We start from the raw sequence: 144,179 nt of genomic DNA, 5'->3' as shown, positions 1-144,179 counted from the left end.
ATTGAAGGACTCGGGATCACCCAGAAGGCCCACGAAGCTAAGATCCGGGAGGTACAGAAAAGAGTCAGTCAGAACGAGGACGAGCTCGTGGGCCTGACGGTGAGAGTGGAGCAGAACGAGGCGCGACACAAGAGGTGGGCGGGAAGACTCGAAGACCTGGAGAACAGGTCGAGGAGAAAGAATCTGCGAATCCTGGGTCTCCCTGAGGGAGTGGAGGGGGCTGATGCCGGGGCATACGCGAGCACGATGCTCGAGGCGATGATGGGCACGAAGGCCCCTTTGAGGCCGCTGGAGTTGGACGGGGCACATCGGGTGCTGGCGAAGAAGCCCCAGGCAAATGAGCCGCCAAGGGCGATGGTGGTTCGGTTCCACCGGTTCACGGACAGAGAGTGGGTCCTGAGATGGGCCAAGAAGGAGCGGAGCAGTAAGTGGGACAATGCAGAGATCCGAATATATCCGGACTGGAGCACGGAGGTTGCAAAGTGGAGAGCGGGTTTCAACCGGGCCAAAGCGGCGTTGTACCGGAAAGAAGTGAAATTCGGAATGCTGCAGCCAGCGCGACTGTGGGTCACATACAAGGGCCAACACTATTACTTCGAAACGCCTGAAGAGGAGTGGACCTTTGTACAAGCCGAAAAGTTGGACTAAAACTGAGGGTTTGTGAGGGTGGGGGTGATGTTTTGGGGTTTGATGTGTGATGGTTGTTGTACATAGGGGGTTAATCACACGCAGGAAATGTTACATGGGCTGGGGGAGAGAGACAAGGCCGCGACAGGAGCTGCGCCACAGGGGGTGGAGCGGGCTTTGGAAAGGCGGGAAGGGGAACAAAGGAATGCATATGGATTGGGAGACTCCCATGCGGGGAGGTCAATGGGACGGCGGGGGAAGCCGGGGTCAGCAGGCATCAGCTGACTTACGGGAGTGACATGGGGGGAGCAAAAAAGCTAGACAGGGGTCTAGCGGGGGGGGGGGGGGGAGGGGAGGGGGGGAGGGGGGGGAAAGGGTTGCTGCTGTATTGGCCGAAAGGGAATGGGACACAGAAGAGGTGGTCGGGACGGGGGTCCTCCCTCTGGGGGACTGGAGGGTGAGGGAGGCGTGGACACGGGACTGGCCCAGAAAAGGAGATGGCTAGTCGGCGGGGCGTGGGGGGAGGGGGGGGGGGTGAGAGCCCCTCCAATCCGGCTGATAACATGGAATGTGAGGGGCCTGAATGGGCCGGTGAAGAGGGCTCGAGTGTTCGCGCACTTAAAGGGACTGAAGGCGGACGTGGCCATGCTCCAAGAGACACACCTGAAGGTGGCGGACCAGGTCAGGCTAAGAAAGGGATGGGTAGGACAGGTATTCCACTCGGGACTGGACGCGAAGAATAGAGGGGTGGCAATATTGGTGGGAAAGCGGGTGTCATTCGAGGCCAAGACTATTGTAGCGGACAATGGAGGGCGATATGTAATGGTGAGCGGTAGGCTGCAAGGGATGTGGGTGGTGTTGGTAAACGTATACGCCCCGAACTGGGATGATGCAGGATTCATGAAGCGCATGTTGGGGCGCATTCCGGACCTGGAGATAGGAGGCCTGATAATGAGAGGGGACTTCAATACAGTGTTGGATCCAGCACTGGACCGCTCCAGATCAAGGACTGGAAAGAGGCCGGCGGCGGCCAAGGCACTTAGGGGGTTTATGGATCAGATGGGGGGAGTGGACCCATGACGGTTTGCAAGGCTGCAGGCCAGGGAATTTTCTTTCTTCTCCCATGTACACAAAGCCTACTCCCGGATAGATTTCTTTGTTCTGGGTAGGGCGCTCATCCCGAGGGTGGAGGGGACGGAGTATTCGGCTATAGCCGTTTCGGACCATGCCCCGCACTGGGTGGAACTGGAGCTGGGAGAGGAGAGGGACCAACGCCCGTTGTGGCGGCTGGATGTGGGACTGCTGGCGGATGAGGTGGTGTGTGGGAAGGTGAGGGGGTGTATCGAAAGGTACTTGGAGGCCAACGACAATGGGGAGGTGCGGGTGGGAGTGGTATGGGAGGCGTTGAAGGCGGTGGTCAGGGGAGAGCTAGTTTCCATTAGGGCTCATAGGGAGAAGACAGAGGGTATGGAAAGGGAGAGGTTAGTGGGGGAGATTTTGAGAGTGGACAGGAGATACGCAGAGGCCCCGGAGGAAAGATTACTTGGGGAAAGACGACGGCTCCAGACGGAGTTTGACCTGTTGACCACAGGGAAGGTGGAGGCACAGTGGAGGAAAGGGCAGGGGGCGACCTACGAGTATGGGGAAAAGGCTAGTCAGATGCTGGCACACCAGCTCCGTAAGAGGATGGCAGCGAGGGAAATAGGGGGAGTCAAAGATGGAAGGGGAGCCACGGTTCGGAGTGCGACGAAAATAAACGAGGTATTCAAGGCCTTTTATGAAGAGCTGTACAGATCCCAGCCCCCAGCGGGGGAAGAGGGGATGAGACGATTCCTAGATCAGCTGAGATTCCCGAGGGTGGAGGAGCAAGAGGTGGCTGGTTTGGGGGCACCAATTGGGTTGGAGGAGCTTAGCAAGAGTTTGGGGAGCATGCAGGCGGGGAAGGCCCCGGGCCCGGATGGATTCCCGGTGGAGTTCTACAGGAAGTATGCAGACCTGTTGGCCCGCTACTGGTGAGGACCTTTAATGAGGCAAGAGAGGAGGGGACCCTGTCCCCGACAATGTCGGAAGCGACAATTTCTTTGATCCTAAAGAGGGACAAGGACCCACTGCAATGTGGATCGTACAGGCCGATCTCGCTCCTCAATGTGGATGCAAAGTTGCTGGCAAAAGTGCTGGCCACGAGGATCGAGGACTGTGTCCCGGGGGTAATCCACGAGGACCAGACGGGATTTGTAAAGGGCAGGCAACTAAACACCAATGTGCGGTGGCTCTTAAACGTGATAATGATGCCATTGGAGGAGGGAGAGGCGGAGATAGTGGCAGCTATGGACGCGGAGAAGGCCTTTGACCGAGTAGAGTGGGAGTACCTCTGGGAGGTGCTGCAGAGGTTTGGGTTCGGGGTAGGGTTTATCAATTGAGTTAAGCTCCTTTACAGAGCCCCGATGGCGAGTGTAGTGACGAACCGGCGGAGGTCGGAGTACTTTCGACTGTACCGAGGGACGAGGCAGGGGTGCCCCCTGTCCCCTCTGTTGTTCGCATTGGCGATCGAACCATTGGCCATGTCATTGAGGGAGTCTAATAAATGGAGGGGGTGGTCCGAGGGGAAGAAGAGCATCGGGTGTCACTATATGCGGATGACCTGTTGCTGTACGTGGCGGATCCAATGGAGGGGATGGTGGAGGTCATGCAGACTCTAAGGGAGTTTGGGGAGTTTTCGGGCTATAAGCTCATTGTAGGGAAGAGTGATCTCTTTGTATTACAGGCGGGGGACCAAGAAAGAGGGATAGGGGACCTACCGCTGAGGAGGGCGGAGGGGAGCTTTCGGTATCTGGGGATCCAGATAGCCAGGAGTTGGGGGACCCTACATAAACTGAATCTGACGAGGTTGGTGGAGCATATGGAGGAGGATTTCAAAAAATGGGACATGTTACCGCTCTCGCTGGCGGGTAGAGTGCAGTCGGTCAAAATGGTGGTCCTTCCGAGGTTTCTGTTTGTGTTTCAGTGCCTTCCCATCGTGATCACTAAGGCCTTTTTCAAGAGAGTAGGCAGGAGTATTATGGGGTTTGTGTGGGCGAATAAGACCCCGAGAGTAAGGAGAGGGTTCCTGGAATGCAGTAGGGACCGAGGAGGGTTGGCGCTGCCAAACCTGGGGAGCTACTACCGGGCAGCAAATGTGGCGATGATCCACAAGTGGGTTATGCAGGGAGAGGGGGCGGCATGGAAGAGGATGGAGACGGCGTCCTGTAAAGGAACGAGCCTGGGGGCGTTGGTGACGGCACCGCCGCCGCTCTCGCCGACAAAGTATACCATGAGCCCGGTGGTGGCGACAATGCTAAGGATCTGGGGCCAGTGGAGACGGCACTGGGGTGCACTGGGAGCATCGGTGTGGTCCCCGATCAGGGGTAACCACCGGTTTGTCCCGGGGAAGATGGACGGGGGGGGTTCCAGAGCTGGCATCGGGCGGGGATTGGAAGAATGGGGGACCTGTTCATCGACAGTACGTTTGTGAGACTAGGGGCACTGGAGGAGAAGTTCGAGTTACCCCTGGGAAATGCCTTTAGATGTATGCAGGTGAGGGCTTTTGTGAGGCGACAGGTGAGGGAATTCCCGTTGCTCCCGGCACAAGAAGTTCAAGATAGGGTGATCTCGGGTGTATGGGTCGGGGAGGGCAAGGTGTCAGAAATACACCAGGAGTTGAAGGAAGAGGGGGAAGTGCTGGTAGAAGAGTTGAAGGGTAAATGGGAGGAGAATCTGGGGGAGGAGATTGAGGAAGGTCTGTGGGCTGATGCCCTAGGTAGGGTTAATTCCTCCTCCTCATGTGCCAGGCTCAGCCTGATACAATTTAAGGTGGTCCACAGAGCGCACTTGACGGGGGCGAGGTTGATTAGGTTCTTTGGGGTAGAGGACAGAAGTGGAAGGTGCTCAGGGAGCCCGGCGAACCATATGCATATGTTTTGGTCATGCCCGGCACTGGAGGGGTTCTGGAGAGGAGTGGCGGGAGCAATATCTCAGGTGGTGAAAGTCCGGGTCAAGCCAAGCTGGGGGCTAGCTATATTTGGAGTAGTGGACGAACCGGGAGTGCAGGAGGCGAAAGAGGCCGGCATTCTGGCCTTTGCGTCCCTAGTAGCCCGGCGAAGGATCTTGCTAATGTGGAAGGAGGCGAAGCCCCCCAGCCTGGAGGCCTGGATAAATGATATGGCTGGGTTCATAAAGTTGGAGAGGATTAAGTTCGCCTTGAGAGAGTCTGCGCAGTGGTTCTACAGGCGGTGGCAACCGTTCCTAGACTATCTCGCGGAGCGTTAGAGGAAGGTCAGTCAGCAGCAGCAGCAACCTTGGGGGGGGGGGGAGGTGGTGGAGGGGACGTCCTGGGAGGGGGGAGAGGGGGGGGAAAGGGGGGACTGCCTGGGAGGGTGGATGAGCAAGAGATAACATGAAGGGCTGGGGAAACTGGCACGTACGGGTGAGGGCCAGTGTACAAAGCTGTGTAAATATATCATTTTGCCATGTATATATCTTGCTCTGCGCGATTTCTCATTTTTTTTTGTTACGAGGGGGGGGGGGGGGTGGGGTGCTTATTGTTTCTAAGGGAGAAAAATTGTGTTAAAAAACTTTAATAAATATATATTTTTTAAAAATCTTGTACAAATCTTGATAGTACTGCAGCTCTCAGTTCAGTACCGAACGCCGACAGCTGAGTTTTTAGCTAATTGTATTGGATATTGCCAATGATTAGGAGCAGTGGGCAATGCTGGGTGCATAGCTATTGCGTACAGAGCAGCTTCCCCTGGGACACTCAGTCGGAGTGGAGTAGAGGTGGGTGAAGCACGCACCTCTTTTGCGGCAGAAGTGTTGACGCAAATGCAGATTCCATGGACGTTCACGACAGAAAAACCGGTCACCTGGACCCATTCTGCTTCTGTTACGGGGCTCGTAGTGGCGTCACGTGGAACACAATCGATTCCAATGAAAAATGGTGCAGGATTCGCCGGTTTCGCAATTGACACCCAAAGGCTAACACCTGCAGCCGCATGTAAATAATTCTCCGCCCACAAACACCAACCCAGCCAACAAGATGGCAGCGAGGAGAGCAGTCCCGAAGTTTTTGGTGGATGACCCTGTACCCCAGCCTGGGAAGGAGGCGGCCAGCCACCACCGTTCGCTGTGCCTGGGTGCAGGTGGCAGAGGCCGTGAGCACCATGGGCAACACCATCGGCTGGGCCAGCAGTGCTGGACAAAACTGCACAATATCCTCAGGGTGGCCAGTAGGCAGCAGTGTACCCCATCCCACACACCCGTAGCCCTACCCCCCCTCTCTGACGGCAGCTGAATCCCCACCCTGGAGCACATGTGGCTACCCATACTGGCTGCCATGGCTGGGTGCTCTGGTCACAGAGGGCATCACCTCTGGCCCCCTCAGCTGCATGTGTCAGATTGTCTAACACTGTAGATTTATGTGTCCCTTTCCCCTGCTTCCACCCCCCCCCCCCAGGAGAAGGCCACGCACAACCAGGCACGGGAGAAGACAGGAGGGGGACAGTCAAACCTGCACCCTCTCACTGTGGCAGAGCTGAGGGCCCTGGGTATGGTTGGCAGTCCAGAGGGAAGGGAGGTGACCCAGGTGGAGCGTGACCACGGGCGAGGAAGTGAGATCCTGCTGAGTTGCGGTTCGCTGTGACACGTGTCAAACCACTCCATCACCACCCCCACACCAGCCTCATGCTCACCCCCACACCGTCCTCGCATCCACACGTTCTTGACCCCCTCACCACCGTCATGCCAACATAACCCTCATCCTCATCCACACCATCACCCACATCACACCTGCCACCACCTCCTCCACCCCCTCGCCCACCCCCACCATCCCCAGCCCACTATCTAGTCATGCGCCTTGGCTTCCGTTGCAGGACCTGCTGGAAATGGGGAGGGGTCATCTGGCATCCCCCACTCCCAGCCAGTGCCACAGCTGCAGATCCTTCATGAGCTGAGCAGTGACGAGTATTGCAGCTCGGACACCAGCCCTCCACCCAAGACTCAGGACATCCAGGTGTTTGGGTCAGTGGATGACACAAATCTCCCACCACAGCTGTCTCCAACAACCTCCACCTTTCCAGAGACACCCACCTCCCTTGGCCACTTTAGGGAAGAGGCTCCTGGAACACTCTCTAATGCGCACCACACAGCCGCTCCGGTACAGCAGATGAGGGAGGAACACCCGAGGGGTGGACGGTAGGAGGCAGGCTGACCCGAGGAACTACCTGCCATCCAGATGGGTCTCGGGCTTCTGGAATAGACAGTTCCATCGATTGTGGAGATGCTGTCCCAGAGCCAGTGACTACATGAGGGCGTGTCGGCAAGCATCCAGCACCTGCATACGTAGTTGGAGGAGTTCAACCACGTGCAGGAGCAGGATGTGGTCCGACCATGTGTGCCACCCAGGCCAACACTGCACGGGTGGCATCTGCGGTGGAAGCACAGGGGGTGACGTTTTCAACTATGGATAAACATGTCCAAGGCCTGGGCATTCTGTGCAGGTGCTGGCCGAGGCCCAGGACATGGTTGCCGCCTCACAGGTTACCATTTCCCAGAGGCACCTGGAACTCACAGCGGTGCTTCTGAGCTTTGCCCAGTCACAGGAGGACATGACTGGGAAAATCGGCGGCATTCCTCAAGCTCTGGCCAACGTGGTGTAGACAGAATGGTTTGTGGCCCAGTCCCAGTGGGAGAGAGTGCAGACATTGGCTGATGTTGCACAAATCACCAAGGTGGTGGCACAGTTGCTGTGTGGTGGGGCACAATCACAGTTGGTGATAGTCCACTTCCTGCGCTCCATGACCATGAGCATTCAGTCCTTGGCTGAGAGCAGAGCGGGCCTCCAGGACAGGGAGTGCCAGGTGGCGAGGGAGCCTCAGGGGATAGCTCCGCTTACACCTCAATCCCATGGAATAGACAGGAGGCATCGGGCACCCCGGGCGAGGAGGAGATGATGGGGCCTGTGCCGATAACTCCCACTGGGAAGGTGTCGGAACACTGCAGCACCTCGGACTCTCCCACGGACCTGATGGGTAGCGGGCAGAACAAGTGGCACCAAGCCAGCTGGGACACCCAAATAGCAGCCGCGCCATCCAGGCCCAGTCACCCCAGAGGACGCCTACCAACAGGGTTCTTAAATCACAGGACGGGAATCACAGCAGGCCGCCTGCACTCCTGCCTTTGGCGCTGGTCAATGGAGAATCCTATGATCTGTTAAGTTTATAGATCCTGGGTGGTACTCTCCATTGGCTGATGCCAAAATCACGAAACGTGATGAGGCGGAGAATAGGGCCCAACGCTAAAATCGTGGCGGGTGCTGATTTGACACAAATCGCAATTCTTCATCACCTCGTCAGCAGGGCAAATGTGGTCCATAACGCATGTACATTAAACACCATTTGCATGTTATTAGCAGGCCTGACCTGGTATTCTCCAGGGCCTCCATGGTTCTCTGCCTCCGATGGGCCGAGTTCCCGATGGCCAGGTTCACTTGTGCTCTTCAAAATCTTTGAAACCGGCGTCATGGCTGCTGAGGGAAAGAGAGGGGGGTACAGAAAGTGTCCAAAATCACCACAACTTGCTAAGAATTGTGCCACATGCCAGGGCCGGAGGTAGTAATGGGGGTGACCCGGAGTTGGGCTGTAGGGTCGCTGACAGCTCACTGTGAACTTAGGGCCATGGGTCATATGGGTATCCCCCAGGCCACCCCCTTTGGTGCCATGTGGCACCAGAATACCCATCAGCTGTATGAGCGCGCTCCAGCACAACCAGTGCCAACTTATTGGCTGTGATGAGTGTGTGTGGGGTTTTTAATGTATGTGCGGCTGAAGCTTGTCAGCCTCCCGAGGGTCAATTATGGACACAGCAGATTCTGCACTGGTTTCCATTGGAATGGCTTGCGGCCCACATGGTGCCGCTACTAGCCCCTCCACAGTTGCTGAATTGATCCAGGTTGGGCACCAGTTTTGCTGTCGTGAAAGTCCACAAATTCTGCATTGGCGTCAAAACGTCGTCGCAGAAAGGAATCATTCCGCCCCCTGCATTGTGTATCGCTTCGAGTATTGATGAGAGAATGTGTGAGCTAATTTGTTGAATGAAAGGGTGAATGAATGGGTGACTGAATTTGGTGAATGAATGGGTGTGTGACTGCATGCGTGAATTAGGTCAAGGAATAGGTGAGTAAAAGGACGAGAGAAATGATGAGTTACTGTGTAATTGGGTGAGGTAACAGGTAGATGAGTGTGCAGGTGGGTGAATTGGGCAGGTGGGTATTTGTGCGAGAGGGTTGGTGTGTTGGTGAATCAGGTGTGAGTGGGTAGGTGGGTGAATTGGGCAGGTGGGTATTTGTGCGAGAAGGTTGATGTGTTGGTGAATCAGGTGTGAGTGGGTAGGTGGGTGAGGGGCATTTGGGCGAGTGGCTAAGTTGGATTTGTGGGCGGGTGCCTGATGTAGGTGAGGTGACAGGTGCCTGAGGTGGTTCACTGGGTAAGTGCGTGGGTTTGTGGCTGAGATTCATGAGCAGCTTAGGGGGGTGAGTGTGAAGGCGATTGCATGTGGATTGGTAAGGCAAGTTGATATACGGCACTGTTTATGATAGGGTGGTAGGTCTGGACATCGTTTGGGAATGAAGATCCTGGAGAAGTCGTGACCAGTCGGGTGTGATAGTCCACTCAGGGCTATATTCATGTGACTCGGGTAATCGATGCATCTGATCAGATCAGGAGTGCCTATTCCAGGCGCGGAGTACCCGGGTTCGAATCCCAGCCCCGGGTCATTGTCCGTGTGGAGTTTACACATTTTCCGCGTGTCTATGTGGGTTTCACCCCCACAACCGATAGATGCGCACGGCAGGTGGATTGGCCACACTAAATTGACCGTTAATTGGAAAAAAACCAAAGTTGGTACTCCAAATTTATTTTTAAAAAAGGAACGCCTGTTCCCCAGGGAATCTTCCGGTCCGGTCAGGGTACAGAATTGGGTCCGATGGTAGTACTGCCCAATTCGGCAATTGATCAGTGTTCTGTGTATAGTTTGCTTAGGAAGCTGGTAATCGGCTGGTCGGAAGGATAGCACTTCTGAGGAATTACTGATAATCGGGTCTGATTAGGTTTTAATGCTTTGAAGATGTGTCAGTTGGATGTTTGGGTTGTAGGTAGTTCTGGGCGGAAAGTCCAAGAACCTTCGAGGAATTGAGTAAGCGGGAACAGGTGTTTGTGTAAGATTTGTTGAGCAGTTATTCAAGTGTAAGACTAAGTTTGAAGCTGGTTGTAATTTCCCGGGTTACTATCCTGGCAAGTACCATGAATATAGCAAAAGTCTCCAACTCTAGTGCAGGGTATGGAAACGGAGCGGCATGATTGCACCGTGGTTAGCAATGTTTCCACACAGCACCAGGGGCCCGGTTTCGATTCTCGGGTTGGGTGACTGGAGTTTGAACGTTCTCCCCGTGTCTGCGTAGGTTTCCTCCAGGTGCTACAGTTTCCTCCACAGTCCAAAGATGTGCAGGTTAGGTGGATTGGCCATGATCAATGCACACAATGACTGGGATGAGGCGGGGGATTGGGTCTAGCAGAATGCTGTTCCGGAATGTCAGTGCAGACTCGATGGGCTGCCTAATCTCGTCTCTGATGATCTGTAGGTGGCCGTAGTTTGGCGACTGTTTCCGCCTTATGTGTTCAGGAATCAGTCCAGAAGTCCTGAATGATCAAGTTGTGTGAGTGGGTGGGTGGGTGGGGGAGGGGAATGAAAAACATAGTTTTCCCCGGATAGCAATGAGTTTTGTGCAAATGGGTAATTGAGATTATTTGTTTTCCATCGCATGAATGGCTAATGCACTTCTTGGGGATATTTCATACATAACTTACAGGATTCCAATACACTAACACTGGGATGGTGATCGTATAGAATAGGTGGAAAAAAACGTTCTGAAGGTGGTGAAAATACACACCCAGTCTTTGAATTTGAGAATATGGGAACAGAATATAAAAGCAGCAAATTATGCTGTAACGATTTTGACAAATACAAGTTCGGCCTCAACTCAAATATTCTATTCAAGTCTGGGCACCGACACCTAGGAGCATCCCTAGCCTTGGAGATGAAGTAGAATGAAAAATGAAATAAAAATCGCTTATTGTCACAAGTAGGCTTCAAATGAAATTACTGTGAAAAACCCCTAGTCGCCACATTCTGGCGCCTGTTCGGGGAGGCTGCTACGGGAATTGAACCGTGCTGCTGGCCTACCTCGGTCTGCTTTAAAAGCTCGCTCTTCAGCCCTGTGCTAAACCAGCCCCTATAATAATTGCTTTATGGTCACAAGTAGGCTTCAATTAAGTTACTGTGAAAAGCCTCTAGTCACCACATTCCAGCGCCTGTTCGGGGAGGCTGATACAGGAATTGAACCCGGGCTGCTGGCATTGTTCGGCATTACGAGCCAGCTGTGCTAAGCCAGCCCCGGCAAAATGAGCCGGGACAGCTGACGTCGTTCCTCTGTATTAAATGGTTTAATGGTCTGTAATCCTGCGTTTCATGTTCATCCCATATTGTGACCGAGAAGTCTTCTTTTTCACATGTCCCACAATTATCCATTGTATATTTACGCCAACCATTCCATATTGCTCGTTCATTGGTCTCCATTTGTATGGCAAATATTTAATTATTCGAGGTCAAAATGTATCTCTGGTCGCAGTACTAGGTTACATTCCCTCAGTAATTTCAGCTTTCACCTTTCTAAGCATGGAGTGAAATGTATCTCTTGTTTCAATGTGACCACTGATTTTTATAAAATGCCTATTGTGTTCCTGCTGCTATAGAATGTCCTTGCATATTGATCCAATCGACTGGTTTCAAGGATGCATTGAATGATGTAGTTGACGTTCCAATGAAATATCTCTCATATTCGTTTTTATATATTGCAGTTAACTTCGTTGCAATGGTGATCCTGTCCCGTCGAAAGTGCGGCCTCTCTAAATGCGTGACTCGATACCTTGTGGCTATGGCAGCAACGGACCTTTTGGTTGTAGTCACTGATGTCATAATAAGATGCACCATTGGTATTTATTTCCCTGGTTCTTTCCTGAGCATCACCACAATTTGCCGTATTAATGCAGTTTTGCTCTTTGCTGTGACAGAAGCTTCAGTCTGGTTCACTGTGGCCTTCACCTTCGATCGATTTGTGGCAATCTGTTGTCAAAAGCTCAAAACCAAATATTGCACTGACAAAGTGGCGGCTGTTGTTCTTGGCGTGTTGAGTGCGCTGAGCCTCTTACAAAGCATCCCGTGGTACTTTGTATTTATCCCTGAGTATATAATCGCGGGTGTACCTCGAGGTTGTGCTATGAAACAGGCCTTTTATACTGATCCGACGTGGGGAACATTCGAAGTTATTCACCTTGTTTTAACCCCCTGTGTACCGTTCATCTTGATTTTGATGCTCAACGCTCTCACGGCGAGGCACATTTTGGTGGCAAGTCGTGTCCGCACGTCACTGAAGAGCCATAAAAGTGCAACGCCAAATAAGGATCCTGAAATAGGAAATGGAAAGAAATCCATTGTTTTACTCTTCAGTGTATCGGGCACATTCATACTTTTATGGAGCACAGAAGTCGGATATTTTATATCACTACATGTATCAGACAGTCAATATTTTGTGACCAGTGACCTCGAAGCAATCGGAGTAATGCTGCAGTTGCTTAGCACTTGTACCAACGCATGTATTTATGGTGTGACTCAGAGAAAATTTAGAGAAGAGCTGAGGAATGGGATAAAGTATCCATTGCAGCTAATTGCAAAATTATTAAAAGCATAGGTTCAGATATTGATTTCGCCATGCTGTTACTGGCGCTCAAAATCGGAAATGCAATATGTTGACTTTCAAGACAGAAACGGATGAAACACATACTAACGTTTCTAGTGCAAATCAACAATTAAATATCAAAAAATCCTGCGAGGTTCGTTTGACTTTACCTGCCATGTTCTAATTTAATCTGGTCTAAAATATATTCAGAGACTCGCATGAACAATTGACTTTTCCCTGTCTCACACACACAGTTCCCGTGGTAATGAATGACGGTTAACAACGTGCTCAGTACTTTACCGTTTTTAAAAATGAACACAGGCGAGGACATCATTCCTAACTTCGCGTCAAAAAAATTATTCAAAACAATAAAATTTTTAAAAACCTGATGTACACTGAATGATACCATTAGCACACATCTCTGAATCATAAAAATACACACTTACACATTGCATATTTCTATCAGCTCAATTTAAAAAACAAAAATTAAATTCAGATTGTTTTGAGCATGATTTACCAACGTTTGAACCTGATTTATCGCACACGTTTCATTAATATTGCGACTTTTTAACTTAACCATCAACATTTTTCTTGAAATCATTTATTGCGCTGAATGGTTAGGACATTAACCTTTCCCCCCCAACATTTCTGAACATTTTGCAGACACGGTGGCACAGTGGCCGGCACGGTAGCACGGTGGTTAGCACTGTTGCCTCACACCTCCTGGGACCGGGTTCAATTCCGACCTCGGGTGTTTATTTGTGGGAGTTTGCACTTTCCCCCTGCGTCTACGTGGGTTTCCTCCGGTTGTCTCCCACCGTCCAAAGATGTGAAAGTTAGGTGCATTGACCACGATGAATTCCCCCTGAGTGTCCAAAGGTTACGTGGGGTTACTGGGTTATGCGGGTAGGGTGGAGGTGTGGGCTTAAGTCGGGATATTCTTTCACGGGTTGGTGCAGACTCGGTGGGCCGAATGGCCTCCTTATGCACTGCAAATTCTATGAAAAGCAATTTACCTCTAAATAACACCCTTCTTTTGTCGTTCAATAAGTTGCTTGCACCTTATCAGCAAATGACACTCTGTCCTGTCTTCTCTCGCTCTTCCTTTGAGTCCTTCTTTGAGCATCTCACCTTTATATTTTCACTGCTTTCTTTCATCACCTTATCCGCTGATTGCCTTCTCGTCCTTGATAGATTTTCATAGAATTTACAGTGCAGAAGGAGGCCATTCGGCCCATCGAGTTTGCACCGGCTCTTGGAAAGAGCACCCTACTTAAGATCCACACCATAACCCAGTAACCCCACCCAACACTAAGGGCAATTTTGGACACTAAGGGCTATCAGGGAAGCAAAGGCCAGAACATCAGCCTCTTTGTCCCCCTGGACGCCCAGGTCTTCCGAAATGCCGAAAATTGCCACCTCTGGACTCATCACCACCCTTGTTTTCAGCACCTGGGACATGACCCCAGCAAATGCCTCCCAGTACCCCCTAAACTTAGGGCACGCCCAAAACATGTGAACGTGGTTCACTGGTCCTCCTGCGCATCTTGCGCACTTGTCCTCTACCCCAAAGAATTTGCTAATCCGAACCACTGTCATATGGGCCCGGTGAATGACCTTAAACTGAATCTGGCTGAGCCTGGCACATGTTGCGGTTGTGTTTACCCTACTTAGAGCTTCCGCACATACCCCGTCCTCCATCTCCCCACCGAACTCCTTCTCCCATTTGAGTTTCAGTTCGTCCATCTGGGACTCTTCCCCCTTCATGAGCACCTTGAAAATATCCGAGATTCTACCCTCTCCTCCTTCTCCTCTAGAGACTATTCTGTCCTGGATCCCTATTGGATGGAGTCATGGGAAGGATGGGACCTGTCTGTGTACAAAGACCCGCACCTGTAAGTGCCTAAAGTCATTTCCCCTTTCCAGCCCAGCTTTCTCCTCCAACTCCCTCAAACTCGCAAAGTTCCCCTCCAGGAACATACTGCCCACCCTCCTCACTCCCGCCAGCCGCCATGTTCGAAACCCTCCATCCATGTACCCGGGGGCGAATCGATGGTTATCGCAAATTGGAGCCCAGACTGATGGACCCACCTCCTCTGCATGCTTTCTCCACTGGCCCCAAATCCGCAGGGCCACCCCCACTACTAGGTTGGTGGAGTAACTGGCCGGCACAAGTGGTAGGGGCGCCGTGACCAGGGCTGCCAAACTGGTGGCCCTGCATGAAGCCGCCTCCACCCGCTCCCCGATAGACCCCGTACACACCATCCACTTCCTTATCATGGCTATGTAGAGGGTGCCATCTCCGCTACTCCACTACTGGGCCGATATCTGGGGTTTGAATATCTGTGTGTGTCTCTCTCCAGCTGGCACTGAAACTTCAGAGGCCAGGGGATGTCGCACTGGGACACTTCCACTGAAGAGAGCACTGATTCAAGCCTGCCGTTTATTCCTAACCGACAGCCTGAGACTTATATCACACAGATCTCCAGACCCCTACCAATACCCAGGTGATTCTCTCTCTTGCCGGTGGTGCAACACCCACCCGGTTCCTACTCCACTAGAGTAGCTTTCCCAAGAGAGAGAATAGGACACTGCTGTTTATTTCCTAACCAGCAGTCTGTCCTGAGTGAATCGCTCAAGATGACCCTCGATTCTTGAACCCGGAATTAAGGTGAGGAGTATTTTAACAATGACTTGGTCAGAGATCGCTGGTGAAAGATTGAAGAATTTAAACGACTCCAATTATCATCAAATCAAGGTTTATTGCAAAACCCAGGTCAAAATCATCAACAGAAGAAACACAATAAAATCTTATGCTCTAATACAAACTAAGTCTATTCAAAAGTAATATAGCGGACACAACGAAAATTCTTATGATTACACAGTTTTTAGCAGTATCACAAGGCACAAAACAAGTTCCCTTCCCCAAAGCCTCAACCACTATTAAAGTCAAGGGAGTTTCGCAAGCTGCTGCAGGGTACTTACGGTCACAGGCTGCAGAGGTCAAGTCAGGGGTGCAGAGGTCGAGCCAAGAACGAAGAGACCCCCAATCGAAAACACAGCCCCTTTTATATTGTTTTACCTGGCTTTGTCCTGTGATCGGCCAGCCCCTTTTGCATTGAAAAAGGTAAGATTTAAAGTTCCCGCTGATCCCGCCCCCTTTGAGCCGGTCAGACCTGTCGAGATGGGAGTACCTCCCCTAGGTCCGCCTCCAGTCTGTTTTTTGAGATAACGAGGTTGAGCTCCCTTGAAGATTTTCAAAGACTTCCATCTGCTCCGGAGATAGCTGCTATGTTGATGGGGTGTTGATTGGATTCTGCTCTGGTGGAGGCCAGGTCATTTACATTTGCATGGGGCTATGACCATCCCATTGTCCTGCTTGCAGGCAGGCCCCCTGTGTATTCCCGTGCCCCTTGGTCTGTGTTTTGATCTTATCTCGTTGTCTGGCTCCTTCTTCCTTGTAGCTCCTAGGGGGGGGTTTGTAAATACTTATGTCCCTACTCAGCTCAGCGGACCAGGCCTGCTGGGAAAACTGGTTACGTTCTCTTGGCTGAAAAGTCAGTTTACAGTCTCTGAGTTTTATTCTTGGGCAGTTCCAAAAAAGGCCGAATTGCCCGAAAACCTTACAGATGCCCCTTCGATACGTCCCTACCTGCTTGGACCGTATCGACACAGGTGAAGGGCAATTATTTCCTTTTGTGTGGACCGTAGGCCCCCCCCTCAACAACATGCGAAACTACAAGTCCCAAGACAGTTCCCTTAATCTAGGCTACCCCTGATTTCAATGAAAGGGAAAGACAAGACCATACTTAATTCAAACACACAGTAACATATACACATTTCACCGGAACCCCAAACGTAAGGGTCCCTGTACATATATCACAATCAAGTACACATTTCACCGGAACCCCAAACGTAAGGGTCCCTGTACATATATCACAATCAAGTACACATTTCACCGGAACCCCAAACGTAAGGGTCCCTGTACATATATCACAATCAAGTAACTGAAACCCGCGAATCCATACAACTATTTACAATTGCATCTGTTTATTTCACCAAGGATCCTCCTTTCTTGGCTGCACTTCGCTTCTTCCCGTTGAGGGCTCTTCATTTATCCTCCATCGTCGATACCTGCAGCTGAGAGGTTTAGTCCAACTGAGGCGACAGCATAATGTACCCCCTGTACAACATTTCCTTTGTGGGGGCAAACACTAAACCATTCTCAGGCCCCCCCCTGGTGGTGATCGGACAGTTGTGAGGGTCGATCGGTTGGGCTGTGGGCAGGGGTCGCTTTACCTGAACCAGCAGTTCGGTAGCTTCTACAGTCATCCCTTCCCTGGGCGTTACACATCCCTCCCCACTGCGGTCAATTTATCCCGTTCCCTGGGTTCTGCCACCACCTTACAAAAGTGATTAATGCCCCTTGTGGACATGCCTTGGTAGATCCCCATGAACACAAATAAATGCCCTGGTCAGAAGCCCACCACTTATCCCAGCAAACGGTGATCCTACCCGGTGACCCCGTGATGGTCCGTTAGGTGTTGGTGTCCAGGCGTTCCCAGTCCGAGGACCGATCCCTCATGTCCAGCCTCAGCTTCCTGGGCCACCACCATCTCCCCAAAGGAACGTCCCCCTCACAGGTTAAACACACACCCGCCTGCCCTCAGTCACCCTAACCCGGTCAGTCGAAGGACTCTTCTGTCTCGCCTCTGCGGAGTTCTCCCGGTCCCACCATCGCCAAGATCATCAAACTCCACATCGTCGGGTGCCCCATCTGTAAAAAACAAAACACATCCTTGCCTCTACAGCCCTACCTACCTTAAAGTGCATGGGTTCTATCCAGCGGCAGCAGCAGCTCCCGCTTTGAAGTTGCCGCAGCCTGTCTGTGATTCTGTGTCCACAGCCCGGCTCCCCAGGGTCCTAGTGCCTGCTGCTATCCGGCGGCAGCAGCAGCTCCCGCTTTGAAGTTGCCGCAGCCTGTCTGTGATTCTGTGTTTACAGCCCGGCTGCACCAGGGTCCTAGTGCCTGGTGCTTCATCATTTTACCATTGCACCAGGCGCTTCTGTGTTCCCACGATCCTAAATACTTCACACACAACTACACACTAATTAGAACTAACAGGGGGGGAAATGCTATATACAATGCCACCCGTCTCCGGGTGGCCAAATTAAAACTGTGCCCCACTAAACTGGGGCAGTTCACCTGTTTGGTCCAACGGCTCGGGCCAGACCGTCCCCTCCCGGGGGTTCGGGCTGCCCCTTGCCTCTCCTTCCCCAACAGGGTTCGGGGATCCCTCAGCGTTCCCTTCTACTCGGGCCCCCTTACTGCGGGACCGGGTTCTAGGGAGGTGTGATGGGGACCATCTTAGAGGGGGCTTGGAGACCCGATTGCTCCTTCGTCCCCTGACTGGTTCCCAAGCCCAAGGTGATACTTCCACTTCCTCCGCCTCCTTAGCCTCTATACTAAGGCAGGCCACCTGACCCACAGGTAAGGGCTTGGGAATTGTCACTGTCCCTGGGCTGGGTGCTTGCAGCACTGTCGGTCTCTTTGGGACTGCCCCTTTGGGACAGCACCTTGTCACCGGTTGTGTGACCGTGCAGTCAGGGACCTCCCCCACCGTCGTTAATTCTACGGGGGGTTTCTCCACTACCACCCCCAGTCTTCCCCCCACCTTGCTCTTTCTTGCCCTTATGGGGTGGAATAATTTAAATTGACTGATGTGGCGTTCGCATGGGTCCCACCTTAAGGGATTTAAACTGCAAATAGCCGCTGAGGCAGCCTCCAGAATGGGACCCTGCACCTGGACCGGACCAGGGTCTGGGGCTAGAACTACCCCTGCGCTCCCTTTTTCCTGAGGCTGCTCCCTGGGTAGTCATACGGGTTCTTGTGGTGTGGGTGCGGGCAGGCCCTGGCCCGTTGCCATTGCCACCTGTCCCGACCCAGCTGCTAGGCTCTGCAAAAAGGCTAAAAGTTTCTTTACCTCGAAGGTTTCCGGGGCAGCTGCTCCTGCCGCCGGGGTCTGACTCTCTACTGCGGGAGCCCTCTCCTCCTTGCTAGGGTTTTTACATTCCCTCTTGAAATGCCCGGCCTTCCCACACCCGTAGCATAAGTATTCCTCATGCTTCCACTCTCTCTTAGGGGCTGCTGGCGCGATTTCATGCACCCTACCCTTAAGGGGCTTGTCCTCACCCCTCTCCCCATTACGATATGCGAGGGTAAGTTTCCTAAGGACCTCTTCCTCATTAAGGGCCGGGGTCTGCGGGTCGAACCAGTGTTCGGCTTTTGCCCTAATGTTAGGGAGACAGTTGGCAACTAGGGTCTTCAGCCAGTGGGCGGTTCTTTCCCCTAAATTCCGTCTATCCGCGGGAACCCCGCATGCCTCCATATAGACAGTCCACAGTCTGTCTGCGAACATGGTGGGAGATTCTCCTGGTTGCTGCTTGGTTTCCCCCACCCTCATGAAAGGGCTCCCCAGATTTAAGCCCATCGCCTCCAGAACAGCAGTCTGTGCTGCCGCCCATGTGTCAGGTCTTCCCCCATTCCCAGAGGTCACTGTCCTGCATAGCTGTGCATCTAGGGTCATCAGGAGCATCTTTATTTGCTCCCCTTCGTCGCAGTCATTGATGCTGGCTGCCTGTTCCACCTCCATAAAATGAAGCGACGGATCCCCTTTTGGAGTTAGTCTGGGAACGTGGGCCACCATCCCCCTGAGCTCGGATGCCCCATGAGGAACGATAATGTCGCCCTCAACCGGTCCCCTATTTGTCATCCCCGCTGGGGGACCATACTTTCTTTGTCTGACAGGGCACATCTGCCCTACCTGGGGTTCCTGCTCCTCCTCCCCACTGTCCAGCTCTCCTGCCCCGTTGGGTAGCCCCCCTGTCCCCGGGCTAACTACCCATATAGGAGACGCCGCTATCTGGGGATACACCACTGACCCCCCTTGGACCTGCCCCTGACCGGGCGGTCCAAACCCTACCTGCTGACCCGGCCCCATCACCGGCATCCCAGGCAGCGGTCTGTCCCCATCCCATGGGGACCCACATATGAAACCAGGCGGACACGCCTCCAGCTGGGGGTACCCTGCCGACCCCCCTTGGACTTGCCCCTGAACGTGCAGTCCGATCCCCCCCTGCCGACCCGGACACAATCTCGGTGCCTCAGGAGGCGGTCTATTCCCCTTGGCCTTTGGGGAATCATCCGCTGCGAGGAGCACCTTGCCCCTAGGGAACCCCCCTGGACCTACCAGGTGTATCTGTCCCCTGAACTTGGACAAGGTCTCCTCCAACTCCGTTATTCGTGCCTGGCACGGCCCATGGACACAGTCCCCTACTTCCTCGCGAGCCACTCGGTACGCTGCCTGGATGTCCCGGAACTTCCCCTCCAGCTTCCTACACTGCTCTGTACTCCGAGCATAGAGTTCCTGGAGCCTCCGTTCCTTTTCTTTACCCTCCACTATCTGGCAGTGGAGATAGTCCTTCTCACACCGGTTAGACTCGCTTTCCTGTTTCATTTCTGCCATTTCTTCCCGCAGTCGTTCCGCTGCGCTAGCGCTGTCCCCTGCGCTGGCCCTCACTTCTCTCAACTCCTGCTCTAACTCTTCGACCCTATCCTCTGTCTTGACTACCTGCTCGGACAGGCAAACCAGCCAAACTGCCTTCTCCAAGTGCCTTTTGTGCGCCTTGCTTTCTGTCCATGCAGCCGCTGCCATTACCGGTTGCTCCGCATTGATCAATTCTGAAACCCAAGGTTTGGTGAGGTTGACCTTTTGCCACAAATACGAGGATATTCTCTCCTCCATTTTGCTTCGTTCCCTCACCCCCTCTGCCAAGTCACATACTCCAAACCACCGGGCTCCTGCCTGACTCGCCATTGTAGAGGGTGCCATCTCCGCTACTCCACTACTGGGCCGATATCTGGGGTTTGAATATCTGTGTGTGTCTCTCTCCAGCTGGCACTGAAACTTCAGAGGCCAGGGGATGTCGCACTGGGACACTTCCACTGAAGAGAGCACTGATTCAAGCCTGCCGTTTATTCCTAACCGACAGCCTGAGACTTATATCACACAGATCTCCAGACCCCTACCAATACCCAGGTGATTCTCTCTCTTGCCGGTGGTGCAACACCCACCCGGTTCCTACTCCACTAGAGTAGCTTTCCCAAGAGAGAGAATAGGACACTGCTGTTTATTTCCTAACCAGCAGTCTGTCCTGAGTGAATCGCTCAAGATGACCCTCGATTCTTGAACCCGGAATTAAGGTGAGGAGTATTTTAACAATGACTTGGTCAGAGATCGCTGGTGAAAGATTGAAGAATTTAAACGACTCCAATTATCATCAAATCAAGGTTTATTGCAAAACCCAGGTCAAAATCATCAACAGAAGAAACACAATAAAATCTTATGCTCTAATACAAACTAAGTCTATTCAAAAGTAATATAGCGGACACAACGAAAATTCTTATGATTACACAGTTTTTAGCAATATCACAAGGCACAAAACAAGTTCCCTTCCCCAAAGCCTCAACCACTATTAAAGTCAAGGGAGTTTCGCAAGCTGCTGCAGGGTACTTACGGTCACAGGCTGCAGAGGTCAAGTCAGGGGTGCAGAGGTCGAGCCAAGAACGAAGAGACCCCCAATCGAAAACACAGCCCCTTTTATATTGTTTTACCTGGCTTTGTCCTGTGATCGGCCAGCCCCTTTTGCATTGAAAAAGGTAAGATTTAAAGTTCCCGCTGGTCCCGCCCCCTTTGAGCCGGTCAGACCTGTCGAGATGGGAGTACCTCCCCTAGGTCCGCCTCCAGTCTGTTTTTTGAGATAACGAGGTTGAGCTCCCTTGAAGATTTTCAAAGACTTCCATCTGCTCCGGAGATAGCTGCTATGTTGATGGGGTGTTGATTGGATTCTGCTCTGGTGGAGGCCAGGTCATTTACATTTGCATGGGGCTATGACCATCCCATTGTCCTGCTTGCAGGCAGGCCCCCTGTGTATTCCCGTGCCCCTTGGTCTGTGTTTTGATCTTATCTCGTTGTCTGGCTCCTTCTTCCTTGTAGCTCCTAGGGGGGGGGGTTGTAAATACTTATGTCCCTACTCAGCTCAGCGGACCAGGCCTGCTGGGAAAACTGGTTACGTTCTCTTGGCTGAAAAGTCAGTTTACAGTCTCTGAGTTTTATTCTTGGGCAGTTCCAAAAAAGGCCGAATTGCCCGAAAACCTTACAGCTATGTCAGCCGCTCATTAGTAGGTGATCAGATTCGGCAATGCCAGTCTCCCCTCGCTGCGGCTCCTTTCAAGCATCGCCTTCCTCACCTGTGGGGATTTTTCCACCCAGACAAAGCACATGATGATTTTGCCGGTCCTTTTGAAGAAAGGCGATGGGATAAAGATCGGGAAGCACTGTAAGATAAACAGGAATCTAGGGAGGATTGTCATCTTTACAGTCTGCACCCTCCCCGCAAGTGACAGCGGGAGTGCATCCCATCTCGGAAACACCCTCTTCATTTGTTCCATCACTCTAGCCAAATTTAACTGATGTAACCTGCCCCAGTCTCGTGCCACCTGTACCCCAAGTATCGGAAACTTTCCCCAACCAGCCTAAATGGCAGCTCCTTCAGCCTATTTTCCTGGCCCCTTGCCTGCACTACCAACATCTCACTCTTGGCCATCTTTAATTTGTACCCTGAGAACCGGCCAAACTTCCTCAATGTTTCCAGTATATTTTCCATCCTGGCCAGTGGGTCTGACACGTACAGGTGCAGGTAATCCACATAGAGAAAGACCCTGTGCTGCACCTCCCCCAGTCATTACCTTCCACGCCTTTGTAGCTCTCAGCGCAATCGCCAATGGTTCTGTGGCCAGCGCGAACAGCAACGGGGAGGGTGGGCATCCCAGTCTGGTTGTGCGATGTTATCTGAAGTAATCTGACATTATCCTGTTCGTCCTTACGCTAGCTTTTGGGGCCTGGTACAATAGTCTGACCCAATTAACCAGTCCCTCCCCGAACACAAACCATCCGAGTACCTCCCACAAATAGTCTCACTCCACCCAGTCGAAGGCCTCTCAGCGTCCATTGCCACCACGACCTCCACCTCCTTGCCTGTCACGGGCCATCATAATCACATTAAGCAATCTTCTCAAATTGACTGTCAGCTGCCTGCCTTTCACAAACCCTGTTTGGTCGTCCCCAATCACCTCCGGTACGCAGTGCTTAATTCTAATCACACCGCCTCCCCTCCCTACGCCAGTCAGTCATAACCTGTCTTGGGCCCGCCCCCGGCCCATGCACCGCGTCGCTCTTGGCTTGCCTCTTGGCCACCTCCACCCCTGACCTCCTCTCCATTACCTACTTCAGGCCCCTCCCAGGTCAGCAGAATAACTTCCCCGCCCTTCCCCCCCTTCCCCTAGCAGCATCTCCCGATAGCCCCACCCCTGCCATCTATGCGCTGTATTCACACCCCTCACCTGACTCCCTTGACCAGCCATTCTGCTATCCCGGTGACTCATCCCTCCAGCGCCCACTTGTCTCACTCCCATTGTTTCCCCACCTCATCTCCCCACTCATCAACACACCATCCCCTCTCCGACCCACTGGAGCAGTCTCACTAAAATGGGATAGATCAAACAAGATGGAAACATCAAACAGGACTGTAAGGCTGCTCCAGGTACAATACAGTTCCAGCTGTGGACACAGATAAGTGTTAACCTACGTCCCTTTCTGAGCATTAATAAAATAGCAACACAGTAACACAGTACCCGTATATCACCCACCCGAAACAAACATAAAAACCATAGACATAAAAAAAACCCAACCAGCATCTTTAATCCGCATTGCTTACTGGCTATCTTTATGTTACAATGAAGGCTCCAGCGCACCCAGAGAACATGACGAAAGGTACCAACAACAGCAGAAAAAAGAGAAAAGAAAAAAAAGAGCATACGAGAGAGGGATCCCCTCGCCCCCTCCCCCCCCCCTCCCCCGCGCCCTCGTAGGCAAAACCTGCCCCAAAATACAACACATGGCACCATTAAAGCAGTAAACAGTCGACCGACAGTCCAGGCACAGTAGGCATCCCCACAGACGATAACTCTCGGACCCTAGCTTGCGTCCGTGGGTCCTTTATTCGGGACTAGCCCCTCATCCCTCGCAAAGTCCATTGCTACTTCGGGCTCGGAGAAGTACTGGTGTTGGCTCTGATGCGTGACCCAAAGACCGGGAAGAGCAGACCACACTTCACGTGCTTTTTAAATAACACCTCCTTAATTGTTTAAAGGCTGCTCGACGCCTGGCCACTTCCTGGCTTAGATCCTGATAAATGTGAAGGACACGGTTATTCCACGTGATGCTCTTAGCGCTCTTTGCCCACTGCAACACCCGCTCCTTCTCCACAAACCTGTGGAACCTGATCACCAACGGACGGGGGGGGGGGGGGGGGGAGACACCCCGGACCCATCTGCCTCGCCTGTACTCTGTGTGCCCCCTTCAGCTCCGGTGGTCGTGGAAAGCTGTCAGCCCCCATCAGCTGAATCAACAGGTCAGCCACCAAAGCTGCTCCCACAGCCCCCTCCAGGAGGCCGATGATCCTCAGATTTTTATGCGGGCTCTATTTTCCAGCTCGTCTACTCTGTCCATCTGTCTTATCTGTCTCTCCTTCAACCTATCGGCTTCTAGCGCGCCCGCCTGCTCCTCAACGCCTCCCCCGGCTCCTTAACATTTTCGTCCTGGGCATCCAATCTCTGATTCAATTGATCCACCGCCTTCTGAAGTGGGTTCGAGTTATCCTGCTTCAACAATTCAAAACGTCTTTTTATCACCTGCAGCATGTTTTCCAGCGACTGCTGGATCGCCGGGTCCGAGGTCCGGAGGTCCGCCAACCTTGCTCCCGGGTCAGCTTCCCCTGCACCCTTTCCTCTCAGCCTTTGTCCTTTCCTCTCCCCGTTTTCGCTGCTTTCTGCTTTCCCGCGGTTCCATGCAGCTCTGCCCGTTCCTCAGCACCTCCGAGGCTATCTTTCCACCGCCGCAAAACCGGGGAACCAGGTCCTCAAATCCCGCCGGAGTGAGAGCCACTGAATGTGCGGCTCACTCACTCATCGCCGCCACCGGAAGTCTCCTTGGGCTACATTGGGCTACTTTCAAAGAAGTACGCATTTTGACAAAACTCAATGGATAGTCCCTCGAAATGTTGCACAACAAATCCAGAGCTTTCTGGCTAACAAAAGAAGCAGAAATTACGGAAAGAAAGAATATATGTGCTTGTGGGGTAGAAAGCACAAGAGTACGTGCTTAGGGCAGACGTCAGATGGAAAATGCTGTCCAAAATTGATCAGCATAGGAGGCGACGTTGCGCCGAAGGAGCATGAGAAGAAAGTAGCAGCTAATATGAAAGGGAATTTCAAACTCTAACCCTAATTAAAATGAATATTTTCAAATCATTTCAAGTTCAATAACATACAAACACTTCCTACACTCCAGTGAGGATTCCGGGCCAGCTCCTTGGGGAAATATTCCGAAGTTCGTGTAAGCAGCAGATGATTGCTTGCCTGTACCGAAGATAAAAGGGGACATTCCAAACCGGAGTGGAATGGATTAATGGGAAATTGCGTGTAATACTTGGGTAATTTCTGCAAACATTCTCACTTCGTTTCTGCGTCGATCAACTTCTTGCACTGGTGGTAGTCAAAGACCAGAAATGTGAGGTTACAAACCCTCCAGCCGAATATGCGATCCACCAGCCCTAACCTCCTTCATTTTTGAAGTTACTGACTGTCAGAATCGTTATTACCTTTGCTGCTTCTCGTCGAATCAGTGTCATTAATTCGTGGCACTGGTTAATGTCAGGGCAGCAGCAGTACTGATTGCAGCCTGGTGGGAAACACGTTCTGGTAATAACTACAAAGAACAAAGAAATGTACAGCACAGGAACAGGCCCTTCGGCCCTCCAAGCCCGTGCCGACCATACTGCCCGACTAAACTACAATCTTCTACACTTCCTGGGTCCGTATCCTTCTATTCCCATCCTATTCATATATTTGTCAAGATGCCCCTTAAATGTCCCTATCGTCCCTGCCTCCACTACCTCCTCCGGTAGTGAGTTCCAGGCACCCACTACCCTCTGCGTAAAAAACTTGCCTCGTACATCTACTCTAAACTTTGCCCCTCTCACCTTAAACCTATGCCCCCTAGTAATTGACCCCTCTACCCTGGGGAAAAGCCTCTGACTATCCACGGTCCAAGATTCATCGATTCATAGACGTTTATAGCACAGAAGGAAACTATTCGGCCCATCGTGTCCATGCCGGTGAACAAAGAACTGACTGCATTCATCCCATCTGTCCAGCTCTTGACCCATCGCATGACTCATAGGAGATTAGGACAGTGCAATTGAACCCAGATATAATTGTGTCAGTAAGTACGACATTCCCCTGCACTCCCTGTGACCAGGCACTTCTGACAGTCAAGAGATTTATAAGTCTGACCTTACCTGGTTGGCATTTGAGCGGTAATTTGAAAAATAAAAGAGCGCTGGAGGACATGGGGTATAGAAACGGTGTTTTTTGACGTTGTCATGGATGGGGGGTGGGGGGGGGGGGGCTGCGTGGTGGGGTAGCCTGGTGTTGAATTATAAAGCTGGAATAGGGAGAGTAATGGGGAAGCGAATATGGCCGGGAGAATGGGAATTTGAGTGTGAAGGGATACTCTCAATTTGCCTAGTTGAGTGAAGCTCTAGCAACTCTTCAGACGCTGGACACCACGCGGACCAAAGTAATCAAATGGTACAATCTGCTGGCGGCGGGTGCAGCCGCTGGTCCTTGTGGGCTTGGGGAACTTCAAGTCATTCCATGCCTGCATCTGGTAGCTGAAGTATGAATGTTAAAACGCTATAGTCCGTGATTGAAATTTGCAGCAGGGATTCGGATGGTATTTCCCCTTTTATCACCATCGCACACATTCACTGCACACATGCTGCTGTTTCCTCTCCTGGCCGCTACGGGTCGCTATAACATCCTGCCGCTGCTGCTCCTCCCAGTGTCACGCGTTGTTCGTTCCAGAACTGCGCCTGAACAAGCTGCTTATGGAAGGAGGCGGCAACCATATTGCCGTGATGTCTCTGCTATCCTCTCCCCAATGTCTATAATGAGACAATGGTAACGTGACTGAAAGTCTGACCCGGCCAAACTACCAGGGGATGAGGTAAAATAAACTACCAATAATTATTTTCTTATCAATAAGTGCCGTTGGCGGAACTGTGCTTTCAGCACTAATTTACCCAGAGTGCAGCGCGCAGGGACGATGGATAAAAAAAACAAATTGCGAAGCAAAATAAAGTAGAATCGACGCTTCCTAATTGAGAGGCAACCGAAAGTTTACCCGGAGTTGATCTGTGGAATAATGACAATAATTAAAACAATTAGAGATTAAAATACAATTGGTTGCGTGTACGTCTGTCTCCCAGGAGACCGCGCACGGGCTATCGCATCACTGACGTCGTCTTCATTGACAATGCAAGCTGACCGCCAAGTATTACCACCAGAAACCCATGATGGCCACCGACCGTCTCCCTTGGCAACTCAAGACTGCCGCCAATCCCTCTCTAAATGTCGGAAAGACAAAGTAACTGATCATCGACTTCATGAAGCGTAGCATGTCACCCCCCCCCCCCCCCCCCATCAATAGCTCAGAAGTAGAGAGGTCGATAGCTTTCAATTCCTGAGGATCACCATCACCAACAATCTGTCCTGGTCCACTCGCGTTGATGCAACAGTCACGAAAGCCGAACAACGTCTCTACTTCCTATGGAAGCTAAAGAAATTCGGCATGTCTGCATCGACTCTCACAAACATCTACAAATGTGCCATAGAGGGCATGCTATCCGGCTGCATCACACCTTAGTATGGCAACTGCTCAGCCCAAGGTCGCAAGAAACTGCAGAGTGTGGTGAACCCAGCCCAACGCATCACACAAGCTAATCACCCTCGCATTAATTCTTTCTACATCTCTCTCTGCCTCAGGAAATTAGACAGCATTATCAGAGAATCTTCACACCCTGGCTTTGGCTTCTTCGAGACCCTTCCATCAGACAGAAGTTACAGAAGTCTGAAGACCCACATAGACAGACAAAGGAACAGCTTCTCCCTCACGTCTACTGGACTCCCGCTCGGACGGTTTTGTTTCCTGTAAGAACACTATTCACGACGTCCTGCTGCTCTTGCTCATGTATTTGCTTTGTTTGGCCCCTTGTTCCGCACTATAACCCATCACTGTTTGTCGATGTATCATTTGGCAATGTACTCTGTCGATTATTCTTTACTGTCCACAATGTACATGCTGTGTACGTTCCCTTGGCCGCAGAAAAATACTTTTCACGTACTTTGGTACATGTGCCAATAAATCAAATCAATAAAATGTCCATTTTACTTTAAGAGAAATAATACCGATATGCTAATATATCTGGCTTCTCACAATCATACTATGATGTATATATGGAGAAACAAGCATAATGTATGACGTTAGATTTCATTCTGTGATTGCGGCAAATCTCCTAAACAATCAAGTGTGTGGTGAGAATTGCACGAACGACACATTTAAGATCACTGGTTTTATTACAATATAACTCATTCGTGAAACATTCTGAACCACGTAAACCACAAGAGGGATATAACAAATGTGACAGGTAATAAAAGTAACATGGTACCAAAAGAGAAAATGCTGGAAAATTTCAGCAGGTCTGGCAGGATCTATAGGGAGAGGAAAGAGCACCATTTTCCAGTCCAGATGACCCTTTGTCAAAGCTAAAAGAATAAAATGTCAATAAGATGAACAAAATCACAACTTTAGGGAATTAAAATTCTTCCTGTAATCATTTTGCGATTGAAAACAAAACTTATACATGTTATTTCCTTTCATGCATATCACAACAATGAAAAAAATCAATTTTTTTCGCAATAGGTATTGATAGCGCCTGGCAATTGAATCATTGTAGTCAATACATTACCTTGGACATGCCCAGACAATTTTATAAACCAGGTTTATCACTGAGCTGCAGAATGGAGTGAAGCACATTCAAAAGAGACACTAACGGGTTAATGAACGATCAATCATCTGCTACGTGACTTAGAATATCATTCAATTTCAATAGGTTGTAACAGAATGGGTTCAATGTCCAGGAGTTGCATTCAGTTTGGAAGATTAACTACACATATTTTAATACTGTGGTAAGTATGTTAAAATAGTAATTACAGCTCATGAAATATTGTTCCTTACAGGGAGCAGTGGTGATGTCGATGGTTTAATATTTCGGTTGGATAGACCCGTTGTCGTACCCCACCTTGACTGATGCATTTAGTTTTTGCACCGCATAAAGGCAAAAAAGATCGTCTGTGATAGGGGTACACTCCAGATTACAATCCCCAGAGTGCACCGCGGGAACTGGGGAGACGTTTCGGCCTTTAATCGCACTTTGATTTGATGTTGTAAATTTCATTTGTAACTTACTTTTTATTTCAGGCAGTTCCTTCGATTGATTTCAGTCGGTTATTTGATTTGCCACAAAATATGGTCCAGCATAGATTCACTGGACTGACATCTGATGGCAATCTTGTACTTTCGCCACCGCCTCGCTGACTGGAAGTTTGAGTGCAGAAATCGCCAGAAACCTGTTAGGCTCGCTTTCCAAGAAATGTGAATCACCCGTTCTGGAACATATCAGTTATGATCACAATAGGAAAGTGGGGCTGAATTCTACCCTTCACCTTATGATACCATGATAGGCAATGAGTGACCAGGAAATAAGCACGGGCCAATGAAACTGCACCTTTGCACTTTTGGTTGCACCTAATTTTCTGACCAGCTGTAAAATGAAGGACAGATGTGGGAGATTTTCTTTCCGGTTATCGTGCCCAGTTGTAGTTTCTGCTGTCTGATCAGCCTCAACATACCTGGCAAGCAAATGTTGTGTTTCTTTCAAATATGTAATCGTTGTAAAATTTGTCATTTAATTATCTCCAGTAAATATTGTTCAGTATGCTTGTAAATTCATACTTTGCACACAATACAATCATGTTTAATATACTTTTGTGATGTTGAGTTGAGGACATTGGTTCCAATATTTTTAAATTGTCTTTTCTTCTTGTCAAAATTACAATTCTCCCCCGGCTTTGCGATCAGGTGTAAATTCTACAAACTTGTGTCTGACCCACATACTGTTCATTCAGGAGGAAAGCAAACTCCTTCACCCGCTGTCTTATAAACCGTACAACATTTTGCAGCTCGATTTGAACAGTCGACCTGTGCGTTACTTTTAATATATTCTGTTGGACTCTATTTTGTATTCTGAGGTTTGGCATGTTCACTTTAGGCAATCTATCCCGATTGCAGCATGAGCTTGAGAAAGATAAACTCCGATGTTGCAATCTGTTTGTTCAGTGACTGTAAGTAATTGGAATGTCGAGGGGGACAGAAATGGGCCACTGGAGATTTCCCTTACCTCTCAAGTGCCAATCAAAGCAAAGCTCCGACCATAAACCAAACCTCGCGCACCAGTCACGACAAAGTCTAATGCCTTGGCGGAGGAGATGGGATCCCCAGTAGTGGAAGAAATCAAAGCGATTTACTATCCGATTCTTGCAGTTCTCGGCGTTCCTGGTAAATGCTTGTGAAACGACATTAGTTTCAGAAATATTGGGTTCGTTGTGTTACTCTTCGTGCTGCCTATCTGCATAAAAAATAGAGATATATTGGAAATGTTCATTCTGTAACTTGCACACGGTTGTAGTTTATGCAATCTGATCAGCCTGGCAAGCAAATGTGCTGTTTCTTCAAAAATGTGATCGTATTAAAATTTGCCATGTTACCATCTACACTCAAGAATCGTTCAGAATCCTTGAAAGTCCATACGTTGCACACGGTATAATCATATTAATATACAGTTGGATTATGGACAGAATATATTTTGCTCTCTATGGTTGAACTGGTAAGTTGGTATAGGTGGTTGGATGGGCTGAGGAACCCTGATGCCAGCTCTTGATGACACTGGCAAAGGATTGTAAAAAGCTTGAAACAGACATGCCGGAAAGCAAATGAGGTGAACTTTAGGATTGTGGCTGATTTTGTGGACAAGATGAAAGTGATTACATTTACGAAGAACAATGAGCTGATTATTCATGCTGGTGGAGTCTTGGTCGAAACATTTTTTCTCGCAGTAATCTGGAGGCATAGTTGCGGCGCATTGAGCTTATTTTGTCAATGGAACAACCTCCCGCCACTGTGCGCCACGAGCAAGTCGGCTGTACAATGGTTAGATTTAGCAAGTACACTTTCAGACGAGCGTTATTCTTCGAGATTGTGTTGATTGTATTAGCGCTATTTTGATGTACTCATCCAGTGGGATGTAGCATTGTTATCAGCCTATTGACTTGATGGTTCATGTATTGAGATTATTCCATAGGCCTTAAGCTATTGGTGGTGAGCTGCCTTCTTGAGCCGCGGCACTCCCAGAGGTGCAGGTGCATCCGAAGTGCTGGTATGTAGGGAGTTCCAGGAGTTTGACCCAGAGACAGTGAAGCAGCGACGGTATACATATAAGTTAGTATGGTGAGCTATTTGGAGGGGAACCTTCCAGTTGTGGTCTTCCCAGGTGTGTGCTTCCCTTCTCCTTCCAGATGGTGCAGGTCGTAGGTTAGCAAGGTACTGCCCAATGGGCTTTGGTACATTCCATCCTGATGCTGCCTTTAAGTGTGACTTCCAGAATTGCCGAGAGAATGGGCGAGCGAATTTGGTGAATGAATGGATGATTCCATTCACTAATCGTGGATGCAAATTAAAAATTGTTTAGAATTGCTAACAATGGAGCCAGTGATTTCCTTTCTATCCCGGATAATTTGCTGCATATGATAATCCATGAAAACTCGGATAAAGTGCTATTTTAAGGTTAGGTTCATGTAATATATTTCGTTATGATTCTAATAAACTCAGGTTCATTCGGTATAAAACTTTGAGCATTTCCTCTTATTTTAATAACACTTTAGAGTGGTTTCACAGGTCGGCGCAACATCGAGGGCCGAAGGGCCTGTACTGCGCTGTAATGTTCTATGTTCTATGTTCTTTCAGAGATCATTTCTGATTTGCAATTCCTCGTGCTAGATTGTACCATCACTGATTCTGCTAACTATAACTGTTTATTTATCTCAATAACTCTCGCGGTTAAAGATTTGGCAACAGGTGTATATCGGTTCTCTGCTGGGGTCATTTTTGGCTTCGCAAAGAATAAGTGATGATGCTCATTTTATATCAAGAACGTTAAAAATTCTGAGTGAAACACGAAGCCTGGAAAGAGATAACAAGCTAAGCTTTCATTCTTATCTTTTTTCTGTATAATGCTTCTGGTTTATACCTCACTGAAGCATCTAGATAGTTTAGTACAACGGTGTTATTTGATTTTCTGATCAATACATTCAACAAGAAATATAGTTCGTGGGTTCGATTGAATATTTTGAGACTATTAGCATTGTTCAGACAGTTTCGCTTCCAAATGCATTACCATCGTTACTACTAAATCTATTACTTCTGACCATCGATTTAGCAATCTAATCAGCATGTTTCAGTTGCAAAGCCATAAATTGCATTGACGACGCATATTATCATTGGTTCCAGCACGAGCATAAGATGGAGCAGTCAGACCCCAGTAACGATACCAACACCGCATTATATTAAGGACGTCAGTTTATTGTAGGTACATCCTGGAACATATATTTGAATGCTCTAGCTTGCCATGTCAACAATTACGTATAATCTCAATTCTAGATGCATTGCGCAAGAGCGTTTAATCTCGCACAGCGCATGGGATAGTACTGCAGCTCTCAGTTTAATAGCGAATACCGCCAACTAAGTTTGTAACTAATTGAATTGGGTATTGCGCTGAATGCCTCCGATCAGTGGCCAATGCTCGGCGCGTTGTTACTGCGCACAAATAATTTCATGATGCCATGCTCATGCGATTTCAGAACAGGGCCTACCGATCCCAGGTGTCAAAGGAATGCACAAGTAGCTTCACCTGTGAAAATCGGTCGGAGTGGAGTAGAGGTGGGTCAAGCACGCAACTCTTTTGCGGCAGAAGCCGTCGTCTTCTCTCTGATAAGTTTAAAGATGCTGCGTTTGAGTTTGGCTTCCAGAATTGATGACGGAATCGGCGAGAGAATTTGGTAAATTAATGGATGAGTGAACGGTTGAGTAAATGGGCGAGCGAACTGATGAGTGACTGCGTCATTGGGCGATGTATTGGGTAGAATAGTGTATGGTGGGTGAATTGGGTAGGTGGGTATTTGTGCGGGAGCGTTTGTGGGTAGGTCGTTCAAGTGTGAGTGGGTGGGTGGATGAGGGGAATTTGGATGAGTGGGTGGGTAAATTGCGGATTTGTGGGTGAGATTGACGAGCGGAATAGGTGGGTGAGTGTTGCAGGCAAGAACATATGGGTTGGCAAGGCAGGGTCAAATCGGGAGTTGTCGTACTGTCCGGATAAGGTGGCAGGTCTGGACGCTGGTTGGGATGTCAGATCGAGGAGTAGTCGTGACTAGTCGTGTGTGATACTTCACTAGGTGATCACGGGTAGTCGAGCCGGCTGACAGGGAGTGCTGGTTCTTCGGGTGACAATCGGGTCCGCTCGGGGTATGCAATTAGGTCCAATGGTAGTGGGGTCCGATTGGAGAATTGTTCCGTGTTCTGAGTGTGGTCGGCTGAGGAAGCTGGTAATCAGTTTTCGAGATGCAGTCAGGTCGGCTGGATAGCCATGCAGATTAGTGAGTGGGAAACGGGTCTGTTCAGGGTTTTAGTCGTTGCAAGGCGTGTTGTTTGCATGGTTGGGTGGTAGTTAGTTCCGGGCGGAAAATAGGCGGTTGAGTAAGCGGAAGCAAGTTTTTCTGGGAGAACTGTTGAGCAGGTATTCAGGTGTAAGACTAAGCTTGAAACTGCCTGACATTTCCCGGTTTAATACTCTGGTAAGTTCCATGCATCTAGCTCAAGTCTTCAACTTGACTGCATTGTTGCACAATGGTTTGCACTGCTGCCTCACAGCGCCAGAGACCCGGGTGCGATCCCTGCCTTGGTTGATGTTCTGTGTGGAGTTTGCACGTTGTCCCCTTGACTGCGTAGATTTCCTCCGGGACCTCCGATTTCTTCCCAAAAGTTCCGAAAGACATGCTATTAGGTAATTTAGACATTCTGAATTCTCCCTCTGTGTACCCCAACAAGCGCCGGAATGTGACGACTAGGGGTTTTTCACAGTTACTTCATTGCAGTGTGAATGTAAGCCGATTTGTGACAATAATAACGATTATATCATAAAAATACGGTAGGTGGATCGGCGCACACTCGACATTATGCTGTGATCCAATCTCTGATGATCTGTAATAGGAGTATTGTGGCGTCTCTCCGCTTTATGTGGTCAGCAAGCAGGCCAGAGGTTCTGACCAAGTCTATTTTTTAATGTTTCCTATTTCTCCTGTTTAGGGGCTGTTTAGCACAGGGCTAAATCGCTGGCTTTGAAAGCAGACCATGGCAGGCCAGCAGCACGGTTCGATTCCCGTAACAGCCTCCCCGAACAGGCACCGGAATGTGGCGACTAGGGGCTTTTCACAGTAACTTCATTTGAAGCCTACTTGTGACAATATGTGATTTTCATTTTCATTTCCTCTCCTGTACTGGTTCTGTCTCCGTAAATCGGCCTTGTCTTTTTCCATACTATGAATGGCGAATGAACCTTTGGAGATATGTCATAATTAACTAACACAATTGGATGCACTCAGCCTGAGATATTGATTGTGCAAAATAGGTGGAAAAGAATTTATGAAGGCGTTAAAAATGCGTATTCAATCCTTCAATTTATTAACACAGTAATGGAATATCAAAGCAGGAAAGTTATGCTGTAACAATTTTAACAAATACAAGCTCGGCCTAAACTCTATTATGCTGTTCATAATAGTTTGGGCAACGACTTTTCTGAGCATTCCCAGTCTTCGAGACGGGGCACAAGACACTGGCTGGATCAAAACAAAGGAGTTGGACCTCCTTTTTCCAAAGTGGGCGGGAGAAGCAGACGGTGTTTCCCTGTATTTAATTATTTGATGGGATGTGAACCAACATTGCTTGCTCATCCGCATTGCGACTGAGAAGTTTACCATTGCCCATCTACCAATCCCATTTATGCATTGTATATTTACCATCATTATTCCATACTGTTGGTTCATTGGTCTTTATTGTTATCGTCAATATTTAACTATTCGAGGTCAACATTTACCTCTGGTCGCAGAACCAGCCTAACGTTCCGCAGTAGTTCCAGGCTTCATCTTTCTATGTACGGAGGGAAATATATCACTTGCTTCAAGATGGCCAATTATTTTGCCCTTCCATATTGGCTCAATCGACTGATTTCAAGGCTGCATTGAATAATGTTGCTGACAGCCTGACGAAATACCTCTCATCTCTTTATTTTTATGTATTACAGTTAACTTCATTTCAATTGTGATCCTGACCCGTGGAAAGTGCGGCCTCTCTAAATGTGTGACCATTTACCTCGTGGCCATGGCAGCAGCGGACCTCCTAGTTGTCGTCAGTGATGTCATATTAAGATGCACCATGGGTATTTATTTCCCAGTTTCATTCCTGAGCATCACCACGATTTGTCGCCTCAACGCAGTTTTGCTCTTTGCTGTCACAGAAACTTCAGTCTGGTTCACTGTCGCTTTCACCTTCGATCGATTTGTCGCAATTAGTTGTCAAAAGCTAAAGACAAAATATTGCACTGACAAAGTGGCGGCTGTTGTTCTTGGCGTGTTGAGTGCGCTGAGCCTCTTACAAAGCATTCCGTGGTACTTTGTATTTGACCCTGAATATATAATGGACAATGTACCTCGAGGTTGTGTTATGAAGAAAGCCTTTTTTACCGAACCAGCGTGGGGAACATTCGAAGTTATTCACCTTGTTTTAACCCCTTGTGTACCGTTCATCTTGATTTTGATGCTTAACGCTCTTACCGCGAGGCACATTTTGCTGGCAAGTCGAGTCCGCACGGCACTGAAGAGCCATAAAAGTGCAACGCCAAATAAGGACCCTGAGATAGGAAATAGAAAGAAATCCATTATTTTACTCTTCAGTATATCGGGCACATTCATACTTTTATGGAGCACAGAAGTCGGATATTTCATATCTTTACACGTAACAGACGCTCAACATTATACAATCAGTGACCTAGAAACAATCGGAGTAATGCTGCAGTTGCTTAGCACTTGTACCAACGCATGTATTTATGGTGTGACTCAGAGAAAATTTAGAGAGGAGTTGAAGACTGGGATAAAATATCCATTGCAGCTAATAGCAAAATTACTTAAAAGATAGATCCAGACATTGACTTTCACCAGTCTGAGATTGACCCTCATGTTCGGAAACACAATATGTTCACCTTGAGCGAGTCACCTTGTTAGGAGTTTTCTATAGGCCCCCCAATAGTAACAGAGATGTGGAGGAACAGATTGGGAAACAGATTTTGGAAAGGTGCAGAAGTCATAGGGTAGTAGTCATGGGCGACTTTAACTTCCCAAATATTGAGTGGAAACTCTTTCGATCAAATAGTTTGGATGGGGTGGTGTTTGTGCAGTGTGTCCAGGAAGCTTTTCTAACACAGTATGTAGATTGTCCGACCAGAGGAGGGGCAATATTGGATTTAGTACTGGGTAATGAACCAGGGCAAGTGATAGATTTGTTAGTGGGGGAGCATTTTGGAGATAGTGACCACAATTCTGTGACTTTCACTTTAGTAATGGAGAGGGATAGGTACGTGCAACAGGGCAAGGTTTACAATTGGGGGAAGGGTAAATACGATGTTGTCAGACAAGAATTGAAGTGCATAAATTGGGAACATAGGCTGGCAGGGAAGGATACAAGTGAAATGTGGATCTTGTTCAAGGAACAGGTGCTACGTGTCCTTGATATGTACGTCCCTGTCAGGCAGGGAAGAGATGGTCGAGTGAGGGAACCATGGTTGACAAGAGAGGTTGAATGTCCTGTTAAGAGGAAAAAGGTGACTTATGTAAGGCTGAGGAAACAAGGTTCAGACAAGGCATTGGAGGGATACAAGATAGCCAGGAGGGAACTGAAGAAAGGGATTAGGAGAGCTAAGAGAGGGCATGAACAAACTTTGGCGGGTAGGATCAAGGAAAACCCCAAGGCCTTTTACACATATGTGAGAAATATGAGAAAGACTAGAGCGAGGGTAGGTCCGATCAAGGACAGTAGCGGGAGATTGTGTATTGAGTCTGAAGAGATAGGAGAGGTCTTGAACGAGTACTTTTCTTCTGTATTTACAAATGAGAGGGGCGATATTGTTGGAGAGGACAGTGTGAAACAGATTGGTAAGCTCGAGGAAATACTTGTTAGGAAGGAAGATGTGTTGGGCATTTTGAAAAACTTGAGGATAGACAAGTCCCCCGGGCCTGACGGGATATATCCAAGGATTCTATGGGAAGCAAGAGATGAAATTGCAGAGCCATTGGCAATTATCTTTTCGTCCTCACTGTCAACAGGGGTGGTACCAGGGGATTGGAGAGTGGCGAATGTCGTGCCCCTGTTCAAGAAAGGGACTAGGGATAACCCTGGGAATTACAGGCCAGTTAGTCTTACTTCGTTGGTAGGCAAAGTAATGGAAAGGGTACTGAAGGATAGGATTTCTGAGCATCTGGAAAGACACTGCTTGATTAGGGATAGTCAGCACGGATTTGTGAGGGGTAGGTCTTGCCTTACAAGTCTTATTGAATTCTTTGAGGAGGTGACCAAGCATGTGGATGAAGGTAAAGCAGTGGATGTAGTGTACATGGATTTTAGTAAGGCATTTGATGAAGTTCCCCATGGTAGGCTTATGCAGAAAGTAAGGAGGCATGGGATAGTGGGAAATTTGGCCAGTTGGATAACGAACTGGCTAACCGATAGAAGTCAGAGTGGTGGTGGATGGCAAATATTCAGCCTGGATCCCAGTTACCAGTGGCGTACCGCAGGGATCAGTTCTGGGTCCTCTGCTGTTTGTGATTTTCATTAATGACTTGGATGAGGGAGTTGAAGGGTGGGTCAGTAAATTTGCAGACGATACGAAGATTGGTGGAGTTGTGGATAGTAAGGAGGGCTGTTGTCGGCTGCAAAGAGACATAGATAGGATGCAGAGCTAGGGTGAGAAGTGGCAGATGGAGTTTAACCCTGAAAAGTGTGAGGTTGTCCATTTTGGAAGGACAAATATGAATGCGGAATACAGGGTTAACAGTAGAGTTCTTGGCAATGTGGAGGGGCAGAGAGATCTTGGGGTCTATGTTCATACATCTTTGAAAGTTGACACTCAAGTGGATAGAGCTGTGAAGAAGGCCTATGGTGTGCTCGCGTTCATTAACAGAGGGATTGAATTTAAGAGCCGTGAGGTGATGTTGCAGCTGTACAAAACTTTGGTAAGGCCACATTTAGAGTACTGTGTACAGTTCTGGTCGCCTCATTTTAGGAAGGTTGTGGAAGCTCTGGAAAAGGTGCAAAGAAGATTTACCAGGATGTTGCCTGGAATGGAGAGTAGGTCTTACGAGGAAAGGTTGAGGGTGCTGGGCCTTTTCTCATTAGAGCAGAGAAGGATGAGGAGCGACTTGATAGAGGTTTATAAGATGATCAGGGGAATAGATAGAGTAGACAGGCAGAGACTTTTTCCCCGGGTGGAACAACCCATTACAAGGGGACATAAATTTAAGGTGAAAGGTGGAAGATATAGGAGGGATATCAGAGGTAGGTTCTTTACCCAGAGAGTAGTGGGGGCATGGAATGCACTGCCTGTGGAAGTAGTTGAGTCGGAAACATTAGGGACCTTCAAGCAGCTATTGGATAGGTACATGGATTACGGTAAAATGATATAGTGTAGATTTATTTGTTCTTAAGGGCAGCACGGTAGCATTGTGGATAGCACAATTGCTTCACAGCTCCATGGTCCCAGGTTCGATTCCGGCTTGGGTCATTGTCTGTGCGGAGTCTGCACGTCCTCCCCGTGTCTGCGTGGGTTTCCTCCGGGTGCTCCGGTTTCCTCCCACAGTCCAAAGATGTGTGGGTTAGGTGAATTGTCCAATGATAAATTGCCCTTAATGTCCAAATTGCCCTTGGTGTTGGGTGGAGGTGTTGAGTTTGGGTAGGGTGCTCTTTCCAAGAGCCGGTGCAGACTCAAAGGGCCGAATGGCCTCCTTCTGCACTGTAAATTCAATGATAATCTATGATTAATCTAGGACAAAGGTTCGGCACAACATCGTGGGCCGAAGGGCCTGTTCTGTGCTGTATTTTCTATGTTCTATGTTCTATGTTCACTAACAGGAGAGAAACCCATAAAAATCGATTACTACCGGTATAAACGCAATACAATAAATTATAGATCAGGATATTCTGCGAGATTCGTTTAGTGTAGCTGCCTTGCCCTAACTGAATCTGGTATAAAATATGTTCGAAGTCTCGGATGAACAATTGATTGTTCCCTGTCTCACACGCAGGGTTCCCTCCTGCTCAAAACCAAACTGACACGAAGGCATTGTTCAACTGGTAAAATAGGTTTTTGCTCAAAAAAACAAGAGTTTAGAAGAAGAAATTGTCCCTGCGTGTTTGCGCACCATTGATTCCTAACTTCCAGAAGAATAATAGGACATTGAACAGTGGCTGTATGTTCAGAACAATGAAAGAATAAAACATACACTGATGGACTTTGGTTGGTGACATTATCACACATCCCCATATCATAAAAAAATCACACTTTACACTGCATATTTTATGCAACTTTCCATTGGCTTACTTCAAAGAAGAAAGATTCATTCAGATTGTTTTGAACGTAATCTAGTAATATTTAAACCTGATTCATCGAACGCCCTTCATTATTATGAATAATGCATAATTTATACCACTTTAACATTTAATTAATACCTTTTCACTTAACCATCTACATTTTTCTTGGAAAGCTTCATTGCCCGAACGATTGGAACATTAGCTTTATTAAACTTTTGCAGACACTTTTTAAAATTAAAAACAATAGCAAGTTTACTCTAAATTGCATGCATTATTTTTGTCGTTCAATGCGTTGTGTGCATCGTTTCACTATTGGACACTATTGGAACTCATTCTGCTTAAGGGTGTGGCTCAAGTAGATGAAATAAAAATGTGAGAGTATGTAGGGGACAGTGAGCATTTTATCGCCGTCTTTCGCTATTTATTTGGGTACTTCCTTGAGCATCACAGTGTTTCCCGTTTCCAATCACGCCTTTTGCCATAGAAGCTGATGAAAGAAAGATATTTCGGTGACAGATTCGGCAGGCTGCTTTGTTGAACGGAGTTTAAACGTTTCAATTTCAACACAAGTGCCATGTCAAATCCCTCATCAATAGTGGGGGAGGGGGGCGTGGAATATTTGCTCTGGGAAAAAGGGAGGCATTACTTGAAAAGTAGAATACATCAGAAAGTGGTTTTAATGCAACTGGAACATGTGTAGAGTTTGATAGCACCAGAGTAGACAATAGTAAGTCATTGGAGGTGGTGCTCGTAGAGGGCAAAGTAAAACAATCTAAAGCAGGATTAGTGTGCAGGTATGTGAATGCATCGAGTTTAGTTGAGACATTTGCTGAACTCTAGGCACAGGTTGACAAATCGAAGTATAATATTATTGCAGAAAAAAACCATGATCAAACGAGGGCACGATCTGGGTACAACATGTTTATGATAGGCAGGGAGCGAAGAAAGAAGGTGGGGTGATTTTCTCAGATAATTCAAAGATGGTATAGATGTACAAAATAGAAGGATGTTCCAAAGGGATCAAGAATAGAATCTCTCTTGCTGAAATTGGGGAATGCAAATTGTGCAACAACATAGATCAGTGTAGTGTATGGACAACTAACTAGTGGAATGAATGAGGAACAACACATTTACATTACACTTGCGGAAAGGTGCAATGAGTAATTATAATGGGGTACCTGACGTATCCAACAACAGGCTGCGATAAGAACAATGCAAAGGCAAAGACGGGTCAGAGTTGCTGATTTTTCAAGTGAATTTTCTGACGCAGTGTGTTTCCCGTGAAATAAAAGTGCAGATGCAAAAACAGAAAACACAGGGTAATCTCAGCTTGTCTGACAACACATGTAGAGAGAGAAGGGAGCTAATGTTTGGAGTCTGGCTGAGCTTCTGTCAAAGTTCGACACTATTGGAACTCATTCTGCGGAAGGGTTTAACCCAAGTAGATGAAATAAAAATGTGAGAGCACGACGTGCTCTGATTAACGATTAAAAGGAGTTGAAGACATGTGGACCCAGGAGAAAACGAAGAGCTGTACAATTAACACTTGTTCACTGTCTTGACAAAGGAAAATATGCTACCAACATCAAGGTCAGATATGAGGGGCGTCATTCTCCGACCCCCCGCCGGGTCGGAGAATGGCCGTTGGCCGCCGTGAATCCCGCCCCCGCCCCCGCCGAAGTCTCCGAAGGGAGAAAAGTCGGCGGGGCGTTAATGGCGCCGCTGCCGCGGAGAATGTCACGGGTCTGCGCAAGGCAGCCGATTTTCGGCCTGCCGATATTCTCCCTTCCGGATGGGCCGAAGTCCCGTCGACGTGATGACCGTTCACGTCGACGTGAATCAAACCTCCTTTTCATCGGCGTGATCCGGTGCTCCAGGCTCACGCCGACCAGCGGGGAGGTGAGTGACAGCCTGGGGGGTTGGCTCTGGGCAGGAAATGGCGTGGCCGCAGACTGATTGCGTGAGGAGAGGTGTGTCTCAATTGTGTGTGTGTGTGTGCGGCGGGGTGGGTGGGGTGGTTAGAGTAGGCTGGGCTCCGGGGGAGTGCCGGGAGGGGGTCCGTGCTGGGGTGGAGGTTGGGGGGGGTCCGTGCCGGGGTGGAGGTTGGGGGTTGGGGAGAGGGTCCATGCTGGGGTGGAGGTTGGGGGGGGTCCGTGCTGGGGTGGAGGTTGGGGGTTGGGGAGGGGGTTCGTGCTGGGGTGGAGGTTGGGGAGGGGGTCCGTGCTGGGGTGGAGGTTGGGGGGGGTCCGTGCTGGGGTGGAGGTTGGGGGGGGGTCCGTGCTGGGGTGGAGGTTGGGGGTTGGGGGGGGTCCGTGCTGGGGTGGAGGTTGGGGGTTGGGGAGGGGGTCCGTGCCGGGGTGGAGGTTGGGGGGGGGGGTCCGTGCTGGGGTGGAGGTTGGGGGTTGGGGTGGGGTCCGTGCTGGGGTGGACGTTGGGGAGGGGGTCCGTGCTGGGGTGGAGGTTGGGGGTTCGGGAGGGGGTCCGTGCCGGGGTGGAGGTTGGGGAGGGGGTCCGTGCCGGGTGGAGGTTGGGGGGGGGGTCCGTGCTGGGGTGGTGGTTGGGGGGGGGGTCCGTGCTGGGTTGGAGGTTGGGGGTTGGGGAGGGGGTCCGTGCCGGGGTGGAGGTTGGGGGGGGTCCGTGCTGGGGTGGAGGTTGGGGGTTGGGGAGGGGGTCCGTGCCGGGGTGGAGGTTGGGGGGGGGGTCCGTGCTGGGGTGGAGGTTGGGGGTTGGGGAGGGGGTCCGTGCTGGGGTGGAGGTTGGGGAGGGGGTCCGTGCTGGGGTGGAGGTTGGGGGGGGGTCCGTGCTGGGGTGGAGGTTGGGGGTTGGGGAGGGGGTCCGTGCCGGGGTGGAGGTTGGGGGGGGGTCCGTGCTGGGGTGGAGGTTGGGGGTTGGGGGGTCCGTGCTGGGGTGGAGGTTGGGGAGGGGGTCCTTGCTGGGTTGGAGGTTGGGGGTTGGGGGGTGTCCGTGCTGGGGTGGAGGTCGGGGAGGGGGGTCCGTGCCGGGGTGGAGGTTGGGGAAGGGGTCCGAGCTGGGGTGGAGGTTGGGGGGGGTCCGTGCTGGGGTGGAGGTTGGGGGTTGGGGAGGGGGTCCGTGCCGGGGTGGAGGTTGGGGGGGGGTCCGTGCTGGGGTGGAGGTTGGGGGTTGTGGGGGGTCCGTGCTGGGGTGGAGGTTGGGGACGGGGTCCGTGCTGGGGTGGAGGTTGGGGGTTGGGGGGGGTCCATGCTGGGGTGGAGGTTGGGGAGGGGGTCCGTGCCGGGTTGGGTGATGGGAGGGCAAATGAGTTGGTCCACCTGGCCAGGTGCCAGCCTCCAACAGTTGGACCCATGCGGTCCATGCCACCTGGCTGGGGGGTGGAGGGGATATGGGCAATGATGACATGTCGTCGTTCCCCTCCCCCCCACCAGGCCGTCATGTTTTCAGACCATCCAGCGATGTTGGCCGCCGTGGTGGCAGCCGCTCATGTCTATGTTGCCCTGTTGAGGAGGAGGAGGAGGAGGAGGAGCGTGCCAGAGAGGCGGCACAGGCTGCCGCAGAGGGGCAGGCGGCAGCCGCCCAGGTTGGAGGGACACCTGACCGACAGGACGAGGAGGGGGAGGAGGACGTCGCGGCTCTACGGCAACGGAGGCACCCGAGGGCGCCCCGTGTGTACCGGCCCGGGCAGTCATACCAGGACCTCACGGACCGGGAATGCAGGAGGAGACTCCGGATGAGCCGGGAAACCATGGCACACATCTGCCACCTGCTGGCACACCTGTCACCGCGTGGCACTGGCGGGGGACACCCTCTCCCCGTGTCCGTCAAGGTTACGGTGGCCCTGAACCTTTATGCAACGGGGTCATTCCAGGCACCGAGTGGGGACCTGTCCGGCCTATCGCAGACATCGGTGCATCGGTACATCCGGGCAGTGACAGATGCCCTTTATGCCATGGCGCACCGCTACTTCCGCTTCCCCATGGACCGGGCCAGCCAAGATGCCCGGGCCGTGGGCTTCTCTGCCGTTGCTGGGTTCCCCATGGTCCAGGGCGCGATCGATGGGATGCACGTCGCCGTGCGGCCACCTGCAGAGAACAGGGCCGTGTTCACTAATAGGAAGGGGACCTATTCAATGAACGTACAGGTGGTCTGCGACCACCGCATGATGATCCTGCACGTCTGCGCCCGTCACACAGGCAGTGTACACGACTCATTCGTGTTGTCGCGGTCATCCATCCCCGGCATGTACGAGGGACACCATCCCCGGCTGAGGGGCTGGTTGCTGGGCGACAGGGGCTACCCATTGCGATCGTGGCTGATGACGCCTATACGGAGGCCACACAATGAGGCGGAGAACCGCTACAATGATGCCCATGTAGCGACAAGGGGAGTGATCGAGAGGTGCTTTGGCGTGCTGAAGATGCGTTTCAGGTGCCTGGACCTCTCTGGGGGCGCCCTCCAGTATCGGTCAGATAGGGTCGGCCGTATCATTGTGGTGTGCTGCGTCCTGCACAACATAGCCCAGCAGAGGGGCGATGTGCCGCAGGCAGAGGAGGGCGGAGTGGAGGAGCAGCAGGAAGAGGCCCAGTCCTCCCCAGATGAGGGGGATGGGGGCAATGGTCAGGGCAGACGGGGTAGACACAGGCGGGTGGCTGTCCACCGTTACCGGCTGGCCCAGCGGGCACGGGACAGACTGATAGACGCCCGCTTCACTGACTAGATGGGCGTGGGAATCGGGTAGTATGGCCACAGACCGCACACCATGACAACAGCCGACCACCCACACCCCCCACCCATCCACCCACCCAGCACCCTCACCCCCCTCCCCAACCCCACACACCCCACCCGCATGCACACCACCCCCCCCCCCCCAATTGCCGATCCACCGGCGGCACAACGGGCCGGGCTCACCCAGTTGCGGGTGGACGCGTGTCTATCGCAGGCCATGGAGGATGATGACAACCCGCCTCCGATGAGCTCCTGGCTCTACATCGTTGGACTATGTCTGACCCATGGCCACAGTACCGCCATCCACCCGGACCATCCCTGCATGCGGCTGTGACACTGCAGCGCACGGTCCCGTCCTCTGCCCGGGGGATGTTGATGGCGGCCCATGGGGAAGGGGGCAGACTCACCTGGGGCTGAGGTAAGACCACACGTCACACACACACTTGCGCTCAACGTACATGACACGCCCGCACACTTTGGACAGAGCACACAGGCAGCTTTGGTAGGTGTAACATTGACTTTAATAACCAAAGGAGTTCATGCACGTGCCCTAGCCCCTAAAACTCATCTGTGCCCTGCACCCGTGCCAACTTACTCAGTGTCTAATTGTTTGGCCTTACGGGCCCTTTGACTACGTCTACGTGGTTCCCCAGACGGTACAGCAGAACTGGAGGTGGACTCCTGTGATTCCTGCCCTCTGACACTGGATCCCTTTGGCGGCAGTTTCCTGGGGCGTCCTGGCCTAGATGGGCCAGGCTGCGGCCCGGGCGACTGGGATGGCGAGCTGCCAGCCTGTCCTGCCCGTTGCCCACCCGATGCACCTGGGACGGAAGGGGGGGAGTCCGAGGTGTCGCGGTGTACCGGGACCTCCCCTACAGAGGGAGCCGGGACGGACCACACCACCTCCTCCTCCCTCGGGGTGCCCGATGGCCCCCAGGCCTCTACATGGGTGGGGGATGCGAACGGACTGGCCATCCGACGCGCCCCCGACATCTGGCGCTGCCAGTCCTGGAGGCCCGTGCTGGTGTCGACAGGGGTCTGCAGGTTTGCAGCCATGGAGCCCAGGGGGTTGTCGAACCCTGTCTGTGACAGTGCGACGCCGGCTCGCACATGGCCACTGGCGCCGATGCCCTCAGCGATGGCCTGCTGAGACTGGGCCATGGCCTGCAGAGACTGGGCCATGGCCTGCTGAGACTGGGCCATGGCCTGCTGAGACTGGGCCATGGCCTGCTGAGACTGGGCTATGGCGTTGAGCGCCTCTGCCATCTGGCGCTGGCACTGGCTCATGGCCTCCTGTGAGAGGGCAGCCATTTCCTGGGCCACAGACGCCGCCTGCACGGAAGGCCCCAGGCTTCGCAAACCGTTCCCCATGTCTGACACCGTCGCACCCATTGCCTCCACCGCGGACGCCACCCGTGCGGTGTCAGCCTGGGTGGCACGCATGACCGGGACCACTCCCAGCTCCTGGACGCGGGTGGACTCCTCCACCTGCGACCGCAGCCGCCGCAAGCCACCCGTCACCCTATTCGCTCGTCTCCGTGTCGGTGGTTGCATCGGATCTATGTGTGGGTGTGGTAACTGCAGGAACCCGGGATCCATCTGGGCGGCAGATGTTCGCTTGGCCTGGGCTGCCCTCCGACCGCCCGGTCCCTCTGCTGCTCCTACCTCCACCTGCTGTACCGAGACGGCTGTGTTGTGCGCACCAGTGAGTGTACCAGACGCCTCATCACTAAAGTGCCCAACCGTGGTGAGTGTTTCTGCGATGGTGGAGGGTGTTGGTGACAGCAGTGGCGTTGTGTCGTGCTCTTCATCTCACTCTGAGTCCATGGCACTTTGGGGTGGGGGTTCGTCTCCACCCATCCACTCTGAGTCACTCTCCGGTATTTCGTCTTCCCGGGTAGGGGTGTCCTGGGTAGTGCTGTCCCGGGTAGTGCTGTCCCGGGTAGTGCTGTCCCGGGTAGTGCTGTCCCGGGTAGTGCTGTCCCGGGTAGGGGTGTCCTGGGTAGTTGTGTCCCGGGTAGGGGTGTCCTGGGTAGTGGTGTCCCGGGTAGTGGTGTCCTGGCTCGGATGTGACGGGGGCCTGTGGCTGCCCCCCTCATCGCTGGGTGGATGCTCCCGCACGTGACGGGGGTGTCGTCTCCCTGTTGCTCCAGGTCTCTCCGTCTCCAGTGGTGTGCGAGGGGCATCCTGCGGGCGTCACATGCTGGAGGGTCCGGGTCTCTCCGTCTCCCGTGGTCTCCGAGGGGCATCCTGCGGGCGTCGCATGCTGGAGGGTCCGGGTCTCTCCGTCTCCCGTGGTGTGCGAGGGGCATCCTGCGGGCGTCGCATGCTGGAGGGTCCGGGTCTCTCCGTCTCCCGTGGTCTCCGAGGGGCATCCTGCGGGCGTTGCATGCTGGAGGGTCCGGGTCTCTCCGTCTCCCATGGTCTCCGAGGGGCATCCTGTGGGCGGTGTGCATCTGCGGGGATGGGTGCCTGGACGTTTGGTCCTGCGATACACAATGAAGCATGCATGGTTAGACATCAGGCAGTGATCAGGTGATACGGGGGAGGGGAATATAGGGGAGGGGGGATATGGGGACGGGCTGTTGGTGGCTCACTTGCTCGTGGGGCCCCGACCTCTGCACCAGCAACCTCCCGGTCCTCAGGTCCGCCAGCCAGTTGCAGGGCCCTTTCCTCATGTACGGTCAGTGGCTTCTCATCAGCGGGCCCTCCTCCAGTCCTCACATGCTCCCTATTGTTGTGTGCGCGCTTCTCCTGTGGGGGGGGGGTGGTGGTGTCAGGGGTAAAAGGCAACAGTGTTAGGCAGGTATATGAATGCACGCCATCGGTTGCGCGTGCATTGTAGAGGTTAAGGTTAGGGCTGGATTCACTTGGGGATATGGGGGATATGGGGGAGGGGGGGGGATATGGGGGAGGGGGGTTTATGGGGAGGGGGGAAGGTATGTTGCCTCCCGGGTGCCAGGGCCAGGGATGTCTCGGATCGTGTCTTCAGGATCCTTAAGGGGGAGGGGGAGCAGCCAGAAGTCGTGGTGCACATTGGTACCAACGACATAGGTAGGAAAAGGGGTGTGGAGGTAATAAACAAGTTTAGGGAGTTAGGCTGGAAGTTGAAAGCCAGGACAGACAGAGTTGTCATCTCTGGTTTGTTGCCGGTGCCACGTGATAGCGAGGCTAGGAATAGAGAGAGAGTGCAGTTGAACACGTGGCTGCAGGAATGGTGTAGGAGGGAGGGCTTCAGGTATTTGGATAATTGGAGCGCATTCTGGGGAAGGTGGGACCTATACAAGCAGGACGGGTTGCACCTGAACCAGAGGGGCACCAATATCCTGGGAGGGAGGTTTGCTAGTACTCTTCGGGAGGGTTTAAACTAATTTGGCAGGGGAATGGGAACCGGATTTGTAGTCCAGCAACTAAGGTAGCCGATATTCAGGACGCCAAAGCTTGTAATGAGGCAGTGGGGAAGGGAACACTGACAAAGGAGAGTATTTGCAGGCACGGAGATGGGTTGAAGTGTGTATACTTCAACGCAAGAAGCATCAGGAATAAGGTGGGTGAACTTAAGGCATGGATCGGTACTTGGGACTACGATGTGGTGGCCATCACGGAAACTTGGATAGAAGAGGGGCAGAAATGGTTGTTGGAGGTCCCTGGTTATAGATGTTTCAATAAGATTAGGGAGGGTGGTAAAAGAGGTGGGGGGGTGGCATTATTAATTAGAGATAGTATAACAGCTGCAGAAAGGCAGTTCGAGGAGTATCACCCTATTGAGTTAGTATGGGTTGAAGTCAGAAATAGGAAAGGAGCAGTCACCTTGTTAGGAGTTTTCTATAGGCCCCCCAATAGTAGCAGAGATGTGGAGGAACAGATTGGGAAACAGATTTTGGAAAGGTGCAGAAGTCATAGGGTAGTAGTCATGGGCGACTTTAACTTCCCAAATATTGAGTGGAAACTCTTTAGATCAAATAGTTTGGATGGGGTGGTGTTTGTGCAGTGTGTCCAGGAAGCTTTTCTAACACAGTATGTAGATTGTCCAACCAGAGGAGGGGCAATATTGGATTTAGTACTGGGTAATGAACCAGGACAAGTGATAGATTTGTTAGTGGGGGAGCATTTTGGAGATAGTGACCACAATTCTGTGACTTTCACTTTAGTAATGGAGAGGGATAGGTACGTGCAACAGGGCAAGGTTTACAATTGGGGGAAGGGTAAATACGATGTTGTCAGACAAGAATTGAAGTGCATAAATTGGGAACATAGGCTGGCAGGGAAGGACACAAGTGAAATGTGGAACTTGTTCAAGGAACAGGTGCTACGTGTCCTTGATATGTATGTCCCTGTCAGGCAGGGAAGAGATGGTCGAGTGAGGGAACCATGGTTGACAAGAGAGGTTGAATGTCTTGTTAAGAGGAAAAAGGTGACTTATGTAAGGCTGAGGAAACAAGGTTCAGACAGGGCACTGGAGGGATACAAGATAGCCAGGAGGGAACTGAAGAAAGGGATTAGGAGAGCTAAGAGAGGGCATGAACAATCTTTGGCGGGTAGGATCAAGGAAAACCCCAAGGCCTTTTACACATATGTGAGAAATATGAGAATGACTAGAGCGAGGGTAGGTCCGATCAAGGACGGTAGCGGGAGATTGTGTATTGAGTCTGAAGAGATAGGAGAGGTCTTGAATGAGTACTTTTCTTCTGTATTTACAAATGAGAGGGGCGATATTGTTGGAGAGGACAGTGTGAAACAGATTGGTAAGCTCGAGGAAATACTTGTTAGGAAGGAAGATGTGTTGGGCATTTTGAAAAACTTGAGGATAGACAAGTCCCCCGGGCCTGACGGGATATATCCAAGGATTCTATGGGAAGCAAGAGATGAAATTGCAGAGCCGTTGGCAATTATCTTTTCGTCCTCACTGTCAACAGGGGTGGTACCAGGGGATTGGAGAGTGGCGAATGTCGTGCCCCTGTTCAAAAAAGGAACTAGGGATAACCCTGGGAATTACAGGCCAGTTAGTCTTACTTCGGTGGTAGGCAAAGTAATGGAAAGGGTACTGAAGGATAGGATTTCTGAGCATCTGGAAAGACACTGCTTGATTAGGGATAGTCAGCACGGATTTGTGAGGGGTAGGTCTTGCCTTACAAATCTTATTGAATTCTTTGAGGAGGTGACCAAGCATGTGGATGAAGGTAAAGCAGTGGATGTAGTGTACATGGATTTTAGTAAGGCATTTGATAAAGTTCCCCATGGTAGGCTTCTGCACAAAGTAAGGAGGCATGGGATAGTGGGAAATTTGGCCAGTTGGATAACGAACTGGCTAACCGATAGAAGTCAGAGAGTGGTGGTGGATGGCAAATATTCAGCCTGGATCCCAGTTACCAGTGGTGTACCGCAGGGATCAGTTCTGGGTCCTCTGCTGTTTGTGATTTTCATTAATGACTTGGATGAGGGAGTTGAAGGGTGGGTCAGTAAATTTGCAGACGATACGAAGATTGGTGGAGTTGTGGATAGTAAGGAGGGCTGTTGTCGGCTGCAAAGAGACATAGATAGGATGCAGAGCTGGGCTGAGAAGTGGCAGATGGAGTTTAACCCTGAAAAGTGTGAGGTTGTCCATTTTGGAAGGACAAATATGAATGCGGAATACAGGGTTAACGGTAGAGTTCTTGGCATTGTGGAGGAGCAGAGAGACCTTGGGGTCTATGTTCATACATCTTTGAAAGTTGCCACTCAAGTGGATAGAGCTGTGAAGAAGGCCTATGGTGTGCTCGCGTTCATTAACAGAGGGATTGAATTTAAGAGCCATGAGGTAATGATGCAGCTGTACAAAACCTTGGTAAGGCCACATTTGGAGTACTGTGTACAGTTCTGGTCGCCTCATTTTAGGAAGGATGTGGAAGCTCTGGAAAAGGTGCAAAGAAGATTTACCAGGATGTTGCCTGGAATGGAGAGTAGGTCTTACGAGGAAAGGTTGAGGGTGCTAGGCCTTTTCTCATTAGAGCGGAGAAGGATGAGGGGCGACTTGATAGAGGTTTATAAGATGATCAGGGGAATAGATAGAGTAGACAGTCAGAGACTTTTTCCCCAGGTGGAACACACCATTACAAGGGGACATAAATTTAAGGTGAAAGGTGGAAGATATAGGAGGGATATCAGAGGTAGGTTCTTTACCCAGAGAGTAGTGGGGGCATGGAATGCACTGCCTGTGGAAGTAGTTGAGTCGGAAACATTAGGGACCTTCAAGCAGCTGTTGGATAGGTACATGGATTACGGGAAAATGATATAGTGTAGATTTATTTGTTCTTAAGGGCAGCACGGTAGCATTGTGGATAGCACAATTGCTTCACAGATCCATGGTCCCAGGTTCGATTCCAGCTTGGGTCATTGTCTGTGCGGAGTCTGCACGTCCTCCCCGTGTCTGCGTGGGTTTCCTCCGGGTGCTCCGGTTTCCTCCCACAGTCCAAAGATGTGCGGGTTAGGTGAATTGGCCAATGATAAATTGCCCTTAATGTCCAAATTGCCCTTGGTGTTGGGTGGAGGTGTTGAGTTTGGGTAGGGTGCTCTTTCCAAGAGCTGGTGCAGACTCAAGGGGCCGAATGGCCTCCTTCTGCACTGTAAATTCAATGATAATCTATGATTAATCTAGGACAAAGGTTCGGCACAACATCGTGGGCCGAAGGGCCTGTTCTGTGCTGTATTTTCTATGTTCTATGTTCTATGTTCTATATGGGGGATGGGTGATATGGGGGAGGGGGGATATGGGGGAGAGGGGATATGGGGGAGGGGGGATATGGGGGATATGGGGAGGGGGGATATGGGGGAGGGGGGGTATGGGTGATATGGGGGAGGGGGGATATGGGGGAGAGGGGATATGGGGGAGGGGGGATATGGGGGATATGGGGAGGGGGGATATGGGGGAGGGGGGTATGGGGAGGGGGGATATGGGGGAGGGGGGATATGGGGGATATGGGGGAGGGGGGTATGGGGAGGGGGGATATGGGGGATATGGGGGAGGGGGGGTATGGGGGAGGGGGGATATGGGGATATGGGGGAGGGGGGATATGGGGGAGGGGGGATATGGGGGAGGGGGGCATGGGGGATATGGGGGAGGGGGGATATGGGGGAGGGGGGATATGGGGGATATGGGGGAGGGGGGATATGGGGGAGGGGGGATATGGGGGATATGGGGGAGGGGGGATATGGGGGAGGGGGGATATGGGGGAGGGGGGATATGGGGGATATGGGGGAGGATATGGGGGAGGGGGGATACGGGGGATATGGGGGAGGGGGGATATGGGGGAGGGGGGATACGGGGGATATGGGGGAGGGGGGATATGGGGGAGGGGGGATATGGGGGAGGGGGATATGGGGGAGGGGGGATATGGGGGAGGGGGATATGGGGGAGGGGGGATATGGCGGAGGGGGGATATGGGGGAGGGTGGATATGGGGAGGGGGGGATATGGGGGAGGGTGGATATGGGGAGGGGGGATATGGGGGATATGGGGGAGGGGGGATATGGGGGAGGGGGAGATATGGAGGATATGGGGGAGGGGGATATGGGGGAGGGGGGGATATGGGGAGGGGGGGATATGGGGGATATGGGGAGGCTCTCCCTGCCTGCTCTGACGAGGTCGTTCACCTTCTTGTGGCACTGGGTGCCTGTCCGTGGTGTTAGGGCCACAGCGGTGACGGCCTCTGCCACTTCCCTCCACAGACGCCGGCTGTGGCGTGGGGCAACTCTGCGGCCGTGCCCGGGATACAGGGCGTCCCTCCTCTGCTCCACCGCGTCCAGGAGCACCTCCACATCGCGTGACTCGAACCTCGGGGCTGAGCGACGGCTAGCCACCCAGTCGGGTGTTGCGGTCGGGTGTTCCGGTTGGGTGGGGGGGGAGCTGCGCGGCCTTATGAGCCGTCACGCCGTGCAGCGCGTATGACGCTGCACGGCGTGAACCATTGCGCAAGCGCGGATCCCGTCACGTCGCTGCTAGCCCATTTCGGGCCGGAGACTATCGGCCCATTTTTATGACATGACGCAAGTGGGATTTGCGCTGTTTTTTGCGCCGATCGGCGGACTTTCCGCCGATAACGGAGAATTTCGCCCGAGGTGTCTGGTCACTCGAGGAATTTAGAATTGAGAAGGAAGCGGTACTACAAGGGCTATACTTAAATTAAAATGAAAAGTACGGGGCCAGATGAGGTTTACCCAAGGACACTGAGTGATGTGAGAGCAGAAATTGCAAATGAACTGTTGATAACCTTCCAGTCATCCTCAGAAACAAAGGTAGCGATGGAGGTCAGTAGCATTGCGAATGTTATATCTATGTTCTAGGATAATTCTGGCAACTACAGAGCAGCCAGATTCAATTCATTCGTAGGGAACTTTCTGGACAATTGTAGCTGGGACAACATCAATCGTCAGGACCCATGAAATCCAGCAAGGTTAAATCATGTTTCACCAACTGGCTGTATTTCTGAGAAGGGAAGCGGGAATGTTGCTGAGTCAATGCTCTTGATCTGGTGTTTTGCAATTTCCAAAAAGCATTCGGTAAGTACCACACAACAGAGCAAAATTCTAATTAAGGAATTAACGGGGATGTAAGCATTTGGGTAAGAAATTGGATGAGTGTTAGGAAACAGATGAGTGAAAAATGGTTGTTTTTCAGATTGGAAGAAGATTTGAAATGCAATTCTCCAAGAAGGGTGTTGGGACCTTTGCTCTCCCTGATAAATATCAGTGATATGCAAGGCATAATTTCAAAATATTTCGGTGAAACAAATGTTAGACATGTTTTCAGTTGTGGCGAGGAGCGTCACGTTGCTGAGGATTTAAATTGGAGTCGCAGAGAGATGGGCTACCGAGTGGGAGACAAAAGAGCGGGAAACAGAAGTAACAATGAAATAAAAAGTGGAAGGTGACGAAAGAGACGCTCATAGAAAATCTGGCCACAGAAAATAAATGTATAATCATGCTCAAAAGGCACATCTCAGGGAACCTGTTCTGAATAATCGGACCGTTTGAAATAAGGTAGATGAGATAATGGTGCAAGTTGGTATACAACTTACAGTAGATACATAGATAGATACATAGAAGATAGGAGCAGGAGGAGGCCTTCGAGTCTGCGCCGTCATTTATCACGATCATGGCTGATCATCCAACTCAACGGCCTAATCCTGCTTTATCCCCATAGCCTCTGATCCCATTCGCTCCAAGAGCAACATCTAGCCGCCCCTTGGCTATATTCAATGTTTTAGTATCAACCACTTCCTGTGGCAATGAATTCCACAGACTCACCACTCTTTGGGTGAAGAAATGTCTCCTCATGTGTGTCTGGAATGGTTTCCCCTGAATCCTCAGACTGTGACCCCTGGTTCTGGACTCACCCACCATCGGGAACATCTTCTGTGCACCTACTCTGTCTAGACATGTTAGAATTTTATAAGGCTCTATGATATCCCCCCTCATTCTTCTGAACGCCAGCGAGAACAAGCCTAACCTAGTCAATCTCTCCTCATATGACAATCCTGCCATTGCTGAAATCAGTCTGGTAAACCTTCGCTGCACTCCCTCGAGAGCAAGAACGCCTTTCCTCAGAAAAGGAGACCAAAACTCCACACAATATTCTAGACGTGGCCTCACCAAGGCCCTGTATAATTGCAACAACACATCCCTGCTCCTGTACTCGAAACCTCTCGCAATGAAGACCAACATGCCATTAGCCTTGTTTACCGCCTGCTGCACTTGCATGGTATGCATGTGATTATGTAGAGGTGTCAAGGCTGGGAACTGAACATCTAAGTGCATTCGATGTTTAGGAAGGACAGACGAAAAGGGAAAAGAGGTGGATGATATTTTTGGATCATAATGAAATCAATGGAATAGTGCGAGAGGATATGGCTCAGATATCCGAGATGTAGAATTAGTCTGTGTGGAGCTAGGAAGGAGCTGGGGGCGAATAAAACATTTGGATTGGTCATTAGACCTCCAAAAAGTAGTGGCAATATGGAGGATGGCACAAACTAGAAAGTTCTGATTGCATGCAAAAAGGGTGCTGCAGTAATCATGAATGACGTGGTCTACATATAAATTAGGTAAATCAAATTGGCAACAATACTGTGGAAGATGAATTCCTGGACTGTACCTGATTTCTCTTTGACCACAATGTTCAACTCTAACTGGGCAACTTGTCACCCTTGACTTTCTATGATGCAATGAAAAGGTTGTGCGGAGTCCGTTATGGAACAGTGACCATAAAATTGTGGAACTCTTCATTAGGATGGAATTGCAGAGGCCCGAAATGAATGTAAGGGCCTGAGTCTAAACAGATGAAACTACGAAGTTATGACACATTAGTTGACTAAGATAGATTGTAAAATTCATTAAAAGGCATGATCGTTGGGGCGGAACGGTGGCACAGTGGTTAGCACTGCTGCCTCAGGGCGCCAAGGTCCAAGTTCGATCCCAGCACTGCGTCACTGTAGATAAGCAAGCACTAATATTTAAGGAACATGTGTATGAATTGCAAGTTATACGTTCCTATCTGGTGCAAATCAAATCAAGAAAAGCCCCCCCTGTCCCCCCCCCCCCCCCATGGATAGTAATAACATAATTAATTATTAGATCCAAAGAAGAGTCTAGAATATAAAATAATGCAGAATATAGTGATGATTTGCACGACGGGAGGAATAAAAAAGGAGCTGATATAATTTCCTTGAGGGCGACTGCAGTATACTGAAACACAGTGAACCTTGGGGTTCACGTCATAAATCACGAAAAGAAAGTATAAAAGCTCAGCAGATAACTTGGAGGCCAAATGGAATGTTGCCCTTTATTGGAAAGAGGATGTCGTATAAAAATAAGATCATCCTGCTAAAACCACACAAGGCACTAGTTAGGCCACACCTGGAATACTGTGAACACTTTTGATTAGTTTATCTCAGGAAATATATAGTCGCATTGGCGGCAGTGTATAGAAAGATCATTCTGTTGATCCCGGTGGTTAGCACGGATACCTCACAGTTCCAGGCACCCCAATTCAATTCCAGCCTTGGGACACTGCATGTGCGGTGTTTGTACGTTATCCACCTGTCGGCGTTGTTTTCATCCCACAGTCCAAAGATGTACAGGTTGGAGGTATTGGCCATGAAAAGTTACACCCTTAGTGCCCAAAAGGTTAGGTGGGGTTACTGAGTTACGGGGATAGCGTGGGGGCGTGTTTAGATAGGGTGCTCTTCCAGAGGATCAGCGCAGACTCGATGGGCCTCCTTCTGCAATGTAGATATTCTATGATTCTATGACTGTATAGAGGGATTTTCTTCTGCTTACAGTGTATTTATTTTGGGCCTGTGCTCATTGGAGGTCAGATGAATGAGATGCGACCATATTTAGATATATAATATTCTCAGGGTGACTGACAGGGTAGATGATGAGAGGATGTTTGCCCTGTGGGAGAATCGAGGACCAGCGGGCATAATCTGAGCGGACGTTGCCATAGAAGACAAGAATTCGGAGGAATTTCTTCTCTCAGATGGCAGTGCATCTGTGGAATTCTTTACCGCAAAGGGCTGTCGAGGCTGTGTTGTTAACTATGTTGAAGATGGGCAGCACGGTGGTACAGTGGGTTAGCCCTGCTGCCTCACGGAGCCGAGGTCCCAGGTTCGATCCCGGCTCTGGGTCACTGTCCGTGTGGAGTTTACACATTCTCCCCGTGTTTGCGTGGGTTTCACCCCACACCCCAAAAGATGTGCATGCTAGGCGGAATGGTCGCACTAAATTGGCCCTTAATTGGAAAACATGAATTGGGTTCTCTAAATTTATTTAAAAAAAACTATGTTGAAGGTTTAGATAGACAGATATTTAATCAGTAAGGCAATAGCAGTTGTAGGTATTAGGCGGGAAAATGGGTTAAGCATTATATCAGATTAGCCATGATCTCATTGAATGGCGGAGCAGATTCAATGGGCCGAGTGGCCTACACCTTCTCCTGCGACTTATGGTCTTATGATCTCCCAAGTTGCTAGAAAAGGAAGCAGTCCTGACCATTGGAAGAAGTTGAGTATTTAGCACAGGATGACAAAGAGACCGAGCAAGACGGGAAAGGACAATGAGAGTAAAATTGCAAGGGAGATAAAGACGGATTCGAAACTTTTAGCAATCATAGAAATCATAGCATTGACAGTGCAGAAGGAGGCTATTCATCCCATTGTGTCTGCACCGGCACTGAGAAAGAGCACCCGACTTGCCATGCCTCCACCCTGTCCCCATAAGCCACCTAACCTTTTGGACAATAAGGGACAATCTAGCATAGCCAACCCACCTAGCCTGCACATCTGTGGCCTATGGCATGAAATCGCAACACACGGAGGAAATCCACGGAGAGAAAGTGAAAACTCCACACAGATAGTCACCCGAGGTTTGAGAAGTATATAAAACAATTAAAAGATTAATTAAACCAAAGCCAATCCCAAACAAGATCATTTATATCAACTGCAATGAAATGGTATAACACCTGGACAATTAATTCTGTTCAGTCTAGAAAGGTGAAGACATAAATAACTTCCCATCAATGTAAAAGAGTCGTGGGACTAGGGAGATGGGGGAATTAAAGCAGCATATTATTACTCGCAAAATAGTGCGGGAGAAATCTGTTGGGAGGAAATCCGATAAATCCCCAATATCTGATGATCTCCATTTCCAGGGTAGGAAAGGAGATAGCCATGAAAATAGTTCATGCCTTGGTTGCCATCTTCCAATGTTCTGTTGATTCTGAAACAGTCCCAGCAGATTGAGCAGTGACAAATGTAAACCCGCTGTGTGAAAAAAATGATGGAGGGACGAAAAAGGGAAATATAGAGCTGTTAGCCTAACATCAGTAAGGGGGAACATGCTAGGGTTTATTATAAAGGATGCTATAACACGGCACGGGATTAGACAAACTCAGCATGGATATATGCAAGGGCAATCATTTTTGACAAACCTACTGGAGTTTATTCAGGACGCAACTAAGGATGAACCAGCCAATATGATGAATCTGTTTTTTTTCAGAAAGCCTTTGATAACGTCCGAAATACGGTGTTAGCGTGCAAAATTGAAACATATGACATCCGTATAATATATTGTCCTGACATGAGACTAGGTTCGCAGAGTGTAAACGAAGAGTAGGAGGAGATGGGTCTTTTAGCAGTGGCAGTGAGTGACGAGTGGCATCCCGCAACGACCAATGGTTGGGCCCCAGCTGTTCACAAAATCCATCAACTCTCAGGATGAGGGAAACAAAAGGAATATGTCCAGGTGCTGATGACACAAAACGTGTTGGGAAGATGAGTGATGATGGGAATTTTAAGACAGTGTGAAGTGGATTTATACAAGTTGAGTGAGTGGGCAAAATCATGGCAGATGCATTCGACCATGGATAAAGGTGACGTCATCCACGTGCGACGGAGAAACATTGAGCCTGGAAACCCTTCCTGAGCATATCTACTTTCCCACTTATGCATTGTATATTTAACCTTAATGTTCGTTATTGTTCGTGCATTGGTTTCCATTGCTACGATACAGTTTTAATTCTTCAAGGTCATCATTTATCTCTGGTCGTAGAACCAGTCGCTATTCTCTCAGTAACTCCGCGCTTCATCTTTCTAACTATGGAATATTTCTCTTGCTTCAAGATCATCAGTCATTTTTTTTATTGGTCATTCTGTTCCTGCTGTAGATGTGTTTTTCTTTGCATATTTATTAAAGCAATTTATTTCAAGTTTGCATTAGTGATATTATTCGCAGTCTGATAAAATATTACTCATATCCTTATTTGTATATATTACAGTTAACTGGCAAAAATATCTCGAAGCTAATCCTCCTTTTAAATGACAACAGTCTTTTTAGATTTTCGAATCCAGGTAATATCATTAACTTTAACATACAATACACAGCGTCTCTTAGGATTTTCACTGAGGGTAACTACAAATTGGCCATCGAGGCCTGGCCTCATCCACCCTCTCCCCTGGATGAGATACTACCTGTCATTACACCACATAATCTTCAATGTGTTCTTTAATTTCTCTTTTCTCCTTTAATATTCCCCACAATTGTGTCACAGAACCCCATACACTTTCCATTCCAGAATTGATTAACCACTTTTAAATTAAGAATACTATAGTTTAAGAGTGAATTTACACAATCTTTCCTCGTCTATTTTCAGTTTTCCAATTGCATATTTCCTTTTGAACAATTGCCAACCTTGAACCGCCGCCTTCTTTGAAATATAAAAATAGCGAAGATAAAAGCTGTGGATACTGGAATCTGGCACATCAAGACATTCGAATGTGTTAATGGCAGAAGAAGTGTACGCAGTATGCCAAAGTGCAAAGGGGAACAGAGAACAGGTGGCTCAAGTGGGGCTGGGTTGGGGGTGACTGGTGAGGGTAAGACAGATGCATGCGAGAGATGAAAATGATTTTATAGAAATAAAGATGGGGTAGAGGTGCAGGAGAAAGTTGACAGTCGGAAGTTGTTTAACTCAATGTTAAGTCCAGAAGGCTGTAACGTGCCTACTCGGAAGATGAGGGGTCTTTCCTGCAGTTTGTTTTGGGCTTACTTGCCATATTTCAGCAGGCGAAGGACAAACATGTGGATATGAAAGCAGGATGATAATTTGCAATTGTCCCCTTGTTGCATCCAGGATGCATTGCTGCATGATATTGGCCCTGACACATGCCAGGTTTTCAGTGTCTTTCTGATAGAAAGTGTCTTTCTGATAGGTGCGTGTTAAAGTTCTACCCCCCCCCCCCCCGCCCAGGGCCATTAACACTTTGCTTTGGGACACAGTTGCCAAATTTCTGCATTTTCAAACACCAGCACAACTGAGCTGCCACCACAACTTCTTTCCAGAACTCCTATTACAGGCTTAGAGCCTTTACCGTTTTTAGTTCCACCCACAATGCCTCCGATACCTGAAATAAGATTCATGACGATCTCTTAGCTCTCTATTCCGTGATTTGCTTCTGACGTCCCCAGTGGCTTCCCTCCCATTAACACGGTAAAAGTCCTTGCGACCATGCTGTTTGGTCTCTCCGCCAGTACACTGGTCCCGGAACGGTTCAGCTGGAGATCCTTCCAAAGGTACAACTGCTAACTGTCCCTATTCTGATGCCAATTCCCACACAATTAAACCGCTCTTTCCCGCACACTCCTTTAACCACGTGCTCACTTCGCTGATATTCGTATCTGGAGGCCAATTTGCACGTGGCTCGGGTAATAAGCGAGAGATCTTTTAAAATTCTTCATCGGACAATGATGGCTCTGTCTGGGTCAGATTTCATTGACAATCTCTCATTGCTCGTGACGGCGCAGACAAGAATCATCCCCTTTGCTGTGGGTCTGGAGTCACATGTGGGCCAGACCAGTTAAGGACAGCAGATTTCCTTCCCGAAAGGATATTAGTGAATCAGATGGGCTTTTACGACAATCGGCAATTCTTTCATGGTCATCTTCAGACTATTTAATTCCAGGCTCTTATTGAATTAAACTTTCACCATCTGCAGTGGTGGGATTCGAACCAGGCACCTCAGAGCGTTACTCGGGGTTGCTGGTTTACTGGTTCAACGACAATACCACTATGCCACGTGTTGCAAAGAGAGTACCCTGGTTGTTCCCTCGTCATTTAGGGAGAAGGAAAACTCACGCAAAAATACAAAAACATTTTTATTGGCCTGAACTGAATAAGGATGTTATGTAATTTTGACGCATATGTCACACACGTCAGGTAATAGGGAAACGTCAAACTATAATTAGAACTGCACCCTGTTACGCATTCCAACATCGAGCACCCTATTACTAGTGTCCTACTTGTTTGTCTGTGTGCCCGGCCCAAAATAAAACGTGGTAATCAGTATTTGTTGACCATAATGAATGTGTTTACAAGATTTCCAGAGGTCTTTCCATTAAGGCATATTACAGTTTCGAGGATTGTAGAGGAGTTAACCCCCCTTTCCCGAGCAGATATGGACTATCAAAATAACTCTAATCATACCAGTTATCCAATCATATGTTGAAGTTATTCAAGGAAATCGTGGAAAACTTAGGAATAAAACACCTTATCTCATCTGCATGTCCGCCAGAATCAAAAGGAGCGTTAGAAAGGTACCATCAAACTTTAAGGACCATGTTGAGGGCCAATAATCAGGATTGTCCCGTGGATAGGCTTAAAGAAATTCTATTTGTACTATTTGTAATTAGGGACAGACCAAATGCATCAACTAAATTCAGTCCATTCGAATTGATTTTGATCATGAGGTAAGATAACCACTTTAAACTGTCGCATTACCATGCCACATTACATTCATCCCCCACCATCTGGCCTGGGCTTGCGAAATCCTACCAACTGTCCTGGCTTGAGACAATTCACACCTCTTCAACCTGGGGTTATCCCTATCTCTGGACCTGTAAAGACTTAATTGCCTGCAACCCCTGTAACTATAGACTAGTCAGCCATATTTCTGTTGTACGGAGCATGGGATTGAGGGTGATTTAGCGGTTTGGATCAGAAATTGGCCAGATATAAGAAGACAGAGGGTGGTGGTTGATGGGAAATGTTCAGCCTGGAGTTCAGTTACCAGTGGTGTACCACAAGGATCTGGCTTGGGGCCACTGCTTTTTGTCATTTTTATAAATGACCTGGAGGAGGGCGTAGAAGGATGGGTGAGTAAATTTGCAGTTGACACTAAAGTCGGTGGAGTTGTGGACAGTACAGAAGGATGTTGCAGGCTACAGAGGGACATACAGAGGCTGCAGAGCTGGGCTGAGAGGTGGCAAATGGAGTTTAATGCAGAAAAGTGTGAAGTGATTCATTTTGGAAGGAGTAACAGTAATACCGAATACTGGGCTAATGGTAAGATTCTTACTAGTGTGGATGAGCAGAGAGATCTCAGTGTCCATGTACATAGATCCCTGACAGTTGCCCCCCAGGTTCATAGGACTGTTAAGAAGGCGTACGGTGTGTTAACTTTTATTGATAGATGGATTGAGTTTCGGATCCATGAGGTTATGTTGCAGCTGTACGTTGTTGGACTATGTGTCAAACTTTAGGGAGATATTTAAATAGGGCTGGTGAGTTTACTGGAACATATTGAAAATTGTCGCATCATATGTTTTTAAAAAAAGGAGGATCAGACATCAATATCCGCAGTATTAATTCGAATTGTTGACAATGGTACTTAATCCATTAATAGCAACATTTAGTGGTCCTTATAAAATTGAATGGAAATTGAGTGAGGTTATTTGATAAGAACGTCAGATTGAAGGAAAACGCACCAATTGCATCATGTTAATATGAAGAGGAAAGAATGGAGGTCTTAATAGTTGTAACTCAGGGAGAAGAGATAAATTCCGATGACTCTGAATTTAACATTCCTCAAAATAGATTGCGCAAAAAGGGATTGGTAAGAAATTGTAGTAAATGATTGGGTTGGCTTCTGGAGGAAAATCAAAGTGACCTGAAACAATTATTACAATCAAAGAATGCAATTTGTGGGAGCATATTAGGAAGTCCAAAAGTCATTACACATTATGTAGATGTGGGCGATATATGACAATTAAGCTATAGTCATATAGGCTCAATTCTCTTAGGTTAGCACAAGTGTCAAAGGAAATTGGAAGCATGCTTAAGAATATCATGAACGTGAGTTGCAGAAATTTGAAGTCAGCTATTGTGATGGTCCCAAAACCAGATGGACACAAAGATTGTGAGTGGACTACAGAAAGGTGAACGGAGTTATGAATTCAGATTTTTATCCTATTCCTAGTTTTGAAATCTGTGTTCAGAAAGTGGGTCAAGCAACTTTTATTACTAAATGTCACTTACGTAAAGGATATTGATAAGTACCTTTATCAGTCAGGGGGAAGGAGGTTTCCGCTTTTGTGACGCCAGATGGCCTGTGTCAGTTGAAATTTATGCCGTTTGGAATGAATAATGCACAAGCAGCACTCCAAAGTTTACCCAATAAGGTCATTTCTGGGCTAAATTGTACAGCGTACATTGACGAATTGGTTGTGTTCAGTCAAACGTGGAAGGAACATTTGGCACATTTAAAGGAGTATTCTATCGAATACAGCAGATTAGATTGGTGGTAAACTTGGTGAATTTGTGAAACGTCAAGTCAAATTCTTTGGCCATACAATTGTACGTATTCCGAAGGCTCTACGGAACGTGAAAACGAAAGCTATTGGACAGTTTCCAAGTCCATCAATGAGGAGAGAACGTCCTAAACCTCTGAACATTAGTGGTTCTACCGGAACATCGTGCCAGTAATTGAACTCCTGAAAAAGCACAGGAGGTTTCAGCACACGTCATAATGTCTGGAGGCAATGGACAATCTGAAAACTGTGTTAAACACCGCACCAGTGTTGGGAACACCTAATTATGCCACGCAATTTAAGGTGTCAATTGATTCGGGAGATGTGGGTGTTGGTGCTGTACTGTGGCAGAAGGACGATTAAATAATAGAACAACTTGTCGATTATTTTTTTCGGACACTAATAATTCCATCAAAAGTAATATTCGGAAATTGAGAATGAGACGCCAAGTTTCCTGTTGATGTTCAAAATGTTAACATTAATGTCGCTAGCAATTAATTCGAGACAATTGTATATACAGACTGTAATCCATTAAAGGTTTTGGAAAGGTTTAATGATTGGGGAGGCAGTGTCGTAGTGGTATTGTCGCCGGCCTAGTACTCCAGAGACCCGGAGTCATGCTCTGGGGACCCGGGTTCGAATCCCACCACAACAGATGTTGAAATTACAATTCAATAAAAATCTGGAATTTAAAGTCTGAAGGTGATCATGAGACTATTGCTGCTTGTGATGAAAACCTATCTGGTTCACTGATGTCGTTTAGGTTAGGACATTTGTCGTGTGACTCCAGATGTGCCTACATGTGACTCCAGATCCACAGCAATATGGTTGACTCTTAAATGTCCTCATGGATGGGCAATGAATGCTGACCCAGCCAGCGACGCCCACATCCAATGAATAAATGAAAAAAAAAGTTCGAAATGCAAAACTTTTAGATTTCTCCAACTCTTGAACTTAAAAATTATACTTGCAGAAAGGAGAAAAATCCTGTTTGCAGATGTTTTGTCATGACTTTGAAATGTGAGATGCCTGGTACTATGAAGGGAGAAAAGATTGACTGGAATGGACTGTACTCATAGAATTTCATAGAATTTACAGTGCAGAAAGAGGCCATTCGGCCCATCGAGTCTGCACCGGCTCTTGGAAAGAGCACCCTACCCAAGGTCAACACCTCCACCCAATCCCCATAACCCAGTAACCCCACCCAACACTAAGGGCAATTTTGGACACTGAGGGCAATTTATCATGGCCAATCCACCTAACCTGCACATCTTTGGACTGTGGGAGGAAACCGGAGCACCCGGAGGAAACCCACGCACACACGGGGAGGGTGTGCAGACTCCACACAGACAGTGACCCAAGACGGAATCGAACCTGGGACCCTGGAGCTGTGAAGCGATTGTGCTATCCACAATGCTACCGTGCTGCCCTCATGTTTACAATTGTACGTATTGTTTACATTTGCTGACCAAAATGTAATATCATAATAATAATCTTTATTAGTGTCACAATTAGGCTTAAATCAACACTACAATGAAGTTATAGAGTATTACTTGTGTTTAGTAATGAGAAATGTTTAGAGTTTAATGGCTTTGGAAAATGCAGCCACCTTTCCACATTGCTTGTTTATTTTTTTTAAGTGGTGGGGTGTGATGAATGTCGGAACTCCAGATATATTGTATAATTGTATTTGGTGCATTTAGGACGAAAAACCTGTATTAGTATCTGACTGTTGTTGTCATTTATTAAAGCAATACCGATTTGAATGTTTTCGCGAGCCAGGTGTGTGATTAAGGAATCCTAAAAGCTTGGGCTAATGTTTTTTTGTTTGGATTATGAGGATTTCCTCTGGAGTATTTAATTAGAGCCCTTTGTATTCAGTTAGTAAAATTATATAACTAATAGGAGGAGCTAGATTACTGGGCATTTTAGTAGAGAAGCATAGATTGTTCAGTGGGTTCCTGGAAGTAAAACCATGAACAGTTTCTGAAGGTTTCAGCGAGATGCCCTACATTTATATTTAAAAAACAGCAGTGAGTGCGTGTGTGATAATGAATGATAGTTTGTTTAAAATACTTTGGAAGGAATATTATGTAATTATGTGAAGTGTGTTTCCGTATGTCCGTGTGTGAAAAGGCAGGTTGCCTGTGAGAACTAAGACATGAAACAATCGTGAAGTTATGTTTGTACATTTGTCGTGAGATAGTATGATGTGTTAGAGGTACAACTAAATGGTTGTTCTGGCATTTGGTTTTTTAGATATCTTGAAATTTCCTTTGAATATCAAAGAGAAGCGGGCAAAGAGAAAAAACATTTTGTAAATTATAGGGAGTCCATGGGTAAACAGAAAAGGTATACATTACCTTGTGTTGACCCGAAAGCAGAGATGAAATAGTAAAATTACCGACTTTATTTTAAGAACGTTTTGACTTTCAAAGAGGAGAGAGCACAATGGAACCTGAGATGAAAGATGAAGAGGAATTCTAGCCTTAATGTGGAGAGCTTCGGTGTTACGTTGTTGGGAAGACCTTCCAAAAATTGTGGTACGGTTTGTAGAAGGTACAGTTTGAATGAGTCGTGAACCGTCTTGCGCTTCAAAAAAGAGTCTTTTCCTGAACTTTGAGATTTCACAGCATAGTGAAATAGGCTTTTAGAGGTATGTGGTATGCATTTATTAAACCTACAGCAAATTTACGTTGGGCAATTTTCACAGATTTCTGAGCTAAATATATAAAAAGGCGCATTTCATGGAATGTGTTTCATCTGGGTCTGGCCAAGAAAAGAGTCTTTTTGGGAATTGTTTATGAGAATATTTTTTGTTGAGATCCCCAATGGTATTCTCATTTTCAGAATTTCCCCCAAAACGTTACGTTAAATTCAAGTTACTCCCTGGAATGTGGTGTTCAATAGTTGACATCTGCTGCGATCATAAAACTAAATATGTTACATTTCGGGCAATATCCAACATCAACTTTCTAGCCCAATATGGCTACCCTGGCGACCGAAGAAGAACCATATTTCATAAGAACATAAGGACATAAGAACTAGGAGCAGGAGTAGGCCATTTGGCCCCTCGAGCCTGCTCCACCATTCAATGAGATCATGGCTGATCTTTTGTGGACTCAGCTCCACTTTCCGGCCCGAAAACCATAACCCTTAATCCCTTTCTTCTACAAAAAACTATATATCTTTATCTTAAAAACATTTAATGAAGGAGCCTCTACTGCTTCACTGGGCAAGGAATTCCATAGATTCACAACCCTTTGGGTGAAGAAGTTCCTCCTAAACTCAGTCCTAAATCTACTTCCCCTTATTTTGAGGCGATGCCCCCTAGTTCTGCTTTCACCCACTAGTGGAAACAACCTGCCCGCATCTATCCTATCTATTCCCTTCATAATCTTATATGTTTCTATAAGATCCCCCCTCATCCTTCTAAATTCCAACGAGTACAGTCCCAGTCTACTCAACCTCTCCTCGTAATCCAACGCCTTCAGCTCTGGGATTAACCTAGTGAACCTCCTCTGCACACCCTCCAGTGCCAGTACGTCCTTTCTCAAGTAAGGAGACCAAAACTGAACAAAATACTCCAGGTGTGGCCTCACTAACACCTTATACAATTGCAGCATAACCTCCCTAGTCTTAAACTCCATCCCTCTAGCAATGAAGGACAAAATTCCATTTGCCTTCTTAATCACCTGTTGCACCTGTAAACCAACTGTAAACCGACTCATGCACTAGCACACCCAGGTCTCTCTGCACAGCAGCATGTTTTAATATTTTATCATTTAAATAATAATCGCTTTTGCTGTTATTCCAACCAAAATGGATAACCTCACATTTGTCAACATTGTATTCCATCTGCCAGACCCTAGCCCATTCACTTAGCCTATCCAAATCCCTCTGCAGACTTCCAGTATCCGCTGCACTTTTTGCGTTACGACTTATCTTAGTATCGTCTGCAAACTTGGACACATTGCCCTTGGTCCCCAACTACAAATCATCTATGCAAATTGTGAACAGTTGTGGGCCCAACACTGATCCCTGAGGGATAGCACTAGCTACTGATTGCCAACCAGAGAAACACCCATTAATCCCCACTCTTTGCTTTCTATTGACTAACCAATCCTCTATCCATGCTACTACTTTCCACTTAATGCCATGCATCTTTATGTCATGCAGCAACCTTTTGTGTGGCACCTTGTCAAAGGCTTTCTGGAAATCCAGATATGCCACATCCATTGGCTCTCCGTTATCTACCGCACTGTTAATGTCCTCAAAAACTTCCACTGAATTAGTTAGGCACGACCTGCCCTTTATGAACCCATGTTGCGTCTGCCCAATGGAACAATTTCCATCCAGATGCCTCGCTATTTCTTCCTTGATGATAGATTCCAGCATCTTCCTTACTACCGAAGTTAAGCTCACTGGCCTATAATTACCCGCTTTCTGCCTACCTCCTTTTTTAAACAGTGGTGTCACGTTTGCTAATTTCCAATCCGCCGGAACCACCCCAGAGTCTAGTGAATTTTGGTAAATTACAACTCGTGCATTTGCAATTTCCCTAGCCGTCTCTTTTAGCACTCTGGGATGCATTCCATCAGGTCCAGGAGACTTGTCTACCTTAGCCCCATTAGCTTGCCCATCACTACCTCCTTGGGGATAACAATCCACTCAAGGTCCTCACCTGTCATAGCCTCATTTCCATCAGTCACTGGCATGTTATTTGTGTCTTCCACTGTGAAGACCGACCCAAAAAACCTGTTCAGTTCCTCAGCCATTTCCTCATCTCCCATTATTAAATCTCCCTTTTCATCCTCCAAAGGACCAATATTTACCGTAGCCACTCTTTTTTGTTTTATGTATTTGTAGAAACTTTTACTATTTGTTTTTATATTCTGAGCAAGTTTACTCTCATAATCTATCTTACTCTTCTTTAAATCTTTTTTAGTAGCTTTCTGTTGCCCCCTAAAGATTTCCAAGTCCTCTAGTCTCCCACTGATCTTTGCTACTTTGTATGTTTTTTCCTTTAATTTGATCTCTCCCTTATTTCCTTAGGTATCCACGGTCGATTTTCCCTCTTCTTACCGTCCATTCTTTTTGTTGGTATAAACCTTTGCTGAGCACTGTGAAAAATCACTTGGAAGGTTCTCCACTGTTCCTCAACTGTTTCACCATAAAGTCTTTGCTCCCAGTCTACCTTAGCTAGTTTTCCCCTCATCCCATTGTAATCTCCTTTGTTTAAGCACAAAACACGAGTGCTTGATTTTACCTTCTCACCCTCCATCTGTATTTTAAATTCCACCATATTGTGATCGCTCCTTCCGAGAGGATCTCTAACTATGCGATCCTGAATCAATCCTGTCTCATTACACAGGACCAGATCTGGGACCGCTTGTTCCCTCGTAGGTTCCATTTCATACTGTTCTAGGAAACTATCGCGGATACATTCTATAAACTCCTCCTCAAGGCTGCCTTGACTGACTTGGTTAAACCAATCGACATGTAGATTAAAATCCCCCATGATAACTTTTCTACATGCATCAGTTATTTCTTTGTTTATTGCCTGCCCCACCCGAGAGTCCGTCTTGCGTACTGCACTCACATGTCCCTGGGGAACTTAAAACTAAGACTGCGTGACTCAAAGGCAGACACAGAATTGAACAAATTGCCAGTTAAAGGCAATATTGTGAGAGAACTGAGTCACATTCTAAAACTGACAGCGCTAAGCAAACGTGTTTCAATTACTCTTTGACCGAACCTGAGCACACTGTTGCGTAATTGTCAAGGCGCCAGACAACGCATTTCTACTCACAGTTAAACAAGACTTCATTAGCCCAAAGGGTATTTCCAGCCAAATTCTGCTACCACAACTCAGCTACACTGAGTGTGGAACATGCATATCCCTGACTATTGTTTACAGATGACTACACATCTTGCAATATCTCAGATATCCAGATAAAACACATTTGATTCGGAATAGTTCATCAGCAAGGCTGTTCACTACTGAATTATTTCCGCGACCTACCTGACCGTGAGCCATAAATAATTATTACGTAATAATTGCACAATATCTGGGTAGAGAACAAAAACTTCCGTGAGGAACCATGACCAGAGTTGCCAGTGAAACACTGAATGTAGTGGTGAGCTCATTGTTGAAGTGTTTCACAACACAACTTCGTCCTGCCCTATGCGTGGAGAAAAACGATCGAATTATCAAATGGTGACAACCAAGTACAATACTTATTTTCTACTGTAATTTATTGAGTTCAAGTTGTATAATTTGAAGTGCAGACGTCTAAGGTTGCGTGTGGCAGCTTATGTTTACAATATCCAGTTTCTGGGCCTCGTCATATACACAATGAAATGTGCGGCAAACCTTAAGTACAACATATATTGTACATCAAGAATATCTTGTTTTCCTCCTTGGAGCAGCTGGAACGAAAGCCTGACTGCATAGCTTCTCTCAGTTAACTGGATGTGATTCGTTTATATCCATGTTTGTTGCAAATTATCAAGAACGCCCAGAGTTATGAATTGCACGAAGTTGCTTCCTCCACGCAGATACTTCTTAAATTCTCTTGGTATTTTAGATAATTTCTTGCTCCGAGACACATTGAGAGAGGTACATTTCATAGAACTGTGTCTGAAAAAATTAAACAAATATTTACTTTTCAATAGATTATTTCCACAAACCGATTATATTGTGGCTTGGGTTGTCGAGAGACAGAACTGCACAACAGAACGTTATAACATTTAATGCAGACATGGGTATATCGAAGGCAGCTAGCGTTGCTGGATCAGAAACACCATTTACCTTTTTCTCAACCACAACACGTTCGACATAATCACGATTTGCTCCCAGCTGTTTTTTCTCCTTTCTGGTTAAGGTCGTTTTTGTGCTGCAAAATAGAGATAAATCTTCAAGCACAAGATATCATGCGTGGAAAACCAGTTTCTTGATTTCCTCAGTGACAATGCAATGTTACTGTACACCTGTAATTCTGATACCACATAACATTTCCAAAGAAAATATCCGAGGACTCACAACGTTGCTTATTATTTTTGTTTCGAGAATAGGCTTGCATTTACATCTCAATTTATATTTAAACACTGTGTGTTTACATATGCCTCTCTGTGCACGTTCATGAAGCGGTCCCAAATAAAAACAATCAACAAATATCATAATTTTGAAAGTACATTTATCTAATGACAGGATATTTGGAAATGTATTTGCGCAATCTTCTGTGTATAGGACCACAGTGCATTCACCGTTTTCCTATATCCACGCAACAACAAGTTGCATTAACCTGCTCAGCCGAGATAATGGGTTTACCGCATTGGAGCCCAATGCTAGGAATAACGAAATCATGCTGGCTAAAGAAATAGGTTGCACTGCTATCATGTGGCGCAGACAATGTCTGTTTTGAATGCTTGTTTTTTGTTAACAAAGGAGTGATAGAATGTGAGCAGTAAATAGCACAATTAAGGATATTTGCAGCAGCAATAGCGCCCGAGGAGGGGGACATTCTAAAAAATCCCGCAAATAATGTCTGAAATAGCTTGTATGTGATTGAGTGCAGAACATTTATCTTTTACTCTTCCTAAACTGTATTCGATATATGTTTAAACAGGAGCAGTCAGTGTTCAAAGAAAATAACGGAAAATTACAAAGTAAACTCACTAATATTAAGGATCTTAATAAAAGCAGACGTGGATGCCGAACATTGTTGACAGTGTAAAGAAGGGTAACAGTATTAATGGACTATCCGAGTTCCTATGAAATTAATGATTAGAGACGTGAATGAGTTGAGAATTTTTTGAAAGAAAGTTGGGGTGGGGGGGGCGAATGAATGGTGTGTGTGTGTGTGTGTGGGGGGGGGGGGGGTGGAGGAGAGTGAGGAGGGAGGAGGTAAAGGCCGTATGCTAAAATATCTAAAAACGTGATTTGATAGAAGTGCCGGCAGCAAGTGACTTATAAGAACAATAGATTTTGGATCCGTGCTACAATATTATGCAACACCAAGGCATGGTCCCAATTGTGCCAACTAACTGAATGCATGACTATCGAACACAAATGTCATCGCTTTGAACCTTACAAAATGTGGAGGAAATTAATTTTAAACAAAAGTATAATAATTAAAGTTGAGATGCAGTTGCAGGACACGGAATCCCCTGAAATGAGTACTTATAATGTGTTGATAAGCCAAACATCTATGCATTAATGTAATTCCTGTTGATTTTCCAATAGGTTTGATGGTGTACTTGCAACTGTCTTTTGTCAGAGTCTATTTCAACCTGTCTTTTTGTCCCTCGTTCTCTCTATCGCTCTCTCTCACTAATCTATATATGCTGTGTTTGGATTCCTCTCCCCATTTTTGTATCTATTTCTCTGCCGTGCTTTATCTTCCGTTTCTTATTTCTGTCTCTTCACCTTTCATTATATCTACTTGTGTTTTATTTTTAATTTTCTTGCTTCCTGGCCGATGCAATCTTCAGTTTTTACTCTCTCTGTTTCCCTTTCTTCCACACGGCTTCATTGATTTTTTGGCCGCTCAAATGTTTTATCCTTTTTACTGATTCCGATATGTTTTTTTTCCTCCATATTCTGTGAACTTCTGCCGCATTTTGCGTAATTTATAATTTAGTGCAAATGCACGTTTCTCTGAGTGTTAACAACCTAATATAATGCGCGCATCGTCGTTGATAGCCCGAAAGTCGGATAACAAATACCTGCAGCAACAGTTTGCAAGCATCATTGAGATGAACATGAAGCCAAGTAGCATAGTCAGCGTCAGGAGGTAACTTTCTCCAGTTATCCAGTTCCAGGTTTTAGATACGCACCACTAGCAATAAGATAAAGTAAAACAGGTTACATGCGTTCCACTCACATGTTTTTCTTAAGTAATTCAATGTTACACCTAGGTGCTATTGTGACATATTCGAGATCATACTGAGACATTTCAGATACAAACCAATGATTGCTCAATCGCAGAGGCGAATAACGTTTACCTCCTCGCTAATATAGTGAATAATCTGAGATTTAGTAATCTGCGTTAAGGACAACTAAAATTGGACAGAAAAAGCTCACCCAACAACTTTAGTCTCTAAAATCTCAATCGCATATCAAGATTTATTCGCCCATTACATTATGTTGTGCATAAAGAAAAGTCGTGCATCTCATGAGACATAAGTTGATCAATAATTTTTCGACACCAGCAATCAACTGCGACCAGGTCAGGTTTTACTGTTGTGGAGGTACGTATTAAATCTATCTCCACACTTCCCAAGGAATATCTCCAAAAAACCTTGAGAATCAGTTAACTGAACCAGTAAATCTTCCTCTCCACTGTTCCATTAGGCATCCCCAGATCAGATGCATTAAGATCTAGCTACAGAGTAAGGCGTCTTCTGAACAGTTCCACGAAACGTGTCCATTGCATGTGCACAATTTCCATATGATTGAGGTGGCAAAACATTGGACATAGTGCAGTATGATCGAGTGAATGTGTGCGTTCATGGATCAGAGGTGAGTAAAAAGGGGAACTTATTGTGATTCTGGGTGGAAGGGAAAGAGGCGAGAGGAGAATGGCCAGGAAATGCAAACGACACATCGACGACGAGTTGAATCACGCTGCAAAGACATACTCGTCCATGGGGAAAAATCCGATTGTCTTGGACAGAAGAGGTCAGTAAAGAGCGGTATTGGTTCCTTGAAATGAAATGAAAATCGTTTATTGTCACAAGTAGGCTTCAAATGAAGTTACTGCGTCGTGCTATAACCAGGTAGAGACCGTGATGCTCATGAAGGACAGAAATAATCAGGGGTGAATGGTGTGATCACGAGGATAAAGTGAAATGGGGAAAAGAACACAATGGGAGAAAAGTTAACGATATATATTACCTTTCATTTTCTACTATTGTGTATCCTATGGGCGGCACGGTAGCACAGTGGTTATCACTGCTGTCTCACAGCTCTCGGGACCCGGGTTCAATTCCAGCCTCGGGTGACTGTGTGGAGTTTGCACTTCCTCCCCATATTTGCGACGTTTCATTCGGGTGCTCCCGTTTCCTTCCACAGTCCAACTGTGTGCATCTTAAGTGGATTGGCCATGCTAAATTACCCCTTGGTATTCCAAAGGTTAGGTGGAGTTACTGGGCTACGGGGACCGGGAGGAGGCGTGGGCCTAGGTATGGCGCTCGTTCCAAGGGCCGGTGCAGACTCGATGGGCCGAATGGCCTCCTTCTTCACAATTCTATGATTTGCTCGCCATTTCTTCCTGTTTATAATCCAATTTACCGCCATTTGCGGTGTTTGTTTATGGCATCGTACACAGCTGAGCACTGTTAGCACAGAACATACGGAGATAAAGAGGCAGTGCAGATCGTTAGGCTGCTTGAGCATGTTCCGCCATTCGAAACGACCATTATCAATATTCAGAATTTGTTGCAGTTCTTGCCCTCTCCCATAACCATTACTTTGCTGTGGCAAATCGAAAAAATAACTATCGATTTTAGTGTTGGAGATATTGAACGATGAATGTTACATAATCCATTGGAGTAGACAGCAAGAAAATGTACAGTAGGCTCTGCCGCTCGGAACACCCCCTTCCCCCTTCCTCCCACACGGCAGGAGAGGATGAGATGCCTTTTGGGCAGACTGACGTTCCCAAGGGTGGGTAGGAAGCTGGTGGATGGTGTGGGAGCCCCGCTTAGGGCCGAAGAAATAGTTGAAGGTTTGAAGGCAATGCAGTCAGGTAAAGCCCCGGGGACGGACAGGTACCCAGTGGAGTTTTATAAACAGTTCCGGGCATTTTAGGGCCATTGCTGGTTAAGGTTTTCAATGAGGCGAGGGACAGAGGGGTGCTGCCCCCGACGATGTCACAGGTCACTATTTCATTGAATTTGAAGCGGGACTAGAACCCGGAGCTATGCAAGTCATATAGGCCGACTTCCTTGCTTAATATGGATGCCAAGTTGCTGGCCAAGATTTTGGCCTCCAGGATTGAAGATTGTGTGCCGGATGTGATTATGGAGGATCAGACTGGGTTTGTCAAGTGTAGGCAGTTGGTGGCCAATATAAGAAGACTGCTCAATGTTATCATGATGCCCCCGGGTGGTAGGGAGATTGAGGTAGTGGTGGCAATGGATGCGGAGAAGGCGTTCGACCGGGTGGAGTGGGACTATCTATGGGAGGCACTGGTAAGATTTGGGTTTGGTAGGGGCTTTATTGACTGGGTCAGGCTGTTGTACCAGGCCCCAGAGGCTAGTGTAAGGATGAATAGGACGACCTCGGACTATTTTAGACTGTACCGGGGGACAAGACAGGGGTGCCCTCTCCCCACTGTTGTTTGCGCAAGCTATTGTGCCGCTGGCAATTGCTCTGACAGGTTCAAGGGGCCGACAGGGGCTGGATCGGGGGGGGGGGGGGGGGGGGGGGTGGTGGGGGGTGGGTGGGGGGGGGGGGGTGGAACATAGGGTCTCGCTGTGTGCGGATGACCTGCTCTTATACATATCGGATCCAGGGGCGGGGATGGGTGAAATTATGGCAAATTTGGGGGAAGTTGGCCGGTTTTCGGGGTGTCAACTGAATATGACAACGAGTGAGATGTTTGTAGTCCAGGCGAGGGGTCAGGAGGGTCAGCTGAGGGAGCTGCCGTTCGGGTTAGTAGGGGACAGTTTCGATACTTAGGGATACAAGTGACGCGCGACTGGGGCCGGTTACACAAGTTGGTCCCGGTTAGTTGAACAGACAAGGAGTGAGTTTCGGAGATGGGATGCGCTCCCGCTGCCGTTAACTGAGAGAGTACAGACGGTCAAAATGACGGTCCTGCCGAGATTTCTAATTGACTTTCAGTGTCTCCCAATTTTAATTCCACGGTCCTTTTTCAAGAGGGTTAATAAAATCATCCTGAGCTTTGTGTGGGCGAGTACGTACCCGCCAGTGAACAAGGTGATGGTCGAGCGGAATTGGGGGGAGGGGGGGGGGGCTTGCGCTGCCGAGTTTTAGTAATTATTACTGGGTGGCTAACATAGTCATGATAAGGAAGTTGGTCGTGGGGGTGGGATCGGTTTGGGAGCGTATGGAGGCAGCCTCGTGTAGGGGCACCAGTCTGTGGGCATTGATTATGGCACCTCTGTTGTTCCCGCCGGCGAGGTACTCCACCAGCCCCGTAGTGGTGGCAACCCTGAGAATTTGGGGTAAGTGGAGAAGGAACGCTGAGGCAGTGGGAGCATCGGTCTGGTCCCGAATTTGTGACAATCACCGGTTTGCCCCAGGGAGCTTGGATGGGGGGTTCCGAGTATGGCGAAGGGTGGGAATTGAGAAGACGGGGCACATTTTTAGAGTTGAGCTTCCCTAGCTTGAGGGCGATGGAGGACAGGTTTGGGTTGGCAAGGGGGAATGAATTTGGATATTTACAGATGTGGGACATTCTGCGCAGGCAGGTTTCATCCTTTCCACTTCTGCCACTAAGGGGGAATCTAGGGGATGGGCGGGAGAGGAGAGCGTCTCGTACATCTGCAAAGAGCTTTTGGGGGCGGGGGAGACGCAGACCGAAGCATAAGTGGGAGGAGGAGCTTGGTGGTGAGATGGAGGATGGCTGATGCGCAGACACGTTGAGCAGAGTCAACGCGACCGCGACATGTGCCAGGCTCAGCTTGATCCAATTCAAGGTGGTCCACCGGACCCACATGACAGTGGCTCAGATGAGTAGATTCTTTGGCGTGGAAGACAGGTGTGTAAAATGTGCAGGAGGACCAGCGAACCATGTCCACATGTTCTGGGTGTGCCCAAAACCTACGGGATATTGGCAGGGGTTTGCGGACGTCATGTCCAGAGTATTGAAAACAAGGGTGGCAATAAATGCAGGGGTGGCGTTTTTTGGGGTGTCGGAAAACCCGGGAATCCAGGAGGAGAAAGAGGCAGATGTTCTGACCTTTGCTTCCCTGGTAGCCCGGAGATGGATACTGCTAGCTTGGAGAGACTCAAAGCCCCCGAAGTCGGCGACCTGGTTAACTGACATGGCAAGCTTTCTCGGCCTAGATAAGATTAAGTTCGCCTTGAGAGGGTCACTGCTACAGTTCGCCGGAAGGTGGCAACCATTCATCGACTTCTTCGAGGATAATTAATCGTCAGCGGGGGTGGGGGGTGTTAGGGTAGCGTAGAATAGGGGGTTAATTCGGCGGATCTTGGCGGGTTGGGAGTCGGCGATTGCACTATGTTTATTGTACTGTTTTTATATTGTTGCTGCTTGTAATGCCAAAAATACCTCATTAAAATTGTTTATTCAAAAAAAGGTAAATACCCTGATCCCACCTCCCCCAAATACCTTGATCCCTATAGCCCCAAGAGCTTTATCTAATTCTTTCATGAAATTTATCAACCTTTTGGGTCTTCACTACTTTCTATGTTAGTGAATTCCACAGATTCACGACTCTCTGGTTGAAGAAAATTCTTCTCATCGTCCTAAATTATTTAACCCATGTCCTCGCACTATAACCCCTAATACTGGACCACCATCGGGATATTTGACCATTGCGAATATTCTTTCTGAATCTACCCACACATAAATTGTGTGGATTCAGTAGTCCATATGCCTTAAATGCCATAGGGTACAGTCGACCCGGAGTGTACTTCTCCTTTTTTTACTTTAATACATGGCTTTTAACTATTAGTACCCGACGGTGGCTGTTTATTCTCACTGGAGTTTCACTTATCCCTTCACACCATTGCAAAAACTGAAACTATGCACCGAACGAAGTTGGGACACACTCTCAGATTATATCAGTGCGCTTCGTGACACTCACTGAACTATACGTATTATTTTCACTCCATCGTATTCTAGATCACCCAGTTTGCCTCAAAACATAAAAATAAACATCTTAGTGTCTGCTGGCAGGATCCTTCATAAAGTTGCATTATTCAATAAGATCGCCATTCATTCTAAACTCCATAGAGTATTGTTGCTCTTTCTAACCTTAGTCTATTTGCTCTGATTACGTCACCTTTGCTCATGAGTCGCCAGGTATCTTTATGATACCGCCACGTGGTTCAAGTTCAGGTTATGATTAATAATACAGCACACCGCTTAGTAAGGATTAAAACAACGGTCATTTATTATATACAACAAGCAATATTAATACCCTAATACTACTTTCTATATAATAAACCTATCACTACTGGCCAATACTTAACTTAGGAAGAGCCCACCAGGTCAGGGAAACGAATGGCTTGTCCAATCAGATCTGGCCTGCGGGATTCAAAAGGCTGCTATAGGTCGGTGGCTAGGTGTCTCTACCGGATAGCGATTGCTGGATTCAAACTTACAGTTGCCGGTTGCTGTTCTTTCGAAGGTCTCGAGCAGGCGAAGAGGAGAGAGAGAGAGATCTGAACTTGGACTCTCACTTTTATAGGGCCCAGGGGCTTCCCGCCTCCCGGGGCGGCCCTTGACCCTGAGTCCCAAGTGATTGGATCTGTCCCCAATCTCTGGGGTTGATGTGTCCAATGGTGAGGCGATTCCTCGATCGGGGGGTGGTCGTTCACCTGCCTTTGTTTCGGCCACTGCAGGCGCCGTCAGGTCTGGCCCGGTATTCAATTGCTAATATGTTGCAATTGTTCCCGGGGATGGCCGATTTAACTGTGGATGTCTGAATAGATGGGCTGCAAACAGTCCTGAATGCAACTGCAAATACCTGGGTTGATGGGCTGTTGATAGCCCTGAGTATCGATCTGGGCTAACTTCCCAGAGCCGAATATGCAATACTGTCTGCAGCTGCCTGCTTGTGTCTTCTTAGCTGCTTTTCCCAGCAGTCTTTCGGGTTAGCCATTTTAAACTGGGTTTTGGCCAGATTAATCGGAACGCAGCCATTTTGCGTGGCTACAATCCCGCCTTGTGATCCTAACGCGAAGCGTGAAGGGTCACATAAATTTTGTCCTCTTCGTTCCCTGACCGGGGGGGGGGGGGGCACCTTCTACATGGCCACTACTCTGACCCTAGCAATGCACAAAGAATTACCTAAACAATTCTTGAGGGCGCTATGTCAGGCAGGGGCATGTATCTATAAAAAATTAAACTGGGAACCTTTAATTTTACCTCAACAATTCTTCAAGCATTATACAATCTTATCTCTCTAAACATACAATAACAATCACAACATTTAATATACTCTTTCCTGGCTTGGCAGTCAAGCTCAGGATCATACATTTCCTTACATTTTCTTTTTATTTACAGGAAAAACCACCAGTACATGTTTTATTATTCATATGTCGCGGGGGTCTGGGGTCTGGTTATAGCCGAATATCAGGGATTGGATCCGATAGACCGGGGTTCGAGCGCGGTACGCTCTCCTTTTCCACTTGCGGAGGCGCATGGTCTGTACTGCACAACCGAGTATAGCCAATGCCAACAGTGCCTCAATGATGTACGATAAGGAGTACCAAGTTATGAACTTGGCACACCAGGATAATGCAGCGTGGTTGGTGACTGGGCCCTCGGTACTACTGGGCCGTGAAGTGTTAACAGTAAAGGGGTTTGGAGTGATGGGGTCCGCATTCCCGCGCAACCAAAAGTTCATCAAAAGAGTGTTGAGCACGATGAAAGGAGTCCTCATGGCTGTCTTCTTTCCTTCCTTTTCCTGTGTTCGCTGGTTTTCTCCGGACTTGGAGCTTCTGGAGTTCTGTAAGACAAGCGTAGTGTGTATAAATACTTCGGTTTAATATCTGGTGTATTGGTGTGTCTGTCCTTCTTGGGGCCAATTAAACCCTTATAATTGGTCACAGTATGTGACTCTCCCCCATTTTTTTTTTCAAAACAAATGTTTGGACACGGCACACTTCCCAATGGTGGACCAGTGCTAGGTTTAACATCCAAATGTTCTAGGATGTAAATAGCATGTGGCAGCAACCCAAAGGTTGCCTAAATAAAATAAAACTGTTTTTGAAAGCAAACTTCGAATGAGGTGCGTGTGGGCTGCGACGGGTAAGACTTGGGTGGAGTCCCCGGGTAGGACGGCTACCAACACTGTATCTTCCCTACCCGAGCGTTTTTGACCAACGGGGGGTCCCCAGGCAGGGCGGGTCTCACGCCGTTTCTCCACTGCCTGAGCGACCAAAAAACGGACAAAAATGTAGTCATCATGGTGGGGTTACTGTTCTGATTCTACCATCAAATCAGAAGAGTAGCTACGATCGGGCGTCTGGTCTGGTGACCACGTATCAGCTGAAAAGCTAGTTCCTCTGAATGGGCGCCTGGTCTCGGTGGGCCTCTGAGGCAAGTCCTCAGAGGTTTTGGCAGAATGGGCGTGTGGCCGCGGTGGGTGTCAGTGGGGAAAGTTAAAAGTTCAGGTGAATGGGTGTGGGGCGGTGAGAAAATTCTCCTGTAGGACGAACAACATTTAACAAACAGACAGATAACGAACAACATTTAACAAACAGACAGACAACGTAAAACATTCTGCAGGTTCCATCAGAAAGGACAACACTTTTCACCAAGTGGCTCCTTTAAATCATCATGTGGACACCTCAGTTCTCGGTTGCGAACAGGGTCGCAAAAGTGTTGGCGGAGTCAGGCCCGAGGTCGTCACCGTCTCCCGGGTGCTAAACTCTGGAGTGGATCAGGGCGGAAAGGGCTGCGTGGTGTGAGTTGGGATCATCCTCGTCGTTGTGGACGAGTCTGCAGGAGTAGTCGCGGTGCCAATGAGTGGTGTCGAGTTGGGTGGGGACAAAGTCGGGGTCGTCCGTGTAGTTCGGTGGTCGGTGGTGGGGTTTATTTAAGTAGGTGATGAGGAAGGGGGTCACTGGAGTCGAGGTCGGAGTTGCTGGGTGTGGGACCAGGATGGTAGGGAGGCGTGCTGTGGCTGTCGTCAGAGTCACAGTCGCTGTCTGTGCTGCTGCAGTCTGTGGGCGATCCGGGGCGGAGCGTAAAGTTCGTGGGTGGAGTTGGTGGCGAGTCCGTGTCTGGGCTGGACGTGGAAGGGGTGGGAGTGGTCACGTTGGATGTGGGCGGGATTTGGTCTGCTGCGTCAATCATGACGTGGTGGGAGTGGTTTGACTGTGCTCCATAAACCTTGAGCTGGTTTATGTGTAACCATGCAATCTTACCATTTTGGTATTTAATTTTATATACCGACAGGCTTATTTTGTCCGTAATTGAATAGGGACCCGAGTATTTTGGAGACAGAAATGTGCTGGGGTTGTACACGGACAACATTACTTGCTGTCCTATGTTGTACTCCGTGGCATGTACTGCCTTAGCAAAACAGGCCTTGCTCTGTTTTCTTTTAGTGCCCAGTTTAACAGCGGCTGCTAGCTGAGCCGTTTTTATATTTGCAAGTAGTTGTTCCACGGCCTTCTCGTGGGTGAGGGCCGTGACTTCGGGGCTGGTTAGGTCTAAACCTAGCAAGTATTCTGTCCCTTTCATGGGGCGTCCGGTCATGAGGGTGTGTGGGGTGTAACCTGTGGAGGTGGAAACAGTGTTACACAAAAACATCAGCGCAAAGGGGAAGACCGAATCCCAAGTGGTGTTGTTTTGCTGGACCATTTTTCTAAGGGTGGTTTTTAGGGTCCAAATCATGCGCTCCACTATACCACTCGACTGAGGGTGGTACGCAATGTGAAATTTTTGGGTTATGCCAAATATCGTGAGGACGTTCTGCATGACCCGTCCCGTAAAGTGAGAACCTTGGTCCGATTCAATACTGCGGGGGAGTCCCCACCTTGTGAAGATGTGGTGGGTTAGGATTTTGGTGGTGGTTTTCGCGGTGTTGGTGCAGGCTGGAAATGCTTCCACCCACTTTGTAAAAGTGTCAATGACCACCAGAACATATTTATAGCCATTCCTGCAAGGGGGCAATGGACCTATAAAATCGATCTGGAGGTTAGTCCAGGGGCCGTTAACGGGTCGGGTGTGGCTGAGATGTGCCTTTTTGGCATACCTATCTGGGTTGTTTTGCGCGCAGATGAGGCAATTTTCGATGTAATGGGATACATCCTCTTTAAGATTTGGCCACCAACAAAGCTGTTTGAGGCGGGCTGCGGTAGGTTCTATTCCCTGGTGTCCATGGCCGCCATGGAATAGACAGATCATCTGATTCCTATCTTGTACAGGAACCACGTAAAGGCTGTCTTTTAGCACCACACCATCATGTGTGGTTATGGTATTCCGGAACCTCTCGTATGAGGCTGGAAACTTCCCTTTCACGATCTCAGTGAGAGCGCTATCCTGCTTCTGGGCCGCTACTAGATCCTCGATCCTAGTCTGCGCGACCTGAACTGCACTCACTGGCACACTCACGGGGCGCTCCCGGGGGGCTTCCAAAAGTACCCATGTCTGGAACCTGCCTTAGCCAGCGCGTCGGCTTTTACATTTCCAGGGGGGGAAGAACGATGGTGGCTGCGGACTTTTATAATGTCAGAAGTCCTGTTCTTGGCCTTTTCCAGAATATGGCGGCGTAATGGGGCTGAGGGGAGGGGTTTTCCATCGGCGGAAACAAATCCTCTTGTTTCCCAGAGGGGCAGAAATTCGGTGAGGCTGTTGCAGACGTACAGACTGTCTGAATATATGTCTGCTGGCCTGGGGAAGGAATCTGGGTGGTCTACAATGTAGGCAATGGCCGCAAGCTCTTCTGCCTGCGCGCCTAAGTGCCCGGGCAATTTTAATGCGATTTCTTCAAGGGTGCGTCCCTGCGCGTCCTCCACATAAATCCCACAACCTGTTATACGTTGCCCATCCAGGACTGTGAAGATCCGTCCACATAAATCCTGATAGGGTCACACGTGTCCGGGTGAGGGGGGGGGTTCTGAGATGGAGTGGCTAGTTTTCTGGGGGGTGTTCTGGCTATAAAGGGGCCTGTATTATGGTGGGGCGAGATGATTTCATACTCATGGGGGGTTCCGGGGTATTGTAGATTGTCCGCTAAGTATGTGTGAGTGTTTGTCCGTTTGACTGTGATGTCCCGTCCTTGTAAGAGAAGGGTCCACCTAGCAGCGCGGATTTGGCTGATGGTACCGTCTTTATGTCGTCCGTCCAGTAAAAGTTGGGTGGGGGTGTGTTCGGTCAAGATGGTGATGGGGTTCAGTCCGGTAATGTAGGAAAAGCACTGGACTGCCCAGAAAACTGCGAGCAGGTGCCTCTCACAGGCTGAAAATCCCTGCTCCACAGCATCTAAAATTCGGGAGGCATAAGCTACGGGTCTTAGCTGGTCGTGCCGTTCCTGCAGGAGCACGGCTGAAAGGATGCGGTCTGTGGTCGCTACCTTTATGGCGAAAGGGGAAAGCAGGTCAGGAACTTGTAGTGCAGGGGTGGCTATGAGTGCCTGTTTTAATGATTCCACAGCCTCCGAATGCTGCGGAAGCCATTCCCAGGGGGTTCCTTTCTTTAGGAGGTCTGAGAGGGGCGCTGCCTTGCTGGCGAAACCGTCAATGTGGTTTCGGCAGTAGCCAACCAATCCTAAAAACGACCGGAGGGCTGACACGTGTTGGGAAAGGGACAATTTAGCGATCGAGGCAATTCTTTTGTGCTCGATCTCACGTTTGCCGTGTGTGATGATAGTACCCAAATATATCACCTTTTCTTCCAATATTTGGGCCTTTTTGGGGTTCACTTTACAGCCAATGGAGTGTAGTAATTCCAGGGGTTCGGACAGAAGCTCAATGTGCTCTTCCTTTGTATCTGTCTGCAGTAGTAGGTCGTCTACATACTGTACCAGACATTCGGGGCGAGAAAATTTCGCTAGTCCATTTGCCAGCTGTCGGTGGAAAATGGAGGGGGAGCTGTGGAAGCCTTGTGGCAGGCATGTCCACGTGTACTGCTGAGCTCGGAAAGTGAAGGCAAATTTGTACTGGCACGCCTTTGCCAATGGAATGGACCAGAACCCATTACTGACGTCCAAAACTGTGAAATATCGGGCATGGAGTCCCTGTTTGAGCATGGTCTCGGGACTTGTTGCAACGGTGGGGGCTGCTGTGGGGGTGACTTTATTGAGTTCCCGATAATCAATGGTTAAACGCCATGATCCGTCGGGTTTCCTTACTGGCCAAATCGGGGCATTGTTAGTCGAGGCTACCGGTCTTAGGACGCCCTGTTCTCACAAGCTTTCTATGACCTTTAGGATTTCTCCCTCTGCTTCTCGGGGAAATCCATACTGTTTCTGGGGTCTTGGGTCCGGTCCGGTTATCTGTACGGAGCCGGTCATCCGTCCACAGTCGTGCTTGCGGGTCGCGAATGCTGCCCTGTTTTTCTGCAGGACTGCCCTAACCTGTCTGTCCGTGCTGAGTGTGGTGGGGTTAAACCAAAACTCGCCAACGGCGCTGATTTTGTTCATGTAGTCCCCTATATTGAGTGTTGCGGGGGCTCTAGCGGATTTCGCAATCTTCCAGGCACACTGGTTGACTGGATCGAAGGAGAGGTGGTGTGAGTTCATAAAATCGATCCCTAAAATGTGCTCTGCTGTTGGGGGCAGGTCGACTGACACTACGGGGTGCTTTGTATTAATATTTCCGATCTGGATGCGTACAGGGGTCGTGATATGCCCCTGTTGTGAGTGGCCTGTGAAGCCGCTGAGGGTGATAGTGGATGTGGTGGGCCACGTGTCCTTACCAAGGGTGGAGGAATTTAAGGTTGTGCGGGACCCTCCTGTGTCCCAGAGAAGCTCGATCGGCTGTCCCCTAACCTTTGCTGCGACTACGGGTCGTCCTGACCTATCCCAAAGGGTATCGCAGACCCAGCTGGGGGAGCCTGTACACCGTCAGTCCGTTCCGGTCAAGTCTGTCTGATCAGACTGAGCGCTAACGCTATGTATGGGCTCGGCCTTTTTCTTATTGAGAGTGCCTGTCTGATGGGCTCTCTGTGGGTTTTTAGGGCCATTGCATTCTCTAGCAAAATGTCCCAAGTGTCCGCAATTGTAGCACTCTTGCGGTGTGGCTGGGGGGCTGTTCTTTCCCTCATTTACCAAGGCGGGGTTGTGGATAGTGGTTCTTACTGCCTGAACATCTGCGGCGGCTTGGTTTTCCTCGGGGGTTCTAGCTGCTGATTTACCGTGAGCCACTTGTTCTCAAACGCGGGACAATCTCTTGACCACCCACTTCTCATTATGAGCCGCCTCCGAGGGGTCATAATTGCGACAGGCATTCTGTCCTGCTTCCGTGGCATGGGAGATAAGGGTGCGGGTCCACTTGGCCATATTGTCTGCGGACAAATGGGCACGGTCTACATTTCCGAAAACGGCTTCGAAGTGAATCCACAAGCGTCCTGCGAACGCTGTGGGGTGTTCAGACTTCTTCTGTCTGCACTTATTTAGACCGTCTACGGGGTCGCCCCGGTTGTACCCGATCGCATCCAGGATCACGGTATGCAGTTCTACAAGGGTGCCTCCTCCTACATTCTGTGGGTCGGGAAGGGCTGCTGCGACCGATGGGTCTAAGCTGAGGACCGTGAGCTTTACCTGCTCTTTCTCATCCAGGCCATTCATGGTCGCCTGGTGTTTGACGGTGGTAAAGAAATGGTGTGGGTCTGAAGCGGGGAGGAACGGTGTGATTTTGGCACACGCGTCCCGTAATTGGGTCACTGTGAGGGGGGTGGAATATAAGACCTCCGCCTCGTCTGCTGTGGCGGTGCGGTGGGTTGTTACAGGGTTCATGGGAGCCTGTATTATCTGTTGTGTGTGTGGGGGGGGGGGGGGGTGCTTTCCTCCTTTGGGGTTTTCCCTGCGCACATGCTCCCTGAACATATCTCTGCGCTGTCTCTTGCAATTCTTCCCAATCAGGGCCGTCTTCCTGGTCTAAACTTTCCCCAAAGGTTTCTTGAAATCCCTTTTGGACAGAAAGCAGTGCTTTCAAGTCTGCAATCTGCTTTCGGCACTTTGTATGGTCCAAAGTACTCTGCCTTTGTTCCGTGGTTGTGGTGTGGAGCGCTCTCAAGGCTGCCTTGAGATCACTGCATTGTTTCTGGAGCGTCTCTAACTGGTTTTCTGTTTCTTTCTTTACCAGGACTGCACGCTGCAGGTCCTGATAAGCCTTTTCATATTGTGAGTGGAAACTACTCAATTGCACCAGACAAGATTGGTGACCCCGTTTGGCGTCAGCCACCTCTTCATCCTTTGCTGCTAATTTCCCTTTTAACTCCAGGTTCTCTTTCTCCATTTCGCATACATCGATTTTACTCATCCGATGTATGCCTTCTATTTCCTTGTGGAGCGTCCTGATGACCTCCTCTGTGCCTCGCAATTGTGCCAGACAGGACACAATTGCCATCGGCTTGCGCGCTTTTGCTACACTCTTTTTGTGGATCTCACTCAGGTTCTCCCACCAAGTATGCCCTATACTTCCAGGACCTGAGTCGTCGTTATTGCAGAAATCCTTCCACATGGGCCATCCTTTGCCCTGCAGAAATTTGCGGATTTCTACTTCCCAAATAGAACACTGTCCCGCTCCTACGCTGCTGACTGGTGCGACAGCAAAATCTTCGGGGTTCATGAGGCGCTTCATCGCTTGCATTGCCTGCATGGCTCTCTCTTATCTGCTCGTTATGTTCGAATTTGGAACAGGGGGCTAAGGTGGTGTGGTAGATGCGGGTACGGCTTGCGCTAATTTCCGAAATACCAACTGCCGATAGTTTTGAAGCAACAAAAAATCTATCAGTTTTGCCTTATAACCCTGTTAGTTACGCATGGATATACACACTTCCGAATTGTGAATTATTAACCAGAACCGCTTGAACACTTGTGGGTTTTTTTTTGTGTCCGATTGGATTCTAATTCAAAATGTTGGGGTTCTCCCGGAGTGGTTTTCCACTTCTATGTCGGGTCCCGGCAGAGTCGCCAATTATGTTGCTCTTTTTAACCTTAGTCTATTTGCTCTGATTATGTCACCTTTGCTCATGAGTCGCCAGGGATCTTTATGATACCGCCACGTGGTTCAAGTTCAGGTTATGATTAATAATACAGCACACCGCTTAGTAAGGATTAAAACAACGGTCATTTATTATATACAACAAGCAATATTAATATCCTAATACTACTTTCTATATAATAAACCTATCACTACTGGCCAATACTTAACTTAGGAAGAGCCCACCAGGTCAGGGAAACGAATGGCTTGTCCAATCAGATCCGGCCCGCGGGATTCAAAAGGCTGCTACAGGTCGGTGGCTAGGTGTCTCTACCGGATAGCGATCGCTGGATTCAAACTTACAGTTGCCGGTTGCTGTTCTTGCGAAGGTCTCGAGCAGGCGAAGAGGAGAGAGAGAGAGATCTGAACTTGGACCCTCACTTTTATAGGGCCCAGGGGCTTCCCGCCTCCCGGGGCGGCCCTTGACCCTGAGTCCCAAGTGATTGGATCTGTCCCCAATCTCTGGGGTTGATGTGTCCAATGGTGAGGCGATTCCTCGATCGGGGGTAGTCGCTCACCTGTCTTTGTTTCGGCCACTGCAGGCGCCGACAGGTCTGGCCCGGTATTCAATTGCTAATATGTTGCAATTGTTCCCGGGGATGGCCGATTTAACTGTGGATGTCTGAATAGATGGGCTGCAAACAGTCCTGAATGCAACTGCAAATACCTGGGTTGATGGGCTGTTGATAGCCCTGAGTACCGATCTGGGCTAACTTCCCAGAGCCGAATATGCAATACTGTCTGCAGCTGCCTGCTTGTGTCTTCTTTGCTGCTTTTCCCAACAGTATTTCGGGTTAGCCATTTTAAACTGGGTTTTGGCCAGATTAATCGGAACGCAGCCATTTTACGTGGCTACAGTATCGGCATAATTAATTCAATCAGTTATTCCACGACAAACTTTCATCGCTGTGAACCTGGCGAGGCAATTCTCCTGCTACATAGTCTCACCAAACAAAAGATACATACCGCCCAGATTAGTGAAGTATTTGCCAAACCCTCGCCTATAATATCGTTGAGGTTTGCTCTTGATGTATTTGAAATTATGAAACTTGCGACCAGTGACAGTGGCGCCAGGTACACCATGGAGCGGAAAAACAGACGTTGTATCCACAGTCTCCTGTTCCTAGCCGCCTGAGCACTGAAATGAAAATCAGGGGTCATGGCCTTTCCTTGTTCATTGCAAAGATCTTCTCAAAATAGTTATAATAATGGACGTCCGTGCAGGACAACACTCTATGAAATGAAAATGGCTTATTGTCACAAATCGGCTTCAAATTAAGTTACTGTGAAAAGCCCCTAGTCGCCCCATTCCGGCGCCTGTTCGGGGAGGCTGGTACGGGAATTGAACTGTGCCGCTGGCCGGCTTTGGTCTGCTTTCAAAGCCAGCGATTTAGCCCTGTGCTATATAAACGATAGCAGCTGCATCTGAGACATGTTTTAAGTATATAATTTGATCTGTCCAAAAGAGGTCAGTAACAGTTTTGAGATATGCTCTATTGAAATATTTTAATTTGGGATGCAAGTGATATTGGAGAACATTGTGGCTATTATAAGTATCTGAAATACTTTCTTCCACTAACTTCAAGCTGTAAAATGGGCAACTAAGGAAGATGCAATGTAAACATCCCCCCTCCCCTTGACACTCGCCAACACACAATACATTATTGATTGTGTCCAAATATTTGCTAATTTCGCATATGAATAAAAATGAACTGTCTTTATTTGCACTTTAGGATTTGAGCCTGGAGAGGCCAGCCTTTGTTGCTGAAGAAAAGAAGGCAGGAACCGATGGCCCTGACGTGCATCATTCCATGTGGCACAGGGGCACCACATTGTTTATTTTGTCTCCATATGAGCTTTTTGTTAACAAATGACAGGTGGCTATACCATCTAAGCGGACGCTTATATACCAAGCACATTGTGCGGCTCCGGACTAACCTGTGTTGACCTAATGTTCACCCTGGAGGTTAAACGTACCTTGACCAGCCATATTAAAAACTGCTGCTTAAATCAGTAAAGTCAAAGTCTCGCAAATATGGACGCAAACACTCATCTCCTGCCCCCTCGTCCCTCTAAGCCTTTACTTCATCTACGGTATACTAGGCTCGAGCGTGGTTTGAACCTCTCACTTGTTTGGAGATTGCGGTTCCAAATGTTCTTGCCAATTCGAGAGTTCCGAGTCCTTGTCCCCTTACCCTCTTCGGTTAGCATTTTTCCTCGTACCAATTCTAAAAATATTGTTGACACCATCCTTATTTTGCACTTAACTGACAAGTCGACATATTAAAGCGTCACCTGTTCTCCTCGAGTTGGCGTTTAGTTATGTTAGCGATCGACTCGCAATCTTTCTCCAGTTGCTTCAGCGTGTTCTGAACTGTTCGGTTGATAGTCCTCTCTATCGTTGTACACACTTCTTGGATCTGATTCACACAGCGTATTGGCTGGCAGAACATTATAGATAAGCAAACATAAGCAAAACAAAGTGGTAAATTACACGCATCGCATTCAAATTATATTTTGACAATTATTTTACCCACTTCGATGCTTAAAGAAACATAACTGTTATTCAGTACCACCCCGACAGTTAGCGATAAATTGTTAACTGGGATAAGTTTATGTCCCTCGAACTAAAGCAAGAGGAAACTGCCTTGGTATCAGTCAAGTGAAATTTGAAATACTGGGTCGATATCGGATAATCTCACAACAAAATATTTCCAGTTCTTTGTTTAGGGCTGGATTCCGGAATCACGCGTTGCGCACTGTAGCTGTGGTTAAATGCTACAATTTCTAAAGTTCAAATCTTACTGTCTGAGGCTCATAGGTGCCGAAAAATATTTGCCTCGATGTCTATTGTTCATGGGGTAGGAAACAAAGTTTATTGGAAAAATAAAAATGAACATGGTATGTCTTTTTAAAGTGAGTATTTTCATATCCAACGTGCTAACATTTCATCGAGGGACATACGTTCAACATGTGTATCCGATCTCAAAACCAAGTAGCCCTAAGATTTGATGTCATTTTCATCGTTCTCCTCCTTTTTCGTATCACGAGCCTCGCTATCTCATTCCTACTCTGCATCAAAACACTGCCCACAAATTTCACGGTGAAATGTACCGCAGCGTTGTTAAGAGGAATTGAGTTTATATTTTACAATCATACCAGATAACGTAAATCGCAATTTCCCTTCCCAAAGGTATTTGGGGCAAGAAATGTGTCGATATAGAAGATTCCCTCGTCCTGTGCTTCAGCCAGTCATGCGTCCTCGCACATTTTATTCACATTCCTGCAATTCCCCTCAAATAATGCACCGCTCGCTCTTAATGCATTTAACTATTTCTTGGCGCGTCATTCCATATATCGGCCTGAATTAGAATCACTAATAATCTTTCAGCATGCTGTTGCTCTACGTTTGAGTTGCAGGATGCACGGGTGCAACTCACCGACATGACATGGAAAATACTCTGCTACCGTGAAAACAGGTCCAAAATGAGAAAGAAGAGCAACATAAGTATGGCAATCTTACTATCTGAACGATATTGCCTCAAGCATGTATTCACGTTATCACCATCCTCCGCTCCGTCTCCATCTGTGTTCTATATGATGTTCTTCAGCTGACTCCAATCGAGGGGCAGTAGCTTCACAAATACCCCACTGATTCAAATGCTAATATGGAATTTCATATGGAAAGCGTGTTAAAACTGCAAAAGTCTTTTTACATTACTTCTTATGCTCAAGCAAACCAGTGTCATGCACGAAGGTAATTAGGATTTGACTTCAGTGGACCTATCCAATTGATGACTATCCTCAGCCAATGAGATTCCTGAAAATTACGAATGAGCCGTGCATCTATGTTTGATTGACATGGAAAGGGGTAACCGTACCTTATTGTCATCCGGGATGTAAATGGTCGGCATATCAAAACCACATTTGTTCAGCCCGGGTCTCTTGCACAGCTCCTGTACGATCTGCATCATTACTCTCTGAGGAACAAAATAAATGCATTCCCCTGTAACTCCAGAACAAACACGGAAGTTAGCAGTTAACTTTCCAATATAAATTTACAGTACCTCCTCTCATGGAGGGTTGCATGTACGCAGGATGACCTAAGACACTTCAGAATGAGTAAACCCATAGACAGCACGTCCTTGACCATTAACCAGACGTCAGCATGTGTGCAGAGCAAACAATTTGGAATGCAGACAGAATGTTCTTCTTTGTTACGAAGCCGAGTTCGAATGAGCACAGTGAAGTTTCCCTAAATATGTTAGTCAGACCACGCCGAGATCATTGTGCTCAGTTTTCTTTGTAATGGACATATCTGAATTGCATATAGTTCGGTGAAGGTTGATTTCCCGAGGGCTGCGGGACTGGTGGGGGGTGGCGAGGGTTTGGCGAGGGGGTGTCCAGGGGTCGCTATCCGTCAGGTCTTGTCCACGCAAGGCCGGCTCCTTGTTGCACAATTGATTGATTGTAAGAGGTGAGGGTCAGATCCTGTTTTGTTGGAGATGGTCATTGATTGGCACTTGTGTGGCCCTCATATGACTTGCCCCTTGTCCGACGACGGTTGAACATTGTCCACCTGGTGCTGTATTCGGCCCTGGATGGCTCTTCTATCTGAGCCGGCGTGAGTTTTGCTGAACTTTGCGTAGTCACCCAGCGAAAATCACAATTTCTGATATCTGGTTGAATGAAGGTGATTGATGGAGCAGCTAAAGATTTTTACGCCTGCGAGACTGCCCTGAGGAACTCTTATAGTCATTCTCTGAAACTGAGATGAATGAGTTCCTGCCACCAGAACCATCTTTTGTGTGAGGTATGATTCCATCCAGCGATGGATTTTCTCCCTGATTCCAAGGCTTTCCGATTTCCCTGAGCCCTTCCTGCTCCACTGGTCAAAGACTGTCACTGTCATCTAACCTCTGGAATTCAGCACTTTGCAACAATACTATTAAAAATGTTTATACTATTGTTTGAAACAATTCTATAAAAAGATCAGAAACTGGTGATCCTGAAGAAACGCAAACTGACCATCAGACTGGAAATGTTCTCGGGGGTGTGTTTGCTAGTGCAGTTGGGGAGGATTTAAACTAATGTGGCAGGGGGATGGGAACCGATGTAGGAAGTCAGTGGGGACAGAAACAAAAGGCAGGAAGGGAGAGTGTGTAAAGCATGACCTGAGAAAGCAGGGCAGAGAGCAAGGAAGGTCTACATTAAACTGCATTTATTTCAATGCAAGGGGCCTGACGGGCAAAGCGGATGAACTCAGGGCATGGACGGGCACATGGGACTGGGATATTATAGCTATGACTGAAACATGGCTAAGGGAGGGGCAGGACTGGCAGCTCAATGTTCCGGGGTACAGATGCTATACAAAGGATAGAACAGGAGGTAAGAGAGGAGGGGGAGTGGCGTTTTTGATTAGGGAGAACATCACGGCAGTACTTAGAGGGGATATATCCGAGGGTTCGCCCACTGAGTCTATATGGGTGGAACTGAAAAATAAGAAGGGAGAGATCACCTTGGTAGGACTGTACTACAGGCCCCCAAATAGTCAGCGGGAAATTGAGGAGCAAATATGTAAGGAGATTACAGATAGCTGCAATAATAATAGGGTGGTAGTAGTAGGGGACTTTAACTTTCCCAACATTGGCTGGGACAGCCAGAGCATTAGGGGCTTGGATGGAGGGAAATTTGTTGAGTGTATTCAGGAGGAATTTCTCATTCAGTATGTGGATGGACCGACTAGAGAGGGGGCAAAACTTGACCTCGTCTTGGGAAATAAGGAAGGGCAAGTGACAGAAGTGCTAGTGAGAGATCACTTTGGGACAAGTGACCATAACTCCGTTAGTTTTAAGATAGCTATGGAGAATGATAGGTCTGGCTCAAGAGTTAAAATTCTTAATTGGGGCAAGGCCAATTTTGATGGTATCAGACAGGAACTTGCAGAGGTAGATTGGGGGAGACTGTTGGCAGGCAAAGGGACGGCTGGTAAATGGGAGGCTTTTAAAAATGTGTTAACCAGGGTGCAGGGTAAGCACATTCCCTTTAGAGTGAAGGGTAAGGCTGGTAGAAGTAGGGAACCCTGGATGACTCGAGACATTGAGACTCTGGTCAAAAAGAAGAAGGAGGCATATGACGTACATAAGCAACTGGGATCAAGTGGATCCCTTGAAGAGTATAGAGATTGTCGAAATAGAGTTAAGAGGGAAATCAGGAGGGCAAAAAGGGGACATGAAATTGCTTTGGCAAATAATGCAAGGGAGAATCCAAAGAGATTCTACAAATACATAAAGGGGAAAAGAGTAACTAGGGACAGAGTAGGGCCTCTTAAGGATCAACAAGGGCATCTATGTGCAGAGCCACAAGAGTTGAGTGAGATCCTGAATGAATATTTCTCATCGGTATTCACGGTGGAGAAAGGCATGGATGTTAGGAAACTAAGGGAAATAAATAGTGATGTCTTGAGAAGTGTGCATATTACAGAGGAGGAGGTGCTGGAAGTCTTAAAGCGCATCAAGGTAGATAAATCCCCGGGACCTGATGAAATGTATCCCAGGGTGTTGTGGGAGGCTAGGGAGGAAATTGCGGGTCCCCTAACAGAGATATTTGAATCATCGGCAGCCACAGGTGAGGTGCCTGAAGATTGGAGAGTGGCGAATGTTGTGCCCTTGTTTAAGAAGGGCAGCAGGGAAAAGCCTGGGAACTACAGACCGGTGAGCCTAACGTCTGTAGTAGGTAAGTTGCGAGAAGGTATTCTGAGAGACAGGATCTACAAGCATTTAGAGAGGCAAGGACTGATTCGGGGCAGTCAGCATGGCTTTGTGCGTGGAAAATCATGTCTCACAAATTTGATTGAGTTTTTTGAGGGGGTGACCAAGAAGGTAGATGAGGGCAGTGCAGTAGACGTTGTCTACATGGACTTTAGCAAAGCCTTTGACAAGGTACCGCATGGTAGGTTGTTGCAGAAGGTTAAAGCTCACGGGATCCAGGGTGAGGTTGCCAATTGGATTGAAAATTGGCTGGACGACAGAAGGCAGAGGGTGGTTGTAGAGGGTTGTTTTTCAAACTGGAGGCCTGTGACCAGTGGTGTGCCTCAGGGATCGGTGCTGGGTCCACTGTTATTTGTGATTTATATTAATGATTTGGATGAGAATTTAGGAGGCATGGTTAGTAAGTTTGCAGATGACACCAAGATTGGTGGCACAGTGGACAGTGAAGAAGGTTATCTAGGATTGCAACGGGATCTTGATCAATTAGGCCAGTGGGCCGACGAATGGCAGATGGAGTTTAATTTAGGTAAATGTGAGGTGATGCATTTTGGCAGATCGAATCAGGCCAGGACCTACTCAGTTAATGGTATGGCGTTGGGGAGAGTTATAGAACAAAGAGATCTAGGCGTATAGGTTCATAGCTCCTTGAAGGTGGAGTCGCAGGTGGACAGGGTGGTGAAGAAGGCATTCGGCATGCTTGGTTTCATTGGTCAGAACATTGAATACAGGAGTTGGGACGTCTTGTTGAAGTTGTACAAGACATTGGTACGGCCACACTTGGAATACTGTGTGCAGTTCTGGTCACCCTATTATAGGAAGGATATTATTAAACTGGAAAGAGTGCAGAAAAGATTTACTAGGATGTTGCCGGGACTTGATGGTTTGAGTTATAAGGAGAGGCTGGATAGACTGGGACATTTTTCCTTGGAGCGTAGGAGGCTTAGGGGTGATCTTATAGAGGTCTATCAAATAATGAGGGGCATAGATAAGGTAGATAGTCAACATCTTTTCCCAAAGGTAGGGGAGTCTAAAACTAGAGGGCATAGGTTTAAGGTGAGAGGGGAGAGATTCAGAAGGGCCCAGAGGGGCAATTTCTTCACTCAGAGGGTAGTGAGTGTCTGGAATGGGCTGCCAGAGGTAGTAGTAGAGGCGGGTACAATTGTGTCTTTTAAAAAACATTTAGATAGTTACATGGGTAAGATGGGTATAGAGGGTTATGGGCCAAGTGCGGGCAACTGGGACTAGCTTAATGGTAAAAACTGGGCGGCATGGACTGGTTGGGCCGAAGGGCCTGTTTCCATGCTGTAAACTTCTATGATTCTATGATTCTATGAAATCACATAACCATCCAAAGTCATATGACACCTGAAGGGCTACTGCAGCATTTAATGTTTATGACCCAACACCCCTGATTATCTGCAAAGAAAAATAAAGTCTAATATTCTTTCTCAAACGTTGCATTCCGCATTTTAAGTCTGGTCTCTTAAGTATAAATGACAGCATCAATAAACAGCATTGTAATAAATGTATTGTAGAATGAAAAATAGAAGAACAATTCTATCTACAGCGTTATTCATTTAATGAGTTGTATGTTAGCTCTAGCAAAATAAGGCAATTACTCTTCAGGTAACCCGTTCGAAATACCAGCAAGGAAATGTTCATTCTCTCCTTCATAAAGGATAGTTTTATATTGACTGCATCATCTCCGCCTATTCTCAGCTTAAAGAGGAACTACGGTTGCCAATATATTGGTGTAACATGGTTGGGAACCTCTAATTAATTGCTTACGGTTGAGAACGTTTAAAGCCTTGTTTAACAACTTAAGAATATAGCCACAATAATAAACAGTTTGAAACACCAACATATACTTTACTAGGGTAGGCAGAATTAAGAAAAAGGTAAAACAGTGCAAAAATATGTTTTATCGTCCAGCATTCAGAATAAATGTCAACTAAATATTCATTGACAGGCAAACTGAGGGGAAACACAGCAAGCTAACATTTTAATGGCATACGCGACAAAGACGGATTGTAAGAATTTTTAAGCAATGCACCCAGACATCCGTGATCACTGTGAGTCACACAATATCGTGAACATTCAGTAGTTCTCACGACTGCTTTCCACTTCTCACTTTGGAAGATCTCGCCTCGGATTTCCCTTAGAGGAGGCTCATATCTGGGCAGCAAGAGACTGCCCAACTCTAGATGGGCCAATCCATCTCCAGAGATTTTTCTACATGGGATATCACAGCTAGATTTCTGCCTCTAATTATTGACTACATTCTAAGTCTATTAAAAACCGCTATCTTCATCAACCTGGCACCCTCCCTGGGTTTCTTTGCCAGCTGCAATTAATTATAAATGTTTTGCGGAGCGTTTCTAAACTCTGACTGTCTCCAGCACTGAATAAGTAGACTTCTGCCAACTTCTCTGCTTCCTACGAATACTGTGACCCCTAATTTCCCAGGGTCTGTTCGCAGCTCCGCTGAATCTTTTGTGAGCTGAAACTACACGTGGCGGAATCTACAAATAACTCCGTCCAGCTGCAAAATAAATTGAAAGAGTACCCTCCTCTCAAAAACACAGAACATTGAAATAATGGGCGAAATCTAATTCTCGTGATATGATAACCTTTCATTTTTTTCAAATGATAACACTTCAACCTGTTTCGCTCGAACACCTATAACAAAGCAGCCCCCTGATATTATTTAAACATTGCTTGGCTAAGGAATTACCCTCATCCACCCTTTGCCGGATAGGTAAGCCCGCCAATTCTTTCATGTATCCCTCCCTTTTATCGTGACTCGATGAAACGAACACGGCTAGCTTTCTGAACTAGCATGTTCTTTCACGTGTCCTGGCATTTTTATCATGCCATCACAAGAATATACATGTCGGTGCTCTACGTTTCCTCGAAGTTATTAACATGAAACATATTACGAAATATTTCGGCACAACATTGCTTCCACGTTTAAATAACCAAATGAAGGAAGTTCTCAGATGCTATAAATTGAACTCTGTACCTGCCTGTCACTCTCCTGTCCAGCTTCGTCGGCTTTGCTCAGGTAGAACTTCAGTTTGTCGCCCTGTGTTTCATTGAGCTTCTCCACAACGTCGAGGGTCCGTTTACACAGAGCCTGGCCCATCGGGTCAAAGAAGACAAGGATCAGGTCGGCCTGCTCCCCTACAGGCGGCAAACAATTGAAAGACTGGGTAATGTACAGAGTGTTCAGAAGTATTAGGAGGCTGAAGGAAATATTTTCAAGGTGCATCGCAAAACCGTCAATGAAATAACACATACTGACATTTTTCAGGCCAACGAAATGGTGGTCCCAAATTTTGTGTCGAACCGAACCTATTTAATCGTTGACATGAAGGAGGTTATTGATGCTTACCTTTCCTTCTTTGAGTCTGGCCATTGAATTCATCTGTCTGCATTCTATCTGAAATTGATTATTCGGTTCCTTTTAACGGCGATGGAAAATCAGGTTTAATCACAGTGTCTTGGTTAAAATATGGAGAATTGCTACTCATCCTGGCACCATTGGTACCCCACGCCCATGGAACTGGATCTGGAAAGATCATTCTGAAGAATCCCGAAAGTTACAGTTAAAGAGGACGCTGAGCGATTCGTTCATGAAGAGGAACTTAGCGAAACAACCGTGGTTTCGGACTTGAGGCACAGTGATGTGAATTGAAACCTCACAAATGATACTTTGTGAAATTTAATGAAATGTTTTTGTACAAGTTCTTGGAGCCTGCTCAATTGCCATGACAAATATTCACGTCACAGAAGGGCAGCTAGCAAGGCAATTCGTCTTGCATATAATCTAACTGCAGCCCAGTAATAGAGTTTAAGGCAGGTTCGCCACAGTGGGAAATGGTATTGGCGACATGATTCGTTAATTACGCCTGGCCCTTGGAACGCCTCCATTTAGTGTTCAGTTGCCTTACGGGCAGCAAATCGCTAGCCTAACGTCGAAGCATGAAACGTAATATCTTTAGGATGCAGAAACAGTGGCGATTTCAAACAGAACATTTAACTCCGGGAATTACAGATGCTGAAGACATGAAATGCTATCCTGCCATCACAAGTTCAACAACTGTTTTCGATATTCCCTTCTCTGCACCTCGCAAGCTGGGGCAGTGAGTTTCCTTGGCCCACGCTCCCAGCATCGAGGACTTAACGTTTGCCCTCCTATTCGAGATTCCTTGACTTGACAATTCTCACAATAGACAGCAGTGTGCTTCGCAAGAATGAACATTTTACTATCAAACCCTGATCATGGCACCGTACCCAATTTCAAAATCTTGTCTTTACCTTCTGTACTTTTCATGTCTTTTATGATACGGACCTTCTCATCGATACAATATGGTCGCATCATATGTGTCTCTTCGATTCCCATGTCCTCTGCATTCTAAATCCTTTACTTTCTCTATGTACGTCATTCTACACCAATATCTTCACAAAATTCCCAATCCTTACAGACGAAATTCACACCAACAGATCCTTTGGGTACAACGAGCGACAGGTTCCCTCGCAAAAATAGACCACCCGACTTATAGGTATATCCGCGACCCTTCAAGTGTTTGCCTCAAAGCCCTGCACTTCTCCGCTGAAGAGCAGCGAACTTGGCAGCAACGCATACGCCCTGTGTTGATCTGCATTCAGAATATTTCTCCATGCCTTTCAGCAGATTCGCCTTCTCTCACTTACAATTCGGAATTAGTTTTCGCTTGGTCTCCGCATTTAAATAACTGCTGCATTATTTTGTATCAACAAAGTTTTAGTATACTCCCGTGCATTAATCTGCTGTTCGTTTATATATTCTTTAACTTTTTTTTAAATCTAAAAGATACGTTTGATATCTTACCAAGCCAGATCAATGATTTGTCTACGTCGAACTCGTAGGTCATGTCACCATCCACCAGACCCGGGGTATCAATAAATGTTAAAAGGTTAAACTTATTTTGTTTAGAGGTGCTAATCTCGGTGGAGAGGTAGTCTGTCACTCCTGTGCAAACACAAAAAAAAATAGGATCAGAAGCCGAAGTGACGCATATCCCGTCCACTTGTAAACGTGGCACAATCGCACAATTATTCGAACCCGTGTTCGATTACTGCCTTGGGTGAATGTGTGGATTTTGTACGTGTCTGCGTGGGATTTCTCTGGGTATTCCGGTTTCCTCCCGCAACAAAGATGTGCAGATTAGGTGGATTGACCATGTTAAATTACCACTTAGTTTCCAAAGATATCCAGGTTAGGTGGATTGACCATGATCAATGCGCAAGGGAGTGGACCGAGAAAGAGTGTGCTTTCGGAAGGACAGTGCACAGTCGATCCGCCGAATGGCATCAATGTGCACACATGTTGTTTTAATAGCTGTTGCAGAACATTTTAGATTGCTACCACACCTGTACAACAAAATACACTTCATGTCTGAAGCCTTTTTTTGGTAACGCGGATTCGCCCAGTTTTCTGGATTAACACACATAATTCTAGTTTACCCATCTCACTTTGGCTTTGTGATCAGCACTGAGGCAGCATATGAAAATGGTAAGATTTCAACGCTGGCATGTTTTTACTAGACCGTCCATGAATTAATTGAATCATAGAGTCATGCATTACAGAAAAGCACCTTTGGCATATCAAGTTTGCAGCGATAAACTGCACGGAATTTACACTATTCCGACTGTCCAGAGCGATCGCCTTGACCATATTCTTGAATGTTTGGACAGTTTTCTCTTGCTCAGCCATGCTGTGAGGTTTCGCGCCTCTAGGATCTTCACAGGTATTTTTAAAAATTAATTGACGGGATGTGGGCGTCGCTGGTTCAGGCCAGAATTTATTGACCATCTAGTGGCACATCAGAAGTTTGTGGTGAGCTGCGGTCTTGAACCGCTGCAGTCCTTGAGGTATAGGTACACCCACAGTGTTGTTAGGGAGGGAATTCCATGATGTCACCCCAGCAACATTGATGGAGCGGCGCTATATTTCCAAATCAGGTGGTGAGTGATTTTGGTGGTGGTGTTTCCAGGGATCTGCTGCTCTTGTCCTTCTAGATGGTAGTGGTCGTGGTTTAGATGGTGTTGTCTCAGGAACCTTTGTGAGTTAATGCAGTGCATCTTGTTGACGGTACACAGGGCTGCCACTGTTGGTCGGTGGTATAGGGTTTGAATGTTTGTGGAAGGGGAGAAATCAAGCGGACTGCTTTGTCCTGAATGGTGTCGAGCATCTTAAGTGTTTTTGGAGCTACACTCATCCAAGCAAGTTGAAACTATTCAATTTTATTCCTGACGTATGCTTTGTTGATGGTGGACAGGCTTTGGGGGGTCAGAAGGCGAGTTGTGCACCGTAAGATGCCTAGCCATGGGTCGAGCATTGCAGACTGCCAGCACACTCTGGATGAAAGAATGTCCTCAAGTTCCCTCTAAACCTTCTGTCCCACAACTTAAAATTATGCCCCCTCGTTCCTGACCCTTCAACTAAGTGGAATAGGTGCTTTCTATGCACCCTAACCATAACCCTCATAATCGTCTGTCCATCAATCAGGTCCCCGTCAGCCTCTACTCTACAACAAAGCCTCTCGTCATGCTTAAATGCTGCATCCCAGACAATATTCCGATGAATCTCCTCTGCAGCTTCTCCAGTGCAACACATCCCACCTATGATGAGGCGACAAGAACTACAAACATGTCATGTTGTGGCCTAACCAAAATTTGCTACAGCTCCAGCATAACCTCCCTGCTCTTATAATCTATGCCACGAATGCTCAATGCAAGTGTCCTGTATGGATTCTTACCTACCATATCCACCTGTCTTGCCACCTACAGGGATCCATGGACAGGACTATGAAGATCTCTCTGTTGCTCTGAACGTCGTAGAATCCTGCTATTCATTGAGTATATCCTTGTCCTATTACTCCTTCCAAAGTGCAGCAGCTCATCCTTTGCAGGGTGGAATGTTATCTTACTCTGATCTGCCAATTTGAGCAACCCATCTCTATCTTCCTGAAAACACGACCTTCCAACTCTCCATTAACCGATCGGCCCAATCTTTGTGTCATTTTCAAATTACTCATCACCCCCTCTCCCAAGCTCCAAATTCCAATCTGGACCTTTTGCATATACCACAAACAATAAGGGTGCAGCCACTGATTTATGTGGTATGCCACTGGACACCTGCCTCTTGTCATACAAACAGCCTTCTACCACCACTTGCTGCTTTCTACCAATAATCGAGATTTGGATCAGATATGTCAAGTTACACTGGATCCCACTGATCGGGCTTCCATGCGGGGCCGTGTCAACGGCTCTGCTGAAATCCATAGAAACTACATCAACTGCAGTACCCTCATCTGAAATGATAGGAATGAAATGATAGTCCACAGAACCCGAGAGGATCAGGGGCTGCGCTCTCCCTTTACAGCGCTGTCTGGTGGTGATTTAACCTGAGTGTCACTGCACATCAGGCGAGCGCCAAAGCCGAGAAGGCGAGGTCGACATGGCGATCACAGCGGTATGGAAATTTATCGCGCTGTCGCTCTGCATCACGAACCAGCCATCCAGAAAACTGAGCAAACAGAACTCCCTCATCTATCTACCAGATCGCTCCGTCGAAAAATCAATCACATTTGTTTGGCATGATCTCCCTCTGACCAAGCTTTGCTGACTCACCTTGGTCAAACCTTCCACCTTACCAGCCTATCCATTCGACAGAACATCCTCCAACATTTCGCCACATTCAGCGATATGACACCACAAAACAAACTGTTTCCGAATATCCACCTTGTGTATACCTAAGAAAATGACCTCCCTGTGACAGAGTCATCCTCTCTTCATTCACGCCATCAATCCGTCCCTCACAAGAGCATGGTTCCATGGGTCTTAGCCAGATGGAACACCTGCCATTTTTCTTCCTCTCATCTCATGATGCCTGACCACAGTACACCTTCCAAATGAAGGAACGATACCTCTGCATATTTATTTTCAATTCAGTGTACTGTATTGTCAGAATAACATGGCCTCTTCAACATTGGTGTGTCTAAACACAGAATTGGTCAGCACTTGCCAGTACCCTTCACCTCAGGCTGCCTTCATTACCATCACCTTCTTGTCGTTTGTCATTTGACATATTTTCCTGGCCGCCTCATGTAATTTTTCAATTAAATTCAACGCAATTTCCGGGAAAAGCCCGATGTTTATACATTGGCCATTCTGCAGACCAATGGACTCAACACCGAGTTAAATAATTTTGTATTATTTACTACTTACTAGCTGTTTCTTCATTCCGTTTCTACTGACGATTAGATTTGTTATTATTCCTTTCTTTGTTCGTTGATTTCACATTCAGACTTGCAATTCGCCTCTCAACTGGATTTTTAGTTCGTTCATTGGCTTAATGCGATATAAAGCATTTTTTTGTCATTCAATCCTTCCTGCATTCAATCACACCACACACATTCCCCTCGTGCAGTCTATCCGCACATTAAGATGCTCAATTTTCAATCTATAGCTCCTTCCTCAACTTGGATGAACATGGGTATCGACTTGAAACGCCATTTTCTCTCAAAAATGCTGCCTGACCTGCCGAATGTTTACAGCATTTTTTTAAGATTTGAGATATTGTTTATTAAATGCATTCATTGAACAGTAGGAAAAAGAAGTGATCATGCTAGGGAATGAGAAGAGGAGATTTAGAAGCATGATTCCAGTATTGCTGATTTTTTTATTCTGCGAGGTTTATCTCGTCCTGGAAATCCTTCTTTAGAGTAGATTCGTTTTGTAGCAAGTTAAATTAAATAATACTAAATCTGGCCTGTGACGATTGGGTGTACATTTCTCCCCTCGCAGAAATCTGCATTGCACAACCAACCTTAATGCAATAGGGTGTAGGATTATCTGATCTGTCCATACAGGGAATGCCTTGGATGCCTTTGCGGTTTGAAAGGTCGAGGTTAACACCTCATTTCATTTCAGTGAAATGTGTCTGCATACCCTCTTGCGATTGACTGAATGATTGTTGCTTAAGAGCTGCAAATTGGGATCAGGTTGGATCGCTCTTTTCTGGCTCAACCACAGGTGATGTGCCGAATAGCCTCGATCTGCGCCCTATGTTTACTGCCTGCTCAGTTATTTCGCTTTAATCTCCCCCTCTCTGCACTCCCCTTGTGTTTCATTTTGCTTCTTTACCACTCGCAGTGAGAGTATAAAGTAACCCGATGAGCATAATTGTAAACCCCATGCATCACATACGGGCAGCACGGTAGCACAGTGGTTAGCACAGTTGCTTCACTGCTCCAGGGTCCCAGGTTCGACTCCCGGCTTGGTTCACTGTCTGACGGAGGGTGCACGTTCCCCCCGTGTCTGCGTGGGTTTGGTGCTCCGGTTTCCTCCCACAGTCCAAAGATGTGCAGGTTTGGTGGATTGGCCATGCTAAATTGCCCTGAGTGTCCAGAAAGGTTAGAGTGGAGGAGTGGGCTTGAATAGGATGCTCATTTCAAGGGCCGGTGCAGACTCGATGGGCCGAATGGCCTCCTTCTGCACTGTAAATTCTATGATCTGCAGAAGTCAATTATGTGTCATACCGCACATCCTGTTTTTCGCCCTGCACTATTCAATGTTTTTACTCGAAGAGAACAGATCTTCACCACCCAATACTACATTCCCCTTTTATTCTCAGCCATACTAATAGCTGCTCTGCATGTACCTTCGATCTGTTCCAATGCCTGGAAGTGCGGGTAAAGGAGCAGCGTCGCACTGCCCTGTGAAAGCAAATACAATGATTAAAAATAGTAAATTCACAATGCCGTTCTATTATTGCAATAACCATTGTATGCGTGGTTTTGCAGTGCAATCGCGTAGCGTCCCATTGTGCGTCACGGCTCTTCCATATATTTGTCCATTTTAAAGCGTACTAAAGCGTACAGAATGAACAAGTGCTGTTTTTTGATAAATCACTCGAAACTACCGCTCGTTCCTCTGCATGTTGCTATGAGTGGGGATCGAATGCCTGTTATGTTCACGTGATCTAAACATCTGATTGTATGCCGGTCAACGCCAACAGTTTTTGATAAGTGGAGTTGGGAGGCGACCTAGCAGATCAGGGCCCGCAGAAATATGTAAAGAATTCAATAACCTCGTTCTTTTGTTTACTGAGACGTGCACTGCAACATACAGAGAGCCGTAGCCTGAACATCGAACTTGCCAACGAGGCAGTCAGCCAAAGACACAGAATGAGTCGTCGCTCGGCAATCGTTCATAGAACCACTCACCGTGAGCGATTCTCTTTTTTTGCCACTGGTGACAAAAGTAAATCCTTGTGTTTCTGTCGCAACGCCTGTTTTCTGTATATGTTCTTCAATGTACCTGAAAGATGCAATTGTCAGAAAACAAGTATTTGGATTGTGAGCCACTTCAATGCTTTCTTGAACTCCAAAGGGTGCTCTCAGACTACCACATGTTTAGGAGAATGGCTTAACGGCCAGAAATCAACGTTATAAGGAAAAATATGTGGAATAATAACCTGCTAATACAATAAGCAGTCTAAAATAAAGACTGCATGTCGGCATTTCGAAATGTCTCATCGACCTGTGCCATACTTACATTTTTACCTTTTTTCTAATTAAAACACATTTAATTGCTATGATCTGTGCGCATTTCCTGTCTTAAATTTAATATTTATGTTGCCCTGGTTGGCCAGGTTTCTATGCCAACTTTCCCTGTTACAATTTAAAAATGCCTCGTTGGAACAAAAAACAAAAACATAAGAACAAAAGCAATGAGCCTGAAGTCGGCCATTAAACCCCACCAGCCATCTCCCTCGTTCTGTTTTGCCCGAAGCCCTTATTTTTCCGATTCCATTAGAGGCGGCCTACCTACTTCTTGACTATACTCAAGGACTGAATATCCACAGTTCTAAGTGGGACAACATTCGAACACGCATAATCAAATGATTGAAAGAATTCCACCTCATATCGGTCTGAGCTATTTGCCACTACCCTGAAAGTTGGCTTCTTAGGTCTGGAGTTTCAAACCAGGTGAAAGAACACTGGTCTTCCCTGACTTCCAAGCTGAGTTTAACAGACTGTAGAAACGGTGAATGTGCCAACAGACTGGATTACTGATGTCATATGAATTTAGTAACTTAACTGGGACTACTAAAAGTTACGATAGCATGTAAAAACAAAGAAAGGGCGACCTGTTCTAAAGCGAGAAATATGTATTCTACTCCAAGTTCGCATGCTACGTGGCTTGGTGGCAAGCGTTCAGGTGGTGGCCGGCTCATGCACTTGCTGCATTTGCCCTTCTGTTATATAGATGTTTCATACTCCATAGGCAGACGTGTACCTTATTTCGCAAATAATTATTTTGGTACACATTTGTACAGATTTTGGAATATGTTTTTTTTCAAAACGTTCGTATACTTCATGTTCTCGTTCTGCTGCCTCCATGTTCAGAATAGTGCCATAATTTAAATTATATTTGATAAGCGATTATTGATGTTGTGTACCACATAGTGTTTTCCACTTCGGATCGCCTCACTTAGATATTCATAAATGTATTTGTGCACTGACGCTGCTCTACTTGCATACAGACAGGTGTTTTAAAAAACCATTTTGAAAATGTTGTCGAAACTTGCTGATGATATATCTTACAACAAAAATAAGAATTATGTCGAGAACCATGAAAATCTGTAACTCGACCACAAGGGGAAAAAATCTGTCAGCATCGCCCTTGTCAAGACAGCTGAGAATCTGATGTGTCTGAAAAGATCGCCTCTCATTCTTATTATCTCTGATAAGTACAGGTCAATCTTACTTACCGACTCCTCATAAGAAAATGCCTACATACCCAGAACCAGCCTGGAAAACCCTTTCTGGACTGAATACAATGTCAGTATATCTTTCAAGAACAAAGAACAAAGAAAAGTACAGCACAGGAACAGTCCCTTCGGCCCTCCAAGCCTGCGCCGACCATGCTGCCCGTCTAAACATAAATCTTCTACACTTCCGGGGTCTGTATCTATTCCCATCCGATTCATGTATTTGTCAAGATGCCCCTGAAACGTCACTATTGTCCCTGCTTCCACCACCACCTCCGGTAGCGAGTTCCAGGCACCCACTACCCTCTGTGTAAAATGACTTGCCTCGTACATCTCCTCTTAACCTATGCCCCTAGTAATTGACCCCTCTACCCTGGGGAAAAGTCTCTGAGTATCCACACTGTCTATGCCCCTCATAACTTTGTAGACCTCTTTCAGGTCACCCCTCAACCTCCTTCGTTCCAGTGAGAACAAACCAAGTTTATTCAACCACTCCTCATAGCTAATGCCCTCCATACCAGGCAACATCCTGGTAAATCTCTTCTGCACACTCTCTAAAGCCCCCACATCCTTCTGGTAGTGTGGGACCCCGAAATCCTTCTCTGCTACATTTTTCTGCAGACTTTCTCAATTAAATAATATTCAGCTCATTTATTCTTCCTACTAAAGTGCATAACTGCTCCGGCTTTCTCTCACAGCCCCACAATATGCAGGTTAGGTGGGTTGGCCTTGACAAATTGCCCCTTAGCGTCCAAAAAAGTTAGGGGGTTTCTGGGCTACCGGGGTACGGTGGAGGTGTGTGCCTCGGTTTCGAACTCTTTTCTAGGGACGGTGCAGACTTGTTGGTCAGGATAGTCTACTTCTGCACTGCAGGGTTTCTATGATATCCATGATTCTATGCGTTCCGAGGAATATTCAGATACCCCAAAGTATTTCGTTCCCAGTTTTGATCTCCCTGTCAATACATCTCTGGCAATGGTTATAAGATAATGCCAATTAAAGCCAGTTCGCGAGGTTAATCCAGTTATTTTGTGCCGAATACTTAGGCATTTAAATATAAAGCCATTAATTTTCCCTTGCTCTAACTTCTTTTCACTTTTAAACCTGTGTGTTGCAGTTTGTACACTCTATCTCTGCATTCACACTCTGTACAACATTACCTAAATAGCTGCCATGTAATATTGCAATATCCATTTGATTTTAGGGTTACAAATGCCCTCTCCAGAGCCACTCCACTCCGATTTAGTTTAAAGCCCTGTTGACGTTTCCAGTTATGATTTTTGCAGGAACATTGGTACCTGCACACTTCATATGTATACCGTCCGAACGGCACAGCCCCATTTTCCCGAGTACGCACAGCAGTGCTCCACGAAACATAAACGCATTTCTCGTACATCAGGCTTTGAGCCACGTATTGATCTCTCTAGTTTTATGAAAACTGTGCCAACTTCTCGCGGCTCAGATAATAATCCACCAAGTATCTCCTTGCAGGTTCTGTTGATTAATTTAGTGCTTCGCTCTTCAAACTCTCTCTGTCTTCCCCTCCCCACGAACTCTTCATCCTCACTAAATTTCCACACTCCGTCAGAAGCCGGATTGAGTGCTGGCAGTACTGAGAGTGTATATACAATTACAGTACAGCAGGAAGGTGTTCGGCCCATCGAGTCTGCACCGACCCTGCGAAAGAGCACCCCGTCCTTTTCCAGTACTTCTATGCCATTGCTACGTTCATAAACCCCGATAAAGACGTCCTCTATCCCCAGTGTAAGTTCCTCTGCCGCCTGGGGCAGGTGCCCTGAATCCACGAGCTGGACAGGCAACACAGTCGTCTCGACTACTGAGAACAGTGTCAAATCCATCTTACTATAATGTCCCCGACTACCACAAACCTCTTCAATGGACCCTCCACTTGAATGGTTCCTGGAACAAAATCCCATTGTTAGTCAGCTCATCCAACCTGCAGCCGCCAGTCTATGCACGCATGCTCCACAGAACCGTTGGACAATTGCAGAGGCTTAGGCTACTGCCCACTCGGCCCCATTACCTGATTCAGGTGCAGTCACACTCTGCTGACGTTACCACTTTTCAAATTAGAAGATTATATCCTAAGGACTGTGACCACCTCCTGAAACAAAGCATCCAGGCAGCTCTCGCGCTCCCTGATCTGTCGCAATGTCCGTAGTTCAGATTGTAACTTGATGATTGATATCCGAAGTTGCTCAAGGCACAGCCACTTACTGCAAACGTGCTTGCACTGGATTATACCGGTAAACATGGGTCCACATATGCTGCACCCTGAACACATCATCTGCCCTGCCATATTTAGTTTATGACGAAGAGGTTGAGTAGACTGGGACTGTACTCATTGGAGTTTAGAAGGATGCGGGGGGGGGGGGGGGGATCTTATTGAGACATATAAAATTATGAAGGGAATAGATAGGATAGATGCGGGCAGGTTGTTTCCACTGGTCGGGGAAAGCAGAACTAGGGGGCATAGCCTCAAAATAAGGGGAGGTAGATTTAGGACGGAGTGTTGGAGGAACTTCTTCACCCAAAGGGTTGAGAATCTCTGGAATTCCTTGCCCAGTGAAGCAGTTGAGGCTCCTTCTTTAAATGTTTTTAAGAAAAAGATAGATACCTTTCTAAAGAAGAAAGGGATTCGGGGATATGGTGTACGGGCCGGAGAGTGGAGCTGAGTCCACAAAGATCAGCCATGCTCTCATTAAATGGCAGAGCAGGCTCGAGGGGCCAGATGGCCTACTCCTGTTCCTAGTTCTTATGTTCTTATGTTCTTGTTCTTAATATATTAATTTATTATTTTATGCAATTATTTATTTTACTTTGGGTAATAACTAAACTTATGACAGACTGCAGGACAAATTTATAACTTCAGGAAATGGACCTTGACCACTTACAGGATATAACAGAGACTGACACACGGCTGGCCTCCTCCCCTAGAGAGCAACATAGAACAATTTCTTCAGGGTGAAAAGCTTCGAAAAGCAAATGTGTGCTACCTTCTCCTCCACACAGCCTCTTCCTTCTCACTAAACTTCCACACTCTTTCCAAAGCCGTGCTCAGTGCTGGTGTTACTGAGAGTGTCTCAATAAATATAGAATGATAGAATCCCTACAGTACAGCGGAATCTATTCGGCCCATCGAATCTGCCGACCCTCCGAAAGAGCACCCCACCTGGGTCAAAGCCCCTGGTCTATGCACATAACCTCAACAAACCTTTAGACACTAATGGACAATTTAGCATGGCCAATCTTTGCACAGATTTGGACTGTGGAAGGAAACCGGAGCACGCGAAGGAACCCCAAGCAGACATGGGGAAAATGTGCAAACTGCGCACAGACATTCACCCGAGTTCGGAATCAAACCTGGCTCCACGGGTCTGTGAGGCAGCAGTGATAATCATTGTGTCACATTGCCGCCCGATCTTCTGAATAGATGGGAACGTTTTCAAAATGTGCTGATAACACAAAGTTTGCTGGAAGGTAAGTTGCGAAGAGGGTATAAGGAGTCTACCAAAATATATACATAAGTTCCTTGAGTGCATAAAGATCTGGCAAGTGGACTACAATATGTGAAAATAAGAATTTATAATTTTGGAATGAAGAATATAAGAAAAGTATACTATCTAAATGGTGAGAGATCATCGAGTTCTAAGATGTAGAGGGATCTGGGTGCCTTTGTGCATGAATGACAAAAGGCCATTATACAGGTACAGCAAGTAATTAGGTAATCAAATCGTATCTGGCCGTTTATTGCGAGGAGAACAAAAAAAAGTAGGAAGGATATGTTTCTGTTTGACCGAGTAGCGAGCACAATTTTCCTCACTATATTTATCTAAGAACGCAAATACTTTGGGAGCGTTGCCAATTTGCACCGGAGACACCAATAATGTTGCCAAGTCTAGGGTATCTACTTTAGTCAGACATTAGTTTGACCGTTATTAATGAAGATATATTGAGGCTTCCGGGTGGGGCGATGACCAGCTGAGTCGCACGTTTCGGCAGCTCCCGGTGAAACTGACTTTTGGGCTCTTGATAGGAGCCCCAACGGCAATTTTGACGGCTAAAAACACTGTGCGGTAAACCAGAAGGGAATCCCCCCTGGATACGGATGAAAAAAGGAGGAGAAAGTGGCCGGATTGCAGTTGATCCTTTAGAACAGCGGCAAGGAAGGCAAGTTTAACATGGGGTCAAGATGGCGTCGGAAGGTGGCAGTTTAACATGGGGCCCTGAACAACAAGAGTTCTTGAAATGCTGTGTGGAAGAGCTCAAAAAGGAAATGAAGAAAGAGCTGTTGGCCCCGATACTACAGGCAATCGAAGGGCTAAAGGAGGAACAAAAGACCCAGGAGCGGGAGCTTCGGGTCATGAAGGCAAAGGCAGCCGAGAATGAGGACGACATACAGGGCCTGATGGTGAAGACGGAGACGCATGAGGCACATCAGAAACGATGTGTGGAAAGGTTGGAGGCACTGGAGAACAACACAAGGAGGAACAACCTGAGGATTCTTGGTCTTCCTGAAGGTGCGGAGGGAGCGGACGTCGGGGCATATGTGAGCACGATGCTGCACTCGTTAATGGGAGCGGAGGCCCCGGCGGGTCCGTTGGAGGTGGAGGGAGCATACCGAGTGATGGCGCGAGGACCGAGAGCAGGAGAAATTCCCAGAATCATAGTGGTGAGATTCCTCCGCTTTAAGGATAGAGAAATGGTCCTTAGATGGGCAAAGAAAACTCGGAGCAGTAAATGGGAGAACGCGGTGATCCGCGTTTATCAAGACTGGAGTGCGGAGGTGGCGAGAAGGAGGGCGAGCTTTAATCGGGCCAAGGCGGTGCTTCATAAAAAGAATATAAAATTTGGAATGCTGCAACCGGCAAGACTGTGGGTCACATATCGCGGGAGGCACCACTACTTTGAGACGGCAGATGAAGCGTGGACTTTTATTGTGGAAGAAAAACTGGAATGAGCGGGTTATTAAAAAGAACGTTTGAACAAAGTGGTGGTGCGAATGTGGGGGGCGAAGAGGGGGGTTAAAAAGGGGGGAAAGAGGAGTTTTATGTACTAATCCTGCGATGTGGTAACTTTTCTCTCTTCCACAGGTGGTGATGGGGGAGGAGGGGAGGCGGAGGAGATGGGGCGTTGGCCATTGGGGGCGGGGCCAAGGGAGAAGCGCGGGCTTGGTTCCCGCGCTATGATAATCATGGCGGGAATAGAGAAGCAGGGAGGGGGGGCGTCGCACGGTGCGAGCCGAGGTCACGGGGGGAAGCCGAGGTCGGCCAGAGTTTGCTGACTTCTGGGAGCAACATGGGGGGAGTAATTACGCTAGCGGGGGATCTAGCGGGGGTGGGGGGTGGGGGTGGGAGGGGGGAATTACTGGGTTGCTGCTGCTGGGGAGAGGGGGGAGCTTGTATGGGAGGGGATGGGCGGGGGGGGGGGGCACCGCCTGGGGGAGATACAGCTGTGTGGGAACCGGGTGAAGAGCTGGAAAAAGGGGATGGCTAATCGACAAGGGGGGAGGTAGGAAGCCCCCCAACCCGGCTGATCACGTGGAACGTGAGAGGGCTGAACGGGCCGATAAAGAGGGCACGGGTACTCGCACACCTTAAGAAACTTAAGGCAGATGTGGTTATGTTACAGGAAACGCACCTGAAACTGATAGACCAGGTTAGGCTATGCAAAGGATGGGTGGGGCAGGTGTTCCATTCGGGGCTAGATGCGAAAAACAGGGGGGTGGCTATATTAGTGGGGAAGCGGGTAATATTCGAGGCAAAGACTATAGTGGCGGATAACGGGGGCAGATACGTGATGGTGAGTGGCAAACTACAGGGGGAGACGATGGTTTTGGTAAATGTATATGCCCCGAACTGGGATGATGCCAATTTTATGAGGCGGATGCTAGGACGCATTCCGGACCTAGAGATGGGAAAGCTGATAATGGGGGGAGATTTTAATACGGTGTTGGAACCAGGGCTGGATAGGTCGAAGTCCAGGACTGGAAGGAGGCCGGCAGCAGCCAAGGTACTTAAAGGTTTTATGGAGCAGATGGGAGGTGTAGACCCGTGGAGATTTAGCAGACCTAGGAGTAAGGAGTTCTCGTTTTTCTCCTATGTCCATAAAGTCTACTCGCGAATAGACTTTTTTGTGCTGGGAAGGGCGTTGATCCCGAAGGTGAGGGGAATGGAGTATATGGCTATAGCCATTTCGGATCACGCTCCACACTGGGTAGACTTGGAGATAGGGGAGGAAACAGGAGGGCGCCCACCCTGGAGAATGGACATGGGACTAATGGCAGATGAGGGTGTGTGTCTAAGGGTGAGGGGGTGCATTGAAAAGTACTTGGAACTCAATGATAATGGGGAGGTCCAGGTGGGAGTGGACTGGGAGGCGTTGAAGGCGGTGGTTAGAGGGGAGCTGATATCAATAAGGGCACATAAATGGAAGCAGGAGAGTAAGGAACGGGAGCGGTTGCTGCAAGAACTTTTCAGGGTGGACAGACAATATGCGGAAGCACCGGAGGAGGGACTGTACAGGGAAAGGCAAAGGCTACATGTAGAATTTGACTTGCTGACTACGGGCACTGCAGAGGCACAATGGAGGAAGGCACAGGGTGTACAGTACGAACATGGGGAGAAGGCGAGCAGGTTGCTGGCACACCAATTGAGGAAAAGGGGAGCAGCGAGGGAAATAGGGGGAGTGAGGGATGAGGAAGGAGAGATGGAGCGGGGAGCGGAGAGAGTGAATGGAGTGTTCAAGACATTTTATAAAAAATTATATGAAGCTCAACCCCCGGATGGGAGGGAGAGAATGATGGGCTTCTTGGATCGGCTGGAATTTCCCAAGGTGGAAGAGCAGGAAAGGGTGGGACTGGGAGCACAGATCGAGGCAGAAGAAGTGGTGAAATGAATTAGGAGCATGCAGGCGGGAAAGGCCCCGGGACCGGATGGATTCCCAGTCGAATTCTACAGAAAATATGTGGACTTGCTCGCCCCGGTATTGACGAGGACCTTTAATGAGGCAAAGGAAAGGGGACAACTGCCCCCGACTATATCTGAAGCAACGATATCGCTTCTCTTAAAGAAGGAAAAGGACCCGCTACAATGCAGTTCCTATAGACCTATTTCCCTCCTAAATGTAGATGCCAAGATCCTGGCCAAGGTAATGGCAATGAGAATAGAGGAATGTGTCCCGGGGGTGGTCCACGAGGACCAAACTGGGTTTGTGAAGGGGAGACAGCTGAACACGAATATACGGAGGTTGTTAGGGGTAATGATGATGGCCTCACCAGAGGGGGAAACGGAGATAGTAGTGGCGATGGATGCCGAGAAAGCATTTGATAGAGTGGAGTGGGATTATTTGTGGCAGGTGTTGAGGAGATTTGGTTTTGGAGAGGGGTATGTTAGATGGGTGCAACTGTTGTATAGGGCCCCGATGGCGAGCGTGGTCACGAATGGACGGGGATCTGCATATTTTCGGCTCCATAGAGGGACAAGGCAGGGATGCCCTCTGTCCCCATTATTGTTTGCACTGGCGATTGAGCCCCTGGCGATAGCGTTGAGGGGTTCCAAGAAGTGGAGGGGAGTACTTAGAGGAGGAGAAGAACACCGGGTATCTTTGTATGCGGACGATTTGCTACTATACGTGGCAGACCCGGTGGAGGGGATGCCAGAAATAATGCGGATACTTGGGGAGTTTGGGGATTTTTCAGGGTATAAATGGAACATGGGGAAAAGTGAGTTGTTTGTGGTGCATCCAGGGGAGCAGAATAGAGAAATAGAGGACCTACCGTTGAGGAAGGTAACAAGGGACTTTCATTACCTGGGGATCCAGATAGCCAAGAATTGGGGCACATTGCATAGGTTAAATTTAACGCGGTTGGTGGAACAAATGGAGGAGGATTTCAAGAGATGGGATATGGTATCCCTGTCACTGGCAGGGAGGGTGCAGGCGGTTAAGATGGTGGTCCTCCCGAGATTCCTCTTTGTGTTTCAGTGCCTCCCGGTGGTGATCACGAAGGCTTTTTTTAAAAGGATTGAAAAGAGCATCATTGGTTTTGTGTGGGCCGGGAAGACCCCGAGAGTGAGGAAGGGATTCTTACAGCGTAGCAGGGATAGGAAGGGGGCTGGCACTACCGAGCCTAAGTGAGTATTATTGGGCCGCTAATATTTCAATGGTGAGTAAGTGGATGGGAGAGGAGGAGGGAGCGGCGTGTAAGAGATTAGAGAAGGCGTCCTGTAGGGGGACTAGCCTACAGGCTATGGTGACTGCCCCATTGCCGTTCTCACCGAGGAACTACACCACAAGCCCGGTGGTGGTGGCTACACTGAAGATTTGGGGACAGTGGAGACGGCATAGGGGAAAGACTGGAGCCTTGGGGGGGGGGGGTCCCCGATAAGAAACAAACATCGGTTTGCCCCGGGGGGGAATGGATGGGGGATATGGAATGTGGCAAAGAGCAGGAATAACGCAACTGAAAGATCTGTTTGTGGATGGGAAGTTCGCGAGTCTGGGAGCGCTGACCGAGAAATATGGGTTGCCCCAAGGGAATGCATTCAGGTATATGCAACTGAGGGCTTTTGCGAGGCAACAGGTGAGGGAATTCCCGCAGCTGACACAAGAGGTGCAGGACAGAGTGATCTCAAAGACATGGGTGGGGGATGGTAAGGAGTCAGATATATTTCGGGAAATGAGGGACGAAGGGGAGACTATGGTAGATGAACTAAAAGGGAAATGGGAAGAAGAGCTGGGGGAGGAGATCGAGGCGGGGCTGTGGGCAGATGCCCTAAGCAGGGTAAACTCGTCGTCCTCGTGTGCCAGGCCAAGCCTGATTCAGTTTAAGGCATTACACAGGGCGCATATGACTGGAGCACGGCTCAGTAAATTTTTTGGGGTGGAGGATAGGTGTGCGAGGTGCTCGAGAAGCCCAGCGAATCATACCCATATGTTTTGGTCATGCCCGGCACTACAGGGGTTTTGGATGGGGGTGACAAAGGTGCTTTCAAAAGTAGTGGGGGTCCGCGTCGAACCAAGCTGGGGGTTGGCTATATTTGGGGTTGCACAACAGCCGGGAGTGCAGGAGGCGAGAGAGGCCGATGTTAATGTGGAAAGAAGCCAAGCCCCCGGGGGTGGAGACCTGGATAAATGACATGGCAGGGTTTATAAAGCTAGAGCGGATTAAGTTCGTTCTAAGGGGGTCGGCTCAAGGGTTCACCAGGTGGTGGCAACCGTTCGTCGAATACCTCGCAGAAAGATAGATGGAATGGAAAAAAGAAGGCAGCAGCAGCAGCCCAGGATCGGGGGGAGGGGGGGGGGGGGCGGTGGGGAGGAGGAACCAGAAGGACTCTCAGGGTTGTTAATACATACTGTATAATATGTATAGGTCGTTGCGACAGATAATTATATATTGGACTGTTAAATTATATTTTGGAGAGTGTTACTTGTGATAAGGCAGTTGCCAATTAGGGTTAGTTTTCATTTTTGTTATTTATTATTTATTCATTTTTTTTGTTTGTTTTTTTGGTTTATAAAATAAGTCATTGTTATTTGTGTTGTTATAATAGTGTGTAAAGGATGCACAATTTACTGTGTTGGTTGACCAAAAATTTTCAATAAAATATTTATTTTAAAAAAAAATTAATGAAGATATTGCTTTCAGAGTCGCCAAGTATCGATTTGAGCCAATAAAGGGGCGGGTGCCTTGATGGCTGGGCATGCCCTGAATAGTCATTGACCTTGGCTGTTTGGGCTTTCTGGGTGAAGTGAGTGGCGCCGATGTGTCTGGAATTGTATCTGCTACCTGAGTACCAGTACTTTGTCCTGGGGAAATGGGCTATTAGAATGCAAATCGGCTAGGGGTTTCGATACTGTCTGGTTCTCTGTTAGCAAATATACATTTAGGCTCCGAGCTTGCCTGAATCCTATATTGGCCATATTTCCCTTGAGTCTTTGCAAGTATCCGTGTTTCCTTTGTAAGCCATCCCAGGTGGCTACAGAAGCACTTTCGAAAAAAAAAGAAAATCATTTCAGACTAATGCCTGGACTAGGTAGGTACTCGGTGTTATAGGAAAGCACCATTGTGTGCACTTGAGTGCAGGGCAGTAAAGGCGACCTTTTCTAAACATTCATGGCCACGAGGTGTCTTGAAAGGGTCGCTGTGAAGAAGATACTTCCTTTTTTGGAACATCTAGGATTGACGTCGCCAATTTAAAATGTTGATCAGATTGTTTTTTTTTGTCTGAGAGGGTCGTGAGCCTTTGGAACACTATATTTCTGGTGGAAGCAGATTATATGAATATGTTGAAGTCAGAGGTCAATAGAGTCTTTGTAAGCAACGGTTATCGGGGGCAGGAGGAATGTAGATTTGAGGTTACTATCAGATCAGCCATGATCTAATTAACGGAAGAGCAGGTTCGAGGGGACTAATGGCCTCCTCTTGCCCCTTTCTCGAATGTACACAGAGTTTCTATGTTGATGTCCTGTCTGTGATTTGAAATTAATAACTTGCTATGTTCAGACGAGAGTGGAACAGCCAAAATTTGATCTCAAAGGAGGGGAGATGCGATTTGCAACTGGAAGTTTATTTTTTCATTATTTTACAAGCACAACTCAAATCACCAATGGGAGTATTTTCCTGGAGAAAAGGGTTAAATTCCCAGAATGTCTTTCCTCTCGTTCCATCCACTTTATCACCGCCCTGCTATTGTTTTTGGTAACATAACACATTTGTAACACGAGCGTTTGACATGCTCAGAAATGTTGCCATTAATAATGCTAATAAGGTTTGACATTAATAAAGCGTTGGGAAATCTAATATCCAGTATTATCTGCTGTCTCCAGTTATTCACGACATTAAATATGACTAAAATTATTTGCTTTGCTTTTGATAGGCACTTTATTACCAATGAAGTGGGCAGCACGGTAGCACAAGTGTCTAGCACTGTGGCTTCACAGCGCCAGTGGCTGCGTGGGTTTCCTCTGGGTGTTCCAGTTTCCTCCCACAGTCCAAAGACGTGCAGGTTAGGTGGATTGGCCATGATAAATTGTCCTCAGTGACCAACAAGGTTAGGAGAGGTCATTGGGTTACGGGGATAGGGTGGAAGTGAGGCCTGAAGTGCGTCGGTGCAGATTCGATGGGCTGAATGACCTCCTGCTGCACTGTATGTTCTATGAATGCCCTAATAATAGCTTGAGTTGGAAAAAAAATACATTCCCACCAACGTTGACAATGCCCCAAGGGGAATATTAAATCGAAGTGCTCACCAATTGATAAAGGAGCTCTTCCCGGCCGAATGGTTACCCATGAGCATCACTGTAATCTTCTTTCTTGGAGCCAAGAGTCTGAGTCCAAGCCGGTTGGCAATGTGCACGAGGCCTTCCAACATAACAAGCAGCCCGATCAAAAACAATTATATTTTTCATGTAGATTTAAGTAGCACATACGCAATATTTTAACGTCGTTGAAACGTACGTTTCCCTTGAAATCAGTGAAAGTCTATTATCTACTTTGTATATCATATGGCCATCGGAAACTACCCCATGCCCCGATAATGGTAGCGAAATGGGGGTGTTATCTGTGATAAGCAGACTTTTGCACTGCTCATATTGTTTTAATTAACGGAACCATTTTATCCTTGAACGACGGCAGAAACAGTCGATGCGGATTTGACCGTCCATTTCTCACCCAGACGACTGTTCTTCTTGAGTGAGTATTACCACAAGGAGAGCTGCACATGGTGTACAGAAGAGACGCCTGTTTTTTTGCAAAATAGGAGGAAAAAGTCAGCACATCGAGAGAGATGAACGAAAGAAAGGACGCTAAAGATAATACATGGCACATTGATATTATGCAGACATTCAGAATGAGGAACAATAAATCACTTCATATATCATCCCACTCCCTTGTCCACTGAAAACAAAATTAACTAAAGAATTGGATTCTAAATCTCGGCCAACGTGATCACAGACAGATTACTCGATGTATTACTCTTCTAACCCTTTAACTTGACCTGCGTAATAGTCAGCTTTCAGGTATACCCACATTTGCAAATGTAATTCCTATTCCCTCAGCCTTTTAATCACAGGTTCTTCTTTATTCTCTTGTATCCACCTTTAGAATGCATTTCACACAATTGATAGTTGAGGCAGCATAAGGACTTTGCCAATAGATGTAAACAGAATGACATATGCGATGTCAAGTGAGTGTCGACATGTTGGCAGATGAATTATAATTTGGGACAGAGAGAGTTCATTGAATTTGGCAGTGTGAATGGAAAGCATTCTTTTCTGAAAATTCATGGAACGTCTAACTATTGCTGCTCAGAACGATTTGTGTACACACGTGACATGGAATCACATATGCACAGGAAACAACCAGGAAGGCAGATGGCAAACTGAAATTTACGACCAGTGGCAGTGATGCAGGATACAGAAATAAGAAAAACCTGCAGCAAATGTGTTGGCCTTGGTGTTACATATGTCTTATAATACTTACCTTGTGCTGGACTCGATATCGAATCAATGCAATTATTGCATTAGCTTAGTGCAGTGAAACTGAATGCAATTTGATCCACTAACCTATCCTATGATTAGAGGCTAATTAGCTGGACTTATACTCTCTGAGGTTCAGAAAACCAGAAGCCATCATATTGAAAACTGTAAGATCTCAAGAAGGTTCACGGGATAGATACTGAATTGTTCTTTTTTCCTGGCCAGGAATGTTTTGCATGGGACGACAGTGTTCGAACATGGGGGACGATAATTTCTAATTAAAACAAAATACGAACATAGGAACATACGAGTTAGGAACAGCAGTAGGTCACTCGACTCCTCGAGCCTGTCCGCCATTCAATAAGATCTTGGCTGATCTGATTGTGACTGAGAACATACAACACGGAACATAGAAAATACAGCACAGAACAGGCCCTTCGGCACACGATGTTGTGCCGAACGTTTGTCCTAGATTAAGAACAAATTAATCTACACTCCATCATTCTAGCGTAATCCATGTACCTACCTAATAGCCGCTTGACAGTCCCAAATGTTTCCGATTCAACTACTCAACTACTTCCACAGGCAGCACTCTCTGGGTAAAGAACCTACCTCTGACATCACCCCTATATCTTCCACCATTCACCTTAAATTTATGTCCCCTTGTAATGGTTTGTTCTACCCGGGGAAAAAGTCTCTGACTGTCTACTTTATCTATTCCCCTGGTCATCCTATAAACCTCTATCAACTCTCCCCTCATCCTTCTCCGTTCTAATGAGAAACGGCCTAACACCCTCAACCTTCCCTCGTAAGACCTACTCTCCATTCCAGGCAACATCCTGGTAAATCTCCTTTGCACCTTTTCCAAAGCTTCCACATCCTTCCTAAAATGAGTCGACCAGAACTCCAGAACTGCACACAGTACTCCAAATGTGGCCGTACCAAGGTTTTGTACAGCTGCATCATCACCTCACGGCTCTTAAATTCAATCCCACTGCTAATGATTGCTAGCACACCATAGGCCTTCTTCAAAGCTCTATCCACATGAGTGGCAACTTTCAAAAATCTATCAACATAGACTCCAAGATCTCTCTGCTCCTCCACATTGCCAAGAACCCTACCGTTAACCCTGTATTCTGCATTCATATTTGTCCTTCCAAAAATGACAAGCTCAAACGTTTCAGGGTTAAACTCCATCTGCCACTTCTCAGCCCAGCTCTGCATCCTATCTGTGTCTCTATGCAGTCGGCAACAGCCCTCCTCACTATCCTCAACTCCACCAATCTTGGTGTTGTCTGCACATTTACTGACATACCCTTCAACTACCTCATCCAAGATATTAATGACAATCACAAACAGCAGAACACCCAGAACTGATCCCTGCGGTACGCCACTGGTAACTGGGCTCCAGGCTGAATATTTGCCATCCACCACCACTCTCTGACTTCTATCGGTTAGCCAGTTCGTTAACCAACTGGCCAAATTTGCCACTATCCCACGCCTCCTTACTTTCTGCATAAGCCTACCATGGGGAACCTTATCAAATGCCTTACTAAAATCCTTGTACATGACATCCACTGCTTTATCTTCATCCACGCGTTTGGTCACCTCCTCAAAGAATTCAATAAGACTTGTGAGGCAAGACCTACGCCTCACAAATCCGTGCTGACTATCCCTAATCAATCAGTGTCTTTCCAGCTCAGAAATCCTATCCCTCAGTACCCTTTCCATTACTTTGCCTACCACCGAAGTAAGACTAACTGGCCTGTAATACTCGGGGTTATCCCTATTCCCTATTTTGAACAGGGGCACGACATTCGCCACTTAAACCACACATTCCTGCCTACCCCGGATAACCTTTCACTCCTTGCTATTCAAGAGTATATCTAGTTCTGTCTTAAAAACAACTTTGTTTTCAACCGACCTTTGTGTGTGTGTGTGGGGGGGGGGGGGGGGCGGGGCGGGGGGGGGGGGGGGGCGTTTGTGGAGATTCACGACCGTCTGAGAGTCGATTTTTCTCATCACCTCTGTCTCAATTGATCGACCCCTTATTTTTAATGTAATTCCTATTCCCAGTGATCCATGGTTCATGATTCTCCAGCAAGAGGACACATCCAATCCCCATGCAACGTATCAATATCTTGCCAATAGCCCTCAGGATGTTAAAGGTTTGGATCCAATCGCCACTCACTTTTCTAAACTCCAATGGATAGAAACCTAACCTTTCCAACCTTTCCTCATAAGGCAACCCTCCCATTCCTGGTATCATTTTAATAAAGCTTCTCTGACCTACTTCGACATGTTTGCCTACTCCCTTAAATAAGGATATTTATAAACATTATATTAGCGTGAAGACAATTCTCGCATTGCGTGATGTGTGCCATTACTATTTCCTGCCTCAGAGCGTTGTGACCTTACTATTTTTATAGTGTACTCCAGGCTGATATAAACATCTTGCCTCTCAGCGGAAAAAGTGTGGGAGAACAAAATCGCAGTTGTTGTCAAAGATCAGCAAAGGTATTAATGAGCGGAGAAACACGACTTGAGAAGTTCTGAGGGCTATGTAGTGAACGATGCGGTACACTATCATTCTATGGTTATGGGTGAGGTCGCTTTGCCGCACTCCGTAAAGCTCAAATCCCTCGCTCACTTTTGAAATCTAAGGCTCACATCCTCAACTGCAAAACCCATGCTTATGCCCGCACTCCGTAATTCTCACTTCGAACCCTTTACTCTGTCAACCTCACGCCCATTTCATCCCTTATCATTCTTCAATTCTAAATTCCACTGTGGTCCATTTATTTCTGATAATGCCACATAGATCCAGTGCCCTTTAAACATCACAGATGCATATAGCTGGAGCAAAGCATAGAGCGTTTTAGCAAAATACTGCCTAAAGTAACATGACACAGTTGAACTAGTGCTAATTCAGGCTGAGTGATACCCGAGAGCCCAGTGACTCACAAACACGAAAATATAGCTGCCAGTTGCTGTCTTTCGCATCCAAGGGGCAGTGACCTTGGTGGCTGCTTTAAGCACGATTTGAAAATAATCTCACTTCTGCACTAATAAAATTTGCACCCCCTGACTTACCATGTTTTGGGTCAGTGTAAAGAAAGTTACATTCGCGGAGGATGTTCTCATTAACGGAAAGACTCAAACTCTCTGAAGGGTTTGAAATCATCCTGAGCCTGAGGAATCCCGACATGATCTGTGCTCGGAATACCGCAACTCCTTTCACACAGACCAGGAATGCGCAGGTTCACAGCTGACCAGTCGATAATCGTCATAGCGCCACGTAAAGAAGGAGGAGCAGCACACGCATGCGTGAACGACATCCCCTGAGTGCGAGGTTGCATACATCACTTGAGTATCCACTCTATGCCTCCACCCAATGCAGTATCGCTTTTTCTGCTCATCTGCAATCCAGGAACTGGCACAGCTCTATATATATTTTTATTGAACCATTTAATTGCATACTGCTATATTTTAGTAGTTTAACTAATCTCCTGATATCCATTGACAAAGCCAAATTAACAATAAAATTGATTAATCCTTCTGGTCCCAATCACAAATAAACTTTAACAAAACCTTATTTAGCCTTTAATTTAGCTAATTACAGGATGTTAACTGGTGACTAATTACGGTGAATCTAGTGTAATTTTTTTAATGTGACGAGTGTTCACTTTTTTGAATGAAGTGATTCAGAATAATAATAATCTTTATTATTGTCACTGTGAAATGAAGGTATTGTGAAAAGCCCCCAGTCGCCACACACCGGCGCCTGTTCGGGTACACTGAGGGAGAATTCAGAAAGTCCAATTCACCTAACAAGCACATGTTTCGGTTCCCGTACCAGCCTCCCCGAACAGGCGTCGGAATGTGGCGACTAGCGGCTTTTCACAGTAACTTTATTTGAAGCCTACTTGTGACAATAAGCGATTTTCATTTAATTTCATTTGTGGGAGGAAACCGGAGCACCCGGATGAAACCCATGCAGACACGTGGAGAAGGGGCAGACTCCGGACAGACACTGGCCCAATCCAGGCAGCGAACCTGGGACGCTGGCGCTGTGAAACAACAGTGCTCCCCACTGTGCTACCGTGCCGCCGTAAATAATTGCATTTGGATTGTCCTTATAATTACAAAATACACATCAGTCGAGTAGTTAAATGAAGCAAAGCACTACCATAATATAATCAGTAATTCGTCGGTTACACCTGTCCAACTGACCAACAGCATTCTGAATTAATCACAGCAAACAGATTTCAAGTTGACAATGATATTTGCATCGTGTTGTTGCATATAGCATTATGCAATAACTTGTGGCAGTCAATCTACCCTCAAGCAGAACAACGTTAACTAATGGATGTATCGTTAATGTTCTAATTATTATTTAGATGCATCAAAATCTGGTGAAATCGTTATTGAATCAGGCAAGTAAATATGAGGAAGGAATTTTTGCTCGTGAGAGGATGTATTATCTCTGTTAACCAGTATTTGCAATCCCATCGCCATTTCCAACTCTTCCTAATACATTTGTAGCCTCGCCACACATTTCATGATAAATCTCACGGCAGCTGTGTATCAAACCAAGTGCGAAATATCCAATCGTGTGGGTCTTTCCCTCGCCGTACACTTGATCCTGCTTAGGATGGACGTTGCTGGCCATTCGTCATAGCGTGTCTATCTGTAGCCCCGCCTTAAACTAGAGCCGGCCTGAGAGATAAATGAAGTAATGCAAAAACAAACTGAATAGATGAATTCCAGCCGTTTTCTAAAATTTGAGATTGTCTGGAAACCTATTGGAAAAAATAGAGATATCATATGTGAATTTGGCTGGATGTTATTTTCTACCTAATTAAATCGTGAACATCAGAAGCCGAATTGAGATTGTGTCTCAAATATCGTGTTGATAATAAACGAGTACAGAATACACGCGCTCTGCTGGTTTTCTGTTGACCACCTGAGTGGCTTATCTGGATTGGATTGGATTTGTTTATTGTCACGTGTACCGAGGTACAGTGAAAAGTATTTTTCTGCAAGTAGCGCAACAGATCATTAAGTAAATGGGAAGAAAAGGGAACAAAAGAAAATACATAATAGGGCAACACGACATATACAATGTAACTACATAAGCACTGGCATCGGATGAAGCATACAGGGTGTAGTGTTAATGAGGTCAGTCCATAAGAGGGTCATTTAGGAGTCTGGTGACAGTGGGGAAGAAGCTGTTTTTGAGTCTGTTCGTGCGTGTTCTCAGACTTCTGTATCTCCTGCCCGATGGAAGAAGTTGGAAGAGTGAGTCAGCCGGGTGGGAGGGATCTTTGATTATGCTGCCCGCTTTCCCCAGGCAGCGGGAGGTGTAGATGGAGTCAATGGATGGGAGGCAGGTTCGTGTGATAGACTGGGCGGTGTTCACGACTCTCTGAAGTTTCTTGCGGTCCTGGGCCGAGCAGTTGCCATACCAGGCTGTGGTGCAGCCCGATAGGATGCTTTCTATGGTGCATCTGTAAAAGTTGGTAAGGGTTAATGTGGACATGCCAAATTTCCTTAGTTTCCTGAGGAAGTATAGGCGCTGTTGTGCTTTCTTGGTGGTAGCGTCGACGTGGGTGGACCAGGACAGATTTTTGGAGATGTGCACCCCTAGGAATTTGAAACTGCTAACCATCTCCACCTCGGCCCCGTTGATGCTGACAGGGGTGTGTACAGTACTTTGCTTCCTGAAGTCAATTACCAGCTCTTTAGTTTTGCTGGCATTGAGGGAGAGATTGTTGTTGCTACACCACTCCCCTAGATTCTCTATCTCCCTCCTGTATTCAGACTCGTCGTTATTCGAGATCCGGCCCACTATGGTCGTATCGTCAGCAAACTTGTAGATGTAGTTGGAACCACGTTTTGCCACGCAGGCGTGTGTGTACAGGGAGTAGAGTAGGGGGCTAAGTACGCAGCCTTGCGGGGCGCCGGTGTTGAGGACTACTGTGGAGGAGGTGTTGTTGTTCATTCTTACTGATTGTGGTCTGTTGGTCAGAAAATCGAGGATCCAGTTGCAGAGTGGGGAGCCAAGTCCTAGGTTTTGGAGCTTTGATATGAGCTTGGCTGGGATTATGGTGTTCAAGGCGGAGCTGTAGTCAATAAACAGGAGTCTGATGTAGGAGTCCTTGTTTTCGAGATGCTCTAGGGATGAGTGTAGGGCCAGGGAAATGGTATCTGATGTGGACCGGTTGCAGCGGTATGCGAATTGCAGTGGATCAAGGCGTTCTGGAAGTATGGAGGTGATGCGCTTCATGATCAACCTCTCGAAGCTCTTCATTACGACTGGAGTCAGGGCCACTGGTCGGCAGTCATTGAGGCACGTTGCCTGGTTCTTCTTTGGTACTGGTATGATGGTGGTCTTCTTGAAGCAGGTGGGGACCTCGGAGTGGAGTAGGGACAGGTTAAAGATGTCTGCGAATACCTCTGCCAGCTGGTCCGCGCAGGCTCTGAGTGCACGACCAGGGATCCCGTCCGGGCCCGTCGCCTTCCGTGGGTTCACTTTCAGGAAGGCCAATCTGACTTTGGAAGCTGTGATGGTGGGTATGGGTAAATCTATGGGCTGCTGGGGCATTCGACAGCGGATTGTTGGTTACCTGCTCGAACCGAGCATAGAATGCATTGAGTTCATCGGGGAGGGGTGCGCTGCTGCCAGAGATACTGTTCGGCTTCACTTTGTAGCCCGTTATGTTGTTTAGTCCTTGCCACAACCGCCGAGAGTCTGTCTGTGACTCTAGCTTGGTTTGATATTCTCTCTTGGCATCTCTGATGGCTTTGCGGAGGTCATACCTGGATTTCTTGTCATGGTCGTCTCCCTTGAACGTTTCATATCTGTCCTTCAGTAGGGAGTCAATCTCGCGATTGAGCCATGGTTTCCGGTTGGGGAACGCACGTACTGCTTTCTTTGGCATGCAGTCATCCACACATTTGCTGATGAAGTCTGCGACAGTGGTGGCATACTCATTTAAGTTGGTTGCTGAGTTCTTAAATATGGACCAGTCCACTGTCTCTAAGCAGTCACGAAAGAGCTCTTCTGTCTCCTCGGACCAGCACTGCACAACCTTCTTAGCTGGATTCTCCCGCTTGAGTTTCTGTTTGTATGCCGGGAGAAGGAGCACCGTCTTATGGTCTGATTTCCCAAAGTGCGGTCGGGGATGGAACGATAAGCACCCTGATTTTTGAGTAGCAGTGGTCAAGAGTGTTGTCGCATCTGGTGGGACAGGAGATGTGCTGGTGGAATTTTGGCAGTACACTCTTGAGGTTGGCCTTGTTGAAGTCTCCGGCCACGATGAACAAGGCGGTCTGGGTGTTCTGTTTCATAGTTGTTTATTACTGTGTATAGTTCATCCAGCGCCTTCCTCACTTCTGCCTGGGGTGGGATGTAGACCGCCATGATGATGGCTGAAGTGAACTCACGTGGAAGATAATATGGGCGGCACTTCACGGTCAGGTATTCCAGGTCTGGGAGCAGTAGGTCGCCAGAGTCGCCACATCCAAGCACCAGGAGGAGTTGATGAGGAGGCAAACCCCTCCGCCCTTCGCTTTGCCTGATGATACATCTCTGTATTGTTCCTTATTGTTCCCGAGCATTGTGGTACGACCAAGACAACACCTAGAGGTACGGAGCTTTCTGTAATGTTTTCATCGTGCGTTGAAAGGATAGATCGACAAGCTTATTTTTTCTTATGATTCTTTACTCCTTTGTCACATGCAAAATTCCAAAAGAGTGAAACTATCTTCCAATTGCCTCACGTCCATATATCCGCCCTTACATTAAGTTCTACAGATGTCTTTGCTACACCGCAACTCATGGCTAGAGCAGAAAATTGTATATGAAGCGGCTCCAACATTCGTTTATTGCTCCAACAATTATTTTTATCTCTCTATCTATCTATCTCTCTATGTGTCTATCTTTCTATATGTCTGAGTATCTATCTATCTATCTATCTATCTATCTATCTATCTATCTATCTATCTATCTATCTATCTATCTATCTATCTACCCATCCATCCACCCACCCACCTCTCTCTATCTATCTATCCATCTATCTATCTATCTCTCTATCTATCTCTTTATCTATCTCTCTGTCTATCTATCTATCTATGTATCTATCTCTCTATCTCTTTATCTATCTATCTATTTATCTATCCATCCATCTCTCTCTCTCCCTCCCTCACCCCCCTCTCTCACTGTCTATCTATCTGTCTACCCATCGTTCTATTCATCCATCCATACATACATCTTATCTCTGTGACTCACCTGATGAAGGAGCTGCGCCCCGAAAGCAAGTGACTCCAAACAAACCTCTTGGACTTTAACTGGTGTTGTAAAAGTTCTTACAGTGCCACAACCGCAACGCCAGCATCTCCTCCTCTATAGGTGTAAAAAAAAAAGACAGTTTTTAGACGGTTAAAAGAATCCCGAAGGAAGAATACCTAAAGTCACCTGGCTTTTTCTGCTGCAATTATATCAGGCTTACATAGAGTTCCAAATGGCAGAAATATCCAGTCAAATACATACCATTTGAAATGCGATGAATCCTCAGAACATCCAATGGCTGTCCATGAATCTGTGGAACTATTGTCCTCTTTTGAGCATTGCAGCTGGTATGAAGTCTTTGAATTGCTAAATTGGATTACAATGAAATGCCTTCCCAACTTTTTGGTTTCGAATTCACATGGTACTGCGGCCAGCATGGCTTCATATTCAAGATATAGCACGCAAATGCATCGGCTGGGTGCAGAACTACCTCGGCCGTCATGAGAGAAGCACGATGCAACGCACACTGCTTCTTGACGAGGACTGACCGAGGAGGGCTCCTGGATTTTTTTTTGTCGGGCACCGATCCTAAAACAAACCGTTGAGGAGCCTCCATCTGTAGTTCAAAGTGAAAAGGAAATCTGGAACCTTTACTCATTACGACCTGGTCATCTTTCAAAAGTCATTTACTAAGGCTGTGAGCATCGTTGATTAGGCCAACATTCATTGCCCATACCTAGTTTCCGTTCAGAAGGTGGCGATGAGGCACTTTCTTGGACCGCTGCAGTCCATCAGCTGTAGGTACACCCACTGTGCTGTTAGGGAGGGAGTTCCAGGATATTGTACCAGCAACAGCGAAGGAACGGCGATATATTTCCATGTCAGGGTGGTGAGTGACTTGGAGGGGGACCTCCAGGTGGCGGGGCTCCCAGATATCTGCTGCTCTTGTCCTTCAAGATGGTAGTGATCGTGGATTTGGAAGATGCTGCTTGTACTTTCAACGCTCCCCATGCAAGGCAGGCCCTCGCAGGTTTCAATGTTCAGAAAACCGTAAAGCAGCCCAAAGACGCTGAGCAAATTGAAACATTTCAACATGAGTAATCTGCAAATTTCCAGATGTCTGAAATGCTTTCAGAAAACCGAGAGGTGAAATGAATGTAAGAGGATACTTCGGTTGGGTAAAAGCCCACGGAATTAAACAGGAACCACCGAGTTGTGCAGAAATGTAAAGAGACGGCAAGGGACACAGCGTTGAAAAGATTGATATTTGCTAGTTAAATGCCTGAGGCCAAGCACCAGGATAGAAAGAGGCAAAAATTTGACGAACTGAGCACGCGCATCAAAACAGGAGCGGATTTCCACCTGGAAATGTAACGTTGTGCCGAGAACACAGTCCAGGATCGCGGAAGTGCGGGGCTGGGTTTTAAATATTACTGGGAAGAAAAATGTTGAGAAAAGTTTGGAAATGAAAATAAAAAGAGAGGAGGCGGTATTGGTTAAGAAGAACATTGCAGAGCTGTTGGAAACATATTCCAGGGGCCAAAGAGAAAATAATGTTGTCTAGAGCTCAGGAACAAAAACTATTCAATTTCATTCCTTTATGTATTGTACAGATGGTGAACCAGTGAGAAAGATGTAAAGCAACAAATCTGCAGCGTAATTACAGCGAGATTCGAATATCCTGAAGAATTTATATTGGGAGATTTTTACTGCGTGAATGTAGATGGACAGTACATAGGTAAAATGCGGAGAGGATCAACTGTTCCTGAATTTTTTTCCCAAGAATACTTTCGACAGCAATATGTGTCCAGGCTAACAAGGATGGATGAACTCCGAGTCTCGAAATGAAATGGGCCAAGTAGACGATGTATGTAGAAGAGAAAGTGAGTGTTTCATTGCACGGATCAGGATGATGTTAGAGAACGATAATCCGAGACTAAGAATAACTAAATGGTGCGGAGCCAGCTTCCAGGGAAAAATAAGAGAACTGGGACAGCTAGACGTGAAATAAATTTTGGTGGGAAAAAAAACCAACTGTGGATGAACAATGGGCCACCTTCAAAAAATAAATGGTTTGAGCAATTTATTTGCCAGTGATGGCAAATTTCCCCAGAAGGGGGGTCATCGGTTAAACACATCCAGGATGAAAAAGGAGATTGAAATTAAAATAATCAGGAAAATTATGAAAAGCGTCAGGTAGGAAATACCAAGTGGAATATGAACTACTCAGAAGAATGTTGAAAATGCACTTTAGAAGAATGCAGAAGAGCTATGAGGAAATTCTGTAATCCCAAAGTGCTCCTTAGGTATGCAATAGTAAACAAGGTAGCAAAAATACTGGGACCGATTAGTAATCTAAAGGACAGTTTCCACACAGGGCCAGGCTGCGTGGCTGAGCTACAAAGTTCGCAAACCTCTGCCACCAAGCGTTGCAAATTTGAAGAGCAGGAACGTTTGTATTGACAATCGGTGCTTAAAGTTAACAATGCATCGAGACTGTTTGAGGCGTATCCAAGGATATTGAAGGACGTGAGAGTGGAATTTGCGCCGGCACTGGCTATCATCTTTCAGTGTTCCCTAGACTCAGAGGCTGGAGGTGCTAGAGGGCTGGAACATTAAAGACAATTGCGCGATTCTACAAAGAAAACGTTTCTAAGGATGAACTCCGTAATTACCGACGAGTCAGTTTAAATTCAGTGACGTAGAGCTGCTATAATCATTCGGAGTATACCTTGTACTCATGTGGAGAAGTTGGATTCATTGGGAAGAGTCTGTCTGGATCTCTAATGGGGATTTCGCGTGGAACTAAATAGTTAAAATTTGTTTAAAAGGCAAACAAAGGGGTTGGTGCGGTATACGTGGACCTTAAAAACATATTCAATACATTGCAACACGGGGGACGTTTGATAAAAATGATCCATAGTGGAATGAAAACAACTGATTCCAGTTGCTTGCAGTTTTGCCAGGGATCCATGATGCTACACTCGATTAAATGGCACCTTGATATCAAGGGGAAGCACGGTGACACAGGGGTTACCACTGCTGCTTCACAGCGCCAGGGACCCGGGTTCATTTTCGGCCTGTGGAGTTTGAAAATTCTTCCCGCCTCTGCGTAGGTTTGCTGCGGGTGCTCCGGTTTTCTCCCACATTCCGAAGATGTCCAGGTCAGCGGAGTTGCCCGTGGTACATTAGCCCCTTAGTTCCAGGAATGTGCAGATTAGGTAGGGTTTCTCTCAGAGGGTTCGTGGAAAGCTGTTGTGCCCAATGCCCTCCTTTTGCGCTGTAGGGATTTTATGCTTCCCTCTGATGTTCAGTTTTGCTTTCCATGTTAGAAACAAGGCTGTGATTAGGTCAGGACTTGAGAATCCCTCCTGGAACCAAAACGGAATTTCACTGTATCGGATCAGTAAATACCGCATGATGAAACTGCTGATAACCTTTTCCATCACTTTGCCGAGGTTCGAGATTACATGGATCCCGTTGGATTTGCCTTACTTTATTGAGCACAAAACATCTGGGCAATTTCCCATTTCGGGTAGATAGCATGTGTTGCTGATATACTTGAGCAACTCGACCAGCGGTGAGGAAGGTGCTGGAACACAGGTTATTCAGTGCCGTTGGTAGAAAATTAACAGAGGCCACGATATTTGCAGTATCCAATGTCTCCTGATGTTCATGACGCCAGATTAACTGAGTAGTATATACTGCAGACTGGCGTCTGTAATGCTCTCGACATTTGGAGGAGTCCGAGGGGGACCTTCTTCCCGGCAGAAGGTTGAAGGTTGTTGCCAATTATTCATTCTCCCCTTCCGGATTGATTTGCTTGTATCCTCCATAATTGGCGACAGGGACATCTGTGAGGCCTTCTCTTCTAGTGACTTGGCCAATTGTTCAATTGTCCACCACAGTTCAGGAATTTGATGTGCTGCGACTTCAGATCTTCAGGACTTATTCGCTAATAGTGGAATTGCTGAGCTATGCCCATCACGGGCTCATGTGTAAATAGGAGGATTTTCCTTTGCCCATATTTTACCTGATGCCCATAGACTTTATGTCCCTGGCCCCCAACTCACTGAGGTACTTCCATTCGACTCTGTCTGAGCCCAGAGTCGTCACATTCCGGGGCCTGTTCGTGTACTTGGAGGGAGAATTCAGAATGTCCAAATTACCTAACAGCAGATCTTTTGAGACTTGTGGGAGGAAATAAAAACACCCGGAGGAAACGCACGCAGACACAGGGAGAACGTACAGACTCCGCACAGACAGTGACCCAAACCGGAAATTGAAATGCTACCGTGCTGCCCATAGGATGACTATCGTGGAATATTCCGCTCCGACTATTTCTGAAAGCACCGATTTCCCCACTGCAAAGAGGTCACTGCAAAGAAGGTGTTTACCATATGCACCAGTGAAAATAACCTGAATTCCTTCTCACTGGGATGTGGAAGCCACCTTGGGCCCTCTGCCCCCATCTTCTCCATGAACGTTCCCAGTTCCCTAGCCATGTCTGCCTTTTTCACGTTCTGGGGCTTGATCGGTCCATCAGTGGGTACTGTGTGCATTTGAAATTCCGCCCCCCCCCCCCCCCCCGCCCATGATCAGTTGGTGTGTGTCGATGTCCGGGATTTCCACCATGGTCTTTTTAATGAAGTCCGTGTTTGGGTCCGTAAGCATGCTACCGCTACTCAGTCCAGGACGCCGCTAACATGACATACCATCCGCCTGGGTCCCTAGCCATCCTTGTCACCATAAACATAATCCTCTTGCTAATCAGTATTGCTACCCCACCTAGGCCTCTCCGCTAGCATGAGTGATATGTCTGTCCCACATAGCCCCCTTCCTTACCCGCAGTCGGTCCTTCTTCCTCAGATGTTTCTCGGGCAGATGAACTATGTCGGCTTTCAAACTTCTTAAGTGGGCAAACACTCTGGATCTCTTCACTGGTCTGTTAAGTCCCCAGACATTCCAGGTGATAATCCTGATGGGGGGGGGGGGGGGGGAGGGTCTGGCCCCCACGTCCTGCGGCATCAACCATTCTTACCTGGTGGAAGCGCCCCTGCACTCTGGGGTCTCCCTTTGTAAGAGGTCGTCTAAAATGGCCACGGTTACCGTTCTCACCGCGAGGCTGGGCCCCTGCACTCCGGGGTTTCCCTCTGTCCAGGGGGCACCCAGCATGGCCGCCAAATAAATGTATGCCACGTTTGTGCGCCCCTGCACTCTGGGCTTTCCCTTTGTTTAGGGACTCTCCAAAGTTGTTGCTTGCAGCCTCATCGTGTTCCCTCAGCCTGAACTTTACCGGCTGAAGCGAATCTGAAAACCAACCCTTTATCTCTTCGTGTTCTACTTGTGTTTCTCCTCCCCCCCGGTCCCGTACTACCCCCCTCCGTGCCACACCGTCCCCATCCCTGCCTTTTCCCCTCCCTGTTCCTGTGTTCCTTCCCCACCCCAAACCACGCCAGGTGTTCCTGCCCTGCCGGGAGGCGTGTCGCAGCAACGCCTTGGTATCGTACTCTATCCCTGCTAGTGTGGTGGCCCCATTCCCGGGGCTTATCTTACCCCTGTCTCGCGCCTTCTGACTGCCCTCTCCCTCTGCCTATGCGTCACCGACCCCTGCGTTCCTCTGACACCCACCCTTCCCTGTGACCCGGTCTTTCTGATCAAAGCATGGTAGCACAGTCCCACACACATCATGTGTCCATCATGTTTCTTTCTCACCCTCCTTTCTCCGCTGCTTCACATTCATCGCTGCCTTGCCTGCCCCTTGTCCAGCCCATTTGATGAAAAAACTCCTCCATCTCCGCTGGGGTGTTGAAGTAGGTGTTAATATTCCTTATTCTGGAAGGTTGCACAAGGCCTGGCTGAGTTCCTACAGAGCGCCAATATCGCCTGATTAAATTCGGCCTTGCATTTTGCCAAGTCCGCCCCATGGCTTAATACGCCCGGATTCGATGTCCTTCGCAGGATTTGCCCACCGCAGGATCCTCTCACGACCCAGTAACAATAACGTTTCGCGATAATCACCCTGGATTGTCCCCTCACCTTGGGCTTCGGCCGAAGTGGCCTGTGTGATCTCCGGGGTTTGGATAAGCTATCCTTCCCTACCAGGTTGCCCGCATTTGGGTCACGCAGCCCAGCGGATCCCAGTCTTCGATCCCCTCTGGCAGGCTCTCAATCCAAAGTTCTGGGATCGGAACCTATTATCCTGGTCCTGAAATTCCCCTTCAAGCTCCCCTGGGTCTCCAGCAACCTTGTGATTTCCACCTCAAGAGCGGCAATCCTGTCGCTCTGGTCTGCCGACGGCTTTTCCAGCTCCTGGGTCGATTTCCCCTGTGCCTCCACCTCTTCCCCAGTCCATCAATCGCTGTTTGCATGGTGACTAACAGCGTCTGTTTATGGCACATTGACCGCCATCGAGATTTCCATCTTTATTGCCTCTTTAATCGTGGCTAGTTCCTTCATAAGGAGTGTTGGGTGGAGGTGTTGACTTTGGGTAGGGTGCTCTTTCCAAGAGCCGGTGCAGACTCCATCCACCTCCAGGTTGGAGGGGAGGTGGGGGGCGGAGATGACGCTCGGTCCTTTGGTCACGTCTCTCTGCGGTGGCCGGAGCTCCTTCATCTCATGGGTCCGAAGGCTTGTCTTCTGCTAGTGCCCTTTTATTCCGCTGCTGCCACCACCTCGGCCTCTGCTTCGACCTCCCATTTTCCGGCATGCCGGATCTCTTCCTTTCCTTTCTCGATTGAGGGTGTGATGTGAAATTCTCGGGCTAGATTCGCCAAAAATGCCTATTTACCTATATTCTGGAGGAGAGCCATCTGGTGTGTATGCGCTCGGCACATCACCATCACCGTCAGTCAGAGTTAATGTCGAATGTAACCATTTCCTCTTGAAGGGTAGTGAACGGACAACACGTTCCACTATTATCTAATTAATTCAGGACCAGCAAATGAAACAATGACGCAATACCAAGTTACAAACATTAATTTCACCACACGGTTGCTTATGGTATTGACAGCTTTCTGCACGTGAAGCTACGGAACCCGGTGATTCTCACAATTCTCCAAGTGGGGTTGAACTCCTATCCATCCTCGTGCGTTTCCTATGCATAAAATAATAACGTAAGTTGCATGAAACATTTGCCGAGCCAAAGCCAATAACGTTTAATAGAATCTGGCATTGTGTTGTTTTTATCCGAATCCTAACAATAAAGTCAACGTGCAATGTTGTCCACATTATTGTGACACCTGTGGAGTCATAAGTGCAATATAAGGCAACTGTACCTCTGTCTTCTGCATAATCACCAACGCATCTGTAATTGCTGACCAAATTAGAGCCATACCATTTTATGAAAAATGTTGAACATGTACAGAAAATTTACTGATGCCAAGAATAAGATACGCTGAAACTTTTTAGGGATTTTAAAACCTGCAAGTAAAATATGTATTCACAAGGTAAAAATAAAACCTAAGCACACACGATTAATATTACACAGTTCAACCCGCCTCCTGTAACATTCCCAAATGTTCAGTCCAACAATTAAACACCTTCCTGTGAACAAGCCCAAAGAAATTATTAGCTAAAATGCTGCAGTATTCCACATAAAAAAACTATTGTCACGTTAACAGGGCGAAGCATGCAACCTCTTATACTCTGTTCCACACTGCTGTGGAAATTGAAGATCATAGAATTTACAGTGCAGAAGGAGGCCCATCGAGCCTGCACCGGCTCTTGGAAAGAGCACCCCACTTAACCCCACACCTCTACCCTATCCCCGTAACCCAGTGACACCACCCAACCTTTTTGGACACAAAGGGGCAATTTATCACGGCCAATCCACCTAACCTGCACATTTTTGGACTTGTGAGTGGAAACCGGAGCACCCGGAGGAAACCCACGCAGACAAGGGGAGAATGGGCATACTCCGTACAGACAGTGACCCTAGCCGGGAATCGAACCTGGGACCCTGGAGCTGTGAAGCAATTGTGCTATCCACAATGCTACCGTGCTGTTGCGAAGACAGTTGATTTCGCTGTACGAGATTCTTTTGATCTTAGGGGCTGGTTTAGCACAGGGCTCAATAGCTGGTTATTAAAGCAGACCAAGGCAGGCCAGGAGCACGGTTCGATTCCCGTGCCAGCCTCCCCGAAAAACAGGCGCCGGAATGTGGCGACTAGGGGCTTTTCACAGTAACTTCATTTGAAGACTACTTGTGACAATAAGTGATTTTCATTTAATTTCATTTTTCATGGTTGATTCAAATTTTACATTCTCCCACCCTTAGTTGTTCCCGCTGGTCGTCCTCAGTCAGGCAACAACAAATCAAATCACAATTCTCCTTGCATATCATTTTATCTCCTTTCATCTTCAAATCCATTGTTCTTCACACTTGATTCAACACACTGTCTGTAGGAAAACAATCATGTTTTCATATGACTACCACATTAGGATCAAATCAAATAAAAATACTTCATTTCTTTAGTTATGAAATTCTGCTGTACTCACACATTGCTCCCCTTTGAAATCCAATAACAAATAATACTAGTTTACACGCTGTGTAATTGTTTGCAATTTAATTTTTAAAGAAACTTAAATTTAACTTCAGTCGAGGTGAATTCATTCAGCGCTTTCACATATTTTATTCCACAACTGCTTCAGACAGATGTTTCGTTTAATCTTTCTCCAACTGTTAACTAATTGACAGAGAGGATAGTTTGCTGAATAAAACAATATCGCAAAAAGCATTTTTTTAAACTTCCATTCACACGCGGCGGAAGCCTTTTCCAACATAGATTATCAATTACAAGTGCGACGGTTCTTTTTGCGGAGACACCTATTGGTCTACGCATCACGCCTTCTTCCTCACTCTTCCGCTCATGATAATACTTTTCATCCTTTTACATCCCACAGTCGCGATGTGTTCTGCCTCATAGTCTAGTGCAACATTTTTCTTTCTAAAACCGAATATTTGGCATCAAGAGAGGTACTGATTACTCCATGGAGCGCGGACACATAAGGGTGACAATAAAGTGGTGACAATGGCCCAGTTGGAAATGTGGGTGTTGATCAACTGAGCAGTATATTGATAGGTGAAGAAAAGGTGCGAAAAAAGCTGGCAGCACTCCAGATTGTGGAGTCGCCAGGCCCGGATGGGATGCATCTCAGATTGTTGAGAGAGGTAAAGCAGCATATTGCAGAGACATTGGCAGAAATTTTCCAGGCCTCTCTGAACACAGGATTAGTCCCATTTGCAAATGTGACACCGTTGTTTAAAAAAGGGCCAAAGGATAACACAGGAAATTACAGAACTGTCAGGTTGACATCAATTGTGGGAAAACTGATGGAGGCCATAACATGGGATGATATATAGAGAAAAATAAGCTAATATTAGACAGTCAACATGGCTTTGTCAAGGGGAGGGCATGTTTGACAAATTTATCTGAGATATTTAATGAGTTAACACAGGCAGTGGATGAAGGTAATGCAGTGGATGTTGTGCATTTGGACTTTCAGAAAGCATTTGTTACAGAGCCACTTTGCAGGCTTGTTAGCAAAATACAAATATTTGTGTCCTTGGCGGCATGGATTAGAAGTTGGCTGACAGATAGGAAACAGAGCGTTGATTTAAATGACGCAGTGATAAGGTCCTGTTTGTGCTAAAATAACTGAACGCAGGCAAGATGAGACGTTTTGATCAATTTGAAATGACACCTTTGCACCAGTGACATCTTTAAAGGAAAGTTCGCAATGCAGAGATCCAAAGTTTACAGAATGCAAGAAAGAGCTGACAAAGAACAAAGAACAAAAGAACAAAGCAAATTACAGCACAGGAACAGGGCCTTCGGCCCTCCAAGTCTGCACCGACCATGCTGCCCGTCTGGGAGACCATATCCATCTATTCCCATCCTATTCATGTATTTGTCAAGACGCCCCTTAGAAGTCACTATCGTACCTGCTTCCACTACCTTCCCCAGCAACGAGTTCTAGGCTCCCACCACTCGCTATGTAAAATACTTGCCCAACGGACATTAAACCTAGGCCCCAGTAGTAATTTACTCTTCCACCCTGGGAAAAAGTTTCTGACTATCCACTCTCTCCATGCCCCTCATAATCTTTTAGACTTCTATCAGGTCACACCTCAACCTCCATTGTTCCAGTGAGAACAAACCATGTTTCTCTAATCTCATCCATATAGCTAATGCTCTATATACCAGGTAACATCCTGGTTAATCTGTTCTGTACCCTCTGCAAAGCCTTCACGTCCTTCTGGTAGTGTGCCAACACAAATTGAACACTATATTCCAAGTGTGGTCTAACTAAGATTTTAAAAAGCTGCCACATGACTTGCCAATTTTTAAACTCAATGCCCCAGTCGTGAAGGCAAGCATGCCGTGTGCCTTCTTGACTGCCTTCTCCACCTGAATTGTCAATTTCAATGACCTGTGTACCTGTACACCAAGATCCCTCTGCCTATCAATACTTTTAAGACACCTGGGTCCATAATGTCTGAATATTGAGGAACAATGTCGAGAATATGAACCTGTTGTTATAAGAAAGACGTCATTCAACAGTTCGAAATAGAACAGAAATCAGTACAAAGAATGAAGCTTTGAAGTACTTGTGTCAGGGACGACCTATTAACATCATCGTGCATGCAGAACCCTTAGTGAGTGAAGGCTCAGAGAACAGAACAGAACTCCGAGAATAATTTGGCCAACTCAGTTCAAAGAGGTAATTGCCCATCCAGGAAAGACCTTGAGATGATGTCTGTGAGCTTTCTAATAGAATACTTCAGTGCCTTTGGTGTAAGTGCACCAATAGAACCTTTAGAGATTGATCTCCATGATGTTCATCCTGCGACAGTGAAACAATTGTGATCTGTTTCTATGTTATAATGGTGAATGGCTTGGAGGCCAACTTCCATGTGATGCTCTTCCCAGATATATATTCCTCTTGTCCTTTCAGATACTCGTGTTCCTGAGATTGGCTCAGCACCCTTGTAGAGCTCCTGCAGTGCATCTTTAGATAGTGCACACTGCTCCTATTGTGCGTTGGTGGTGGAAACAGTGAATATTTTTGTAACGATTGCCAGTAAATGATCTGTTGGTTATCAATGTTGACGTGCTCTTCAAGTTGCAGTCATCCATGGAAATGGACAGTATTTCATCACGCTCATGACGTCTTTCAGCGAAAGGTTTCAGGTAGTAATGACTCAACGCTGTCGCCGAAGGAGTCCTAGTCTGTGACCTATACTTGCAGACATAACATTAATTAAAAAATAAATAAAAAAATTCTCCTCCTTTTTCACCTTTTCTCCCAAATTTACACCCAACAATAAACAATAATCAGTAACGAATGTAATGCCAATCCCCATATCAATAACAACGATCCCAGCCTACCACCAAACCCCAAACATTAGCCTGCATGTTATCAGAAACAAATGACAAAAAAGAATCAGGAATCACCCATAGTCACCATTAACACATACAGTCCCCCTCCCCCCAACCCACCCCCTAATGTTCGATGTAATCTAACTCAAGAAAGTGCATAATGAATAGGGCCCACGAATTGTAGAACCCCCTCCATTGGGGCTGGTTTAGCACACTGGGCTAAATCGCTGGCTTTTAAAGCAGACCAAGGCAGGCCAGCAGCACGGTTCAATTCCCATACCAGCCTCCCCGAACAGGTGCCGGAATGTGGCGACTAGGGGCTTTTCACGGTAACTTCATTGAAGCCTACTCGTGACAATAAGCGATTTTCATTTTCATTTCCTTCCCCTTAGTTCAAATTTGACCTTTTCAAGCGTCAAGAATTCCAGCAGGTTCCCCCACCACGCCAGGGCACAGGGTGGAGAGGTTGACTTCCCCCCTTACAGGATCCGCCTTCGGGCGATCAACGAAGCGAAGGCTACAACGTCTGCCTCCACACCCGTTTCCAACCCCGGCTGGTCCGACTGCCAGAATATGGCCTCCCGAGGGCCCGGGTCCATGTTCACATGCACCACTTTAGAGATTACCCTAAAAACCTCCTTCCAGTATTCCTCCATCTTTGGACAGGACCAAAATATATGAACGTGGTTTGCGGCGACACCCCCCCCCCCCCACCCGCCCCCTCTCCCCCCCGCAAAATTCCCACACATCTTCGACCCCCTCAAAGAGCCGGCTCATCCTCGCCCTTGTAAGGTGTGCTCGATACGCCACCTTCAGCTGTATCAGCCCCAGTATCGCACATGAGGTGGAGGCGTTCACCCTCCGGAACACCTCACACCAGAACCCCTCCTCCATACCCTCTCTCAACTCTTCCTCCCACTTTGCCCTGATCCCTTCCAGCGGCGCCTTCTCTTGCTCCAAAATAGCCCCATACACCGCTGACACTATCCCCTTCTCCAGTCCCCCTGTCGTCAGCGCCTCCTCAAGCAATGTGAAAGCCGGCTCCACCGGGAAGCTCTGTATCTCCTTTCTGGCAAAGTCTCGAACCTGCATGTATCTAAATATTGCCCCCTGCTCCAGCCCATATTTCGCTCCCAGCTCCTTCAATCCCGCAAAACGACCCCCCAAGAAACAAATCTTTTAGTGTCCTAATTCCTTTTTCCTCCCATCTCCGAAAATTTCCATTCCACTTCCCTGGCTCAAATCTGTGGTTCCCGCGAATCGGCATTGCTCTTGACTCTGCCCCAACCCGAATTGCTGGTGAAACTGCCTCCAAATTCTCAACAAAGCTATTACTACTAGACTCCTTGAGTATCTGCCCTGGGCAGGCGGGAGCGGCGCTGTCGCTAGCACCTTCAATGTCGACCCCCTACCCAAACTCTCCTCCATTCTGACCCATTGGGAGTCAACCCCTCTGACCCAGCGCCGTACCTTCTCCACATTCGCCGCCCAGTAATAATACATCAGGTTCGCAAGACCCAAACCCCCTTCCTCCCTTCCTCTCTGTAGCAGCACCGTTCTATTCTGCCCACCTTCCCTCCCCATATGAACGAGGTAATCATCCCTTCAATCTCTATACAAAATGCCTTGGGCAGGAAAATCGACAGGCATCGGAAAATAAATAGGAATCGCGGCAGCACATTCGTTTTAACCGCCTGTACCGACCCGCCAGTGACAGAGGGAGACTAGCTCACCTAGCCAGATCGACTTTCACTCTCCCCACCAAACTAGAAGTGTTCTACCTACGGAGCGCCCCCCCCCCAACCCCGAGCAACCTGCACCCCCAGGTATCTAAAGTGAGTACCTGCCCTACGGAATGGCAGCCGTCCCACCTCTGCCCCCCAACCTTGGCCGAGACACCATAAAATATTCACCCTTGTCTAGATTTAATTTGTAACCCGAGAAAGACCCAAACACCCGAAGCAGCTCCAGTATTCCCCCTACTGGCACACTCAGTTCCGACACATATAATAACAAGTCATCGGCATATAAGGACACCCTATGCTCTATCCCACCCCGCACTATCCCTTTCCATGCTCCCGAACTTCTTAACGCAATGGCCAATGGCTCAATCACGAGTGCAAACAGCATGGGGTCTATAGGACATCCCTGCCTAGTTCCACGGTGGAGAGGAAAGTATTCTGATCTGATGTTATTTGTGTGGACACTGGCCCTTTGCTCCTTATATAATAGCGTTACCCAGTCAACAAATCTGTGTTTAATTCCAAACCGCTCTAGAACTGCCATCAAATACCCCCATTCTACCCAGTCAAACACATTCTCGATGTCTAATGCCACAACTACGTCTGTTTCGTTCTCCTCTGCCGGTGCCATAACCTCGTTCAATACCCTCCTAATGTTAGAAAACAGCTGCCTCCCTCTCACAAACCCCATCTGATCTTCACCTGTCACCTTCAGGAGGCAGTCCTCTAACCTTCCTGCCAGTACCTTCGCCAATATCTTTGCGTCCACGTTTAAACGTGATATGGGCCTATATGACCCACACACCGTGGGATCCCTATTTTTTTTTAAGTACAGGGAAATCGATGCCTGCCCCGAAGTTTGTGGTAACACCCTCTTCCCTATCGTCTGCTGAAACACGCCCACCGTCAGTGCTATAAGCTTATTTTTGAATTTTTTGTAATATTCCACCGGAAAACCCATCCGGCCCTGTCACCTTCCCCGACAGCATCCTCCCAATCGCATCTTTTATCTCCTGCTCCACCATGGCCCCCTCTAATGAAGCCCTGTCCCGCTCCCCTTTCCTCGGGCACTCCAGCCCATCTAGAAATTCCTGCATCCTCCGGCCTCCCCAGAAGCTCTGACCCGTACAACCTCTCATAGAATTCCTTAATGTCCTTGACAATCTGATCTGCAGCTACCACCAACTTCACTGCCCTGTCCCGCAACTGGGCAATTTCCCTTGTCGCAGGCTCCCTACAGAGCTGACCCGCCAACATATGCCATGCCTTCTCTCCATGCTCGTAAACTGCCCCCTTGCTCGTCTCAAATGGTGCACTGCCTTCCTGGTAGATAGTCGGACAAAGCTTTGCTGGGTCCCAATCTTCTGCATACCTCCTGTCTCCCTCCAGCATCTCATCTATTACCCTCTAACGTTCCAACCGCTCCACTGTGTCTAGCCTAGCTTGAACGAGATCACCTCCTCCCGTAACACCGTCTTTAAAGCCTTCCAGACAACCGCCTTTGACACCTCACCCGTGCAGTTAAAACCAACATATTCCTCGATTACCTTTTCAATTTTGTCACAGAACCCTCGGTCCCCCAATAGTCCACACCTAACTTCCACCCTTGTCTCTGTACCACCCCGTTCTCCAGTACCATATCCACCCAATGCAGAGCACGATCTGATACAGCAATTGCAGAGCACTCCGACCCTTTAACCCCAGCCAGCAGCGCCTTCCCCACCATGAAAAAAATCAATCCACGAGTATACCTTATGGACTGCTGAGAAAAACGAGTACTCCCGTTCCCGCGCGTGCAGAAACCTCCAAGGGTCCACCCCTCCCATTTCCACCATTAGCCCAGCCAGTGCCTTCGCTCCCCTGACGGGACCAGTGAGCACAGCTGTGACCTGTCCAATCTTGGCTTCTGCACCAAGTTCCAGTCTCCCCCCCCCCCACTATCAGTTCGTGTGTGTCCAAGTCGGGGATGGCCCCACACACCTTCTTCGCAAATCCAACATCATCCCAATTGGGACCACATACACTTACCAGTGCCACTAGCCTCACCTCCAGCACCCCTGTCACAATCACATACCTATCCCCCTAATCTGCAACCACCTTTTCCATCTGGAATCATACCCTATTGCTGACCATTACCTCTACCCCTCGAGCTCTTCAGTCAAATCCAGAGTGAAACTGACTAACCCAGCCCTTGTTAAGACTCACTTGATCCTTCACCCTCAGCTGAGTCTCCTGCAGTATTGCTACATCGGCCTTCAAATTTTTAAGATGCGCAAGCACCCTTGACCTCTTGACTGGGCCTCCCAATCCCCTCACGTTCCATGTGACTATCCTAACTGGGGTCTCTCACCCCCTTCTTATCCACCATCATCATACCACCGTGTCATGCCCCATGAGCCTGACCCGTCCCTTTCCATTATTACCATAAAAACCCCTCCCCCTCCCAGAATCCCCCCCTGCACTTCCCCACGAAAGAATCTCGCCCAGTATCGATCCTCCACCCCGCCCCACTTGCTCGCCTCGCAGGCCCGTCGAAACCTGATAATTAGGCTCCAATATGCGCAGCCCTCCTCTCACCTCAGCTCCGTTCACTAGCCAACTTTAGTTAGCTAGCGCGGATGGTCACCCCCTCCCCACCGAAAAGGCATGATGTCTCCTCCCACCCAGTCCCAGAAGAAAAAGAAAAATAATCTAACCCATAAAATTCAATAAAATAACATATAACCATCAACAAAACAAAAGGACAAAAAAACCCAAAACTGCCAATCAAACCAAACAAAAACTTAAACTCTATCACAATGTAAAGTCAAGTAAGTTACAATACAGGTCAGTGAAAAGAAAGTTATAACATTTATACATTTTCCAGCTCCCCAATCACAGTCCACAATCTCTCTTCCAGCTCCACTCTGCACATCTGTCCCAAGCCTTCTGCCTTCATGAACGACTCAGCCGACTCCACCGTTTCAAAATAAACATCTTTGGGATTGTACGCCACCCTCAGCTTATACCATACCAAATTGCAGTTCCTTGTTGTATAATGCTGCCTTCACTCGGGTGAACCCCACTCATCCCTTTGTCAACTCCACCATCAAGTCCTGGTAAATCCGAACTCTAGCACCATCCCACTGCACCTCCCGCTTCTGCTTCGCCCAGTTTAACACCTTCTCCTTCAAGTGGTATTTATGGAGGCAGGCTCATTTACTTTGGGTTTCGGCCTTCACGGCCGATGAGCTCGATCCAGTTCATACTGGGAGGGGTCTTCTCCCTCCCCATCACGTCCGCCAGCATCTTATCAAAGTGCTCACTTGGCCTTGAGCCCTCTGCCCCTTCAGGCAAGCCCACAATTCTCAGATTCTTCCACCTCGAGCGGTTCTCCAAGTCCTCGAGCTTTGCTCGTAGTCCTCTGTTGACCTCCACCACCCTCTGTGCTTCGTCCCCCATTGAGGTGAGGTGGTCGCTGTGCTGCGACAGGGCCGCCTCCACTTCCTTCACCTTTTCACCTTGTTCTCTTACCTCGGCTGATCTCTTTGCCACATCCACCATCACTGGGGTGATTCCCTCCTCCACCAATGATCTCAGTGCGACTGCCATCTCCTTCCTCAATGCCTCCATGTGCCTTGTAAACTGCTCTCCAGCTCCATAGCAATCACCTCGGTCATCTTTTCCACTGTTAGTAGTGCGGCCTCACCACGCGGTCTGGCACCCGCCATTTTGTCAGCGTTTTTACTGATCCTCTCCTTCGGCAGCAAACCCGCGTTTCCTCCTTTCTTCACAGCTGTTTTTGGCATCCCTTAACCACAGTACATTTTCCCTTCTTTCTTCAATCTCGAGATAGCTAAACTGGAAAAATTTGAAATAGAAAATTTTAAAAAAAATTTAAAAATCGAAGTACAAAAAATCTCTTCCCCTGGGACCGGACTTCAAACATCCCAAACATTCATTTTCTTTTTTTTAAAAAATATTTTTATTGGCATTTCCCATATTTATAAACAGTCGTATACATAGACATCACATTTTTCTTGCCCGCGCTAATTTCCTCTATTATACAGAAAGGTTTAGTTTGTCCTTCGATTTACTGACCCTCCGTGCATTTCATTGCCCTCTGGATCGGTCTATGGTTCCTCCCCCTTCCCCGTTGTCCCCCTCCCAGCCCCCTCCCCTGCCTGCCCACCCCCCTTGGCTTCGGCTGTGCTTTTATTTTATTTCCGGCAAGAAGGGAATCATCTCTTGTGGTTTGCCCGCCTTCTTTCCGCGCCCCCCCTCCCCCCCGCCCGGGTTGCACAGTCTTTTGGTACCTCATCTACCTTGGTGTTTTGAAAAAAAATTCTCATGAGGTTACTCCTTGTTGCTGGCCTCGAACAGGTTTTGGAACAGACCGAAAAACTGCCCCCAAGTATCCAGAAAGCCTTCCTCTGACCCTCGGGTGGTGTACTTGATCTTCTCCAGGTGGAGAAATTCTGAAAGGTCAGCGAGCCAGTCTGCAGCTGTGGGTGGTGCTGCCGATCGCCAGCCAAGCAGGATTCTCCGGCATGCGATTAGGGAAGCGAAAGCAAGGGCGTTGCCCATGTGTAACTCTGGCTGCTCCGATACCCCAAAGATTGCCACTATTGGGCATGGCTTCACCCTCACCCCCAGAACCTCGGACATTGCCTCCGAGAAGGCTGTGCAGAACCCAGCAAACTTGGGGCAAGCCCAAAGCGTGTGGGTGTGGTTGGCCGGGCCCCTCTGGCACCACTCACATTTGTCCTCCACCTCCGGGAAGAACCTGCTCATTTGGGTTCTGGTCAAGTGCGCTCTGTGCACCACTTTGAGCTGCATTAGGCTTAGCCTTGTGCAGGAGAAGGTGGCGTTCACCCTGCTCAGTACTTCACTCCAGACGACCCATCCTACCTCTGTCCCCACTTCGTCCTCCCATTTTTGTCTGGTCTCCTCCTGTGGGAGGAGTTCTGTCCAGTTGCTGTCTGTATATTTTCCCACATAGCCCCCCCCTTCTCGTTGCTTGTGCCTATCAGTTCCTCTAGTAGTGTGGTTTCTGGGGCCCCGGGGTACCCCACTGTCTCTTTGCGGAGGAAGAGTTTTATTTAGAGGTGTCTCATTTCCTGTCTTTTTGCGAGCCTCCACTTCCTCGTCAGTTCATCTAGTGTCGCCAGTCTGCGCCCTACGTAGAAGTCCCCGACCGTCAATGTGCCCCCGTTCGGCCTCCATCTTTTGAAGGTGGTATCCAGCATGGCTGGGCGGAGTCTGTGATTGCCGCAGATGGGGGCCATAAGGGACATTTTGATTATCCCGAAGTGCTGTCTCAACTAGGTCCACGCTCTCAGCGTTGCCACTACCACTGGGCTCGTTGTGTATCTTCTTGAGGAGGATGGGAGTACTGCTGTGGCCAGGGCCCGGAGGGTCGTTCCTTTACAGGATGCCTCCTCCATTTTTCCCAATATGTGTCGGGTTCTTGGACCCACCCCCTCACTCTTTCTGCCATTGCTGCCCAGTGGTAGTATTGTAGGTTTGGTAAGGCCAAGACCCCTTTAATTTTCCTTCTTTGCAGTGTCTGTTTGGGAATTCTCGGATTCTTACCCCCCGCCAACCCTCCCCACACACATGCACACGGTGGCATTGTGGATAGCACAATTGCTTCACAGGTCCAGGGTCCCAGGTTCGATTTTGGCTTGGGTCACTGTCTGTGCGGAGTCTGCACTTCCTCCCCGTGTGTGCGTGGGTTTCCTCCGGGTGCTCCGGTTTCCTCCCACAGTCCAAAGATGTGCAGGTTAGATGTTTGGCAATGATAAATTGCCCTTAGTGTCCAAAATTGCCCTTAGTGTTGGGTGGGGTTACTGGGTTATGGGGATAGGGTGGAGGTGTTGACCTTGGGTAGGGTGCTCTTTCTAAGAGCCGGTGCAGACTCGATGGGCCGAATGGCCTCCTTCTGCACTGTAAATTCTATGAAACTATGACAATGTCATGATTAAACTGTGTGTGGGGTTTGTTCTCACTGGAACGACGGAGGTTGAGGGGCGACCTGATAGAGGTCTACAAAATTATGAGGGGCATAGACAGAGTGGATAGTCAGAGGCTTTTCCACAGGGTAGAGGGGTCAATTACTAGGGGGCATAGGTTTAAAGTGAGAGGGGCAAGGTTTAGAGTAGATGTACGAGGCAAGTTTTTTACACAGAGGGTAGTGGGTGCCTGGAACTCGCTACCGGAGGAGGTGGTGGAAGCAGGGACGATAGTGACATTGAAGGGGCATCTTGACAAATGCATGAATAGGATGGGAATAGAGGGTTACAGACCCAGGAAGTGTAGAAGATTGTAGTTTAGTCGGGCAGCATGGTCGGCACGGGCTTGGAGGGCCGAAGGGCCTGTTCCTGTGCTCTACATTTCTTTGTTCTTTGTTCTTTGTTGTCTACGTTTTATAAAAAAGCCTTGGGGATGAAGATCGGAATGGATCCAAACACGAACAGGAACCTTGGCAGTACGTTCATCTGGATCATCTGCACTCTCCCCGCTAGAGAGAGTGGGAGTGAGCCCCACCTTTGAAGGTCTCTTCTTACTTTCTCCACCAGGCTGGTCAGGTTCCACTTGTGGATCTGTGTCCAGTCTCTGGCTATCTGGTTCCCCAGGTCGTGGAATCTGTTCTGGGCTGTTTGGAATGGGAGCCCCTCCAGCTCTCCGTCCTCCGTTTGGGTTCACTGGCAA

The 144,179-nt window shown here is 47.7% G+C and overlaps 3 protein-coding genes across 3 annotated transcripts in view; 2 read left to right on the top strand and 1 right to left on the bottom strand.

Annotated features, from left to right (window-relative positions):
* Nucleotides 1–12,620, top strand: part of LOC140411579 (probable G-protein coupled receptor 139) — a 15,663-nt gene extending 3,043 nt beyond the window's left edge. Inside the window, exon 2 of the mRNA XM_072500656.1 lies at nt 11,574–12,620. Within this exon, the coding sequence (XP_072356757.1) occupies nt 11,574–12,463 (890 nt within the window). The 3' untranslated portion in view covers nt 12,464–12,620. The remainder of the gene's footprint in view (nt 1–11,573) is intronic.
* Nucleotides 12,621–29,824: 17,204 nt separating this feature from the next.
* Nucleotides 29,825–35,832, top strand: LOC140411308 (probable G-protein coupled receptor 139). The gene is made up of 2 exons (XM_072500429.1): nt 29,825–29,876; nt 34,943–35,832. The coding sequence occupies exons 1-2, from the start codon at nt 29,825–29,827 to the stop codon at nt 35,830–35,832; spliced, it is 942 nt and encodes a 313-aa protein (XP_072356530.1).
* A 32,517-nt stretch (nt 35,833–68,349) lies between these two features.
* On the bottom strand, nt 68,350–119,347 carry LOC140410178 (uncharacterized). Its single transcript, XM_072498161.1, has 12 exons — nt 119,161–119,347; nt 114,841–114,952; nt 102,020–102,113; nt 101,455–101,509; nt 96,619–96,759; nt 94,768–94,928; nt 88,857–88,955; nt 87,271–87,416; nt 85,942–86,113; nt 70,824–70,936; nt 68,908–68,992; nt 68,350–68,736 (listed from the first exon to the last, which is right to left on the bottom strand). Exons 1-12 carry the CDS (start codon nt 119,273–119,275, stop codon nt 68,680–68,682), a joined length of 1,350 nt encoding a protein of 449 aa, XP_072354262.1. The 5' UTR covers nt 119,276–119,347; the 3' UTR covers nt 68,350–68,679.
* Nucleotides 119,348–144,179: the final 24,832 nt, after the last annotated feature.

The sequence above is a fragment of the Scyliorhinus torazame genome, chromosome 4, assembly GCF_047496885.1.
Source record: "Scyliorhinus torazame isolate Kashiwa2021f chromosome 4, sScyTor2.1, whole genome shotgun sequence".
Classification (NCBI taxonomy): domain Eukaryota; kingdom Metazoa; phylum Chordata; class Chondrichthyes; order Carcharhiniformes; family Scyliorhinidae; genus Scyliorhinus; species Scyliorhinus torazame.
The sequence above is the reverse complement of the archived record's forward strand: the minus strand, read 5'-3'. Positions and strand labels throughout refer to the sequence as shown.

What these genes read in the sequence shown, in the direction of transcription:
- LOC140411308 (XM_072500429.1), top strand. Translation starts at nt 29,825, where the DNA reads ATGAGCTTGAGAAAGATAAACTCCGATGTTGCAATCTGTTTGTTCAGT. An exon ending in AATCTGTTTGTTCAGTGACT is followed by an intron (nt 29,877 to 34,942) that starts GTAAGTAATTGG and finishes TATGTATTACAG; the next exon opens with TTAACTTCATTTCAATTGTG.
- LOC140410178 (XM_072498161.1), bottom strand. Translation starts at nt 119,275, where the DNA reads ATGTCGGGATTCCTCAGGCTCAGGATGATTTCAAACCCTTCAGAGAGT. An exon ending in TTACACTGACCCAAAACATG is followed by an intron (nt 114,953 to 119,160) that starts GTAAGTCAGGGG and finishes TTATGTTGGAAG; the next exon opens with GCCTCGTGCACATTGCCAAC. An exon ending in CGCCAACTCGAGGAGAACAG is followed by an intron (nt 86,114 to 87,270) that starts GTGACGCTTTAA and finishes TTTTCATTTCAG; the next exon opens with TGCTCAGGCGGCTAGGAACA.